We start from the raw sequence: 107,324 nt of genomic DNA, 5'->3' as shown, positions 1-107,324 counted from the left end.
CAACCGATGCCACAGTGCAGAGGCAATCACATTGTTAACTATAATAGTGCGCCCCCTATATGACATACGAGATAATAACCAACGCCATCTCCTCATCCTCCCTTCCACCATTTCAACCACCCCACTCCAATTTTTTTCCATAGTCCCCTCATCTCCTAGGTACACTCCAAGATACTTAAAACCTCCCTTACACCATTCTAACCCCCTGGCAAAGCCATGATCCCTCCAGACCATTCTCCAATCTGTAAAGCACAACTCTTTTCCCAATTTACCTTTGCAGAGGATATTCCCTAAAACGATCAACCATTAGACTCAAGCTATCCACCTCCGCTTGATTTTTCACTAGCACAACTACATCATCAGCATAGGCTGAGAGACGAATAGGAGGAATATCCTCTGAAAGGCACACCCCTGCAATGCGACTTCTAATGCTATTTAGTAGTGGCTCTATAGCAATGGCATATAACATCCCTGACATAGAACATCCCTGCCTAATACCTCTACACACTTTAAAAGGAGCACTCAAACCACCGTTAACTTTCAATACACTTTCAATGTCACCATATATCACCTTTATCATGGCAATAAAACCAGAGCTGAACCCAAACGCCTCAAATGTGTGCCATAAATATTGATGTTCAACTCGGTCAAATGCCTTTTCCTGATCAATTGAAATTAGACCAGCATCCAACCCAATAGCCCTAGAGACGTCCAAAAAAATCACGAATCAGAGAAATGTTATCCCCTATCTGCCTGCCAGGAACACAGTAGGACTGATCCGTATGTATGATTTGCCCCATCACCTCCCTCAGCCTGTTGGACAAAGCCTTTGACAATATCTTATAATCAGTGCACAATAAAGCCAACGGACTCCAGTTCTTCACCTCCCTCAGGTCACCCTTTTTGGGCAGTAGGGTGAGGACAGCCCTTCTGCAGCTTATTGGTAGTAACCCTCCGGTTAAACTATCATTAGCTACTTCTAACCAATCCTCTCCCAACATAGCCCAAAAAGACTTTAAAAAGTCAACGGGAAGCCCATCAATGCCTGGTGCCCTTCCATTTTCCATGCCTTTTAATGCAGTGTATAAATCCTGCAAAGACAATGGTTGCTCAAGCTCAACCTGAGCTTCTGCAGCCACCTTTGGGAGCCCATCAAAGAACTGCTGTGTCACTGTTTTGTCCTCTTTGTACTCACACTTGTAGAGCTCAGCATAGAACTCTACTGCCCTCTTTCTAATTTCACTAGGGCTAGTGAGCTCTTGTCCAACAGCTGATTTGAGACAATGAATAATTTTTCTTTGTCCATTCTTTTTCTCCAAACCAAAGAAAAATTTGGATGAGGCATCCATTTCAGATATTCCCTGAAACTTACTTCTCACCAGTGCCCCCTGTGCTCTGATACCCGGCAGGTCTGCCAATGCAGCTTTTCTCCTCTTGAGGGCCTGAGTATGGCCTCGATCTCCTGTGGTCTCAACCAACATCATGAGTTCCACTATTTCAATCTCTAGGGCTTTCATTGATCTGGTGATATCCTTGGTGACATTCCTCGTGTATTGATTACAAAATTGTTGAATCTGGATTTTCCCTATATCCCACCATTGTTGAAGGGATACAAAACTGGCCTTTTGAGACCTCCACCTCTCCCAAAAAAAACTGAAACAGTTCCTGAAGTGAGCATCACTCAATAAAGTTATATTAAAATGCCAGTATGTGCTTTTGGGTTTTACATCGTTAATGAACACCACCTCTGTTATTAAACAATGATCAGAAAATCCCACTGGAGTTATCACACTTGATTTACAGACCTGAGATTGATGCTCAAAAACATAAAACCTATCTAACCTGGCCATAGAGATGATGTTCTCTCTCACATGCGCCCAGGTGTACTGCCTTGTTCCTCCATGTTGACTCCGCCAAATATCACACAGTTCATTTGTTACAATAAGGCGTTTTAAAAACGTCCTTGAGGCTATATGAGGTTCTTGGTGATTTCTATCTAAATCGCTAACTGTGCAGTTAAAATCCCCAGCAATAAACAAATAATCTTCTTTGTTACATTTCTCAATGGTATTTGATAATGTCTCTAAAAAACATACCCCATTTACGTTTAAAGAAGAGATCTTAAAACTGCTCATGGATTTTTTTTAAATACAGAGGAAGATACAGCCACCACATCTCTTTACAGAGTTAAAACTGCAACTGAACTCTTTCATTTTCTTTAGAATTTACATCACTTATCACTCTCGTGACCACTTTCTTGATTCTAGCAATTTCAGGGCTTTTCAAACTTCCCCCTGTAATTTTTGACATCAGAAACTTTGCTGATTCAATAAACAATTCACGTTCAGGGAAAAAATCAGTTACATTGTAATCCTGCATATATTTCTTCCCTTTTGTCAACTTCAGAAATTGATGTATCCTCTCGATCCCATACCTCCCTTCCACCCCATTTATCTCACTAGATTGTTGTGACGCGTCAGATGACTCACTCTTGCTATCCTCCCCAGAAGAATACTCCACCATCTCTACAACTTGTTCATCTTCAACTGATTTATCACTCTCTACCTTTCTCTTAGAATTAGACCCTTCACCACCCCTTAAATTCTTCCTTTTACTCCTCGGTATTTTGAAAACATCCGCTTCCTTTTCCATTATTTCAATCTCCTCTTGACTTCCAATTTCATTTTCCAGCACCACCTCAGCGACGGCAGTCGCAATCTCACCTACTGTTTCCCCTCCCTCTTTGTTCTGATCTACCACAATTGCCCCCCGTATTCACACTGCCTTCCTCTCCTACTTTTACAACCACATCTGCCCACCTTCTCTCTTCCCCTGCACCCGTAGTATTTTCATCCCTTCGCGGTGTTGCGTTAATTGCACCCGCACTAAAGCTACTACATGGCTCAGCGCGCTCATTCTCGGGACAACTACACACCAAATGCCCCTCTCTTCCACATCCAAAACATTTAATTGATTCAGTAGATGCATAGAAGACATAATCAAATCCATCAATCTTAAAACTAAACGCTAAATTCATCTCCTTCCTTTTTTAAAATCATATGCACTTGTCTGCTATGAGACACGACATGTTTCAACAACGGAGATTTGCATCCAAAAAGAACATTCTTTATTGTAGATACGATTTGACCATGGCGAGATAACTCTCGCTCTAACACTTCATCTCTAACAAATGGTGGCACGTTAGAAAGCATAACTTTCTTCGCCGGATTCATAAGCGGAAATACCGGCGTCTGTGTCTCCCGCAACACAACACCTCTCTCAACTATCTTATTCCCCTTTTCAATTGAATATAAGAATATCACTACAGCGCTATTCATCCTTGAGGCTGATTTGATGCTATCATACCCAATGATAGCACCCACAGCCAAGCTACATTCTTCCACTGAACACCCGGCCGCAGCAGGAATCTTTACTCCATGCCTCCGACTAAGTTTTTCAAACTCTTCATTTCCGCGAGTGGCCATAGCAACCAGCCCCACCCGCTGGTTGTGCCCTTGCAAAAAACCAACCTCAAAGATCCCACCACCCCTATACGTGCTTAGTGATAGTTTAAACAAGATACCCTTAAAACAACTAAACTAATCAATATATATATATATACATACCAAAACCCGATAGAGTGAAAAGAAATTCCATTCGCTCTCACAATCACTCCTGCTTGATGACTCACTCCCAGCATGCACTCCGACGAGAGAGAGAGAGAGAGAGAGAGAGAGAGAGAGTGTGTGAGAGAGAGAGTGTGAGAGAGAGTGTGAGAGAGAGTGTGAGAGAGAAAGAGAGAGTGTGAGAGAGAGAGAGAGAGAGAGAGAGCGGTTGGGAGAGGAGAGGAAGGAGGGAGAGAGAACGAGACAGTGTGTGAGAGGGAGGGAGAAAGAGAGTGAGACAGAAAGAGAAATATAGCTGACGCCAATGCCAAGCCTTTTCCAGAGCTCTTGTTTGTTCTCCTGATAGCATGACTACAGTAGATGGGCACCGTTAGCTTTACCTGAGGTAGTGGAGACATCTGAGATTAGAGCCGTGGCTGGAGTCTAGGACGACGTGACCTCATACTCATGTCTTAGTTATAGAGGGACACACTCAGATTATGTAGTTAGAAATGGTTAAGTATGAGTTTATAGGTTTATAAAGAATAAGGTAAGGTATTGGTCTGCATTTCTGCACTGCACACCCCTGGGATCCAGCAAATCCTTCATCCGTCTCTTTCTTCCTTGCCCTAGTCTTTTCATCGTTTTATGTCTTGTTTCTGTGTCCTGAAGGGAGTGAAGAAGCCTTTCACTGAGGTCATCAAGGCCAACATCGGTGACGCCCATGCCATGGGCCAGCAGCCAATCACCTTCTTCCGACAGGTCTGCTTTTATTCCCTAAGTTCCAAACCATTTATTTAATACCTCAGTTCTCTTTTTGATTACAGGATGTCTTTCATTCTCCTTTATCATTTGAAACCGTTCTGTCTAAGGCAAAAACACATTGTGACCTTTTCATGCAGATTCATGTGGTGTTTCATGCAGATTTGTGTACATTATTCATCATCAACTCCTGCCTGTTCCTCACCTTACTCTCTGTCCTCCCTTTCTCCTCAAGGTCTTGGCACTCTGCTCCTACCCGGAACTATTGAATGAAAACATGTTTCCAGAGGATGCCAAAAACAGAGCACGACGCATTCTGCAGGCTTGTGGAGGCGGTAGTGTGGGTATGTTGTTCATGCACTGGATGGAATGTGTATTGTAAGGATGTAAGTTAAAATATAATTATGTTTTGGCCAATAGGCCTGTGTTAGCCTTTTGGTGACCGCATAAACAATGAAATGACCTCCAACTCCGGTCCTGGAGCACTGTAGTGTATTGAGTTCTCTCTCTCTCTCTCTCTCTCTCGCTCTCTCTCTCTCTCAGGTGCATACAGTGCCAGCCAGGGAATCGACTGTGTGCGGCAGGACGTGGCTCGCTACATCGAGCGTCGGGACGGGGGTGTACCCTGTGACCCAGACAATGTCTACCTCACCACCGGCGCCAGCGACGGCATCGTAGTAAGAACTCAATACAAAATCAAATAATTGTGTTTTAAAGTAACATTCTCACTGCAGATAAAGAGGAAGGCGTAAGGAGAGCTTTGAGGATTATAGGCTTGAGGTGCACCTATCAGTCGGTCTATCTCCCAGCAACTTTATCACCTATTATTCTTGATTGATTGATTGATTGCATGAATTACCTACCATTTGCTTGCCAACTCACTCCCTTCTCCTCTCCCCTGTCTTTCCTAGACCATGCTGAAACTATTGGTGTGTGGTGAGGGTGCATCGAGGACAGGGGTGATGATCTCCATCCCTCAGTACCCTCTGTACTCGGCTGCCCTGGCTGAGCTGGGCGCTGTACAGATCAACTACTACCTGAACGAGGAGAAGTGTTGGAGCATGGACCTTAGTGAGCTAGAGAGCTCCCTAGCGGAGGCCAGGAAGCACTGCAACCCCAAAGCCCTCTGCATCATCAACCCTGGTAACCCCACTGGTAAGTAGCCAAGCTTAACGGGGGGTTGAACTTCCTGATTTAGCCTTGGTTTCAATTCTCCTCATTAAGAAATGCGACTGAGAACGAGATTTGAGTCTTGAAGACGTGCTTTGATGTGGGTGTCTCTCTTGTGTGTTCAAACATTAGAAGTGTATGTATTTTTGCTCTGCCAAAACAGTTACACTCACCCTTCTAGATAACTTGCAACTTTCTAAACAGTTCTTGTGTCTGTTCTTGCATTATTCCTAATTATCTTGCAAAATATCAGTTTTCCTCCCAGTCATGACACTAGATGGAGCCATAGGACAAAGATCCCACTTGGACAGAAACCAAAATGCCCAGTTCTACTAATATGATTCTGAACCTTTCCCTCTCCAACTCTGTGATAGGTCAGGTCCAGAGCAGACAGTGTATTGAGGACGTGATCCGATTCGCTGCTAAAGAGCGACTCTTCCTGATGGCTGATGAGGTAAACCAATCAGACCTTTTTGTCATCCTCCTCATAAACATAATTTCACCTCTACATTCATCTCTTACCCCCTGACATCCCTCTCTCTCTGTCCCTCTCCTCCAGGTGTACCAGGATAATGTGTATGCGGAGGGTTGCCAGTTCCATTCCTTTAAGAAGGTGCTTTTTGAGTTGGGACCAGAGTACTCTGACAATGTAGAACTGGCGTCCTTCCACTCCACCTCCAAGTGCTACATGGGAGAGTAAGATCATTCTCATTACTTTAACATGACCTGAAATATCAACCATTATATGACCTTACTACTTCAACCAATATAGAAATAGGGAGACCTGTAGATATGGTGCAGTTGTCTTGCCTTCTGAGTCTCTGGTTTCTCTCTCTCTTCTCCTGCCTGCTAGGTGTGGTTTCCGTGGGGGTTACATGGAGGTGATTAATATGGACGCGGAGGTGCAGGCCCAGCTCTCTAAGCTGGTGTCGGTCAGACTGTGTCCCCCCGTCCCTGGTCAGGCTCTGATGGACCTGGTGGTCAACTCTCCCCAGCCTGGAGAACCTTCCCACATCACCTTCATGAAGGTAATGATATATGGTCATTAAGCAGACATTGACTTAAATGACATACCAGACTGTCAACATTGATAGGGACACACATTCAATATATACTGAGTATACAAAACATTAAGAACACTGGCTCTTTCCCTGACATAGACTGACCAGGTGAATCCAGGTGAAAGCTGGGATTATTGATGTCACTTGTTAAATCCACTTCAATCAGTGTAGATGAAGGGGAGGAGACATGTTAAAGAAGGATGTTTAAGCCTTGAGACAATTGATACATGGATTGTGTATGTGTGCCACACACGCCTTGATTTTACACACACACACCACAAACACACACCACAAACACACACACACACACACACACACACACACACACACACACACACACACACACACACACACACACACACACACACACACACACACACACACACACACACACACACACACACACACACACACACACACACACACACACTCTTCTTCTCCATGTCCAGGAGCGCACAGCCACCCTCAGTCTCCTGGCAGAGAAGGCTAAACTGACAGAGCAAATTCTGAACACAGTACCTGGGATCACCTGTAACCCTGTTCAGGGAGCCATGTACTCATTCCCTAACATCAGCCTACCAGAGAAATCCATCAAGGAAGCTAAGGTCAGTTAATACCACTATAATTTACCAGGGCCCCCCTTGTGGGGTTAGCCCTGTATACACATGAATAAACAACAATTACACTATATATATTATATACACATCAATTACCCAATTATTCATATGGTTGCAAAACACAATCATATGAAACAAACACATTCTTCAGTAGATGTACAACACAGCAGCTCTGGTGTTGAGGACTGAAATACTAATCCAGGAAATTAGAAAATGATCATTATGGAGTTTATGGTCCCATCACCTGTTGAAATAAATACACCAATTAAGTTGATATATTTGATTGAGAGATGTGTTTCCTGTATACAGTATGTACAGTACCAGTCAAAAGTTTGGATACCCCTACCTACTCATTCAAGGGTTTTTCTTTATTTGTACTCTTTTCTACATTGTAGAATAATAGTGAAGACATCAAAACTATGAAATAACACATATGGAATCATGTAGCAACCAAACAAGTGTTAAACAAATCAACATATATGTAATATTTTAGATTCTTCAAAGTAGTCATCCTTTGCCTTGAGGACAGCTTTGCACACTCTTGGCATTCTCTCAACCAGCTACACATGGAATGCTTTTCCAACCGTCTTGAAGGAGTTCCCACATATGCTGAGCACTTGTTGGCTGCTTTTCATTCACTCTGCAGTCCAACTCATCTCAAACCATCTTAATTGGGGTGAGGTCAGGTGATTGTGGAGGCCAGGTCATCTGATGCAGCACTCCATCACTCTCCTTGGTCAAATAGCCCTTAAACAGCCTGGAGGTGTGTTGGGTCATTGTCCTGTTGAAAAACAAATGATAGTCCCACTAAGCGCAAACCAGATGGGATGGTGTATCACTGCAGAATGCTGTGAATTCTAAATAAATCATAGACAGTGTCACCAGCAAAGCACCCCCACACCATCACTACTCCATGCTTCATGGTGGGAACCACACATGCGGAGATCATCCGTTCACCTACTTTGTGTCTCACAAAGAGACGACGGTTGGAACCAAAAATTTCCAATTTGGACTCGTCAGACCAAAGGACAGATTTCCACCGGTCTAATGTTCATTGCTGGTGTTTCTTGGCTCAAGCAAGTCTCTTCTTCTTATTGGTGTCCTTTAGTAGTGGTTTCTTTGCAGCAATTCAACTATGAAGTCCTGATTCCTGCAGTTTCCTCTGAACAGTTGATGTTGAGATGTGTCTGTTACTTGAACCCTGGGCAGCATTTATTTGAGCTGCAATTTCTGGGGCTGGTAACTCTAATGAACTTATCCTCTGCAGCAGAGGTAACTCTGGGTCTTTCTTTCCTGTGCCAGTCCTCATGAGAACCAGTTTCATCATAGCGCTTGAGGGTTTTTGCGATTGCACTTGAAGAAACTTTGAAAGTTCTTGAAATGTTCCGGATTGACTGACCTTCATGTCTTAAAGTAATGATAGATTGTTGTTTCTCTTTGCTTATTTGAGCTGTTCTTGCCATAATATGGACTTGGTATTTTACCAAATAGGGCTATCTTCTGTATACCACCCCTACCTTGTCACAACACAACTGATGGGTCATATCCATTAAGGAGGAAAGAAATTCCACAAATTAACTTTTAACAAGGCACACCTGTTAATTGAAATGCATTCCTGGTGACTAACTCATGAAGCTGGTTGAGAGAATGCCAAGAGTGTGCAAAGCTGTCTTCAAGGCAAATGGTGGCTACTTTGAAGAATCTCAAATCTAAAATATACTGTATTTTGAATTGTTTAACACTTTTTTGTTTACTACATGATTCCATGTGTTTTTTCATAGTTTTGATGTCTTCACTATTATTCTACAATGTAGAAAATAGTAAAAATAAAGAAAAACCCTTGAATGAGTAGGTGTGTCCAAACTTTTGACCAGTACAGTATGTGTCATCCCACTGTAATACCTATTTTCCTCTTTGTCTCTCTCTCTCTCTCCCCCCAGGCGCTTGGCCAGGCTCCAGACATGTTCTACTGTATGAAGCTGTTGGAGGAGACTGGCATCTGTCTGGTCCCAGGAAGTGGCTTCGGACAGAAGGACGGCACCTACCACTTCAGGTCTGGACAACCCAGTTTACTCAAACATTTTACCACAGCCTTTCACATCCTTAGATAGGCATATCAAAAAGGGAAATTATACCCAACAAGGTAGAAATGTATGCAACAGAAAAATAGTGTATATGGCCTTTAGTTTCCAATGCCCTGCATTTCGTTCAAAGTTCCCTTTCTCTCTCTCTCTTCCTCTTTCCCTCGTTCCAGGATGACCATTCTGCCGCCCACAGACAAGCTGAAGATCTTACTGGCTAAAGTAAAAGAGTTCCACCAGAAATTCACTCAGCAGTACTCTTAACTATCTTCCTTAACTTCCTAACTTTCACCCAATCAGAAGAGAATAGCACACTGAACACTATGCGCAGTCTACCAGCCAACCTAACAGAATTTCTGTCACTAAGTGCCTACTGTGTTAGTGACTCTGTCGCCAGTCACCTTGATCATACACTTTAGCCCCTTAGCCCCTTAGCCTACAAGATTCCAATAAATGGTGGACTCCGACTGTACATGTAAAACTGTAGTGATTATGAACACCCGGGATATTGGGAGATGTCGTTTTTAGAAATCAGGACAAGAGCTGTAGTTTTTTGGGACATATCAAATTCAGTTCAATCTGGCATACTTGATAAAATGTTTATTAATTGTCATCTCAGTTGTGTTTTTGTGTGTGTGCGTGCGTGTGGGAAAGAGGGTATGTGTCCTTATGTGTGTTTCATGATTACAAGTCAAGGCCAGTATGATGGTACAGTAGTGCTGTATGAAATGAAGAAACTGAAAGCACTAGTACATTATTTCCAAACTCTGTAGAAATTATTTTGTCAGTATTGTAGACAAAGGCACAGGGAAGTATTGTATATTAGAGAAGCTTTCACAATGATTTTAAATTGAAAGATGATTTTATTGTATTGAAAATCTCCATCATATAGTCTTTTATAATCGTAGTTTCAGTTTGGCCCATTTTTTGTGTGTACATTTTCACCATCGTACATTCTATATAGCAAACTAATGGAACAACCTGGACAAAGAAAAGACAGCAGGGAGAAGAATTTGGAATCGCAGGAGTATGAAATTCAAGGTTATTAAAGTGAGATATTTTTTTAAAATGCAGTCAGGGATTTTCTGAATTATGAAGACAACAGCCGTGCATGACAATTATCATGGGAGTGAGTGAGGAGGTTCCTGAACAAACACACACACACACACTCCCTTGGGAGAGGCTGTAAGTCCACTTGTCTGTCCCCTGCGGAGTCTGTCAGATCTAGAGGATAAAAGCACATCATGTTCCACAACTACCTACATTACATGGTACATAACAACCACTGTACAATACACCAGCCAGCACCACCTTACAACCATACATCCAACCCCTCCTCTCCATCCGTACAGACAGCCCTCCTGAGCCCCCATACCTACAGAGTGGGAAAGGGAGTTGGGTTGAGTCCATTAAAACTCAAGCTTTTAGTCTGTAAAGATTTTTCTCCCTCCTTCTCTCTACAGGGGCTGCCAGCCTTCATTATCCATGACAAAGCACAGCCCCTTTCTTAATTAACCACCCTTTAGTATTTCTATATCCCTTACAATCCCCCCTCACAGCCCTTACAATCTCCCCTCACAGCCCTTACATCTCCTCACAGCCCTTACAATCTTTCCTCACAGCCCTTATATCTCCTCTCACAGCCCTTACAATCTCCCCTCACAGCCCTTACAATCTTCCCTCAGCCCTCACATCTGCCCTTATAATCTCCCCTCACAGCCCTTACAATCTCACCTCACAGCCCTTACAATCTCCTCTCACAGCCCTTACAATCTCCCCTCACAGCCCTTACAATCTTCCCTCACAGCCCTTACATCTCCTCTCACAGCCCTTGCAATTTTCCCTCAGCCCTTACATCTGCCCTTACAATCTCCCCTCACAGCCCTTACAATCTCACCTCACAGCCCTTACATCTCCCCTCACAGCCCTTACAATCTCCCCTCACAACCCTTACAATCTCCCCTTACATCTCCTCTCACAGCCCTTACAATGTCCCCTCACAGCCCTTACAATCTCACCTCACAGCCCTTACATCTCCCCACACAGCCCATACAATCTCCCCTCACAGCCCTTACATCTCCCCTCACAATCTCCCCCACAGCCCTTACATCCCACCGCACAGCCCTTACATCTCCTCTCACAGCCCTTACATCTCCCTGCACAACCCTTACATCTCCTCTCACAGCCCTTACATCTCCCCTCACAGCCCTTACAATCTCCCCTCACAGCCCTTACATCTCCCCTCACAGCCCTTACAATCTCCCCTCACAGCCCTTACAATCTCCCCTCACAGCCCTTACAATCTACCCTCACAGCCCTTACATCTCCCCTCACAGCCCTTACATCTCCCCTCACAGCCCCTCACAGTTCTCACTAATTTAATTGGGTGCACTTGTTTTACACAGTCACCGTTCTACATCTTCGTTCCCTGAGAGACAGCAAAAATGTTCTCTTTGTCATGATCCTCTTTCGGATAATAATTCAGATATGAATGATATTCAAGTGGGTGAATAAGTGATTGAAACAATCAAGCCAACAAGATTGAAACAAATCATTTGAGAGAGAGAGACTGAGGGGGACCATCTGTCCAGAAAGCCTTTTCTCCGTGTCCAGCAGATGTCCTGATATTGGATGGTATTTAGCTACATGGTATTAACTCACAAGTGGAGAAATGGGGTGTCAACAACATACTAGTACTATTGTTCAAATATGAAAAATTCAGATAAGGATTGATTCCCAGTGGATTATCTGATCCTTATATCTGACCATAATCTACTTTGCCATACTATCTACATGTATAATTTTGAATATTAACATGTAATAACCATGTAATAATGTTAATTTACAGATGAACTTCAAAACATTTTCACAACCACTACCAAACTATTTTATATAGCAATACAAAATTACAGAAATCTCTATATTGCAGGCTCATGAACACAAGAAAACACAAGCTTAACTAGCAATTGTCTCATGATGACACTGTATCGGTTTCTCTGCCTCTACTACTACAGACCTGGCCCAATCTATGATTTCCTCTCCTTTCACTGCATGTTGTCATTTTAGTGCAATTAAAGCGGCGCTAAGATATGTGCTTCCTGTTGCATTGTGGGAACTCAGATCAACTGTTGGACCGAACACTCTCATCTTCAATCAGGGACTCCATTGTTTTCGTACATGCTTATTCAAGGTCATGTGCGACAGATGATAGTGTAGTTTGCTAAGCGTGACTACTGTCAGAGCTGGGACCAAACCAAATGCAGACACCACTCATGTTGCAATCAGAGAGGGTGTGGTGGAGCGATTACTGAACTGAACTGAAGTGTAATGACTTGAAGAGTGAATGAGAGGGGAAAGCAATTAACTTCTGATTGTGATTTGTGTTTTTCCCTGTAATTGTTGTATACTGTATGTATTATTTGCCTCTCTCTCTCTCTCTCTCTCTCTCTCTCTCTGTCTCTCTCTCTCTGTCTCTCTCTCTCTCTCTCTGTCTCTCTCTCTGTCTCTCTCTCTCTCTCTCTCTCTCTCTCTGTCTCTCTCTCTCTCTCTCTGTCTGTCTCTCTCTCTCTGTCTCTCTCTCTGTCTGTCTCTCTCTCTCTGTCTCTCTCTCTGTCTCTCTCTCTCTCTCTCTCTCTCAAAACATAGTAAACAAAAATCTGGGACACTCAAATTAGTATGATATGTTTGGTATGGCATGTATTAATTTGTGGACGTCCATGATGTTACGAATTACAATTTGAATGATATTTTACGAATTGCAATTCCTACGTTATGTTGCAAATTTGCTATACGAATGATTAGATAAGAATTCCAATTTGTTGTGGCTAACATTAGCCAGTTGGCTAATGCTAACGTTAGCTAGGTGGCTAATGTTAAGGTTAAGGGTTAAGGTTAGGGTTAGGAGTTAGCGGAAGGGTTAGATAATATGCAAAGTAGCTAAAAAGTAGTTGAAAGGTTTCCAATTAGTTGCTAGACGTTCGCGTTATACCTCTACACATCCACCATGACCAACCACACTTTTCTTAAGTAACCTTATTGTCTTATGTAACCACTTGCTGTTATCCTCCTCTCCTTTCACACTCATTCATAAACCTCTACCATCACACGTTAACATGATAGCCCAATGACTCTGCATTTTTTAATAACACATGTATTATTCTACCTAATCTACCTATCATTCTATAATTCCTATCATTCTACCTAATAAAAGGGGTATACAAATATAAAGTGTGAGAGAGCTAGTGGAGATTGGTGGGAGGTGATCTATCTTTTTCTGATCAGGTTTCTCTGTCACTCCAGCAGCACCTCAGAACCTCTCGCAGCCAGAGTAATTAATCAATCTCAGACTGGCCTGATCGATTGGTGTCTCTGTGTTCTCCTGGCGTGTTTACAATCCTCCATCTCATTTGCCACTAAGCTCCTCGCCACCGCTCAATCTCATTGGCAGAGAGTGTGACACCCCGCCCCACTGATGTCACCAGCAAGTGAAGCATGGATCGGTGCCCCTCTAAGAATCCATCCTCTCTTTTTCATTTGGGGGATTTGTTTTTGTCTAGTGTCTACCTGTCACATGCCTTTGCAGTTAGGGTGTGCCAGGTCCATTTTACTGTCTGTTTCAGAAGGCCTACTTTAAAGTCTGTGTAGCACCTCATATTCAATGCCAGAATGCATAATCAGCTAAGACCCCAAAATGCATTATCAAAATATATGACCAATAGTAGTAATTTTGCTTTTGAGATGCTTCTATTTCAGTCAGTGATAAGACTTGATAGGTTCTAGAGATGATGTAACCACCATTGATCAGCTAGCCTGGTAAGCTACAGGACACACTTTGGTATAGTACACGCTTTGAGGGGGTGGTGGTGTGGTCACGCTTGTGTCTCCTTCCTGCTGAGTTGAACTGTTATCTATCTGTGCCATTCACTGTTGTATGGAGAGAAAAAAGTTTACAAAGAGATTCTGCAGAAAGAGCAGAATGTGTGACAAGCATCATTTGAAACATGCAGCCATCCAAAAACAGGACAGATTATTAATTGATAAAATGACTAATTGAATCAATATCTTAACTTTGACACAGGCATTTGTGTCATTGGCATGAGATTCCTAACGGCCCCTTAAGTGAGGAATATATTGTATATTTTGCTATCCAAACATGTGGAATAGTAATGACAAGATTCTTTAGACTACAATGTTATCCACTTGATACTTCCTATAGGCGTATAGAGTTGTATTGACTCAGGCAGCAATGAATATTATTTTGCCCCTCTAGTCATGTTATCCACCTGTCATTCATATTTCATGGAACTCTCTCACTAACTGACAAGGAGAAGTTTAGGTGAACTGACAGCGCACCTCATATCTCATTAGAATACTGAAAAAGTCTTCATTTTGATCAATTGGCTTGATGTTTTATTCATTCATTCTTCGAAGGAGCCCTTCCCCACCACTGTCCCAGGCTGATTGTAAATGAACTGCATATTGCAAAATCTGAAGTCTCCAAGCAACCTGTCAAAGCTTAGCATTAAGCCTAGTTTTTATATCTTACCCACTGGATCTTTTATATTCTACAGCAAAGGGGTTCTTATGAACTGAACAACATTCTGGGTTGGATACCTTCAGACACACATAGCATATTCACATGACATACTGTATATGTATAGATGTGCATATACATACATAACACACACACGTGAGCACGTGTCCACACACCCACATATGGAGGCTGAGTCAGTGAACACTTGTTGCAGGCTGGCCTCTCCCCCCCATGCTGGCATGGGCCTTCTGTGATTCAGTGTGACTAAAAGATCATGAGTTTAAATTAGACCACAGTAGGCTACTATATCACTATAATGTCACTGTGATGTACTGTAATGCAGACCTGGGATAACTGTAGTTTCAAGTATTCTTTTTGGAAATAAACTATTTTTCCAGGGTAACAAATAGTTACTTTGGAGGTGACCACAACTATTCGAATACAGATCCCAAGAAAATGACTACTTTTCAAAACTATTTGAATACAGATCTCAGGAAGTGATTACTTTTCTGAAACTATTGGATTGGCAGCTTTTAACTAATGGCAGGGCTGAATCTGGAACTACATCAGATAACATACAATCTCCTATACTATTCCAATCTCTCTGACAGTTATTTTCATCTACACAATACATTTATATCTGAAGATCTCTAAATATCCATTCTCCTGAATGTCCATTGCCCCAGGTGTATTTAATCAAGTCAAACCAATTAACCAATTATATTTTGTACAGATAAGTATAAATATGTTGTGACACATAACTACCGTAAGAGTCTTTCAACATGCCACTGAAAAGGTTGAAAGCTGAAATAAATTGTATGATATCGGAAAATACTGCAGAGGGAGGTGGTATCTGAGGGTAAGCGTTCTTGTTTCAAACACACACCATCTTTAAAGGGATTGTTCACTCAGAATACAAACTAACATGATTTTGAACCTACCTTAGCTGTAGTTGACTCAAGAAGGCAGTTTTGGGATATTTTTTTTCCTTTCAACACTTAACAACCATATTTTGTTACCGTTAGCATTCTCCTTAACACTTAACATTAAATTGTTCTTGTGCCTGTGTAATCAAACTGTAATGACTTTTGTAGCAAGATTTTATTAGCATGTTGTTACATAATAGTTTGGTAATTGCATAGAAATGAGCTGTGAGTTTCTGTAACTACTGTACACAAGAGGAATAGTGACTGTTCCTTATTCCACTTTACGTAATAACTCCATTATTATGCAGTCATAAAACATTTTCCAAAGTCCTATGTAACCACAATGTTGCTATTGTAATATTCACTAAGTTACTACACATGTACAAGAACTGGATGTCAAGTGTTACTGGATATGTCACTCATTATGAACATATTAGTCATTTTGTTAGTCTACTCTAATGTCGAGGTGATTCCATGTCCCTCATGTATTTAATTCTAGGCTAAAGGCTATGTTAAGATGAATATCTAAGAGCCTTCCAACCCATGTGCTTATGCTAATATACAGTATTTAGAATAATTCAACTAACTGTTGACGTTTTTGGTTCTTCATTAAATATTTGGCAGCCATCAAGTAAATATTTTTTTATTATTTGGTTTTCTGAGAGGTATCCAAAATCGTTACAATTTTAAGAGACCTGTATTTGAATATCAAAGAAAAGTTGCCTTTTTGTTAAAATGCTATATAAATTCGACTACCTTGAGTATTCGAAAAGTTGGTATTTTCAAATAAACTACAAAGTACAACTATTTTCTGCCCAAGTCTGCAGTAATGTACACAACTACAGTGAAGAAACGAACAACTTCTATCAGTACAGTTTTACCTTATCAATATCACCCTACTGCATTGTTGTTGCAATGCCGTTCTTCCCAAAATATGTCTTTCCGTCTTTCCTCTGCCTCTCCGCAGCCACACCACCCATGGTAACCCATGGCAACATCCTAACGTCATCCCTCCCCGACTGCACCAATTAGCTCTTCATCAGTCAAACAACACTCCGACACACCTTCTGTGGTTCTAAAGTTATCTCACATCCATGCCATGGGATCTTTAATTACCACGGTGAGATAGGACATCGGTTTAACCTCTCGCTCTAAGACTGAATCTGACATCTGAACCTCAAAAAATTAAATGTCTCTCAGTTGATTGCGTCATCATTCCGAGGTATCCCGTCATTTCATCTTTCAATGTATATGGGGTCATACACCCACCCCCCACCCAATGCCCTCTGTCTCTATGACTTTATTGATTTCCTCCAGAATGATTAATTGGACACAGGGGGAGCTGAGGTGTGACCAGGTACCAATTGTACAGCCGATGTCCTCTGTGGCCATCCAGAAAGGCCATTCTACAAACAACATGACTCCGTCAGTGGACATTCAAATATGAGACTGCAAACCCCGCCACCCCCCCTCTGAGTACCTTTCCCTTAACATCCATCTGATATCAGAGCTAGCCTCCTCCCCTCTCCAAACATTCACGAAAAGGTAATCACTGTGACCATCTCGAAGACATCGTAGCATGGTGGCAGGTGAACTTGTATGTGTATGATTTATCCCAATTGGCGCAAAAGCGTAGGCAGAAAGTGGATGCTACATCTATAAACTATTGCGAGTGTTAGTTTAATACAAATGAACGGCTCCAATGTTATGTTATTGAGCCATACCAGTGCGGAAAGGAGAACAAATTATGGACTTTGTGGGGCGTAAAAGTTGAATTTATCAATACCATTTCAAGACAAGGACGCGGGATAACATTTCAATAGCCTGCCTTGTATAGATTACGCACACACATTTATTCGTTATTTTCTGATCGTTAAAGTGCACCGGCAACAAGAATCCCTCTCATCCGGCAAGATTTCGTCCAGAAGCAGACTGGAAGACCGTCCACTTCGGAGGTTGGCCGGTAGGACGCGGATGATCGCCACAGGTGTTTGTGGAGTAGTCATGGTGCTCGTGTTGGTTATCCTGATTCCGGTGCTGGTCAACTCCGCCGGCATATCCGCGCGCTACGAAATGCTCGGATCCTGTCAGATGGTGTGTGATCCCCACGGGACCAAGTCCACGGCCACGGCCACGGACAAAGCCAATACCATCAGAGACAGCCGCTTGGTCCAGTCTCTACCAACCTTAATCCAAGGTCCAAAAGGGGAGCCCGGACGCACAGGAAGAATTGGCCCTAGGGGTCCTCTTGGCGAGCCAGGACCACCCGGACCTGCCGGCCCGCCTGGGGAGAGAGGAGGGCCCGGTCCGCCAGGACTACCCGGAACGCCCGGAGCCACAGGTGCCATAAGCGCAGCCACATACAACACGTTTCCAAAGATAGCTTTCTACGCCGGGCTGAAAAAACAGCACGAGGGCTACGAAGTGCTGAAATTTGACGACGTAGTCACCAACCTTGGCAACCACTACGACCCTACGACGGGGAAATTCACCTGCTCGATACCGGGCATCTACTTCTTCGTTTACCATGTGCTGATGCGAGGCGGGGATGGCACCAGTATGTGGGCTGATCTTTGTAAGAACAACCAGGTGAGACATATACTGACTTGTTCAATCAAATGAAACTGAAACATAACACTTCTTTCTCATCTATAATATGTAACTGTTGATTAGGATTCAAAACATAAAACAGCTTAGACTACAATTTTACGCACACAAACTGCGTTTTACGCACGTAACCCGCTTTCATCAAAGCGTCGCTGTCAGTGGTGTTGAAGTTCCAGCTCTACGCCCCTTTCATTACTGAAACTCCAGTTCACTAACATGACCAAATGATACTGCATTGATTGTTGTGTTAACGGAACATAAATAAAAACATGGTATCAGAAAGATTGGTGACTAATAACAATGCTCTCCAGGTGCGAGCGAGCGCTATCGCCCAAGACGCAGATCAGAACTACGATTATGCCAGCAACAGTGTTGTCCTGCATCTCGAGCCCGGCGATGAGATCTACATCAAGCTGGACGGGGGCAAGGCGCACGGGGGCAACAACAACAAGTACAGCACCTTCTCCGGATTCATTGTCTACGCCGATTAACAGAACACCATATATTCTACATTAGGCTGTTCACTGCACCTTCATCTGCTATTATTCTCTCCTTTGGATTGGCTACACCGCTGTCGTTTAGAAGACATGTGGTTACAGAGAGACAGGGGGATCTTGACGCAGAAGTGAACATTAACACGCTTAAATAGACCTTTCCTTTCGTGCGTAAAACCCCAAATTATGCAATGCCCAGTGATGAACTTGCAAACGTGGAAACATGGAAGGAGATGAGTCAAAGTTGCATGTGTATAAGCTCATATTATGTACAACAGGTTAAACAGGAATGGTGTTAATGCTTCATTGCTTTTGCCATTGGGTCAATTAATTAATGTTTCAAATGGTCTTGTAACGCATCTCAGTTCATGTTAGAGTCTATGGAATAGGAAAACATAGGCAACGCATATAGGTGATTAAAAGTGTACTGCAGGAAGTAATGATTGGTGTGTTTCTGTCTGCATCTTCTTACTTTAGTTGGGTTACTTACTGCAGTGTTGTTCTGACCATTACTAGTGTTTTATCAGACTACTGCATGAGTGTAACATAGCTATCATGATCATAATGTATACATATGCCTTCTGTCCAATTCAACATTTTCCTGAAGAATGAATTAAGTGCTCAGTGCTTAACTATGATTGATTAGGCCTACAGCCAGTTTTTGATATGGAAACAGCTACATTATCTGGAAAAAAACATGCCATCAGAGAAAACAAATCTAACTATTTTAATGATTTCTGCACAGTATTCCTGTTCTACAAACAGCAACCAATCAAAAAGTAAATTATAATTTAAACAGAGCATTGAAAATAGAAAAATATTCTGTGGTCACATTTTTCCTCTGAATGTTCCATTTGGTGATGTATCAGAACACAGGAGACTTTCCTACTGTACCTGCACTTCCTAACTTTTTTATCCTATCACACACTGTCCTGAAGTGACATAATGGTTATGTATTGTCTGCTGTGATGTCATTGATCATGTGGTGAAGTCACTCTGTGATGCCACCTGTTCCCAGAAGGAGAGACCATGTCCTTCAGGATGACCTACCGTCCAACCAGCTCCCTCCCATAGCCACCCCACCATGTGACATCACAACAACTCATCTAACAAGCTTTGAATGCCCAGTATATTGATTAAGAAAACTTTGAAAGAGTTAGCTCTGTCAGTGCCCTTTTGGTACCCTAGTCTCTATTAGCAATATAAAAATATCAAATGGGGAATACATATTTATTAATGCTACTACTTATCAAAGACTGTTTGTGAAATGTCATTACTACTGACAAAGCTGTTACTGCTTTCAATAAAATTAATCAGCACAATATTTACAAGTAAAGCACCATGTGCAGACCATGTCCTTGAGTTTGATTGGACAGAAATTGTGGCTTTGTCTTGTTAAATTACATTGGGCTTCTGTGTTGCTGCCGCATTTACATTTAGTCTTCCATTTCTTTTCAAACTGAGAATTTTGGATGGAAATTAGGCCTTTTGTGCGACTAAGGCTATAGTATTGAGGATCACTCTACAAAGCAGATGGTTTTGTTTTTTTGCTTACAGTATTAATGATTAATTACAAACATTACTTGAAGCTTTGATTCAGTCACAGCTCTTATGTGAAATAAATTGAATAATTTCCTCACTCAGCTGTCAGAAGGTTCAACAATTCCATTTTTTCCCATGTTTACTTCTCCATAATACATTTCAATTCAGTACATCACAGCGAAGTAGCAAGAATAAAAAGTGTCAACTTCTGACGTCAATTTTGTTTGGTGATTTGCAAGTAATAACAAATGTATAAAAGCTTTTTTTACTGTGTTCAATAGCTGATACAAAAGACAAAGGCCTACGGAGCAGGCTTCCTCTGTCTGGGTGATCTGATTCTGATCCTTCATTTGAATGTGAGCCAGCGTTTAGAGTTTTCAATGAGGGCCTTGTCCACCTGGGTCTGGTTGATCACTCTGCTCAGCATCTTGGCCACAATATTCTTCAGAATGTGTGAGTAGTCCTGGCCTCCGTACTTGGTGAGACGGTTCTTGGTGTGGATGTCATGGGCGATGACAATGTTGTCCTCATAACCTTCCTGGACCAGGAACGCCACACTGGAGGGATGGAGGTCTACACTCGTACATGAACACACAACGAAACAGATACATGGGTGTTATTTCGCTGTTTACATTTTGTAAAGTATCGTGAAGTAGATAGAGACAACCACATAGACCTTGTTAGGCTGTTGGTTGTCTAGTGCAGGATGTATGGTCTTCATTTGATCACCCTTTAGTTGCAGGAAATGCAAACCTGTAGTGTATTTGAGATTTTAAAATGCTTCTAAAGTTAGTAATTTAGACTTGATTCGTCCTAACTAAACATGAATCAACCTCTATAAAAATTTCCATAAATTATAATCCACACAATAATTCACATTTCCTGTTCCTGCAGGAACATGTTCATGCTGTGGGAAACAGGGTTAAATTAAGATCCTAAATCTGTAGGTAGTTTGGTAGCAACATAAAGAGTTCTCACAGTTTGACTCTCTGGCTGTCACTGGGCATGTCCACCTCCAGGTTATAGGCATAGTTCAGCATCTCTGTTCCAAACAGGTTGTACTCCAGGTTATAGGCATAGTTCAGCATCTCTGTTCCAAACAGGTTGTACTCCAGGTTATAGGCATAGTTCAGCATCTCTGTTCCAAACAGGTTGTACTCCAGGTTATAGGCATAGTTCAGCATCTCTGTTCCAAACAGGTTGTACTCCAGGTTATAGGCATAGTTCAGCATCTCTGTTCCAAACAGGTTGTACTCAAGGTTATTCCTAATTTTAGCAAACTCCAACATCTCTCCATTGTCAAATGTGGTTCTGTGTTAGAAAACCCCCGCCTTTCTAATCGACCTGGCCGGGGTATCCTGGAAGGATATTGATCTCATCCCATCAGTATAGGATGCCTGGTTATTTTTTTTTTTTAAAAGCCTTCCTCACCATCTTTTTTTTGTAACAGTATTTTTTATTGGAATTTCACCATTTTCACCCATATTAAGAGATACAACAACAGAGACAAAGCACACAGAACAAAAACAAGAAAAACAGCACCCACTTACACATATCTACGCGCATATATATATATACACATACATACACACACATACATATACCCATGAATATACACACACATACGCATACATACACGCACGCACACACACACATACATACACGCACGCACACACACACATACACACCCATACATACTTACACCATTTTCCTCTTCCCGCTCGGTGCTTCTCTCACCCCATCACCATCATTGCATCTCTCAATACATACATTTTAAATAAACTTACAAACAGAAATTAAACAAAAAAGCTCAGTTTAAACCAAGAGGTTAGGTTCCACACATGGAACGTACAGTGTAGTTCTGAAATACATAGATCCCCGCCGTTCTAAGAGAATCCTTGCAGCATAATAGCTGATACCTCAGGTTCTAGGTAATTTAGATAAGGTTCCCATACTTTGTAGAACTGGTCTGTTTTAGAATGCAATGTACATGTCAGATATTCCAGAGGCACCCATTCAAATAGTATCTTATGCCAATCTTTAATAGAAGGAACCTTATCACTAATCCACTGTAAAAGGATGTTTTTCCTTGCTGCGAAAGTAAGGATGTTGTAAAGCCTCCTTTTACCCACAGAAGTAACATGCCTACTAGGGAGACCTAACAGTAAAGAAACTGGGTCCAATTCTAGGTCAACCCCTAGGATATTTTCAATTTCTTGCAGAACACCAGACCAGTATCTTTGTATTTTGGTACATGACCATAAACAATATGTTAGGGTGCCTGTATCAGTTTTGCATTTAAGACACTGAGGGGAAGAGGAAGTGGGGCTAAAAGCATGTCTGCGATTTGGGGATATATGCAATCTGTGTATTATTCTTAATTGGATTGCTCTAGTACGGTTACATATAGATATTGTTTCTGCATATCTCCAAATGTCCTCCCACATCTCTTCGTCAATAGTAACAGACAATTCTTTCTCCCACACTTGTTTCACCCTCTGTGTGTTGACAGCAGAAAAGGACCTTAAAGTATCATAAAACAGACTTACAGACATTTTCCTTTGTGGGAAAAAAAGCATTCTTTCAATGACAGACACATCAGGGTTACCAATTAAGGTGGTGCTCTTCAGAATATAATGTCTTACTTGTAGGAAGCGGAAAAAGTCCTGCTTTGGGAGTCAATATTTCTCGACCATCTGCTCAAATGACAACAAAATCTTATCAGCAAATAAGTCATTTAGCCTGCGTACGCCCTTATTAAGCCATAAGTTAAAGCCAGCATCCAGCAATCCTGGACTGAAATCTGGGTTGTTAAGAATTGGGGTAAGAGCAGAGGTTAGTTTGGACCTTCCCAGGAAGCGTTGAACTGACCTCCATACTTTGAGAGTGTTAAGTGTAACGGGATTATTGCAGTGATCTTCTACAGACTTGAAACTTCTGAAAAATAAAAGATCCTGTAAGGGGTATTTTGAAAGAGAAGTCTCAATGTCTAACCAAATAGAGGAGTCATCATTTGTGTTCCAGTCAGAAATATAACAAAGGTGGGCACACCATTGATAGAACCTGATATTGGGCAGGTCCAAGCCGCCCATAGAACTTAGCAGCTGCAATATTGCCATCTTAAGTCTTGGCTTGCGTTTACTCCATATAAAGGAACTTAGCCATCCATTTACATCCTTTATTACCTTATTGGAGAGAAATACCGGGATCATTTGGATTGGGTAAAGTAGTCTAGGTAAAATGTTCATTTTCAAGAGGGATATTCTACCCAACCAAGAAATCGGGAGAGAGTTCCAGCGCTCCAGATCCTGTCTTATTGTATCAAACAAGGGAACAAAATTGGCTTTGTACATTAGCTGGAATTTAGGAGTTACAAATATACCCAGATACATGAAACCTGAGGGAGACCATTTAAAAGGGAAGGGGGGAGAAGTATACGGTTACAGATTGTAGGCTACCAAGTGGCATAGCCTCTGACTTAGTAAGGTTAATCTTGTAGCCTGAGAATTCGCTGAATAATTCAATAATATTAATAAGAGATGTAATTGAAGTCTCGGGACTAGAGATGAATATCAGGACATCATCAGCATACAAGCTTATTTTATGGTGAACATCACCAATGAGCAGCCCCTGTATAGCAGGCGTTACCCTGATGGCCTCGGCCAGTGGTTCCATAACGAGTGCAAAGAGGGGGGATAAAGGACAGCCCTGTCTGGTACCTCTGTGTATAGAGAAGCTATTTGACCTTAGCCCATTAGTAAGGACAGCAGCCTGAGGATCATCATAGAAAACTTTCACCCATTTTATAAAGTTGTCCCCCAGACCAAATTTATTTTGAGCAAATAAGAGGTAAGACCACTCCACACGATCAAATACTTTCTCAGCATCTAGGGAGAGCACAAGACCATCCACAGCACTTTGTTGGTAGGCTTGAATTACATTAAGAAGCCGCCTGACATTGTTGCATGACTTACGGCCCCTAATGAAGCCAGTTTGGTTTCCTTTCACAATTAGTGGCAGTGAGTCCTCTAATCTTGTGGCTAGAATTTTAGAAAGCAATTTTCTATCCACATTCAGAAGGGAAATTGGTCTGTACGAGGTCTGTACAATCTTACAAAATAAGTTCTCCATTAATTTGGGTGCATCCTTTGGCAGTTCTGAGGCATAAAGGTTTGTATAACATTTCTTAAATGAGTCACTTAATTTATTTTCATATAAATGATTACCATCAGAATCAGTAATAGTAGCAATTGACTGAGAGTCAGCCCTCTTTTTAGCTAGGTATGCCAAGTACTTTCCTGGCTTATCGCCATGTTCATATAGCTTTTGCCTGACAAATCTCATTTTCTTTTCAGCGTCCTGTGTTAGGAGAGAGTCTAACGTTGATCTAATGACTGATATTTCCTTTAATAGGGCAGGAGTGGGCGTTTTAATGTAGTCCTTCTCTTTAGTTCCTAATTCACCCTCTAACATTCCCGCTTTTTCCGTCTCTTAGTAGCTGTGTATGACATAATCAGACCCCTGGCATACGCTTTACAGGTCTCCCAAAGGAGCGAGGGGTTATCTGTTGATTGAGAGTTAATAGAGAAAAATGCTTTAAACTCTGTAATAAAATATGATGTGAATGTATGGTCTTTAAGAATGGTTGTGTTCAACCTCTAATGTCTTGACCGATTGAATGCCCCGTTGAGTTTTATGTCCAGGATCACCTCAGCATGATCAGATATGACTATGCTTCCTATCCTAGCGGATAAAACAGACTGCAAAGACGTCCTGGGCATAAAAAAATAATATATTCTAGTCTGACATCCATGAGGTGCAGAGAAAAAAGTGAACTCTCTGTTGGAGGGATGAAAAGCTCTCCAGACATCCGCATACCCCAGATCATCACAAATAGCTTTAAGTGACTTAGCTTGAGGAGAGAGTGAAGCTATACCGCTGGGAAACTTATCAATAAGGGGTTTCAACAAGCAGTTAAAATCTCCTCCAACCAATGCAGTGTCCGAGTTTAATTCTGAAAAGTCTAGAAATGCCTTAGTGAGGAAATCAGGGGGGTGAGCACGGGGGAAGTAAATATTCATTATGGAAATATTCGGCCCTTGTAAAGTACCATTAATTATAACAAAGCGACCAAATGTATCTTTCACACAATTCAAGACCTTAAGTGGTAAGTTCTTTTTCACCAGAATTGCTACACCTCTCCTTCTGGATGTAAATGATGAGAAAAACACTTGACCAAACCCCCCTTGTTGTAATTTCAGGTGCTCCTTATCATCCAAATGAGTTTCTTGCAACAGGGCAATATCAATATTTTCTTTTTTCAAAAAAGACAGTACCTTCTTCCTTTTAATGGGGTTATGGCTCCCTCTAATGTTCCATGTACATACACGCAGTCTGTTACCTGCCATTGTATCTTGACCATTCAATATCCAGACTGGATCCTACTGTAAAAGTGGGGTGGTACCTTTTTCCATGTGTTGAACTCTCCTCTATCTCACTGAGCATAAACAAACGATATGAACCCTGAACTCGAACTATACTAAACCCCAAAATTAAACATGTAAAGATCCAAAAGGGGGTTTTCCCACTAGCTAACATGCAGGGGATTTCAACTCTCCAATGTAGACTCTTAAGTCCGCATTGCCACTCAATAGCCTCATCCTTTATATGTATGGAAAAGAAAATCAATAGAAGAAGATTGAGGCTCTTCCACCTAAAACCAAGTCTGGGCACCAATATGGATTCACACATATCTCAGCCTGAGCTATAGCGGCTATTACTTTAGCAAGAAAAATAATAAAGATACGAATATTACTGAGCCGGAGTACATGAGGACTCACACCACTGTTTCATGATCAGATTCAACCAAAAATAAACAAAGTTATTCAATGCTGTGGAGGTGCAGCTTAAAGTTATTTACCCGAGAGAGTCAATAAACGCAGCAGCCTCTTCAGGTGTGTAGAGCTTTTTAGGTGATCTGTTGACCATAATCTTCAATGTGGCCGGGTACAACAGTGCGTAGTCCATCTTCATTTTCCCGAGTCGAGCCTTCGCCTCATCAAATGCTTTGCGTCTTCGTACAACCGCTGTGGAATAATCATTGAAGAATGAGACCTTTGGACCTTTATGTTGACTACCATCAGAGCCGATGTTTCTAGCCACATCCATGATGCGTTGCTTGTCGGGGAAGTTGTGGAACTTTATAACCACCAGCCTTGGGCGCAAATTGGGACCGGGTATCGGTGCTTGAGAGCGATGGGCTCTGTCCAGCTTCACACGACCAGCCTTAGTGTCCATTTGTAGGTAGCCAGGGATCCATTCCTCAAAGAATTTTACTGAACGTGTCCCTTCAGAATTTTCCCGGGAGTCCCACTACACGAATATTGCATCTGCGTCCTCGATTATCCAAGTCGTCAATGTGCTCCGCCATTTCGCGCACCTGTTTCTCAAGTGCTTTTATCTTAGCGTCCATAGATGTAGTTGAAGTTTCCACTGCAGCAATTCTTCCTTCCGCCTCAACAACACGTTTCACAACCCTCTGTATTTCAACTGAATGGCCTGCTATTGCTTCCAAGACCGTTCTTATCTTAGCATCGATCACTTTAGTAATGTTATCAGTCATCTTTTGAATCATCAGGTCCATTGTGCCTGTATCCGCAATAGTGTTAGCTTCGCTAACGTTAGCTAGCTCCTCATGCACATCCACGATGGTTTTGGTCGACTTCTTAGTAGTTCTATTGGGCATGTTGTTGGAAATTTTTGCGAAATAGTTGTCAAGACTCATTATATGGTAACTTATTTAGCCAATTCTACCACTTTTTCAAGCTAGGAGATTAATGTAAGAATATAAATTTACGAATGCCACGAGAGATCGCTGAAACACCGTGTTCTCTCCACGGCGCCATTTTGCCCCCCCTTCCTCACCATCTTAAATAAGCATGTCCCATTCAAGAAATTTAGAACCAGGAACAGATATAGCCCTTGGTTCTCTCCAGACCTGACTGCCCTTAACCAACACAAAAACATCCTATGGCGTTCTGCATTAGCATCGAAAAGCCCCCGTGATATGTAACTTTTCAGGGAAGCTAGAAACCAATATACACAGAAAGTTGGAAAAGCCAAGGATAGATTTTTCAAGCAGCAATTTGCTTCCTGCAACACAAACTCAAAAAAGTTCTGGGACACTGTAAAGTCCATGGAGAATAAGAACACCTCCTCCCAGCTGCCCACTGCACTGAGGATAGGAAACACTGTCACCACCGATAAATCCACTTTAACTGAGAATTTCAATAAGCATTTTTCTACGGCTGGCCATGCTTTCCACCTGGCTACCCCTACCCCGGTCAACAGCACTGCACCCCCCATAGCAACTCGCCCAAGGCTTCTCCACTTCTCCTTCTCCCAAATCCAGTCAGCTGATGTTCTGAAAGAGCTGCAAAATCTGGACCCCTACAAATCAGCAGGGCTAGACAATCTGGACCCTTTCTTTCTAAAATTATCTGCCGAAATTGTTGCAACCCCTATTACTAGCCTGTTCAACAGCTTTCGTGTCATCTGAGATTCCCAAAGATTGGAAAGCAGCTGAGGTCATCCCCCTCTTCAAAGGGGGGACACTCTTGACCCAAACTGCGACAGACCTATATCTATCCGAACCCTGCCTTTCTAAGGTCTTCGAAAGCCAAGTCAACAAACAGATTACCGACCATTTCGAATCCCACCATAACTTCTCCGCTATGCAATCTGGTTCAGAGCTGGTCATGGGTGCACCTCAGCCACGCTCAAGGTCCTAAACGATATCTTAACCACCATCGATAAGAAACAATACTGTGCAGCCGTACTCATTGACCTGGGCAAGGCTTTTGACTCTGTCAATCACCACATCCTCATCGGGAGACTCGATAGCCTTGGTTTCTCAAATGATTGCCTCGCCTGGTTCACCAACTACTTCTCTGATAGAGTTCAGTGTGTCAAATCAGAGGGCCTGTTGTCCGGGCCTCTGGCAGTCTATGGGGGTGCCACAGGGTTCAATTCTTGGACCCACTCTCTTCTCTGTATACATCAATGATGTCGCTCTTGCTGCTGGTGAGTCTCTGATCCACCTCTACGCAGACGACACCATTCTGTATACTTCTGGCCCTTCTTTGGACACTGTGTTAACAACCCTCCAGCTTCAATGACATACAACTCCCCTTTACGTGGCCTCCAATTACTCTTAAATACAAGTAAAACTAAATGCATGCTCTTCAACCGATCGCTGCCTGCACCTGCCTGCCCGCCCGTCCATCATCACTACTCTGGACGGTTCTGACTTAGAATATGTGGACAACTACAAATACCTAGGTGTCTGGTTAGACTGTAAACTCTCCTTCCAGACTCATATCAAACATCTCCAATCCAAAGTAAAATCTAGACTTGGCTTCCTATTTCGCAACAAAGCATCCTTCACTCATGCTGCCAAACATACCCTTGTAAAACTGACTATCCTACCAATCCTCGACTTCAGCGATTTCCTTTACAAAATAGCCGTCAATACCCTACTCAATAATTTTGGATGCAGTCTATCACAGTGCCATCCGTTTTGTCACCAAAGCCCCATATACTACCCACCACTGCGACCTGTACTGTCTCGTTGGCTGGCCCTCGCTTCATACTCGTCGCCAAATCCACTGGCTCCAGGTCATCTACAAGACCCTGCTAGGTAAAGTCCCCCCTTATCTCAGCTCGCTGGTCACCATAGCAGCACCCACCTGTAGCACGCGCTCCAGCAGGTATATCTCTCTGGTCACCCCCAAAACCAATTCTTCCTTTGGCCGCCTCTCCTTCCAGTTCTCTGCTGTCAATGACTGGAACGAACTACAAAAATCTCTGAAACTGGAAACACTTGTCTCCCTTACTAGCTTTAAGCACCAGCTGTCAGAGCAGCTCACAGATTACTGCACCTGTACACAGTCCATCTATAATTTAGCCCAAACAACTACCTCTCCCCCTACTGTATTTATTTATTTTGCTCATTTGCACCCCATTTTCTCTCTCTACATTGCACATTCTTCCACTGCAAATTTACCATTCCAATGTTTTACTTGCTCTATTGTATTTACTTTGCCACCATGGCCTTTTTTTGCCTTTACCTCCCTTATCTCACCTCACTTGCTCACATTGTATATAGACTTATTTTTCCACTGTACTATTGACTGTATGTTTGTTTTACTCCATGTGTAACTGTGTTGTTGTATGTGTCGAACTGCTTTGCTTTATCTTGGCCAGGTCTGTCACGTTCTGACCTTAGTTCTGTCACGACTTCTGCCGAAGTTGGCTCCCCTGCCTGTTCGGGTGGTGCTCGGTGGTCGTCGTCACCGTCCTACTAGCCACTACCGATCCCTTTTTCGTTTGCCTGTTGGTTTTGTCTTATTAGTTTCACCTGTGTGTATTTTAGTTTAATTAGCGTCCTTATATATAGTAGGTTGTCCGACAACCTACTATATATAACGTTGCACGACACTGTGCACTACTAGCCTCATCAAGTTTTGCATCCCCTTCTATCTATTATCTCCTGGGGGGATTGTCATCCTCACAGCAGTCTATCTAACTATTAGACAATGGACACAAACTGGCCATAACTCCTTCAGGTGGGAGACAGCTGAACAAAACCAATTGGAAGTGTCTTACTGAGACACCGTCTCCTACAAATAGGCCAGTACACATCAGACACAAACTATATATACTACACCATAAACCTTCCCAACCGTCATCTTGGTTGCCATCCACATAGTACCCTGCCCCTTCTATGATGTGTACACCTGTACCTTGGACAGCTGTTTGAGGAAGAGCAGGTCCCTGGCAATACTCTGGGTAGTGTTTTCTCAGATGGTTCCTGTTCCTGCCTTTTGGTACTCACGAAACATTTCCCGCACAGCACTGGTCTCCTGCAACATAAGCAGGTTCTCATTGCTAAAGAAGAAGATGATGAAGAAGAATACTTTATTGTCCATTGTCACAGAGATTTAATAGGTTCTAGACTGCCTGCTGTGTGGATTATAGACTACTCGTGTAAGAGTTCTAGAAAACTGCCAACTGTATTGGTTCTAGACTACCTGCTGTAAGGGTTTTAGACTACCTGCTATAACAGGTTTTAGACTACCTGCTGTAAGGGTTTTAGACTACCTGCTGTAAGGGTTTTAGACTACCTACTGTAAGGGTTTTAGACTACCTGCTATAACAGGTTTTAGACTACCTGCTGTAAGGGTTTTAGACTACCTGCTGTAAGGGTTTTAGACTACCTACTGTAAGGGTTTTAGACTACCTGCTATAACAGGTTTTAGACTACCTGCTGTAAGGGTTTTAGACTACCTGCTGTAAGGGTTTTAGACCACCTGCTTTAAGGGTTTTAGACTACCTACTGTAAGGGTTTTAGACTACCTGCTGTAAAGGTTTCTAGACTACCTGCTATATGGGTTCTAGAAAAGTGCCTTTTGTATTGGTTCTAGACTACCTGCTCTATGTGTTCTAGACCAACTGCTGTATGGGTTCTAGAAAAGTGCCTGTTGTATTGATTCTAGACTACCTGCTATATGGGTTCTAGAAAAGTGCCTTTTGTATTGGTTCTAGACTACCTTACATAGGATCGTTGTCCTGTTGGAAGGTGAATCTTTGCCCCAGTCTGAGGTCCTGAGCGCTCTGGAGCAGGTTTTCATCAAGGATCTCTCTGTATTTTGCTCCGTTCATCTTTGCCTCGATCCTGACTAGTCTCCCAGACCCTGCTGCTGAAAAACCCAAATACTGTTTTTGCTTTGTCATTATGAGGTAGTGTGTAGATTGATGAGGGGAAAAAACCATACAATCAATTTTAGAATAAGGCTGTAACATAACAAAATGTGGAAAAAGTGAAGGGGCATGAATACTTTCCGAATGCACTGTACCATAGTGAGAATATGACTGATACAAAGTATAGTAGGTTACTACCAGAATATATTATGAGCATATCATTTGATGCAATTTATCATCATAATGACATTACTTATGAAGTCATTAACATAACACTGCACACGACAATAATAGCCTATTGTACCACGGGTTTAAAGAACAGAGTATTAATACCAACAAATGTTTTTCTTTTTTTTAAAGGTGAAATCTTGATATGAGCCTCAGAAAAGATCTGGTCTCAGTCATAAATTGAGTTGCTTAGCACGCTTCTCTTTCCAGAGTCCACCACGACCCCATCCTGAGAGTAGGCTACTTTGATTTGATCATATGTGACAAGAGTTCTTCTCCATTATGTTCATTAAACCCTCAGGAGTAGCAATAGATAAGTTATTAACTCACTGCAAATTGTGCCAGGAATCTAATTTACCTCCTTGCCTTTAACAGCTGTATGTATGGGATTAGAGAAAGAAACGCCCTTATCTATCTCTAAAGGATTGATTGCAAATTGAGCATGTTGTTTTCACATTCCTGGTTGGTCTCTATTTTTCTCAGACTGCCAACATATCCTCTCTATCCCCCCTTTTATTTTTTACATAGCCCATTTCTTGAACAGCTTGAAAGACAGATGGATTAGGTAACCACAGTTTATCATTCTCCAACTGTCACTCAGTGACCAGCCCAGTGGATGTGCACTCATACAGCATGTGAGATCATTGCAGAGAGTCTGACATAGGCAACAATTGGAGTTAGGGCCAACTTCTATGCTCTCTCTGAACACGCTTTTGCCATATCTGTTACAATTATGTTCTCCAGCGTTTGGTTTTGAGAAATGCCAATGGTTGACCAAATGACCGACTACGGCTGTTCTCCATCTGTAGGCTTTGCAAGATCATGACCTATCAACAGTGTCACGTGGCAGAAGGGACAGTGAGAGAGAGAGGATATGATGAGTAATTCTTCTGATGTACAATAAGAATAAAAGTTTTACCTTGATTATTGTCTATAACTGGGCCTCTGAGATTTTTCAGCTCAGATCGCATGATCAGAAAAAACTCAAGGCCCTAAAGATTACTGAAAACTAAAACTAGAGGTCCCCTGCCCTATGCACAGTGTTACAGCGGTTTTACACATGACCCAACGTGCTCCTCGCTCCAGGGTCCCTCGTTAGTGAAGCTCTGGCCTGTCACTGTCATCAGTCACCCTAACTCTGCTGCACACACACACACACACACACACACACACACACACACACACACACACACACACACACACACACACACACACACACACATACAGAGGCATGTGGAATTATGACAAAGAGAGATGACTGAAGCAAGGCCTGATATCCACAGAGACCTCTGTAGAGACAACCCATTTATTTAGGATGAATCTCAGTGGGACAGAGAGTCGAGGGTTGGAGGTGATTTGATTCATAGTTTTGTTGTGCTTTGATACTAGTCATTGTTCATTGCCATTTTTTAATTATTGCGAGTTGGGGTAGGCTGGTGTTGCAACCCATGAGTTCTTGGTTTTCAGACAAAAAGAGGTACAAAAATATGTATAAAAGACGTCAAAACCTTAGCATTTAGATGATATCCTGCATTTATAGATGAGTAAATTTACTACGTACTATTATTTATTACGTTTAAAAAGCTCTCGTCATGCTAGAAATGAGGATATTGGGCCATTTTCAGTACGAAAACATTTTGGAATGTAGCAGATAGAAATGACTAGAGCTGGCGTTATTCTTTATTCTACATGTCAGAGGCATGTTTGTTGTACATACAGTATGTAACAAAATGTCCTGCTGAATGCCCTCTGGGTTAACGATTAGATTCTAGGGCCCTCTGGGGGTGGAAAGGGAGAGCTGCATGTAAACGGACTATTCAATGATCCAAAAGTCAATGAATAGACTGCAAGGATGATCACAGACAGGAGAGAAAAATGTACAAAATGAGTTTTAAAAAACAGCTAAATGTGAATATCACTATGATTACTCCATCCATCGTTCCCCCCCTCTTCTCCATATCCTTTTCCCAGATTAGTACATCAGCTGTTAGTTTATTTTAAATGAACCTTTATTTAACTAGTTAACTACCATTCCCACGTGATAGGGGTCATTCCCACGTGATAGGGGACCATTCCCACGTGATAGGGGACTATTCCCACGTGATAGGGGACCATTCCCACGTGATAGGGGACTATCCCACGTGATAGGGGACCATCCCCATGTGATAGGGGACCATTCCCATGTGATAGGGGACCATTCCCGTGACCCATCTAAGAGGTTTAAGCATATTTTTCCCAGGACCATCATGCTAATCAATAGACATGCTCTGGTCAATGAATAGTGCTGCAGTCGCTGATCAGTGGATAAACATGATCACTGCAAACCACAAAATACATCTCTTAACATATTTATGTATTACAGGACCACTGGAACAGGTGGTCATCCTGTTAAGTATTTGTATTTATTAAAGATCCCCATTAGTTCCTGCCAAGGCATAAGCTGCTCTTCCTGGGGTCCTAACCACATTAAGACACTCATATAACACATACAACAAAAGATAAAACAGTATATCATATAACACTGTCACACCACCACATATCTACAATTCAAAATGTACAGTACCGGTCAAAAGTTTGGACACCTAGTCATTTGAGGGTTTTTCTTTATTTATACTATTTTCTACATTGTAGAATAATAACGAAGACATCAAAACTATGAAATACACATACGGAATCATGTAGTAATATTTTATATTTGAGATTCTTCAAAGTAGCCACCATTTGCCTTGATGACAGTTTTGCACACTCTTGGCATTCTCTCAACCAGCGTCATGAGGTAGTCACCTGGAATGCATTTCAATTAACAGATAGGCCTTGTTAAAAGTTAATTTGTGGAATTTCTTTCCTTCTTAATGTGTTTGAGCCAAGCAGTTGTGTTGTGACAAGGTAGGGGTAGTATTCAGAAGATAGCCCTATTTGGTAAAATACCAAGTCCATATTATGGCAAGAACAGCTCAAATAAGCAAAGAGAAACGACAGTCCGTCATTACTTTAAGATATGAAGGTCAGTCAATCTGGAAATTTAAACAACTTTGAAAGTTTCTTCAAGTGCAGTCGCAAAAACCATCAAGCGCTATGATGAAACTGGCTCTCATGGGGACCGCCAGAGGAAATGAAGACCCAGAGTTACCTCTGCTGCAGAGGATAAGTTCATTAGAGTTAACCGTACCTCAGAAATTCCAGCCCAAATGAATGCTTCACAGAGTTCAAGTAACAGACACATCTCAACATCAACAGTTCAGAGGAGATTGTGTGAATCAGGCTTTCATGGTCAAATTGCTGCAAAGAAACCACTACTAAAGTCACCAATAAGAAGAGACTTGCTTGGGCCAAGAAACATGAGCAATGAACCTTAGACTGGTGGAAAGCATGAAACATGGAGGAGGAGGTGTGATGGTGTGGGGATGTTTTGCTGGTGACACTGTCAGTGATTTATTTAGATTTAAAGGCACACTTGACCAGCATGGCTACCACAGCATTCTGCAGCGATATGCCAGATGACTTGGCCTCCATAATCACCCGACCTCATCCCAATTGAGATGGTTTCTGATGAGTTGGACGAAGCAAAAGTGAACTAAAAGCAGCTAGTGCTTAGCATATGTATGAACTCCTTCAAGACTGTTGGAAAAGCATTCCAGGTGAAGCTGCTTGAGAGAATGCCAAGAGTGTGCAAAGCTGTCATCAAGGCAGAGGGTGGCTACTTTGAAGAATCTCAAATATAAAATACATTTTTATTTGTTTATCACTTTTTGGTTACTACATGATTCCATATGTGTTATTTCATAGTTTTGATGTCTTCACTATTATTCTACAATGTAGAAAAGAGTAAAATGAAATGAAAACCCTTAAATGAGTAGGTTTGTCCAAACTTTTGGCTGGTACTATAAGCGTATGTAGAGTGCGTATGCTAGCGTTTGTGTGCGTACGCTTGTGTCTGTACCTGTGTGTGTCTCTTCACAGTCCCCACTGTTCTATAAGTTGTATTTTTATCTGTTTAAAAACAAATCTGATTCTACTGCTGCATCATTTACCTGATGTGGAATAGAGTTCCATGTAGTCATGGCTCTATGTAGTAATGTGCGCCTCCCATAGACTGTTCTGAACTTGGGGACTGTGAAGAGACCTCTGGTGGCGTGTCTTGTGGGGTATGCATGGGTGTCTGAGCTGTGTGCTAGTAGCACACAACACCTCTTACAAAAACATGTAATGATGAAGTCAATCTCTCCTCCACTTTGAGCCATGAGAGATTGACATGCATATAATTAATGTTAGATCTCCATGTACATTTAAGGGCCAGCCACGCAGCCCTACTCTGAACCAATTGCAATTTTCTCTTTGTGGCATCTGACCACACGACTGAACAGTAGTCCATGTGCAACAAAGAACTAAAGGCTATCATTTGTATATCATTTGAATTTCCCATCTGGTAGACTTTGTCTATTATATAGAGTTCTAGATATTACTGAGGAGTGATCTGGGACACTGTGTGCTGCTAATAGTGCTATTCTTAACATGTGCACTAACATCTGAGTTTTTGTGATCTGATTAACATGATCCAATCACTATCTGATCAAGGTTTGTCACATACACACATTGTTTTAAAATGTGTCTCTTATCCATCCAGTGTGACCACATTGTAATCAGATTAGCTGGTGCCTCCCTGTATGCAAATCATTTGACATATATTCTTTCAATATAATATGAATTCATTTGTTTTAACATAACTACTGACTACATAACATAACTACATAACTACTACTACATAAGTCCTTGATGCTACCTGTCAATGATTTTAGAGGCCAGTATAATGATGATTTAATGTATTGACCATCCAGATCTGTTTACACTCGATTGATATCTAGACACCCATCTGTGCTTGACTATCTCCATCTCCACAATCAGAATGTGGGAAAAAAAATCAGGACAAATTGTCAGCAGGTATAAACAGGGCTTTAGATTTGATATTAAACCAAAATCCAGACTCTATATAGACATTGGGGCCCTTTTCCCAGAGCCAGAATCTGGACTAAACCACTCTTTCAATAGAGATTATCTATGGCCGAATTACACTAATTGCAAGAACCTGTCTTTTTTGGCCCACTTGATTTTAGCATATATTAATTTACTTTTTGAAATGCAGATCCATGAAATCCATACATTTGTCTAATGTCAGATTATAAGTAAGTAGTAGCTTTAACAGTTGCATCACATACAGGTATGCCCTAACTACACTAAACCATGTTTTTAAAAATCCAGTAGTAGTGAGTTTTCATTCAAATAAATGAGTTGTTTTCTCTGAAAATCCACATTTTGGCACGCCACACGTGGTGTGTTTCTGACTTCGAGGAGGATTCATAACCCACTTACCCCTCACATTTCCCAAAGGTTTCATTGTATAGCCCAGTTATTTTGTTGCTTTGTCAAAGTCATTACAGAAGATGATAATTTAATTAATTTTAAAGGCAACCCGGTTTATGCGAACTGAACTCTCATTTTAACATGGTGAAACTATTCCTTTTTAAATGTAGTCATAGTGTGAGAGCAGATGAGGTGGCTCTACGCTTTTTAGCCATTTTCTGATGTTGTGGTAGAAAACTGAGTGTCAAGCATAACATGTCAACCCTGTTACATACATGTAGATAGATGGGATAGAAATGTTTTACCAAGTTGAAATGTTTTGTGAAGCTTGCATTCAATTTCCCCTCCCTGTTGCACACAACAAGCTTCCATTTCCCCATGTCACAGGGAGTTATGGCTGATTTAAGACATCGTCAACCCTGTTATGGTCAACCCTGATAGTTTAATTGGCACTTTACTTAATTTAACCTCTTGAGGAAAATTATTTTTATGAAGTGGACACATGCTCTGTATGACTGAATATAACATTTAGGTGAAATAAGTAGTTATTCATGACAGAATTACACTACTCAAGGGTTACTCTTTTCATGGTACGATCATAGATGACTCATCTTTGTATCTGAACCATTATGGCGTCTGAGAGCACGGGCAAAGCCGTCTCCATTTTAAAGTAGTCACATATCTTCTTTTTTTATTTGAAAAATGCATACATTTCTTATATTGGTGATTTACTGCCAGGAGTCCTGAACCAAATCCGGTGTGTCATTCATTTATTGTGGCCACTAGATGGCAATGATACAGCTTCAATCCCTTTAAATCAGGTAACTAAATTTGAAGAAGCCAATTCTGTGATCATTGGCTGATCCCTCCAGGCCCATAGGAACCCCACGCAGTTGACTAAGATTAAGATAACTTTATTGGTCAATTGCACACAAGGTCCAACCTATTATAGTCTACTAGATAACTTTTTTGGTCGATTATGGCAGCCCCAAGCACCTCTCTGATTCAAAGGGATTGGGTTAAATGCAGTAGACATTTCAGTTGAAGGCATTCAGTTGAACAACTAGTTGTACAACTGACTAGCTATACCTTACTATAGCGCTTCTGCTCCATCCAGTATAGGGGAGTTTACACAGCAGCAACATAGCCTCACAGATGGGGTCAGCATTTATCCAGTAGCAACATAGCCTCACAGATGGGGTCCGCATTTACACAGCAGCAACATAGCCTCACAGATGGAGTCAGTATTTACACAGCAGCAACATAGCCTCATGTATGGGGTCAGCATTTACACAGCAGCAACATAGCCTCACGGATGGGGTCAGCATTTATACAGCAGCAACATAGCCTCACGGATGGGGTCAGCATTTATACAGCAGCAACATAGCCTCACGGATGGGGTCAGTATTTACACAGCAGCAACATAGCCTCATGGATGGGGTCAGCATTTACACAGCAGCAACATAGCCTCACAGATGGGGTCAGAATTTATACAGCAGCAACATAGCCTCACGGATGGGGTCAGCATTTACATAGTAGCAACATAGCCTCATGGATGGGGTCAGCATTTACACAGCAGCAACATAGGCTCAAGGATGGAGTCAGCATTTACACAGCAACAACATAGGCTCAAGGATGGAGTCAGGCTGCAGTTCAAACAAAAGTATGTAACTTTATTATTGTCATAAGTCATTCTTACAACAAGCCATCATAAACCCATCAGCTCATGACATCAGGCATTGGTCTAATGACCAATCAGTCTCAACTTTATTCCATACAACTCTTATACTATTGCTTTAAGTTACCCCCTTTGATGTATCGAGTAGGTTGTGCACATAAAACATTTTTAGATACGTAAAAGTTAACAACAAAACAAATGCAAACGAATGAGAACAATGCATGATGGGTGAATACTGTCCCAAAATCAGGAAGTCACACCCTGGCTCCTGGTCTGACTAATTCATGCTGTGTTGCTCCCTTCATTAGACCGACCTCACATGACAGGCCTAGGCCATCTGGAGTAAAAGATCTTTAACAAAACTGTGAAAGATCAAGCAAAACCTTCCCAATACCAAGACATCATTCATGCCATTGTCTTACAAATCCGTGTTGCGAGTATCTATTTTATGTTATACATGACAAGCCTATGGTGTTGAAGTTTGGGAAACATCCTCTATAAAGCCTGGGTTTGCACTGCTTTGGCACACACAGACACACTTCCCAAAAAGCCAGAAAACAGCAACTACTGAAGAGGATGCCAAACCAACTCCATCATGCATGTGAAAACTTTACTCCTATCATCTGCTGTGATCTCAACTGCTGCACCCATCCATGCATTCTGCAATGTACACAAAACAGCCTCAATTCATCGGGGCATGGACTACAAGGCATTGAAAGCGTTCCACAGGGATGATGGCCCATGTTGACTCCAATGCTTCCCACAGTTGTGTCAAGTTGGCTGGATGTCCTTTGGGTGGTGGACCATTCTTGATACACATGGGAAACTGTTGAGTGAGAAAAATCCAGCACCATTGCAATTCTTGACATAAAATGGTGCGCCTGGCACCTACTACCATACCCTGTTCAAAGGCACTTCAATCTTTTGTCTTGCTTATTCACCCTCTGAATGGCACACATACACAATCCATGTCTCAATTGTCTCAAGGCTTCATCTACACTGATTTAAGTGGATTTAACAGGTGACATCAATAAGGGATCATAGCTTTCACCTGGATTCACCCGATCAGTGTATATCATGAAAATAGCAGTTTGTACACTCACAGGGAAAGCATGTTTTTGACTGCACAGGACCTTTAATATATCCTCCAGAATTATCGCTCACAATTCCACAACTTAAATTGAAACAATTTAAAACAGTATAGCATTACAAGTAATTGAATAAACACTAGTCTTTCTGACATCAGCCTCTCCAGTAAAGATAACAGTCAACCATGTCTCCAGATTACCTCCATGTCCTCTATCCAGATGACTATGGGCTGCCGGTTGTCGGTAAATCAGACATTTCCAATGTGTATCAAAAAATGGTGCAGGATTTTCATACGATAGTATCCCAGAGCCATGCTGTGAAAGACTAAATACATATATATATATATATATTGCAAACCATGTGAATACAATGTACTGTATACAGTGGGGCAAAAAAGTATTTAGTCAGCCACCAATTGTGCAAGTTCTCCCACTTAAAAAGATGAGAGAGGCCTGTACTTTTCATCATAGATACACTTCAACTATGACAGACAAAATGAGGAAAAAAAATCCAGAAAATTATATTGTAGGATTTTTTATGAATTTATTTGCAAATTATGGTGGAAAATAAGTATTTGGTCACCTACAAACAAGCAAGATTTCTGGCTCTCACAGACCTGTAACTTCTTCTTTAAGAGGCTCCTCTGTCCTCCACTCGTTACCTGTAATAATGGCACCTGTTTGAACTTTTTATCAGTATAAAAGACACCTGTCCACAACCTCAAACAGTCACACTCCAAACTCCACTATGGCCAAGACCAAAGAGCTGTCAAAGGACACCAGAAACAAAATTGTAGACCTGCACCAGGCTGGGAAGACTGAATCTGCAATAGGTTAGCAGCTTGGTTTGAAGAAATCAACTGTGGGAGCAATTATTAGGAAATGGAAGACATACAAGACCATTGATAATCTCCCTCGATCTGGGACTCCACGCAAGATCTCACCCCGTGGGTGAGCAAAAATCCCAGAACCACACGGGGGGACCTAGTGAATGACCTGCAGAGAGCTGGGACCAAAGTAACAAAGCCTACCATCAGTAACACACTACGCCGCCAGGGACTCAAATCCTGCAGTGCCAGACGTGTCCCCCTGCTTAAGCCAGTACATGTCCAGGCCCGTCTGAAGTTTGCTAGAGAGCATTTGGATGATACAGAAGAAGATTGGGAGAATGTCAGATGAAACCAAAATATAACTTTTTGGTAAAAACTCAACTCGTCGTGTTTGGAGGACAAAGAATGCTGAGTTGCATCCAAAGAACACCATACCTACTGTGAAGCATGGGGGTGGAAACATCATGCTTTGGGGCTGTTTTTCTGCAAAGGGACCAGGACGACTGATCCGTGTAAAGGAAAGAATGAATGGGGCCATGTATCGTGAGATTTTGAGTGAAAACCTCCTTCCATCAGCAAGGGCATTGAAGATGAAACGTGGCTGGGTCTTTCAGCATGACAATGATCCCAAACACACCGCCCGGGCAACGAAGGAGTGGCTTCGTAAGAAGCATTTCAAGGTCCCGGAGTGGCCTAGCCAGTCTTCAGATCTCAACCCCATAGAAAATCTTTGGAGGGAGTTGAAAGTCTGTGTTGCCCAGCAACAGCCCCAAAACATCACTGCTCTAGAGGAGATCTGCATGGAGGAATGGCCCAAAATACCAGCAACAGTGTGTGAAAACCTTGTGAAGACTTCTGTCATTGCCAACAAAGGGTATATAACAAAGTATTGAGATTAACTTTTGTTATTGACCAAATACTTATTTCCCACCATAATTTGCAAATAAATTCATTAAAAATCCTACAATGTGATTTTCTGGATTTTTTTTTCTAATTTTGTCTGTCATAGTTGAAGTGTACCTATGATGAAAATTACAGGCCTCTCTCATCTTTTTAAGTGGGAGAACTTGCACAATTGGTGGCTGACTAAATACTTTTTTGCCCCACTGTATTTCTACTTATCAATTATTTTAAAAATATATAATTATTTACTCAACTTGACCATTCCCACTATGAAATCTCAAAGGAGAGTCGCTCAGATTATATTGTGTCTTGTATTTCATGGTCCCCAAGTAGGCTACCTATGTAACTACTTTACCTTGGTCAGGGAAAACTGTAACTATTCCAATAGAAGGAGTGAAACAGACGTTGTTCCTTTCAGATTTAAGAGTAGTACAGGGAAAGAAACCTTTATGTACTCAACTGCCATTCTTTTTAAGAGTGGTACAGGGAAAGAAACCTTTATGTACTCAACTACCATTCTTTTTAAGAGTGGTACAGGGAAAGAAACCTTTATGTACTCAACTGCCATTCTTTTTAAGAGTGGTACAGGGAAGGAAACCTTTTTGTACTCAACTGCCATTCTTTTTAAGAGTGGTACAGGGAAAGAAACCTTTATGTACTCAACTGCCATTCTTTTTAAGAGTGGTACAGGGAAAGAAACCTTTATGTACTCAACTGCCATTCTTTTTAAGGGTGGTACAGGGAAAGAAACCTTTATGTACTCAACTGCCATTCTTTTTAAGAGTGGTACAGGGAAGGAAACCTTTTTGTACTCAACTGCCATTCTTTTTAAGAGTGGTACAGGGAAAGAAACCTTTATGTACTCAACTGCCATTCTTTTTAAGGGTGGTACAGGGAAAGAAACCTTTATGTACTCAACTGCCATTCTTTTTAAGAGTGGTACAGGGAAAGAAACCTTTATGTACTCAACTGCCATTCTTTTTAAGAGTGGTACAGGGAAAGAAACCTTTATGTACTCAACTGCCATTCTTTTTAAGAGTGGTACAGGGAAAGAAACCTTTATGTACTCAACTGCCATTCTTTTTAAGAGTGGTACAGGGAAAGAAACCTTTTTGTACTCAACTGCCATTCTTTTTAAGAGTGGTACAGGGAAAGAAACCTTTATGTACTCAACTGCCATTCTTTTTAAGAGTGGTACAGGGAAAGAAACCTTTATGTACTCAACTGCCATTCTTTTTAAGAGTGGTACAGGGAAAGAAACCTTTATGTACTCAACTGCCATTCTTTTTAAGAGTGGTACTGTCACGTTCTGACCTTTATTTCCTTTGTTTTGTCATTAGTTAGTATGGTCAGGGCGTGAGTTGGGTGGGCAGTCTATGTTTGTTTTTCTATGTTTTGGGGCATTTCTATGTTTCGGCCTAGTATGGTTCTCAATCAGAGGCAGGTGTCATTAGTTGTCTCTGATTGAGAATCATACTTAGGTAGCCTGGGTTGCACTGTGTGTTTGTGGGTGATTGTCTATGTTAGTGGCCTGTGTCAGCACAGGTCTATTTTGTAGCTTCACGGTCGTCATTTGTTTATTGTTTTTGTATGCAGTGTCAGTACTTTCTTTATTAAAGATTTACCATGGACACTTACCACGCTGCATTTTGGTCCGACTCTCCTTTTCGCCTCTCCTCTTCAGCTGAAGAGCAGGAAGACCGTGACAGAATCACCCACCTACCAAGGACCAAGCGGCGTGGTAAAAGACAGCGACGACAGCAGCAGCAGCAGCAACAACAGCGGCCAGCATCACAGGACTCCTGGACATGGGAGGAGATACTGAACGGAGAGGGACCCTGGGCACAGGCCGGGGAATATCGCCGCCCCAAAGCAGAGCTGGAGGCAGCGAAAGCTGAGCGGCGGCGATATGAGGAGGCAGCACGGCAGTGCGACAGGTACGAGAGGCAGCCCCCCCAAAAGATTTGGGGGGGGCAGACGAGGTGTGGTACTAAGCCAGGTAGCAGATCTGAGCTCACTCCTCGTGCTTATTATAAGCAGCGCATTACTGGTCAGGCATCATGTTATGCGGTTAAGCACACGGTGTCGCCAGTGCGTGCCCATAGCCCGGTGCGCTATAGGGCAGCCCCCCGAAAGTGCCATGCGAGTGTGGGCATTGTGCCAGGGCGTATGGTGCCTGCTCAGCGGGTCTGGTTGCCGGTACGCAGTTTTGGTCCAGGTTATCCTGAGCCGGCTCTGCGTGCTGTGTCTCCGGGGTGCTGGGAGGGTGCAGTGCGTCCTCTGCCTGCGCTCCGCTCGTGCCGGGCAAATGTGGGAGTGGAGCTTAAGGGAGAGGTGCGTGTAGTAAGCACTAGATCTCCCGTGCTTACCCACAGCCCGGTTCAACCTGTGCCTGCACTCTGGAGGGTCCGGGCTAAAATAGTTGTCCAGCCTGGGGAAGTGGTGCCAAGGTTGCGCACCAGAGCTCCAGTGCTCCCCCACAGCCCGGTCCTTCAGGTGCCTCCTCTTAACACCAAGCCTCCTGAAGGTCTCCCCAGCCTGGTGGTTCCTGTGGCAGCCCCACGCACCAGGCTGTCTCTCTGTCTCCTCCCTGCAGGTGGTCCTGTCTGTCCGGCGCCGCTGCCGGAGTCTCCCGCCTGTCCGGCGCCGCTGCCGGAGTCTCCCGCCTGTCCGGCGCCGCTGCCGGAGTCTCCCGCCTGTCCGGCGCCGCTGCCGGAGCCTCCCGCCTGTCCGGCGCCGCTGCCGGATCCCCTCTGCCCGGCGCCGCTGCCGGATCCCCTCTGCCCAGAGCAGCTGCCCCACCTCTGTCCCGAGCTGCCCCTCTGTCCCGAGGGGTCATTGAGAAGGGTGGCCATGGTGAGAAAGCCACGGAGGCGGACTAAGACAATGGTGAGGTGGGGTCCGCGTCCCGCGCCAGAGCCGCCACCGCGGACAGACGCCCACCCAGACCCTCCCCTATAGGTCAAGGTTTTGCGTCCGGAGTCCGCACCTTTGGGGGGGGGGTACTGTCACGTTCTGACCTTTTATTTTCTTTGTTTTATCATTATTTAGTATGGTCAGGGCATGAGTTGGGTGGGCAGTCTGTTTGTTTTTCTATGTTTTGGGGCATTTCTATGTTTCGGCCTAGTATGGTTCTCAATCAGAGGCAGGTGTCATTAGTTGTCTCTGCTTGAGAATCATACTTAGGTAGCCTGGGTTGCACTGTTTGTTTGTGGGTGATTGTCTATGTTAGTGGCCTGTGTCAGCACAGGTCTATTTTGTAGCTTCACGGTCGTCATTTGTTTATTGTTTTTGTATGCAGTGTCAGTACTTTCTTTATTAAAGATTTACCATGGACACTTACCACGCCGCATTTTGGTCCGACTCTCCTTTTCGCCTCTCCTCTTCAGATGAAGAGCAGGAAGACCGTGACAGGTACAGGGAAGGAAACCTTTTTGTACTCAACTACCATTCTTTTTAAGAGTGGTACAGGGAAAGAAACCTTTTTGTACTCAGCTGGCATTATTTTGAATAGTCTTCCAAAGAAGTTCATGGTCAGTTTCAAGTTCTCACTGAAAGAATTACTAAACAGTAGCATGTCTCAACACTGAGCTGTAAGACTACAGTATGTGGATGAGAAGAACATGCACAGTTTAGCATATGGGCTGACTTTTGGTGCCTATTGTGATTGTCTTTTATATATTAGGGATTGATTGTTGTATATATTAAGGGTACATGAGACAAGGGTGATGTACCTTTCCAGTGTAGTTTTCTATGTAACTGTACAATTAGCTAATTTAGTGAAAACTCTCAAAAGTCACGTTTCTTGTATCAAATGCTGTGTAATGGCCTCTACCCACTTCCATTAATGGCACTCCAAATGATCCCTAATGGCTTAACAGCATGTGTCAAAGCAGAAGAGAGAGAGGCACTCAAGAGGCTGGTGAAGATACCACTTATCAAGTTCCAGACCGACAGACAAAGCTGGCAACCATGCCAGGCAGTTTTAACCTTTAATGCTCCTGATTTTTACAACATTTTCATCTTTTGTCCTTCGTGAAGATCTCAGGTTATTTGACTATAAATGATAGTGTTTGGCTTGTTTTGGCATTGATGCTGATCCTTTGTTCACACTAATGGAATTCTCTGTGCAGGCTTCAATGACAAAGTCTTTTATTAAACATCATATTCATCCTTTTGGTTTTGCCCTTTTCAAATGTTCTCTTTTGAGCTCTCTGCTTTCAAACATTGTATTTTATTTCATTTCTGTTGATACTACTAATACTGTATGATAACTTAGAAATATAATTTTCCTCGATTTAATCACTTAAAATGAAAATAACATTTACAATAATGATGTGACTCTACTGTACAATGCCAAAAACTAACAAAAAAAGCACGAGGATGACCAAACACGGCACTGCTTTTTAAAATCCATTTTATTGACAGACTTTATCTTGCCCTCAGAACAATGCAACGAGATTAAGGTGCTGATGAGCACAGAGGAATAAATACACCAATAAATACAGTATTGACTGAACTAGCCTGGCTCTGCTTCAGAGTTGGGTTCTATTTCAATTTAATTCAGTCCATTCAGGAAGTACACTGACTTCCAAATTCTCGTTGATGAAAATTGGAATTTAAATTTCAGCATACTTCAGGAATTGACATGGACTTGACCCCAACCCTGCCATGCTTTCAGACCTGTCTTTCAGACCCTCACCACAAGCACACGTACCATTAAGACATGTAGGACAACATGGAAGGCAGGCAAGCTTTCTTCTTCCAGCTGAAATCATATGAGAATGCAATAACAACCGAAACGGCATGTTTGAAGAAAGTAAAGATATCTCTTTAGAACGTCTCTGCCAATGTGAACATAATATTTAAATGGCCTGCAAATGAGAGGACTGGGGAGCAGAACATTTAACATGGTTTAGAAAAAAATTGTCTCTGCCATGTAAATCAAATACAAAACTACAATTACCATCAGTACTTTAGTTCATGAATATCAATTCGTTATGACCCTTTTAAACAATCCATGGAGAACAATGAGAAATTAACTGAGGTTGTTATAAGATAGTTATAACATGTTATTACACATTAGTCTTATGGTTTGATAATGATTTTGAAGGGTTAAGATATATTATTGATATAGCTGTTGATATAGAGTTCAACATCCTGATTTCATAAGTGACCATATCCTTTTTAAGTAAAAAATTATTTTTTACCACAAATGTGGCAAACTCAATCTCTAAAAATGCTAATACATGTTTTCACATTCACCGGGAATCTCACATACTGAGTCATTTCACACACGTCGAGAGGAACGTGATATAACAGAGCTCTACAGTGCGACCATTTTACTCGCATATACGCCTAAATATTTGGCTGTGCGACCTGGAATTTGAATTGAGGAGCACCCGTGCACCTAGAAACAAATCACCCAGATGATGATTGTTGCAATGATTACTTCACTGTACCACAGGCCCTGAGTGCCATGGAGAACACACTGAGACCAGATTCATGACCATCATGCTTGCACCATTACTAAAAAGAAAACGGCTTGTTACCGCAAATATTTTTTATTGTGCTCCTAAATGTCTTTGTGTGCTCCTAAATGTCTTTGTGTGCTCCTAAATGTCTTTGTGTGCTCTTAAATGTATTTGTGCGCCCCTAAATTGTTTAACTGCTGCTGCTTCCCTTAGACCACAGACATTGTCAATTTGGTACTGGCACTTACCCTGTATATAGCTTCCTCTCTTATTTCTCACATTTTTTTATTTATTGTATTTTTTATTAGTTATACTATTTTGATATTAAACACTGCACTGTTGGGTAGGGCTTGCAATTGATGCATTTCACTGTACTTGTGCAAGTGACAAATAAAACGTGAAACTTGACAGAGAGCAGAGCATACCAGACCAGACCAGAGCACACCAGACCAGAGCAGAGCACACCAGACCAGAACACACCAGAGCAGAGCACACCAGACCAGAGCAGAGCACACCAGAGCAGACCAGAGCACACCAGACCAGAGCAGAGCACACCAGAGCAGAGCACACCAGAGCAGAGCACACCAGACCAGACCAGAGCACACCAGACCAGACCAGACAGATGGTCACAGGCATATATTGAAAAGACATAGTCAAAGAAAACGTGAGTGTGATGGAATGTCACAATGATGTTAGATCCATGGATTAGAATTAAACATCCCAACAAAGAATCCAGAGTCATAATCCTTTCTGGGAAATGAAGATAGGTCAAAGGTCATATTTGGTTTGGGTATCAGACAGTCCACCTCACAAGTACTAATCTTTTAAAGATAATTCAATCAAAAAGTACAGAGTCTGGGCAACTTGAACTTTACTAGGACACGAAAATAAAAAGTAGTAGCCTATTACTAAATGGTCCACTGTACTGTAGTTAGTAAGGGCTTGTTAGGGGCGTGCAGAGACAGAGATAGACATAGGTCCCACACAACTTTCCTCTTTCTCCAATAACTACTGAGTGTACACAAAGATAGTCTAGAGTTAAAGCAAATGCCTCTCAGTTGGAATTGGCAGCCACAGTCCCTCATAGTGTTGAATGAGAGGGCTAGCTTCACTCCACCTTGCATGTCACAAAGAGGGCAAAGCACTGTTTTGACCATGTTAGGAGGACTCCTCTACTGTACTGTATATACTGTCCATCCACAGAAGGGCTTAGTTCAACAACTACAGAACAATAGGAGTTTGATAACTCTTCCCTACAGTGCCTAGTGGGAGTTCCATACACTTCTACAGTTCCAGTCCCCTCTCTGGTTTAGATCAGACCCACTCCTGCATGGAGCGCTTGCAGTACAGTATGTGTCTCTGCGTGCTCTTCCTCCTGAACTGGAACACGGTGTAGAGCAGGACCATCATGCACAGCGCCAGGATACAGGGGATGGCGATAGCCACGGCCTTCTCCGTGCCCCCCGTGCTGTCCAGCTTGATGATGATGTCCACGTCACCACTGCTGCTGTCGTAGTGGCGCTCCTCCACCTCCGGAGGGCTCCAGTCCCAGTCGGGGTCAGCTGGTAGGCCGTCGCAGCCCATGAAGTCCCTCAGGATGGAGCGGGGGTAGCCCGGCTCCACACGCAACCGCTGGTTGTTGAACTTCCAGTACTCCTTCCCCTTGTAGAAGTAGGTGAATCCTGTTCAAAGGAGGAAAAAAACTCAACATTTAAACATTCATACAAGCTAATAGTTTCTCCTTAACTTTGGTTTGCTAGTTTTATAACCCAATCTTTACTTTCTGTACTGAGAAGCAAGGCATAAGTAGACTATATAAAGAGAAAAGAGGCCTATTTTAGTCATTATAAAGAGATGTGATGCAGAAATGGAGGATGATATAGAGCAGGGGTATTCAGCTCTTACCCTACGAGGTCCAGAGTCTGCTGGTTTTCTGTTCTACCTGATAATTAATTTCACCCACCTGGTCTCCCAGGTCTAAATTAGACCCTGATTAGAGAGGAACAATGAAAAAAACGCTATGGAACTGGCTTTGAAGTCTGGAGTTGAGTTTGAGGGGTAGAGAGGGAGGAACGGATGGCCTACCATTGGCCTTGTCCACAAACGCTCCCTGAGGAGAGTCAGGGATGCCCTTCCACACTGTGATGGGTTTGGGGTAACCAGGGTCCATGTTTCTCATGTCTTCATTGTACCTCCAATATCTAATGCCAGGTAGGAAAGAAACACTGCAGTCAATATCCAGAAAGACTACACACACACACACACACACACACAGTCACATGCACCAACATTATAATCTCATGATCCTATACATACACACAACTGTTTAGGATCAAGATAATGGAATTCTGTCAAACCCAGAGGGATGAAGTCATGTTTTACAAAACATCATATCAGTGATATGCAACAGTTTGCTACAGAATGATGACAAAGCATTTTATCTTCTCTCACAACAGGGTTAGGACCTCGTGATTTCATCTATCATGACAGATCCACCAAATGTTTGAGTCACGTTAGTATACAGTAAATCATGTACTAATTATAGCATCTCACAGTGAGCTTTATATCAGCTAGCCTTTTTTCACTGTCAGTGGTGTACCACAGTTTATAGAAAAATTTGAAGTTTCATTGTCACGGCCGTCGAAAGAAGTGGACCACAGTACAGCGTGGTGAGCGTACATTTTCCTTTTATTTCAAATGTCACCAAAAACACAACAAACAACTGTGAAGCTTACAGGGCTATAGTGCCACGAACAAAAGTCCACTACCCACACTGATTCCCAATCAGAGACAACGATAGACAGCTGTCCCTGATTGAGAACCATACCCGGCCAAAACATAGAAATAAAGAAACATAGAAAACAAAACATAGAATGCCCACCCCACATCACACCCTGACCTAACCAAATAGAGAAATAAAACGTCCCTCTAAGGTCAGGGCGTGACAGTACCCCCCCCAAAGGTGCTGACTCCGGCCGCAAAACCTGAACCTATAGGGGAGGGTCCTCTAGCCGCGGTGGCGGCTCTGGTGCGGGACGTAGACCCCGTTCCACCTCTGGCTCACCCCACTTTGGTGGCGCCTCTGGTGTGGGGACCCTTGCCGCTGACCCCGAACTGGGGACCCCCTCTGCGGGCCCCGGACTGGGGACCCTCGCCGCGGGCCCCGGACGAGGGGGCCCCGGACTGGAGGCTGTCGTTGGAGGCTTTGTGCCATGACTCCTCACTGGAGGCTTCGTGCCATGGATCATCACTGGAGGCTTCGTGCCATGGATCATCACTGGAGGCTTCGTGCCATGGATCATCACTGGAGGCTTCGTACCATGGATCATCACTAGAGGCTTCGTGCCATGGATCATCACTGGAGGCTTCGTGCCATGGATCATCACTGGACTGGAGAGACACACAGGAGGCCTGGCTCTGGGAGCAGGCACAGGACTAACCAGGCTGGGAAGACATACAGGAGGCCTTGTTCTGGGAGCGGGCACAGGATACACTGGGCCGTGAAGGCACACTGGAGGTCTCGAGCGTAGAGCCTGCACAACCCGTCCTGGCCGGATGCTTACTTTGGCCCGGCACGTGCGGGGCGCAGGCACAGGACGCACTGGGCTGTGCAGATGCACCGGAGACACAGTGCGCAGAGCCGGCGCAGGATATCCTTGGCCATAGAGACGTACTGGCGGCCAGATGCGCTGAGCCAGCACCCTCCGACCTGGCTGGATGCCCACTCTAGCCCGGCCGATTCGGGGAGCTGGAAGGTAGAGCACCGGGCTGTGAACGCGTACTGGAGACACCGTGCGCTCCACCGCATAACACGGTGCCTGATCAGTACGAGCCCGCCACGGTAAGCACGGGGAGTTGGCTCAGGTCTATAACCCGACTCCGCCAATCTCCCCGTGTGCCCCCTCCCAAACATTTTTTGGGGCTGCCTCTCGTGCACGCCTCGTTGAGCCAACTCCTCATAGCGTCGCTGTTCTGCCTTTGCTGCCTCCAGCTCCTGGACGGCGATATTGGGATGGCGATATTCCCCAGCCTGCCTCCAGGGTCCTTTGCCGTCCAGGATTTCCTCCCAAGTCCATGAGTCCCCCTTACCACGCTGCTTTTGTGGTGGGTAGTTCTGTCACGGCTGTCAAAAGAAGTGGACCAAAGTGCAGCGTGGTGAGCATACATTTTCCTTTTATTTCAAATGTCGCCAACAAAACAACAAACAAAGAAACAACCGTGAAGCTTACAGGGCTATAGTGCCACTAACAAAAGTCAACTTCCCACACTGAAAGGAGGGAAAAAGGGCTACCTAAGTATGTTTCCCAATCAGAGACAACGATAGACAGCTGTCCCTGATTGAGAACCATACCCGGCCAAAACATAGAAATAAAGAAACATAGAATACAAAACATAGAATGCCCACCCCACATCACACCCTGACCTAACCAAATAGAGAAATAAAACAGCTCTCTAAGGTCAGGGCGTGACATTCATAGCTAATCTCATAGATAACATTTTGTCATGAGGCTGAGATTATAATTTTTTTCAGTTTTAAAGCTAATTTCCTGTAATTCAATTTTTTTTGCTATGCTTATGACGTGTTCCTTTGCTTTCTGGGGAGGGGGCCCAACCTCCATGGGGACCCCAGAGCTCGTGGGCCCCCCACATTGCCGGGGCTGCGGGGGTGAGTGATACGCCAGTGATCATTGTCATTGACAAAACTAATACAGTATCATGTATAACCTATAATTCACAATCTAACCAATTTAATGCAACAGATAGATGGAAAATTCTAGAATCAGCTACACTTTACCTTCACTATGGATAAAATCAATGTATTGTAATGGATAAATGAAAAGGTCAAACAGACCTGTCTCCCTTGAAGAAATATGTCTTGGCTACGTCCTCCCACCATACAGCAGTCTCTATACTCTGGGTGGGCATCCCACTCCCAAACAGAGAGATGTCCTGAGGGTAGGTGGGCTGCAAAGTAGTGTCCTTGAACACCCAGAACCGGTTTCCTAAAACAAACACAGTCACAAATGGATCAGTGGTCATAATTGTCCAGTAATCACAAACAGAGCCTGGGTCCAAACATTATGTTTTACACTTTTGCTAGGAAATAGCCCTTGCTTTTTGCAGTAACATGATGAGCATTATTGCCGTATAGCTGCTTAATTCAGTCTAATAATAAGGCCTTATTAGCATCGTTCAGACAGATGTAAAGAGCTACTATAGTGTTGTAAGTATATTAAAGCTACTATAGTGTTGTGAGTATATTAGAGCGAAGATAGCATTGTGAGTATATTAAAGCTACTATAGTGTTGTGAGTATATTAGAGCTAAGATAGCATTGTGAGTATATTAAAGCTACTATAGTGTTGTGAGTATATTAGAGCTAAGATAGCATTGTGAGTATATTAGAGCTAAGATAGCATTGTGAGTATATTAGAGCTAAGATAGCATTGTGAGTATATTAGAGCTAAGATAGTGTTGTGAGTATATTAAAGCTAAGATAGTGTTCTGAGTATATTAAAGCTAAGATAGTGTTGTGAGTATATTAAAGCTAGGATAGTGTTGTGAGTATATTAAAGCTAAGATAGTGTTGTGAGTATATTAAAGCTAGGATAGTGTTGTGAGTATATTAGAGCTAAGATAGTGTTGTGAGTATATTAGAGCTAAGATAGTGTTGTGAGTATTTTAATTGAACCTTTATTTAACTAGGCAAGCCAGTTAAGAATGAATTCTTATTTAGAATGACGGCCTACCCCGGCCAAACCTGGAAGACATTGGGCCAATTGTGCACCACCCTATGGGACTCCCAATCACAGCCAGATGTGATGCAGCCTGGATTCAAACCAGGTACTGCAGTGACGCCTCTTACACTGAGATGGAGCGTCTTAGACCACAGCACCACTTACAACTAAGAGAGTGTTGGAGTATATTACAGCTAAGGTAGTGTTGGAGTATATTACAGCTAAGGTAGTGTTGGAGTATATTACAACTAAGAGAGTGTTGGAGTATATTACAGCTAAGATAGTGTTGGAGTATATTACAACTAAGAGAGTGTTGGAGTATATTACAGCTAAGGTAGTGTTGGAGTATATTACAACTAAGAGAGTGTTGGAGTATATTACAACTAAGAGAGTGTTGGAGTATATTACAGCTAAGAGAGTGTTGGAGTATATTACAGCTAAGGTAGTGTTGGAGTATATTACAACTAAGAGAGTGTTGGAGTATATTACAGCTAAGGTAGTGTTGGAGTATATTACAACTAAGAGAGTGTTGGAGTATATTACAGCTAAGATAGTGTTGGAGTATATTACAACTAAGAGAGTGTTGGAGTATATTACAGCTAAGGTAGTGTTGGAGTATATTACAACTAAGAGAGTGTTGGAGTATATTACAACTAAGAGAGTGTTGGAGTATATTACAGATAAGGTAGTGTTGGAGTATATTACAACTAAGAGAGTGTTGGAGTATATTACAGCTAAGGTAGTGTTGGAGTATATTACAGCTAAGGTAGTGTTGGAGTATATTACAGATAAGGTAGTGTTGGAGTATATTACAGCTAAGGTAGTGTTGGAGTATATTACAACTAAGAGAGTGTTGGAGTATATTACAGCTAAGAGAGTGTTGGAGTATATTACAGCTAAGATAGTGTTGGAGTATATTACAACTAAGATAGTGTTGGAGTATATTACAGCTAAGATAGTGTTGTGAGTATATTAAAGCTAGGATAGTGTTGTGAGTATATTAGAGCTAAGATAGTGTTGTGAGTATATTAGAGCTAAGATAGTGTTGTGAGTATTTTAATTGAACCTTTATTTAACTAGGCAAGCCAGTTAAGAATGAATTCTTATTTAGAATGACGGCCTACCCCGGCCAAACCTGTATATTACAGCTTAAGGTTGAAGACATTGGGCCAATTGTGCACCACCCTATGGGACTCCCAATCACAGCCAGATGTGATGCAGCCTGGATTCAAACCAGGTACTGCAGTGACGCCTCTTACACTGAGATGGAGCGTCTTAGACCACAGCACCACTTACAACTAAGAGAGTGTTGGAGTATATTACAGCTAAGGTAGTGTTGGAGTATATTACAGCTAAGGTAGTGTTGGAGTATATTACAGCTAAGGTAGTGTTGGAGTATATTACAACTAAGGTAGTGTTGGAGTATATTACAACTAAGAGAGTGTTGGAGTATATTACAGCTAAGGTAGTGTTGGAGTATATTACAGCTAAGGTAGTGTTGGAGTATATTACAACTAAGAGAGTGTTGGAGTATATTACAGCTAAGGTAGTGTTGGAGTATATTACAGCTAAGGTAGTGTTGGAGTATATTACAACTAAGATAGTGTTGGAGTATATTACAGCTAAGGGAGTGTTGGAGTATATTACAACTAAGAGAGGTTGTTGGAGTATATTACAGCTAAGATAGTGTTGGAGTATATTACAACTAAGAGAGTGTTGGAGTATATTACAGCTAAGATAGTGTTGGAGTATATTACAGCTAAGGTAGTATATTACAGCTAAGAGTGTTGGAGTATATTACAGCTAAGTAGTGTTGGAGTATATTACAGCTAAGGTAGTGTTGGAGTATATTACAACTAAGAGAGTGTTGGAGTATATTACAGCTAAGGTAGTGTTGGTATATTACAGTAGTATATTACAGATAAGGTAGTGTTGGAGTATATTACAGCTAAGTATATTACAGCTAGTGTTGGAGTATATTACAACTAAGAGAGTGTTGGAGTATATTACAGATAAGGTAGTGTTGGAGTATATTACAGATAAGGTAGTGTTGGAGTATATTACAGCTAAGGTAGTGTTGGAGTATATTACAACTAAGAGAGTGTTGGAGTATATTACAGCTAAGAGAGTGTTGGAGTATATTACAGCTAAGATAGTGTTGGAGTATATTACAGCTAAGAGAGTGTTGGAGTATATTACAGCTAAGGTAGTGTTGGAGTATATTACAGCTAAGATAGTGTTGGAGTATATTACAGCTAAGATAGTGTTGGAGTATATTACAGCTAAGATAGTGTTGGAGTATATTACAGCTAAGATAGTGTTGGAGTATATTACAGCTAAGATAGTGTTGGAGTATATTACAGCTAAGATAGTGTTGGAGTATATTACAGCTAAGAGAGTGTTGGAGTATATTACAGCTAAGAGAGTGTTGAGTATATTACAGCTAAGAGAGTGTTGGAGTATATTACAGCTAAGAGAGTGTTGGAGTATATTACAGCTAAGAGAGTGTTGGAGTATATTACAGCTAAGAGAGTGTTGGAGTATATTACAGTTAAGATAGTGTTGGAGTATATTACAGCTAAGAGAGTGTTGGAGTATATTACAGCTAAGATAGTGTTGGAGTATATTACAGATAAGATAGTGTTGGAGTATATTACAGCTAAGATAGTGTTGGAGTATATTACAGCTAAGGTAGTGTTGGAGTATATTACAACTAAGAGAGTGTTGGAGTATATTACAGCTAAGATAGTGTTGGAGTATATTACAGCTAAGATAGTGTTGGAGTATATTACAGCTAAGATAGTGTTGGAGTATATTACAGCTAAGATAGTGTTGGAGTATATTACAGCTAAGGTAGTGTTGGAGTATATTACAGCTAAGATAGTGTTGGAGTATATTACAGCTAAGATAGTGTTGGAGTATATTACAGCTAAGGTAGTGTTGGAGTATATTACAGCTAAGGTAGTGTTGGAGTATATTACAGCTAAGATAGTGTTGGAGTATATTACAGCTAAGATAGTGTTGGAGTATATTACAGCTAAGATAGTGTTGGAGTATATTACAGCTAAGGTAGTGTTGAGTATATTACAACTAAGGTAGTGTTGAGTATATTACAGCTAAGATAGTGTTGGAGTATATTACAACTAAGAGAGTGTTGGAGTATATTACAGCTAAGATAGTGTTGGAGTATATTACAGCTAAGAGAGTGTTGGAGTATATTACAGCTAAGAGAGTGTTGGAGTATATTACAGCTAAGGTAGTGTTGGAGTATATTACAGCTAAGAGAGTGTTGGAGTATATTACAGCTAAGGTAGTGTTGGAGTATATTACAGCTAAGATAGTGTTGAGTATATTACAGCTAAGATAGTGTTGGAGTATATTACAGCTAAGATAGTGTTGGAGTATATTACAGCTAAGAGAGTGTTGGAGTATATTACAACTAAGGTAGTGTTGGAGTATATTACAGCTAAGGTAGTGTTGGAGTATATTACAACTAAGATAGTGTTGGAGTATATTACAGCTAAGGTAGTGTTGGAGTATATTACAACTAAGAGAGTGTTGGAGTATATTACAGCTAAGGTAGTGTTGGAGTATATTACAACTAAGAGAGTGTTGGAGTATATTACAGCTAAGATAGTGTTGGAGTATATTACAGCTAAGGTAGTGTTGGAGTATATTACAACTAAGAGAGTGTTGGAGTATATTACAGCTAAGGTAGTGTTGGAGTATATTACAGCTAAGAGAGTGTTGGAGTATATTACAGCTAAGAGAGTGTTGGAGTATATTACAGCTAAGGAGTGTTGGAGTATATTACAGCTAAGATAGTGTTGGAGTATATTACAGCTAAGATAGTGTTGGAGTATATTACAGCTAAGAGAGTGTTGGAGTATATTACAGCTAAGATAGTGTTGGAGTATATTACAGCTAAGATAGTGTTGGAGTATATTACAGCTAAGAGAGTGTTGGAGTATATTACAGCTAAGATAGTGTTGAGTATATTACAGCTAAGATAGTGTTGGAGTATATTACAGCTAAGATAGTGTTGGAGTATATTACAGCTAAGATAGTGTTGGAGTATATTACAACTAAGAGAGTGTTGGAGTATATTACAGCTAAGAGAGTGTTGGAGTATATTACAGCTAAGAGAGTGTTGGAGTATATTACAGCTAAGAGAGTGTTGGAGTATATTACAGCTAAGAGAGTGTTGGAGTATATTACAGCTAAGGTAGTGTTGGAGTATATTACAACTAAGAGAGTGTTGGAGTATATTACAGCTAAGAGAGTGTTGGAGTATATTACAGCTAAGATAGTGTTGGAGTATATTACAACTAAGAGAGTGTTGGAGTATATTACAGCTAAGGTAGTGTTGGAGTATATTACAGCTAAGGTAGTGTTGGAGTATATTACAACTAAGATAGTGTTGGAGTATATTACAACTAAGAGAGTGTTGGAGTATATTACAACTAAGAGAGTGTTGGAGTATATTACAGCTAAGGTAGTGTTGGAGTATATTACAACTAAGGTAGTGTTGGAGTATATTACAGCTAAGATAGTGTTGGAGTATATTACAGCTAAGATAGTGTTGGAGTATATTACAGCTAAGATAGTGTTGGAGTATATTACAGCTAAGATAGAGAGTGTTGGAGTATATTACAGCTAAGAGAGTGTTGGAGTATATTACAGCTAAGGTAGTGTTGAGTATATTACAGCTAAGAGAGTGTTGGAGTATATTACAGCTAAGGTAGTGTTGAGTATATTACAGCTAAGATAGTGTTGGAGTATATTACAGCTAAGATAGTGTTGTATATTACAGAGTATATTACAGCTAAGATAGTGTTGGAGTATATTACAACTAAGAGAGTGTTGGAGTATATTACAACTAAGATAGTGTTGGAGTATATTACAGCTAAGGTAGTGTTGGAGTATATTACAACTAAGAGAGTGTTGGAGTATATTACAGCTAAGGTAGTGTTGGAGTATATTACAACTAAGAGAGTGTTGGAGTATATTACAACTAAGGTAGTGTTGGAGTATATTACAGCTAAGATAGTGTTGGAGTATATTACAGCTAAGATAGTGTTGGAGTATATTACAGCTAAGGTAGTGTTGGAGTATATTACAACTAAGGTAGTGTTGGAGTATATTACAGCTAAGGTAGTGTTGGAGTATATTACAACTAAGATAGTGTTGGAGTATATTACAGCTAAGATAGTGTTGGAGTATATTACAGCTAAGGTAGTGTTGGAGTATATTACAACTAAGGTAGTGTTGGAGTATATTACAGCTAAGATAGTGTTGGAGTATATTACAACTAAGAGAGTGTTGGAGTATATTACAGCTAAGATAGTGTTGGAGTATATTACAGCTAAGAGAGTGTTGGAGTATATTACAGCTAAGAGAGTGTTGAGTATATTACAGCTAAGGTAGTGTTGGAGTATATTACAGCTAAGAGAGTGTTGGAGTATATTACAGCTAAGGTAGTGTTGGAGTATATTACAGCTAAGATAGTGTTGAGTATATTACAGCTAAGATAGTGTTGGAGTATATTACAGCTAAGATAGTGTTGGAGTATATTACAGCTAAGAGAGTGTTGGAGTATATTACAACTAAGGTAGTGTTGAGTATATTACAGCTAAGATAGTGTTGGAGTATATTACAACTAAGAGAGTGTTGGAGTATATTACAGCTACGGTAGTGTTGGAGTATATTACAACTAAGAGAGTGTTGGAGTATATTACAGCTAAGGTAGTGTTGGAGTATATTACAACTAAGAGAGTGTTGGAGTATATTACAGCTAAGATAGTGTTGGAGTATATTACAGCTAAGAGAGTGTTGGAGTATATTACAGCTAAGAGAGTGTTGGAGTATATTACAGCTAAGGTAGTGTTGGAGTATATTACAGCTAAGAGAGTGTTGGAGTATATTACAGCTAAGAGAGTGTTGGAGTATATTACAGCTAAGGGAGTGTTGGAGTATATTACAGCTAAGATAGTGTTGGAGTATATTACAGCTAAGATAGTGTTGGAGTATATTACAGCTAAGAGAGTGTTGGAGTATATTACAGCTAAGATAGTGTTGGAGTATATTACAGCTAAGGTAGTGTTGGAGTATATTACAACTAAGAGAGTGTTGGAGTATATTACAGCTAAGGTAGTGTTGGAGTATATTACAGATAAGGTAGTGTTGGAGTATATTACAGATAAGGTAGTGTTGGAGTATATTACAGCTAAGGTAGTGTTGGAGTATATTACAACTAAGAGAGTGTTGGAGTATATTACAGCTAAGAGAGTGTTGGAGTATATTACAGCTAAGATAGTGTTGGAGTATATTACAACTAAGAGAGTGTTGGAGTATATTACAGCTAAGGTAGTGTTGGAGTATATTACAACTAAGAGAGTGTTGGAGTATATTACAGCTAAGGTAGTGTTGGAGTATATTACAGCTAAGATAGTGTTGGAGTATATTACAGCTAAGGTAGTGTTGGAGTATATTACAGCTAAGGTAGTGTTGGAGTATATTACAACTAAGGTAGTGTTGGAGTATATTACAGCTAAGGTAGTGTTGGAGTATATTACAACTAAGAGAGTGTTGGAGTATATTACAGCTAAGGTAGTGTTGGAGTATATTACAACTAAGAGAGTGTTGGAGTATATTACAACTAAGGTAGTGTTGGAGTATATTACAACTAAGAGAGTGTTGGAGTATATTACAGCTAAGATAGTGTTGGAGTATATTACAGCTAAGGTAGTGTTGGAGTATATTACAACTAAGATAGTGTTGGAGTATATTACAGCTAAGATAGTGTTGGAGTATATTACAGCTAAGAGAGTGTTGGAGTATATTACAACTAAGAGAGTGTTGGAGTATATTACAGCTAAGGTAGTGTTGGAGTATATTACAACTAAGGTAGTGTTGGAGTATATTACAGCTAAGATAGTGTTGGAGTATATTACAACTAAGAGAGTGTTGGAGTATATTACAGCTAAGATAGTGTTGGAGTATATTACAGCTAAGAGAGTGTTGGAGTATATTACAGCTAAGAGAGTGTTGGAGTATATTACAGCTAAGATAGTGTTGGAGTATATTACAGCTAAGAGAGTGTTGGAGTATATTACAGCTAAGGTAGTGTTGGAGTATATTACAGCTAAGATAGTGTTGGAGTATATTACAAGATAGTGTTGAGTATATTACAGCTAAGATAGTGTTGGAGTATATTACAGCTAAGATAGTGTTGGAGTATATTACAGCTAAGAGAGTGTTGGAGTATATTACAACTAAGGTAGTGTTGGAGTATATTACAGCTAAGATAGTGTTGGAGTATATTACAACTAAGAGAGTGTTGGAGTATATTACAGCTAAGGTAGTGTTGGAGTATATTACAACTAAGAGAGTGTTGGAGTATATTACAGCTAAGGTAGTGTTGGAGTATATTACAACTAAGAGAGTGTTGAGTATATTACAGCTAAGATAGTGTTGGAGTATATTACAGCTAAGAGAGTGTTGGAGTATATTACAGCTAAGATAGTGTTGGAGTATATTACAACTAAGAGAGTGTTGAGTATATTACAGCTAAGATAGTGTTGGAGTATATTACAACTAAGAGAGTGTTGGAGTATATTACAGCTAAGAGAGTGTTGGAGTATATTACAGCTAAGAGAGTGTTGGAGTATATTACAGCTAAGAGAGTGTTGGAGTATATTACAACTAAGAGAGTGTTGGAGTATATTACAGCTAAGGTAGTGTTGGAGTATATTACAACTAAGAGAGTGTTGGAGTATATTACAGCTAAGATAGTGTTGGAGTATATTACAGCTAAGAGAGTGTTGGAGTATATTACAGCTAAGGTAGTGTTGGAGTATATTACAACTAAGGTAGTGTTGGAGTATATTACAGCTAAGATAGTGTTGGAGTATATTACAACTAAGAGAGTGTTGGAGTATATTACAGCTAAGGTAGTGTTGGAGTATATTACAGCTAAGATAGTGTTGGAGTATATTACAACTAAGATAGTGTTGGAGTATATTACAACTAAGAGAGTGTTGGAGTATATTACAACTAAGAGAGTGTTGGAGTATATTACAGCTAAGGTAGTGTTGGAGTATATTACAACTAAGGTAGTGTTGGAGTATATTACAGCTAAGATAGTGTTGGAGTATATTACAGCTAAGGTAGTGTTGGAGTATATTACAGCTAAGGTAGTGTTGGAGTATATTACAGCTAAGATAGTGTTGGAGTATATTACAACTAAGGTAGTGTTGGAGTATATTACAACTAAGATAGTGTTGGAGTATATTACAGCTAAGGTAGTGTTGGAGTATATTACAGCTAAGGTAGTGTTGGAGTATATTACAGCTAAGGTAGTGTTGGAGTATATTACAGCTAAGATAGTGTTGGAGTATATTACAGCTAAGATAGTGTTGGAGTATATTACAGCTAAGATAGTGTTGGAGTATATTACAACTAAGGTAGTGTTGGAGTATATTACAGCTAAGATAGTGTTGGAGTATATTACAGCTAAGAGAGTGTTGGAGTATATTACAGCTAAGAGAGTGTTGGAGTATATTACAGCTAAGGTAGTGTTGGAGTATATTACAGCTAAGAGAGTGTTGGAGTATATTACAGCTAAGGTAGTGTTGGAGTATATTACAGCTAAGGTAGTGTTGGAGTATATTACAGCTAAGATAGTGTTGGAGTATATTACAGCTAAGATAGTGTTGGAGTATATTACAGCTAAGATAGTGTTGGAGTATATTACAACTAAGGTAGTGTTGGAGTATATTACAGCTAAGATAGTGTTGGAGTATATTACAGCTAAGATAGTGTTGGAGTATATTACAGCTAAGGTAGTGTTGGAGTATATTACAACTAAGATAGTGTTGGAGTATATTACAGCTAAGGTAGTGTTGGAGTATATTACAGCTAAGAGAGTGTTGGAGTATATTACAGCTAAGATAGTGTTGGAGTATATTACAGCTAAGAGAGTGTTGGAGTATATTACAACTAAGAGAGTGTTGGAGTATATTACAGCTAAGGTAGTGTTGGAGTATATTACAACTAAGAGAGTGTTGGAGTATATTACAGCTAAGATAGTGTTGGAGTATATTACAACTAAGAGAGTGTTGGAGTATATTACAGCTAAGATAGTGTTGGAGTATATTACAGCTAAGATAGTGTTGGAGTATATTACAACTAAGAGAGTGTTGGAGTATATTACAGCTAAGAGAGTGTTGGAGTATATTACAGCTAAGAGAATGTTGGAGTATATTACAGCTAAGGTAGTGTTGGAGTATATTACAGCTAAGAGAGTGTTGGAGTATATTACAGCTAAGAGAGTGTTGGAGTATATTACAGCTAAGGTAGTGTTGGAGTATATTACAGCTAAGATAGTGTTGAGTATATTACAGCTAAGATAGTGTTGGAGAATATTACAACTAAGAGAGTGTTGGAGTATATTACAGCTAAGATAGTGTTGGAGTATATTACAGCTAAGAGAGTGTTGGAGTATATTACAGCTAAGGTAGTGTTGGAGTATATTACAGCTAAGGTAGTGTTGGAATATATTACAGCTAAGGTAGTGTTGGAGTATATTACAGATAAGGTAGTGTTGGAGTATATTACAACTAAGATAGTGTTGGAGTATATTACAACTAAGATAGTGTTGGAGTATATTACAGCTAAGATAGTGTTGAGTATATTACAACTAAGATAGTGTTGAGTATATTACAACTAAGATAGTGTTGAGTATATTACAGATAAGATAGTGTTGGAGTATATTACAGCTAAGGTAGTGTTGGAGTATATTACAACTAAGATAGTGTTGGAGTATATTACAGCTAAGATAGTGTTGGAGTATATTACAGCTAAGGTAGTGTTGGAGTATATTACAGCTAAGATAGTGTTGGAGTATATTACAGCTAAGGTAGTGTTGGAGTATATTACAGCTAAGATAGTGTTGGAGTATATTACAGCTAAGATAGTGTTGGAGTATATTACAGCTAAGATAGTGTTGGAGTATATTACAGCTAAGATAGTGTTGGAGTATATTACAGCTAAGGTAGTGTTGGAGTATATTACAGCTAAGATAGTGTTGGAGTATATTACAACTAAGAGAGTGTTGGAGTATATTACAGCTAAGATAGTGTTGGAGTATTTTACAGCTAAGATAGTGTTGGAGTATATTACAGATAAGATAGTGTTGGAGTATTTTAAAGTATTTTAAAGAGCTAATAATAGTCTTATGCGTGTATTAAAGAGCTACTCTACAGTAGTTTTATTATAGTGGATACGGAAAGGGGCAACTATAGCATTGTGAGTAAGTCCAGTCCAGCAAGTAGCTCCTCCATCAGGGAATAAATAAAGCATGAGACTCTTTGTGATCCTGTTGGAGGACAGATGTCATGTTAATCTGCCTGATGGAGGGATGCAGGGATGGAGGAGGGGCTGAACTCTCACCCGTTATTATACAGTACAGTATCATAAAGAACAAAATGGATGCTATTTAGAACATACAAGCAATATTTCTACTATACTTACTAATACACTATAAATGAATAAATAAATAAATAAAAAACGCACACAAATCTAGTTGTTTCACTAACTGGTTATTTTTTTTGTTTACCCAACTTTTCGGTCTAAGTTTAACCTGAATGTTAGGTTGCCCAACATGAGAAAACATACACAAAAATTCGGTCCACTTTAAATTGTCTCATATGTTCATTCAACTAGAAAAATGTAAATGTTTACAAAAACAATATGTGGAACTAGTTACACAGTGCTTTTAACATAGAATGTTTTCAATTGACATATTTGACACACGTTGACATACATGATTACATTTTGGATGTTCATTTATAAAGTACTTGACATGACATGTTCAACAATGACATGTTGAATACGAATTACTGTATAAATTAACATGCACAATGTAATCATGTTTGTCAACGTGTGTTAAGTTAAAAGCACTGTGTGTGTAACTAGTTCCACATTCTGGCATTTCTGCCAAAATAATCATTTCTAGTTGGATGACACAAAAACTAAGTTGACCTACATTTTGTCACATTATCTCATGTTGGAACTAAAAATGTTACATTCTGGTAACACTTTGACCAAAAAGCTGAGTAAACAAAAAAAACATTTGTATTTCTTTTACAGTTATGACACTGTGATGACCACAAACAAAATACTTTGCTCTGTCTTTCTTTCTAAATTTCTCTCCTCTAACTAACCTTCAAACCTAATGCTACTTTCTGTTGATACAAGAGTAAAATAAGCTCCATTTCATCTCCTCCATCTCTCCCCCCTCTCTCTCATTCTCTTCTCTCACCTTTGAAGAAGACAAACTTCCCCTCGCTGTTTTCGTAGACGGCGTCGATCTTGGCGGGCAGGCCTCTCCAGAAGAAGTTGATCTCCATAGGGTAGCCAGGGACCACCGAGTTGTCCCTCACTCTCCAGAACCACTGGTCCTACACACATGTAGACAAAAACACATGATCTGTTTCATCATTTTCATCCCCTTCTATCTACTGCAGTATTACCTGAACTCTGAAACCTGCTTTGCTGTCTAACACCAGGAGTGATTGATTCCACTGAAACCCTTCAGCGCCCATCTCTACCTCCTCATGCAAACAAACCTTTTTAACACTGTGTCAATGAGATTATATAGGTTAGACAAGGATACATCATACAGTATCTGTACATGCCAACCTACCTTGAATACGAACAGCTCCTGTCTGAGGATGGCCAGGGTGTTGAAGCCTCCGTCACAGATGTTGGGATTGGCGTTGGGGTTGGAGGGTTTTGCGCCCTGAGGAGGGCGGTTGGGCCGGACCTGGCGGTCGTGCTTACGGGGTTCCGAGGGGGGGTGGAAGCGTGGGGGAGGGGCCGTGGGTAGGGCTCTGGTGGGCTGGGAGGACCTGTCTGGCGGACCTGGAGATGAATGGGACACATTAGCCTAGCCAGCTAACTAGCTAAGGGCATCACAAAATAACATTATCATTGTAATTATTTTGTCATTGAACATTTTCATTTAACATTATCATTTAACATTTGTTCCTTCAATGAAAACAATGAAACTCATTTAAAAAAACATGTAGACTAGACAAATATTAACATACTACTTGGTTTAGTGTAATGAACAGATATTGAGGGCATGCTTATAATAAAATAAAATGTAGGAAATTCAGTACCATAGATAGACACAGTACCATAGATTTTCTGGATGCCCTGAAGGTCATCGTGAGGTAGTTTAAAGTTCTCTGTGTCCATGTACTGATAGAAGGGAGCCATGATGGCTGTGGGGTCGTTGGAGTGCTCTAGGCCAAGGGCATGACCCAGCTCATGGACTGCCACCAGGAACAGGTCATTACCTGGGAAGGGCGATAGAGACTATGGATTTGAAACACACACGCATGCACACACCACAGGAGGCTGGTGGCACCTTACTTGGTGGAGGACAGGCACGTGGTAATGACTGGAGTGGAACAGGTGGAATGGTGTCAAATACATCAAACACAAGGTTAGGAAGAGGTTATTGAGGCTGGGAGATGTCTTCAGGAGCCACAGCTTACACCATGGGCATTGGAACACTCATCATGTCCTGCTATACAACACGCACGCACGCACACACATGCATGCACACACACATGCACACACATACACACACACACACACACACACACACACACACACACACACACACACACACACACACACACACACACACACACACACACACACACACACACACACACACACACACACACACACACACACACACACACACACACACACACACACACACACACACACACACACACACACACACACACACACACATGACTCCATGGTACTGTCAGCATTCAGTGTAATAATAGTGTCAGGTTGATTTTGTGTTAGCTTTGGAAAATTCTATAACATACAGTTTCTCTCTATAGCATGTGACTGAAGATATCCCCGGGAGGTGGCTGCCCTTAACAACATGATATCTAATCCAGCCAGGAGCACAGAAATCCAGGAGCACGGAGATCTAGGGGCACAGAGAGCCAGGAGCACGGAGAGCCAGGAGCACGGAGAGCCAGGAGCACGGAGAGCCAGGAGCACAGAGAGCCAGGAGCACAGAGAGCCAGGAGCACAGAGATTGATGTACAAACACAAGCTGAGTCAAAGGGTTGAACCATATACAGTGGGGCAAAAAAGTATTTAGTCAGCCACCAATTGTGCAAGTTCTCCCACTTAAAAAGATGAGAGAGGCCTGTAATTTTCATCATAGGTACACATGTATTACATATATACAGGCTGGCGGCCTAGGAGGGGAGTGTCTATCTAAGTGGCAGTGTTGTGCCGTGCACATATCCATTCTGGCTGCCCTGGAGTGCTTCCTGACGGTTAGTGCTTCCTGACGGGCCTCTGGCTTTGACCCTCTAGATGTGCTGTCCCGCAGGCTTCACTAACAGCAGTCAGAGCAGAGCAGGTCGGCAGCAGGGTAATTAAGGTAAAGTGCTGCCTGACGGTGGATGTATGGAGGCCGACAGGGCTGAGAGAGGGATCTGATTACCGTCTTCAAGCAGGCTGGATCCACCCTCCACCCTGCCCTGCCCTACAGCTATGGTACAATACACTCCCTCACCATAACACAGTAGAAATGTGAGTGTTTATTCTTGTGGCAGGGATAGGCTCTGCACTATGACCTGGGCCCAGATTCACAAAACAAAACTTACTCAAAAACATAAGAAGCTTCTTAAGAAAAAAACAAAGTTCAGAAGTACAATTCCTCAACAATATCTTAAGATTTCACGATATTCTTACAAACTTCTCAAATATCTTCTTACGAACCTATTAGCCATCTTCTTAAAAATTGTCACATAAATCAAATCAAATCAAATTTGATTTGTCACATACACATGGTTAGCAGATGTTAATGCGAGTGTAGCGAAATGCTTGTGCTTCTAGTTCAGACAATGCAGTAATAACCAACAAGTAATCTAACTAACAATTCCAAAACTACTGTCTTATACACAGTGTAAGGGGATAAAGAATATGTACATAAGGATATATGAATGAGTGATGGTACAGAGCAGCATAGGCAAGATACAGTAGATGGTATCGAGTACAGTATATACATATGAGATGAGTATGTAAACAAAGTGGCATAGTTAAAGTGGCTAGTGATACATGTATTACATAAGGATGCAGTAGATGATATAGAGTACAGTATATACGTATGCATATGAGATGAATAATGTAGGGTATGTAACATTATATTAGGTAGCATTGTTTAAAATGGCTAGTGATATATTTTGCATCATTTCCCATCAATTCCCATTATTAAAGTGGTTGGAGTTGAGTCAGTGTCAGTGTGTTGGCAGCAGCCACTCAATGTTAGTGGTGGCTGTTTAACAGTCTGATGGCCTTGAGATAGAAGCTGTTTTTCAGTCTCTCGGTCCCAGCTTTGATGCACCTGTACTGACCTCGCCTTCTGGATGATAGCGGGGTGAACAGGCAGTGGCTCGGGTGGTTGTTGTCCTTAATGATCTTTATGGCCTTCCTGTAACATCGGGTGGTGTAGGTGTCCTGGAGGGCAGGTAGTTTGCCCCCGGTGATGCGTTGTGCAGACCTCACTACCCTCTGGAGAGCCTTACGGTTGTGGGCGGAGCAGTTGCCGTACCAGGCGGTGATGCAGCCCGCCAGGATGCTCTCGATTGTGCATCTGTAGAAGTTTGTGAGTGCTTTTGGTGACAAGCCGAATTTCTTCAGCCTCCTGAGGTTGAAGAGGCGCTGCTGCGCCTTCTTCACGATGCTGTCTGTGTGAGTGGACCAATTCAGTTTGTCTGTGATGTGTATGCCGAGGAACTTAAAACTTGCTACCCTCTCCACTACTGTTCCATCGATGTGGATAGGGGGGTGTTCCCTCTGCTGTTTCCTGAAGTCCACAATCATCTCCTTAGTTTTGTTGACGTTGAGTGTGAGGTTATTTTTCTGACACCACACTCCGAGGGCCCTCACCTCCTCCCTGTAGGCCGTCTCGTCGTTGTTGGTAATCAAGCCTATCACTGTTGTGTCGTCCGCAAACTTGATGATTGAGTTGGAGGTGTGCGTGGCCACGCAGTCGTGGGTGAACAGGGAGTACAGGAGAGGGCTCAGAACGCACCCTTGTGGGGCCCCAGTGTTGAGGATCAGCGGGGTGGAGATGTTGTTGCCTACCCTCACCACCTCGGGGCGGCCCGTCAGGAAGTCCAGTACCCAGTTGCACAGGGCGGGGTCGAGACCCAGGGTCTCGAGCTTGATGACGAGCTTGGAGGGTACTATGGTGTTGAATGCCGAGCTGTAGTCGATGAACAGCATTCTCACATAGGTATTCCTCTTGTCCAGATGGGTTAGGGCAGTGTGCAGTGTGGTTGAGATTGCATCGTCTGTGGACCTATTAGTGCGGTAACCAAATTGGAGTGGGTCTAGGGTGGGAACAGCAGACTTGTATAGGGATTGATTGAATATGTCCGTAAACACACCGGCCAGCTGGTCTGCGCATGCTCTGAGGGCGCGGCTGGGGATGCCGTCTGGGCCTACAGCCTTGCGAGGGTTAACACGTTTAAATGTCTTACTCACCTCGGCTGCAGTGAAGGAGAGTCCGCATGTTTTCGTTGCAGGCCGTGTCAGTGGCACTGTATTGTCCTCAAAGCGGGTAAAAAAGTTATTTAGTCTGCCTGGGAGCAAGACATCCTGGTCCGTGACTGGGCTGATTTTCTTCTTGTAGTCCGTGATTGACTGTAGACCCTGCCACATACCTCTTGTGTCTGAGCCGTTGAATTGAGATTCTACTTTGTCTCTGTACTGACGCTTAGCTTGTTTGATAGCCTTGTGGAGGGAATAGCTGCACTGTTTGTATTCGGTCATGTTACCAGTCACCTTGCCCTGATTAAAAGCAGTGGTTCGCGCTTTCAGTTTCACGCGAATGCTGCCATCGATCCACGGTTTCTGGTTAGGGAATGTTTTAATCGTTGCTATGGGAACGACATCTTCAACGCACGTTCTAATGAACTCGCACACCGAATCAGCGTATTCGTCAATGTTGTTATCTGACGCAATACGAAACATATCCCAGTCCACGTGATGGAAGCAGTCTTGGAGTGTGGAGTCAGCTTGGTCGGACCAGCGTTGGACAGACCTCAGCATGGGAGCTTCTTTTTTTAGTTTCTGTCTGTAGGCAGGGATCAACAAAATGGAGTCGTGGTCAGCTTTTCCGAAAGGAGGGCGGGGCAGGGCCTTATATGCGTCGCGGAAGTTAGAGTAACAATGATCCAAGGTTTTTCCACCCCTGGTTGCGCAATCGATATGCTGATAAAATTTAGCGAGTCTTGTTTTCAGATTAGCCTTTTTAAAATCCCCAGCTACAATGAATGCAGCCTCCGGATAAATGGATTCCAGTTTGCAAAGAGTCAAATAAAGTTCGTTCAGAGCCATAGATGTATCTGCTTGGGGGGGGGGGATATATACGGCTGTGATTATAATCGAAGAGAATTCTCTTGGTAGATAATGTGGTCGACATTTGATTGTGAGGAATTCTAAATCAGGTGAACAGAAGGATTTGAGTTCCTGTATGTTTCTTTCATCACACCATGTCTCGTTAGCCATAAGGCATACGCCATCTCGACATATGTGTCGAGCCAGCACCCCGGCCCATCCAGCAGTCCATCCAGGTCAGTGAGGTCCGTTCGTCCCTCCCGGACAAATACGATGGGACTCCATCAAAATGCCCGTGGCTTCCTACTCCAGTGCTCCCTCTATTTCGCTCATCAGATGGGAGCCCCCACCACTGAGAGGTGCAAGGTTGCCATGGTTATTTCCCTGCTGACTGGACGGGCATTGGAGTGGGCTACGGCCATCTGGGAGAGAGGAGAAGAGGAGCTGGTTTCATATGAGGGGTTCTTGGCTCTGTTCAGGGGGATCTTCGACCATCCACTAGAGCGCAGAGATTGAGATGAGCACTTACTCCACCTACGCCAGGAAGGCCAGACAGCTGCAGAGTACGTCCTCACCTTCAGGACAGTGGCAGCATCCAACGGATGCACCCTATTCTGAAGAGGATTGCGCGAGGAGATCCAGACGGAGTTGGCGTGCCGAGATGACACCCTCTCCTTGGACGCACTTATCGTGATGGCCATCTGTCTGGATAACCTTCTGCGGGAGCGTCGGAACCACCATCACCTCTCTCCCTCCTTTGTTGACCAATCTGAGTCAGAACCTGAACTCATGGAGATAGGGGCCAGGCGCCTCCCTGCGGCTGAGCGACACCGTCATAGACAGCTGGGGCTCTGTCCCTATTGTGGACAGGAGGGGCACCAGCTTCAGCAGTGTCCGATATGTCCCAACCCAGGGTCCACAAGAGCAGAGGGACGGAAGGTCCCATGATCATCCGTCTCCTAGGTTTGGCGCAACTATTCCACCATCCTCACTTTCCACCAAACCCTTTCTAGTGTCTATCACTAGCTGGCTGTCCCTCATATGCTGTATCTACTGCTCTAGTGGACTCCTGTGCCGCAGGGAATTTCAATGACGGATCCCTTGCCGCCTCACTGAACATCAAATCGAATCAAAAATCAAATCAAACTTTATTTTCCACATGCGCCGAATACAACAAGTGTAGACTTTACCATGAAATGTTTACTTACAAGTCCTTAACCAACAGTGCAGTTCAAGAAGAAGAAAATATTTACCAAGTAGGCTAAAATAAAAAGTAAGGATAAAAAGTAACACAATAAGAATAACAATAACAAGGCTATATACAGGGGGCACCGGTACCGAGTCAGTGTGCAGGGGTACAGGCTAGTTGAGGTAATCTGTACATGTAGGTGGGTGTGAAGTGACTATGCATAGGTAACAAACAAACAGCGAGTAGCAGCAGTGTGCAAGAGGGGTGGGGTGGGCTGGGAGGGAGGGGTCAATGTAAATTGTCCGGTGGCGAATTTTAGGAATTGTTCAGCAGTCTAATGGCTTGGGGGTAGAAGCTGTTGAGGAGCCTTTTGGTCCTAGACTTGGCGTTCCGGTACCGCTTGCCGTCCGGTAGCAGAGAAAATAGTCTAAAACTTGGCTGACTGGAGTCTCTGGCAATTTTATGGGCCGTGACACCGCCTATTAAATAGGTCCTGGATGGCAGTAAGCTTGGCCCCAGTGATGTGCTGGGCAGTTCGCACTACCCTCTGCAGTTGCCATACCAGGCAGAGATGCAACAGGTCAGGATGCTCTCGATCGTGCATGTACAGTACCAGTCAAAAGTTTGGACACAACGACTCAAGGGTTTTTCTTTTTACTATTTTCTATCAAAACTATGAAATAACACATATGGAATCATCTAGTAACCAAAAACATTTTTAACTCCCGAGTGGTGCAGCAGTCTAAGGCACTGCATCTCATTGCTAGATGTGTCACTACAGACAACCTGGTTCGAATCCAGGCTGTATCACAACCGGCCGTGATTGGGAGTCCCATAGGGCGGTGCACAATTGGCCCAGCGTCGTCCAGGTTTGGCTGGTGTAGGCTGTCATTGTATATACGAATTTCTTCATAACTGACTTGCCTAAAGGTAAACATTTATTTTTATTTTTTAAACAAATCAAAATATGTTTTATATTTGAGATTCTTCAAAGCAGCCACCCTTTGCCTTGATGACAGCTTTGCACATTCTTGGCATTCTCTCAACCAGCTTCATGAGGTAGTCACCTGGAATGCATTTCAATTAACACGTGTGTCTTGTTAAAAGTTAATTTGTGGAATTCCTTGCCTTCTTAATGAGCTTGAGCCAATCAGTTGTGTTGTGACAAGGTAGCGGTGGTATACAGAAGATAGCCCTATTTGTGAAAAGTCCGTATTATGGCAAGAACATCTCAAATAAGCAAAGAGAAATGACAGTCCATCATTACTTTATGACATGAAGGTCAGTCAATTTGGAACATTTCAAGAAAATGAAAGTTTCTTCAAGTGCGTCAGCAAAAACCATCAAGCACTATGATGAAGCTGGCTCTCATGATGACTGCCACAGGAAAGGAAGACCCAGAGTTACCTCTGCTTGCAGAGGATAAATTCATCAGAGTTACTAGCCTCAGAAATTGCAACCCAAATAAATGCTTCACAGAGTTCAAGTAACAGACACATCTCAACATTAACTGATCAGAGGAGACTGCGAAAATCAGGCCTTCTGTCACGCCCTGATCTGTTTCACCTGTCCTTGTGCTTGTCTCCACCCCCTCCAGGTGTTGCTTATTATCCCCGGTGTATTTATCCCTGTGTTTCCTTTCTCTCTGTGCCAGTTGGTCTTGTTTGTCAAATCAACCAGCGGTTTTGTGTCTCAGCTCCTGCTTTTTCCAGTCTCTCTTTTCTCGCCCTCCTGGTTTTGACCCTTGCCTGTCCTGACTCTGAGCCCGCCTGCCTGACCACGAGCCTGCCTATCGTCTTGTACCTTTTGGACTTTGACCTGGTTACTGAACCCCTGCTGGCCCTGACCTCGAGCTTGCCTATCGTTTTGTACCGTTTGGACTCTAACTTGGTTTAGAAACTCTCGCTTGTACCCAACCTGCCTTTTGCCTACCACTTTTGCTATAATAAATAACGGAGCTCAACCATCTGCCTCCTGTGTCTGCATTTGGGTCTCGCCTTGTGCCCTTATTCCCTCGTGGTCAAATTGCTGCAAAGATACCACTACTAAAGGACACCAATAATAAGAAGAGACTTGCTTGGGTCAAGAAACATGAGCAATGGACATTAGACTGGTGCAAATCTGTCATGGTCTGATGAGTTCAAATTTGAGATTTTTAGATCCAACCACTATGTCTTTGTGAGACGCAGAGTAGGTTAACGGATGATCTCCGCTTGTGTGGTTCCCACCGTGAAGCATGGAGGAGGTGTGATGATGTGGGGGTGCTTTGCTGGTGACACTGTCTATGATTTATTTAGACTTCAAGGCACACTTAACCAGCTTGGCTACCACAACATTCTGCAGCGATACGCCATCCCATCTGGTTTGGGCTTACTGGGACTATCATTTGATTTTCCACAGGAAAATGACCCAACACACTTCCAGGCTGTGTAAGGGTTATTTGACCGAGATGGAGAGTGATGGAGTGCTGCAACAGATGACCTGGCCTCTACAATCACCTGACCTCAACCCAATTGAGATGGTTTGGGATGAGTTGGATTGCAGAGTGATAGAAAAGCAGCTAACAAGTGCTCAGCATATGTGAGAACTCCTTCAACTGTTGTAAAAGCATTCCAGGTGAAGCTGGTTTTGAGAATGCCAAGAGTGTGCAAAGCTGTCATCAGGGCAAAAGGTGGCTACTTTGAATTATCTAAAATATATTTTTATTTGTTGAACACTTTTTTGGTTACTACATGATTCCATATGTGTTATTTCATAGTCTTGATGGCTTCACTATTATTCTACAATATAGAAAATAGTAAAAATAAAGAAAAACCCTTGAATGAGTAGGTGTGTCCAAACCTTTGGCTGGTACTGAATATTATTGACATTTTCTGAAATTACAATGCAAAAATGTGTAGCACCTTTTAAGAAGACATTTCTTAACGTTTTGTGAATCTGGGCCCTTGTGCTGTGTAATACAGCATGATCAAATATGCAGACTGTATATATTTGTTTTCTTCTATGGCATTAGTCTTTGAGATGATTCTCTCACAACCATATTCCTTTTTCCCATCTGTTCCTGTTCCTCTCTCTCTCTCTCTCTCTCTCTCTCTCTAATCCCCACACCTCCATCTCTCACCCCCACACCTCCATCTCTCACCGTCATGGTTGGGGTTCCCTAAGGTCCAGGGTTCGTCTGAGTCGAAGTGGGTGTCCCCTCCAATCCCAGGGCCTGGGAAGTAGGCGTGGGCTAGGAACCCCCCCTCGCCGTCGAAGGGTGAGCTGTCACCGTGGAAACCTGAGGTGAGAGCAATTTATTTTATCTTCAAAGTTTACACTAGGAAAACAGAATTAGGGCAACAGACATACACTGAGTACCCAAAACATTAGGAACACCTGCTCTTTCCATGACATAGACTGATCAGGTGAATCCAGGTGAAAGCTATGTTCCCATATTAATGTCACTTGCTAAATCCACTTCAATCAGTCTTGATGAAGGAAAGGAGACAGGTTAAATAAGGATTTTTAAGCCTTGAGACATTTGAGACATTGTGTATGTGTGCCATTCAGAGGGTGAATGGGCAAGACAAAAGATTTAAGTGCATTTGAACGGGGTATGGTGGTAGGTTCCAGGCGCACCAGTTTGAGTGTGTCAAGAACCGCAACGCTGTTGGAATTTTAATGCTCAACAGTTTTCTGTGTGTATCAAGAATGGGAAGCATTGTAGGAAGAATTGGAATCAACATGGGCTAACATCCCTGTGGAACACTTTCGACACCTTGTAAAGTCCACATCCCGATGAATTGAGGCTGTTCGGAGGGCAAAAGGGGGTGCAACTCAATATTAGGGACGTGTTCCTAATGTTTTGTACACACAGTGTTGTTTCAGATACAGTTTCCTCTCCCCAGAACCAATCCATACAATTCTCACCTGAGGCGAAGATGATGGTGATGTCCACGTCCCGCCGGCCGCTCTCCAGGGCACTGTAAGGGACGGCCTCGAAGCGGAGCGGCGTCACCCCTTGCCACACATCAAACGCACGCCGGATGGCATCGTGGGTCTCCCTGGCGCCCACTTTGGGAGTGACGTTCTTTATGCTGAGGGAGGAAGAGGGGGTGAGTCAATTAAGAACATATTTGTATTTACATCGACAGCATGTTTTTACAATAAAGGCCTCGGCCCCGATTCACAAAACACTTCTTATGCAACAATTAAGAAACTTCTTAAGAAAAACTTAAGTCTAAACTTAAGGAAAAAATAGCAGTAAAGAAGAAGTGACTTCTTAGGTTTTGTGAATCTGGGTCCTGATGTTAAGAGACAAAATATAGAAGAGTGGAAAACAGATTGTGTAATCCATCCTTTGTGGGGTTTTGAGGGGTGGGGGGTGGTATTGTAGAGTTGGATGGTACCACCAGTTAGACGAGCCATTGTGCACTGGTAAGACAGTATAAGACATTGACAATACTTGGAAGAAAATATTTAACACCTTGCTACATTTCACATCATTAAGATGAAGCTTTAGCACAAAGCAGGCCCCAACAAAAACAGCATTTTAAATATAGAAAAATAGACAGAAGCACATATCTGCCCAAATTCAAACCACCTCTCCCACTATTGCCTGGGGAGAATATTCTCTAAAATGGATGATGAGGCACTCTAAAAGTTTCACTTTTAAACTATTCCAACAAGCCCAGCAGCTTTCACTGCACTTTTAACATAGCTGTCGTTATCAGTGGTTTGCAGACGGTGAGAGCGAGAGAAATCTTCTTCCCCTCGTTTTCTCTCCCCAACTCATTTTTACAGAGCGAGTGCAGCCAGACAGCACAGCCAAGCAGACTGACATTCCATTAGAAGAGGTGCCTCATCAATCCACATGCAAGAAGGAAGGAAGGATTTGAATACATTTACAGAGTTATCGTCTATGCCGGCTGTAACCTGTCAATTTCCCACTGCGCTGAGGAGGACCCGTTATCCTGCTCTCTCAGACCCCATTAGCAATGGTGATAAGATGGGGAATTTGAATATTTTGGTAAGATTATTGGATGATTTACATAGAGAATCTTAGAGAATTGGACAAGAGAAAAGTTGTTCTCGATCATCCTTGCTATTAAAATGAAGTAGTTTGTCTGCTGATATTCTTAAAATGCAAACAAAAGTGAACTGCAAAGGAATGCAAAGAAGAGGTTGAAAAACATTCCATAACTTTATTCTGTTCTCTGACTTGACTTCTATTTACACACAAAATGTTATTCTGTGTAAATCAATTTCTGTGTTTGCCCATATATGCTGTATCCAAGGAAATGCAGAGGGCATATGAGACCAAGGCGAAAGAGAGTGGAAGAGAGAGTGAGAACACAAATTAATAGCTACACTGACAAACATGGAACCCTATAATAATAGTTGACTAACGTCGCTCACCTTTAGGTGATGTGTGTACGTGCATGTGCCGGCCTACGTCTCTCACCTGTAAGTGATATGTGTTCGTTGCCACTTCTGCCCCGTCAGTGCATACCTCCGCTTCCGCGACCTCGAGTTGCCTTTTAGTTTGTCTGGATTCCCACACCTCGGCCTTTTCATCCAACTAAGGAGGGAGGAAGTGGAGGTTGAAGAGAAGGAAAAAGAAGGGATGGGGACGACGAGTTAGTTAGATAAGTACAAGAATCTGGTGACAGATATACCTACAGGATGTTTAACTGGTTATATTTGATGCCACAACAAGCACTACTCTGAACTAGAATACCCTACATATTGCCTTACATACTGCGGTTCAGTGGACAATGGGACAAGTGGTTCCCACTGTAAAATAGAGCTGCTTCATACTACCCCTAATAACTACATACTGTACAGTATGTACCTTTTTCAAATGTATATGTCAGAATCATCAACAAGATTTTTTTTCTTTTTTTTCTCTCATTTTTTGTCTGGAGACGATGGTCAGGGGGCCGGAACATACAGTAGACTGCAAAATGCAAACTGACCGCAAGAAGCCAAAACAGATATAATATTTGTCAAAGATCACATATAAACCAAATTTTATTAGTCACATGTGCCAAATACAACAGGTGTAGTAGACCTTACAGTGAAATGCTTACTTATGAGCCCCTAACCAAAAATGCAGTTTAAAAAAACACACACACACACACACACACACACACACACACACACACACACACACACACACATATAATAAATATATATATATATATATATATATATATATATATATATATATATATATATGAATAAAAGTAACAAGTAATTAAAGAGCAGCAGTACAGAGTCAATGGGGGGGGCACCGGGGCACCGGTTAGTCGAAGTAATCTCTCTATGCGTGGGAATACTTTGGAACAGATTTACAAAATGTAAATGCCTTGGAGCTGGTTTTCTGGGGGTTTTATTGTCCAACAATAAAACAAATAAAAAAATGTACCTATCAAAACTTTGGGGGCAAATAAAATCCCCTGTGGGTCGCTATTTGGGGAACTGGTATATATATATTTTAGTGCCAAACAAAAACATATGAAGAGTTTCATTCCAAAACGCGATATATGCATTTTCAGACATATTTTGAGAAAGAAATCATGTTTCATCTTACCATAACCTGGGCTAGTGAAAAGACACATGATTTTATTTGAAATATATGCAAGGTAATTTTATTTTAGAGAGACAAATAATCATGTTTTGTGGTAAACGCTATAAACCCACCCCAAACAACAGAACTCCAATATAAAAATGATCCTGATTGTGTTTTCGATACATAAATAAATATTAAAATACTACATTTGTTTCAACTATACTGTGCAAATATCACATAGCCAGTTTATTGTATCCAGAGGGTGAACAGTCTATACAATGTGTGTTTTCTTTTTGGACATTTAAGCAACTTACGCAACAATTTTATGGGGGTTTTACAGGTTTTTCGTTTAGGATAAATAAAGGGAAGCTTTTTCAGTTTGATTATATACACTTTAGGGAAGGATTTAAGGAATAATAAAGACATTGAAAGTGTCTTGCAATTCATTTGCCGGTGAAAGATGGATTGATTCTTATTGTCGGAGTGACACAGTGCGCTGTTTGCTGCCTCTGTATGTTTGCAGACAGTAGCCTATTGTTCCCCATTAGTGGATCTTGGCTCTCTCCTTTTGTTTAGAAAGTTTCTATGGGCCAAGAGTAATAGATATCACAGGCTTCAAACTGTCAAAGGGATCCATAACAAAAAGGTCCATGACACTCAAGAGCTCAAAGCTTACGTAACGCTAGGTAGCACGGGAACAGCTGAGAGTGACAGCGGTCTACGCATCTGGCTGACTAAGCCACGGGTTAGCCTAAATGAATAAGATATGTTTCTGATTATATTCCCTAAGTGTGGCAAAAATATTTAGGGAAACCTAAACCTATGGGATCGGTGTGTCCCCCATGGGACAGTTGAGCTAACGTAGGCTAATGTGATTAGCATGAGATTGTAAGTAACAAGAACATTTCCCAGGACATAAACATATCTGATATAGGCAGAAAGCTTAAATTCTTATTAATCTAACTGCACTGTCCAATTTACAGTAGCTATTACAGTGAAAGAATACCATGCTATTGTTTGAGGAGAGTGCACAGTTATGAACTTGGAAATGTATTAATAAACCAATTAGGCACATTTGGGCAGTCTTGAGACAACATTTAGAACAGAAATGCAATGGTTCATTGAACCAGTATAAAACGTTGCACGTACAATGCTGCCATCTAGTGGCCAAGATCTAAATTGCCCCTAACATGTAATAGTACATTATGGCCTTTCTCATTGCATTTCAAAGATGATGGGGGGGGGGACATGTTTTTTTCTTTGTATTATATTTTTTTACCAGATCTATTGTGTTATATTCATTTCACATTTCCACAAACTTCAAAGTATTTCCTTTCAATTGGTATCCAGAATATGCATATCATTGCTTCAGGTCCTGAGCTAGAGGCAGTTAGATTTGGGTATGTCATTTTAGCCCCAATTTTTTTTTAAGGGTCCAATTCTTAAGAGGGTAACTCAACAGACAAATACAGTATAATGGACATGATTTGCTAAATGACTGACTTTTGTGCCAGCGACAAAACCCAGGACAGTGGATAAAGATAGAAGCATTTTTAAAATATTGTTCTAATTGTAGATGATCAGTTACATAGCCTTTTTTTATATTCCCAATGTAATGTTAATGGTTTCTAACATGGCTGCCATATAATTTTGAAGTATCATGTAAATGCATCATAATGCTAATTCTGTTCAAGGGAGCTAACATGGCTGCCATATAATGTTGCAGTGTTATGTCAATGTATCCTACTGAAGAAACCTCACTGTCCCATCTCTCTAAACACATGGCTCTGGTATGAAACATTCAATTCAGATGAAAAAATGCAAATGTAAATTTTTTTCATTTATCACGTTTTGAAAATAAATACTTTTCATATTATAGTACGCCACAAAAGTGAATGTATTACCATAAAAATGTGACATCTAGCTGAATTAAATGGTTCTTTCCATTCTGAGAAAAAAGTGGTGAGACTGAGTGTTGGCCAGGCTAGAGCATCAATGACTGATCTATTTCCATTCAAACCCATGCAACACATGGAATACTGTGCTCACACATAATATGTCAAATGTAGAGCCTCACCTTAGTGTGATATCACTTCATCAATTAAGCAAGAAGGGGAAGAATGCAAAGAGTTCAAATCTCACTTGGCACGTGGCTGCTGGTTAGAGGTCAAATCAAAACAAATGTTATTTGTCACATACACATGGTTAGCAGATGTTAATGTAGGTGGAGTGAAATGCTTGTGCTTCTAGTTCCGACAGTGGTGTTGGAGCTAATTCGGGTTAATCAGTGCAGGCTACTTTATCATTGGTGATAATTACTTTTTTTGTTTCCTATTTTCAAGTGGTGTAAAAAGTATCCAATTGTTATACTTGAGTAAAAGTAAAGATACCTGAATATAAAATGACTCAAGTAAAAGTGGAAGTCACCCAATAAAATACTTCTTAAGAAAAATATTTGGGTTTTAAATATACTTAAGTAACAAAGGTAAATGTAATTAGTAAATATAGTAAAACAAGTTTACTTTTTTATTTAACCTTTATTTAACAAGAAAGTTTGATACTGTAAAAGTATAAATCATTTAAAATTCCTTATATTAAGCAAACCGGATGGCACAATTTCCATGTTTTTATTTTATTTACGGATAGCTAGGGGCACACTCCAACATTCAGACATAATTTACACACAAAGCATTTGTGTTTAGTGAGTCCGCCAGATCAGAGGCAGTAGATATGACCAGGGATGTTCTCTTGATGAAAGTGTGTGAATTGCATTCAAAATGTAATGAGTACTTTTGAGTGTCAGGGAAATGTGTGGAGTAAAAAGTACAATATTTTCTTTAGGATCAAATCAAATCAAAGTGTATTTGTCACGTGTGCCGAATACAACAGGTGAAGACCTTACAGTAAAATGCTTACTTACAGGCTCTAACCAATAGTGCGGGAAAAAAGGTGTGTGTGTGTGTGTGTGTGTGTGTGTGTGTGTGTGTGGGGTGGGGGGGTAAGTAAAGAAATAAAACAACAGTAAGAGGGGTTGGGGGGAGGCACACAATGCAAATAGTCTGGGTAACCATTTGGTTACCTATTCAGGAGTTTTGTGGCTTGGGGGTAAAAACTGTTGAGAAGCCGTTTTGTCCTAGACTTGGCACTCCAGTACCGCTTGCCATGCGGTAGTAGAGAGAACAGTCTATGACTGGGGTGGCTGGGGTCTTTGACAATTTTCAGGGTCTTCCTCTGACACCGCCTGGTGTGGAGGTCCTGGATGGCAGACACCTTTGCCCCAGTGACTTACTGGGCCGTACGCACTACCCTCTGAAGTGCCTTGTGGTCGGAGGCCGAGCAATTGCCGTACCAGGCAGTGATGCAACCGGTCAGGATGCTCTCGATGTTGCAGCTGTAGAACCTTTTGAGGATATCAGGACCCATGCCAAATCTTTTTAGTTTCCTGAGGGGGAATAGGCTTTGTCGTGCCCTCTTCACGACTGTCTTGGTGTGTTTGGACCATTCTAGTTTGTTGTTGATGTGGACACCAAGGAATTTGAAGCTCTCAACCTGCTCCACTACAGTCCCATCGATGAGAATGGGGACGTGCTCGGTGCTCCTTTTCCTGTAGTCCACAATCATCTCCTTAGTCTTGGTTACGTTGAGGGATAGGTTGTTGTCCTGGCACCACCCGGCCAGGTCTCTGACCTCCTCCCTATAGGCTGTCTCGTCGTTGTCGGTGATCAGGCATAGCACTGTTGTGTCGTCAGCAAACTTAATGATGGTGTTGGAGTCGTGCCTGGCCATGCAGTTGTGGGTGAACAGGGAGTACAGGAGGGGACTGAGCTGAAGTAAAAGTTGTCAAAAAGATAAATAGTAAAGTATAGTATTTTTACTGAAGTAATTTACACCACTGCTATTTTCACTGACTCCTCAGTCCCATTCTGTTTTTAAGTAATGAAAAATGGTTTATTGTGATTTCGATGACTCAATGGTCCTCAATGTGAGTGTACTGTAGATGTGTTAATATGTGAATGTGTCCGTGTAACTCAGTAACCCAATGGCGCCGACAGAGATGCCTCTCTTCGTGTTCTTAGGAAATTATGCGGTATTTTTTTATTTTATTAATTATTTCTTACATTGTACCCCAGGAAATCTTAAGTCTTATTACATACAGCCGGGAAGAACTATTGGATATAAGAGCAACGTCAACTTACCAACATTACGACCAGGAATACGACTTTCCCGAAATGGATCCTCTGTTCGGACCAACACCCAGGACAATGGATCTGATCCCAGTAGGCGGCCAAAAACAACGGCGCCGCAGAAGGGCCAGACGGAGCGCCCTTCTGGTCAGGCTCCGTAGATGGGCACATCGCTCACCGCTCCCGAGTATACTACTCACCAATGTCCAGTCTCTTGACAACAAGGTAGACGAAATTCGAACAAAGGGTTGCCTTCCACAGAGACATCAGAGATTGTAACATTCTCTGTTTCACAGAAACATGGCTCTCTCGGGATATGTTGTCGGAATCGGTTCAGCCACCGGGCTTCTCCATGCATCGCGCCGACAGAGATAAACACCTCTCTATGAAGAGGAAGGGCGGGTGTGTATGCTTTATGTTTAATGACTCATGGTGTAATCATAACAACATACAGGAACTCAAGTCCTTCTGCTCACCCGACAGAATTCCTTACAATCAAATGCTGGCCATTTTACCTACCAAGAGAATTCTCGTCAGTTACAGTCACAGCTGTGTACATTCCCCCTCAAATGAACACCAAGACGGCCCTCAAGGAACTTCATTGGACTCTTATGTAAACTGGAAACCATATATCCGGAGGCTGCATTTATTTTAGCTTGGGATTTTAACAAAGCAAATTTTAGAACAAGGCTACCTAAATGCTATCAGCATATTGATTGCACAACTTGCAGGGATAATACTCTTGATCACTGCTACTCTAACTTCCGCAATGCATACAAAGCCCTCCCCGCTCTCCCTTTGGCAAATCCGACCACGATGCCATCTTGCTCGATCCGTCTTATTGGCAGAACCTCAAAGGGGATGTACCAGTGACGAGAACCATTCAATGCTGGTCTGACCAATCGAAAGCCACACTTTAAGATTGTTTTGATCACGCAGACTGGAATATGTTCTGGTCAGCCTCAGAGAACAACATTGACCTATATGCTGACTCGATAAGTGTGTTTATTAAGAAGTCCATAGGAGATGTTGTACCCACTGTGACTATTAAAACCTTCCTTAACCAGAAACCGTGTATGTATGGCGGGATTTGCGCAAAACTGAAAGCGCGATCCACCGCATTTAACCATGGAAAGAGGTCTGGAAATATGGCTGAATTTAAACAGTGTAGTTATTCCCTCCACAAGTCAATCAAACAAGTGAAATGCCAGAACAGGGACAAGGTGGAGTCGCAATTCAATGGCTCAATATCGAGACGTATGTGGCATGACCATGGAAATCAGACTACAAAAACAAAAACAGCCACGTCACGGACGTCGACATCAGGCTTCCAGACAATCTAAAACACCTTCTTTTCCCGCTTTGAGGCTAATACAGTGCCACCGTCGCGACTCACTAACAAAGACTGTGTCCCCCCTCTCCTTCTCCATTGCTGACGTGAGTAAAACATTTAAACTTGTTAACCCTCCCAAGGCTGGTGGCCCGGATGGCATCCCTAGCCGCGTCCTCAGAGCATGCACAGACCAGCTGGCTGGTGTGTTTTACGGACATATTCAATCACTCCCTATCAAATCTATCCCAGTCTGTTGTCCCCATATGCTTCAAGATGGTTACCATTGTTCCTGTACCCAAGAAGGCAAAGATAACTGAACTAAATGACTACCTACCGGTAGCACTTACTTCTGCCATCATGAAGTGCTTTGAGAGGCTAGTCAAGGATCATATCACCACCACCTTAGACCCACTTCAGTTTGCATACCGCCCCAACAGGTCCAAAGATGATGCACTCACCATCAAACTGCAAACTGCCCTATCCCATCTGGACAAAAAGAATACCTATGTAAGAATGCTGCTCATTATCTACAGCTCAGCATTCAAACCCATAGTACCCTCCAAGCTCATCAAGCTGGAGCCCCTGGGTCTCAACCCCGCCATGTGCAACTGGGTCATGGACTTTCGGATGGGCCGCCCCCAGGTGGTGAAGGTAGGAAACAACATCTCCACTTCACTGAACCTCAACACTGGGGCCCCACAAGAGTGTGTGCTCAGTCCTCTCCTGTACTCCATGTTCACCCACGACTGTGTGGCCATGCACGCCTCCAACTCAATCATCAAGTTTTCAGACGACACAACAGTAGTGGGCCTGATCACCAACAACGACGAGACAGCCTATAGGGAGGAGGTGAGGGCACTTGGAGTGTGATGTCAGGAAACCAACCTCTCACTTAACGTCAACAAAACAAAGGAGATGATCGTGGACTTCAGGAAACAGCAGAGTGTGCACCCCCCGATCCACATCGAAGGGACAGCAGTGGAGAAGGTGGAAAGTTTTACGTTCCTGGGCGTACTAATCACAGACAAACTGAAAGGGTCCACTCACACAGACAGTGTGGTGAAGAAGGCGCAACAGCGCCTCTTCAACCTCAGGAGGCTGAAGAAATTTGGCTTGTAACCCAAAACCCTGACAAACATTTACAGATGCACAATCGAGAGCATTCTGTCGAGTATCACAGCCTGGTACGGCAACTGCAGCACCCTCAACCGCAAGGCTCTCCAAAGGGTGGTGCTGTCTGCACAACGCATCCCTGGGAGCAAACTACCTGCCCTCCATGATACCTACAGCACCGCTGTCACAGGAAGACCAAAAATATCATTAAGGACAATAACCACCCAAGCCATTGCCTGTGCCTGTTCACACCGCTATCATCCAGAAGGCGAGATCAGTACAGGTGCATCAAAGCTGGGACCGAGAGACTGAAAAACAGCTTCTATCTCAAGGCCATCAGACTGTTAAACAGCAATCACTAACTCAGAGAGGCTGCTACCTACATTGAGACCCAATCCCTGGGCACTTTAATAAATGGATCATTAGTCATTTTAAACAATGCCACTTTAAATAATGCCACTTTAATAATGTTTACATATCTTACATTACTCATATCACATGTATATACTGGGTTTTATACCATCTACTGCACCTTGCCTATCATCCATATATTTATATGTACATATTCTCATTCACCCCTTTAGATTTGTGTGTATTAGGTAGTTGTTGGGGAATTGTTAGATTACATGTTAGATATTACTACACTGTCGGAACTATAAGCACAAGTATTTCACTACACTCACATTAACATCTGCTAACCATGTGTATGTGACCAGTAAAATTTTATTTGGTGTGTGTGTGTCCGTGTGTATGTGTGTCTACTCACTCTGTGGTCCTCTCATCCAGTGTCCCTGTAACATTGAGGCCGTAGATGCGCTGCATGGCTGCGATGGCTTGTTGCATGGTCTGGGCTGAACGCAGGATAGCCATTCTGGGGTCTGTGTGGGGAAGGTAGCCATACTTCTGTAGCCATCCCTACAGGAGAAAGGGAGGGAGGAGAGAGGGAGAGATTAATGCATTACTGTCCTTATTCATATCTGAAAGAAAGCTGACAAATGATGAAATTACATCGCTATTACATGAGTTATAACAAAGCTACATTTTGGTAATCGTAACCGAGATAAATGATAGGGAGAAAGGTCTGTCCTTGTTCATAAAGTCTCTAGTATGAGTCAAACTGATCTCTGCATCAAATACATTCACTCAGTGTTTTTGCCTATAACCAACACAGCTCAAAGCAGCCGCCCACACAGAGTGACACTGACACTCCTTCATTCAGTAGAGATTGAGTGTAGACCAGGGGTCATTGTTAGATCCTATCCCCGTTGATGGGATTCGAGAGCCACGAGGCAGCGAGGCAGGCGGCCACACTCCACCACAGCTGTCCACACGCCAACCAGCTGCTGTTGCCTCGCTATCACCATCATTACCCATCCTATGAGATGCTCCCGCTAATCCTCCATATATCTCTCCCTCCCTCCCTCAATCCCTGTATCTCTAACTCTCCCTCTCCGCTCCTCATTGAGCCAAACGCCTTGTTGTTGTTTGTCCATCTTTCCACCATCCCTTAATCATATGTAGCCAATGGTTGGTTGGTTAGTTGTTTGTTGCTGAGTCTGTGTATAGCTAAGGCCCAGGTTCTGGTTCCCAGGACTGAATAAGGAATTTGATTGTGCCATTTGACTTGGGATGGGATGAGAGAGAATAGTCTATGGTAGGCTAGGCCTATGCAGAGAATATGACCGCAGCAATTAATATGGTACAAGATATTCAACCCTATCCCATTACGCAACTTGGATCACATCTTAATCTGCACAGCCATAAACCCACCAAATTTCCCTCGACAAAGAATAATAGTTTATAGCATAGTAGTCCCTTGCAAAAGTATTCAGACCCCTTGGATTTCTTCACATTTTATTGTGTTACATAGTGGGATTCAAATTGATTTAGTTGTCATTTTGTTCTCAACAATCTACACAAAATAACATTACAAAAATGTAATAACTAAAATATAGTCGTTGCAAAAGTTTTGAGTCAATATGTGTTAGAAACACCTTTTGGCATCAATTACAGCTTAGAGTCTTCTTGGGTATGTCCAGTGGTGTAGCAGAGGGTATAAGCAGGTATAAGCCATATACCCACTTTTATTAATCCCCACAATGCGTATCAAAGTAGTATAGTTGAGATATAAGACATATCAATTAATAAGGCTGATGGAACAGATCAGAATGTTTAGCTTAAAAATGTTGATAAACTATTATTTCTTCACATTTTAAGTGCAGCAATCTGCACACGGCAGTAGGCCTGTGCGCAAACATTCCAAAATACTATTTGCGGGGGGGAAAACTTTCTAAAATGCGCAACACACATGCTAGAGGTTTCATGGACAGAGATTGAAATATCCATTAGAAAGTTAGAGAGACAGGACATCTAAAGATGTTATAAGTATCCAGGGTTGCTAATATGACTAGGAAAATGAGAGGAGAGAGAAGCTGGGAGAGAAGAGAAGCTCCGGGAGAAGCTCCGGGAGAGAAGCTGCCCGGAGGCTAATCCAGCTTCGGCAAGGCTTCTACAGTGTAGTTTACTATACGGTGGATTTCAGCACGTTGGCAGCAGAGAGTGTTTGGAACCAGGAAGCATGTTTGATATGTTCCTGCACGCGTCTCGGAGGAGGTCAAGGACGAGCTTGCTGATCGGGAGTTACCTATGGATCTCAATTCCCTTATCGCTTTGACCATCGATGGAGTGAGAGATTAGATTTTGATCGCACGCCCAAGGACCCCACCTTGCCTCCGAGTCAACTTGGAAGCTCTCAATGGTCTTGTTGCCAAGAGGACCAAGGATTCCCGACCTGCCCCGAGGGCTGCCCGAAGACGGCCGACTCACTGCTTCCTGAGCCTATGTCACTAGGCAGAGCTGGGCTATCGCTAGCGGAATGGAAATACAGGATCAACACGAAGAGTTGTCTGTATTGCGGGACTCTTGGCCATTTTTTGTCCTCTTGTTCTCTAAAGAAGCCAGGCTTACCGGTAGGAGCAAGGACTCTGGTGGGCCATATGGAGAACATTCCTGCTTCCCCTGCTCACACCCCTTTTCATGCCATTCTACTGTGGGGAGACCAATCCAAATCTCTCTGGGCTCTCATTGACTCTGAGGCGACGAGAGTTTTTTGGACAGTACCCTGCCATTCCCATGGATGTTAGAGAGCTGGACGGGCACTCTATAGGCCGAGTCACCCACAACAGCACTCCCATCCACCTACGGGTGTCAGGGAACCACAGTGAGGTTATCCAGTTTCCTGCTCATCAAGTTCCCGTGATATTGGGAATTCTCCTGGCTCCAACCACACAATCCCCTCCTTAACTGGTCGACTGGTGCCTTCGTGGACTGGAGCCCGTTCTGCCACACTTATTGCCTGAAGTCAGCACAACCTGCCCCGGTACGTCTTCCTGGGGCTTTGAACGTGCCTCGGACCTCTCCGCCAGTCCCGCAGAGTACCAGGATCTCCAGGATGTGTTCAGCAAGGCCCGGGCGACGTCGCTTCCACCGCATCGACCCTATGACTGCGGGATTGACATTCTCCCTAGCACCACGCTTCCCCCGAGGACATCTGTACTCTGTCGGGACCGGAGACCAAGGCTATGGATACCTACAATGGGGACTCCCTAGCTGCTGGATTTATCCATCCCTCTTCCTCTCCCTCTAGCGCAGGCTTCTTCTTCATGGAGAAAAAGGACAAGACCTTGCGCCTGTGCATTGACTACCGGGGACTCAACGACATTACGGTTAAGAACCGTTACCTGCTACCACTCATCTCCTCGGCCTTCGAGCCGCTCCCGGGGGCCATTGTGTTTTCCAAGCTGGATCTACGGAACGCCTACCACCTGGTGCGGATATGAGAGGGGGATGAGTGGAAGACCGCCTTCAACACAGCCAGTGGCCACTACGAGTATCTGGTCATGCCCTTCGGCCTCACCATGCTCCTGCTGTGTACCAGGGTCTGGTGAATGATGTTCTCCGCGACATGTTGAACCAGTTCATCTTCGTCTACATTGATGACATCCTCGTCTTCTCCCTCTCTCCTCAAGAACACGTGCGCCACGTCCGGCAGGTCCTTCAACACCTTCTGGAGAATCAGCTGTTTGTGAAGGCAGAGAAGTGCGAGTTCCATCGCTCCACCACCCCCTTTCTGGGTTACATCATCTCTGCTAGGAGTGTCCAGATGGATCCCGGGAAGGTGAGAGCAGTGATGGATTGGCCTTAGTCTACGACCAGGGTGCAGCTGCAACGTTTTCTGGGATTAGCCAATTTCTATCGCCGCTTTATCCGGGGTTACAGCACCCTGGCTTCCCCCCTGTCAGTACTCACCTTGCCCAAGGTTCAGTTCATGTGGTCCCCAGCTGCTGACCGGGCATTCTGGGACCTCAAACATTGCTTCACCACAGCTCCCATCCTGGTTCATCCAGACCCATCTCGTCAGTTCGTGGTGGAGGCCATGCTTCGGGCGTCGGAGTAGGGGCTGTCCTGTCCCAGGGTTCTGCCCTTGACCTCAAGCTACATCCCTGCGCCTTCTTCTCCCATCGCCTCAATTCCCCAAGGAAAGGAACTACGATACCTCCAGGTATCGAAGACAAGCGGATTGCCATCGGACCCCGGCTCCCCGGTATCGTCCCGGGCAGAAGGTATGGCTCTCCACCTGGGATCTTCCCCTCCGGGTAGAGTCTCGCAAACTGTCCCCCCGGTTTATCGGCCCTTACCCAATCTCCAAGGTCATTAGCCCCTCTGATGTTCGTCTTCTGTTGTCCCGTACCTTTCATATACACCCCACCTTTCATGTGTCCCGTATCAAGCCTGTCACGCCCTGATCTGTTTCACCTGTCTCTGTGATTGTCTCCACCCCCCTCCAGGTGTTGCCCATCTTCCCTATTATCCCCTGTGTATTTATACCTGTGTTCTCTGTTTGTTGCCAATTCATCTTGTTTGTCAAGCTTACCAGTATTTGTCCTGTTGAACCCGCCCGCCTGACCACTCTGCCTGCCCCTGAGCCTGTCTGCCGTCCTGTACCTTTGCCCCTATCTGGATTTCTGACCTCTGCCTGACTTGACCCTGCCTGCCGTCCTGTACCTTTGCTTCTGTTGCTGTATTTAACATTGTTACTTTGACACGGTCTTCATCTGGTTCTTACCTTATCCTGATATTTGGCCTACTATTAGCCTACTTGTACAGTACAGTTTGGGTTGGCCTGACTGTGAAAGCCCAATATGGGATTCATCATTTTAGGAGCATAGCCTATGTCACTGTTTGTCATAGAATTTTTCAAACAGGGCGCCTTTCCCTCGCCACAGGGGCCGTTTGGGAAATGTTTGTCAAAATTAGAGTATGCCCACTTCCACAATTAGAGTATACCTACTTCTCCAGGCACCACTAAAACACTGGTAAATCTATAAGAGTTTTGCACACATGGATTGTACCATATTTGCCCATTATTCTTTTAAAAAAATATTCAAGCTCTGTCAAGAGGTTGGGGATCATGGCTAGACAGCAATTTTCAAGTCTTGTCATAGATTTTCAAGCAGATTTAAGTCCAAACTGTAACTTGGTCACTCGGGAACATTCACTGTCTTCTTGGTAAGCAACTTCAGTGTAGATTTGGCCTTGTGTTGTAGGCTATTGTCCTACGGAAAGGTGAATTCCTTTCCCAGTCTCTGGTGTAAAGCAGACTGATGCAGGTTTTCCTCTTGGATTTTGCCTGTTTAGCTCCATCCCATTACTTTTTATCCTTAAACTCACCAGTATTTGCAGATATTAACCATATACTCGTACCATGATGCAGCCACCACCTTGCTTGAAAATGTCAATCTGTGCTTGAAATGTAATACTTGAATGAATGACTTTACAGTTGTTGTATGTATGGGGGACAGAGGAAGGGTTAGTCCACTTAACTTATGTGATTTGTTAAACCACATTTTACTCTTGAAATAATGTAGGCTTACCTAAACAAAGGGGATGAATATATAATGACTGTATTTTGGTTCAGAATGTTTTATTTATGGTAAAATATATATATATATATATCCCACTTTGACACTACAGAGTATTTTGTGTAGAATGTTGACAAAATATGACAAATGAATGCATTTTAATCCCAGTATAAAATGTGAAGAAATCCAAGGGGTCTGCACACGCAAGGCACTGTATTATGATAACAAATATTGCAGTGAGATCGAATGAGAGGATGGGCGCTGGACCATCTCGTTCATGGTCGCCCATCCTCCCTCTCACCCGCTGTCCAAAGCAATAGCATAGGATGTTGTTCTTCTGACTTGTAAAAAATTATTGAACGGATAATCATTTCGACGTTCCATGCATCTTGAAACATGCATAAAATACAATGTTGCTATGTCATCTGGTCATGTTTATGTGATAATGTAGCCAGATAAATAACAGCAACCATCGTCCACACGCAATGTTCTGCCACTCGAGCACAGGAGAGTGCATTGTCATTTATTATGAGCCACCGCGAAGCAATAGCAGGCCATGTATCTTACTTACCTCAACGCTGAATTGACGAATCTCTTCTCCGGACGCGGCGCATAAAATCCACAGCAAGAAATGCAAGCAGAACGCTGTTGCGTAAAGGCAATCCAATGGTTTTCTTTTAGAGGGGGATACTAAGGTCATAATGACCCGTTTTTCCCAAATGGGTTATTAGGAAAAACCGCCCGTCTGATTTTTATTCGTGCGTCAAATGAAGAAAACCATCGGGCGAGCTGTCAAAGCCAAATTCCGAGACGTGCATAAAAGGACGGCCGCGGTGGTTTTGTCAACCGGATAAAGTAAACCCAGATGACATATATTATTTTCTCATGTTAGGCTGTGATAGAATTCGGCATGTTAGCTCCACCGCCCCAGTCACTATTATTTACATAGCTGATTTAGTTTATCCAGCGGCATCAATGGCCATGTACAGTAAGCATACCCCCCGAGTCTACGCCTGCGCTATGATGTCTCCAGCAGCGCAACACTCCACTTGACGGCGTAAAGACCAACGTCATGTAATGTACCCTGGTACAAGATTCTTTATGTACTGTGAGAATAGAAATAGCTCGAGACAGATGGAGCAATCATCCTTCAATATCCCCGATAGCATTCAAGTATAGACTATTAAACGGTTATAACAATGTCATGTAATAACGGGTATATTAACAGTATTAATCATATGTCCTATTCATGAAGATAAACATATGATATTATATGAGAAGAATGTCCCTTGCGGGTGTCGAACCCTTGTCTCCCAGCTAAAGACGTGGGTCATAACATGCCTACTTAGGCAAGGCTCTTTACAGTATCCACTCCGGTTGGGAGAGCGTGTCCCCACGTTGCACTATACCAAGTACTTCACGATTCACTATACCAAGTACCTCGCGTGTGCACTCCTCTCCGATGGCCCCCAAGGCACCATCCCACACCTGCCACCAACGTAGTGATCGTTGCGAACGGCGACAGTACAACGCCCATTGCAAGTCTCAAAAACGGGTCTCCTAGCCCGTAGACCTTAAGGGTTAACCCATTTGGGGGGGATCGTAAGTCGTAACAGGCCTAGCTAGTCAATGTTCGTTACAGGCCTACCCTAACCCTGCTGTTGACTAAAGAAGACTACACCACTCTAGGAAATACTCTATTTGCAGGCTCATGGTGGTTGGTGAATTAATGCATGGAGACAAGAAGCCTCAGCTGAGTACCAAGGTCAGGATTCTGCACGAGACAGAGACTGTACTTTAACCACAAGGTGGCAGTGTTTTATTGAGAAACAGGTTCCCAACTACTACTCAAATGGGGTCAAGACAAATACACTGAGACAAGCCAAACATATCTTAATTAAATCATGATATGGTGTACAATATCCCCACCCTACTCATTAGATATTAACGATTAAAGAGGCCTTTAATCCAATAGGAATCCCTTTCAAAAGTGGTACGTTAGTCATGTCCTGTTTCAACCCTTAAAAGGAAAATACTGCACAGTACAAGATGCCCATTATATAGTACATACAGTTAAAGTCGTAAGTTTACATATACTTAGGTTGGAGTCATTTAAACTCGTTTTTCAACCACTCCACAAATTTCTTGTTAACAAACTACAGTTTTGGCATGTCGGTTAGGACATCTACTTTGTGCATGACACAAGTAATTTTTCCAACAATTGTTTACAGACAGATTGTTTCACTTATAATTCACTATATCACAATTCCAGTGGGTCAGAAGTTTACATACACTAAGTTGACTGTGCCTTTAAACAGCTTGGAAAAGTCCAGGAAATGATGGCATGGCTTTAGAAGCTTCTCAAAGGCTAATTGACATAATTTGAGTAAATTGAAGGTGTACCTGTGGATGTATCTCAAGGCCTACCTTCAAACTCAGTGCCTCTTCGCTTAATATCATGGGAAAATCAAAAGAAACCAGCCAAGACCTCTGTCACGTTCTGACCTTAGTTTCTTTTTTATGTCTCTGTTTTAGTTTGGTCAGGGTGTGAGTTGGGGTGGGCATTCTATGTTTTGTATTCTAGGTTTTGTATTTCTGGTTTTGGCCTTGTATGGTTCACAATCAGAGGCAGCTGTCGTTCATTGTCTCTGATTGAGAACCATACTTAGGCAGCCTGTTTTCCCACTATGATTTGTGGGTAGTTGTTTTCTGTGTCTGTGTTTTCCATACAGAACTGTTTCGGTTTTCATTTATTTCTCTTGTTTTTTTGTATTCTGTGTTCAGTTTAATAAATACATTATGGAAACACGCTGCGCATTGGTCCGATATTTCATACTCCTTGTCAGAGGAAGAAGAAAATTGTTGAAACCTCAGAAAAAAAAATTGTAGACCTCCACAAGTCTAGTTCATCCTTGGGAACAATTTCCAAATGCCTGAAGGTACCACATTCACCTGTACAAACAATAGTACACAGGTATAAACACCATGGGACCATGCAGCTGTCAATACGCTCAGGAAGGAGACGCGTTCTGTCTCCTAGAGATGAACATACTTTGGTGCGAAAAGTGCAAATCAAAGAAAAACAGCAAAGGACATTGTGAAGATGCTGGAGGAAACAGGTACAGAAGTATCTATATCCATAGTAAAACGAGTCATATATCGTCATAACCTGAAAGGCCGCTCAGCAAGGAAGAAGTCACTGCTCCAAAACCGCCATAAAAAAGACACTACGGTTTGCAACTGCACATGGGGACAAAGATTGTACTTTTTGGAGAAATATCCTCTGGTCTGATGAAACAAAAATATAACTATTTGGCCATAATGACCCTCAATATGTTTGGAGGAAAAGGGAAGGCTTGCAAGCCAAAGAACACCATCGCAACCGTGAAGCACGGGGGTGGCAGCATCATGTTGTGGGGGTGCTGTCACGGATTTCCTCCTCTTCATCTGAAGAGGAGAGGCGAAACGGATCAGAGGACCAATATGCGGCGTGGTAAGTGTCCATGGTAAATCTTTAATAAAGAAAGTACTGACACTGCATACAAAACAATAAACATATGACGACCGTGAAGCTACAACATAGACAATCACCCACAAACAAACAGTGCAACCCAGGCTACCTAAGTATGATTCTCAATCAGAGACAACGAATGACACCTGCCTCTGATTGAGAACCATACTAGGCCGAAACATAGAAATAACCAAATTATAGAAAAACAAACATAGACTGCCCACCCAACTCACGCCCTGACCATACTAAATAAATACAAAACAAAGGAAATAAAGGTCAGAATGTGACAGTACCCGCCCCCCCAAAGGTGCGGACTCCGGCCGCAAAACCTTGACCTATAGGGGAGGGTCTGGGTGGGCGTCTGTCCGCGGTGGCGGCTCTGGCGCGGGACGCGGACCCCACCTCACCATTGTCTTAGTCCGCCTTATTGTCCGCCTCCGTGGCTCTCTCACCATGGCCACCCTTCTCAATGACCCCACTGGACAGAGGTGGGGCAGCTCCTCGGGACAGAGGTGGGGCAGCTGCTCGGGACAGAGGTGGGGCAGCTGCTCGGGACAGAGGGGCAGAAGCTCTGGACAGAGGGGCAGAAGCTCTGGACAGAGGGGCAGAAGCTCTGGCGCCTCTGGGCTGAGGGGCTCTGGCGCCTCTGGGCTGAGGGGCTCTGGCGCCTCTGGGCTGAGGGGCTCTGGCGCCTCTGGGCTGAGGGGCTCTGGCGCCTCTGGGCTGAGGGGCTCTGGCGCCTCAGACTCCGGCAGCAGCGCCGGACAGGCGGGAGACTCCGGCAGCAGCGCCGGACAGGCGGGAGACTCCGGCAGCGGCGCCGGACAGGCGGGAGGCTCCGGCAGCGGCGCCGGACAGGCGGGAGGCTCCGGCAGCGGCGCCGGACAGGCGGGAGGCTCCGGCAGCGGCGCCGGACAGGCGGGAGGCTCCGGCAGCGGCGCCGGACAGGCGGGAGGCTCCGGACAGGCGGGAGGCTCCGGCAGCGGCGCCGGACAGGCGGGAGGCTCCGGCAGCGGCGCCGGACAGGCGGGAGGTTCCGGCAGCGGCGCCGGACAGGCGGGAGGCTCCGGCAGCGGCGCCAGACAGGCGGGACCACCTGCAGGGAGGAGACGGAGAGACAGCCTGGTGCGTGGGGCTGCCACAGGAACCACCAGGCTGGGGAGACCTTCAGGAGGCTTGGTGTTAAAAGGAGGCAACTGAAGGACCGGGCTGTGGGGGAGCACTGGAGCTCTGGTGCGCAACCTTGGCACCACTTCCCCAGGCTGGACAACTACTCTAGCCCGGACCCTCCAGAGTGCAGGCACAGGTTGAACCGGGCTGTGGATAAGCAAGGGAGATCTAGTGCTCACTACACGCATCTCTCCCCTAGGCTCCACTCCCACATTTGCCCGGCACAAGCGGAGCGCAGGCAGAGGACGCACTGCACCCTCCCAGCGCCCCGGAGACACAGCACGCAGAGCCGGCGCAGGATAACCTGGACCAAAACTGCGTACCGGCGACCAGACCCGCTGAGCAGGCACCATACGCCCTGGCTCAATGCCCACACTCGCATGGCACTTTCGGGGGGCTGCCCTATAGCGCACCGGGCTATGGACACGCACTGGCGACACCGTGCGCTTAACCGCATAACACGGTGCCTGACCAGTAATGCGCTGCTTATCATAAGCACAAGGAGTGAGCTCAGGTCTGCTACCTGGCTTAGTACCACACCTCGTCTGCCCCCCCCCAAATTTTTTTTGGGGCTGCCTCTCGTACCTGTCGCACTGCCGTGCTGGCTTCGCCAACCTCATCCTCCTGTAACCCTCCTTGCACTGCTCCATTGAATCCCAGGCGGGCTCCGGCACTCTCCCTGGGTCGACCACCCACCTGTCTATCTCCTCCCAAGTTGTGTAGTCCTGTGATGCTGGCAGCTGTTGTTGCTGCTGCTGCTGCTGTCGTCGCTGCTGTTTACCACGCCGCTTGGTCCGAGTTGGGTGGGTGATTCTGTCACGGATTTCCTCCTCTTCATCTGAAGAGGAGAGGCGAAACGGATCAGAGGACCAATATGCGGCGTGGTAAGTGTCCATGGTAAATCTTTAATAAAGAAAGTACTGACACTGCATACAAAACAATAAACAAATGACGACCGTGAAGCTACAACATAGACAATCACCCACAAACAAACAGTGCAACCCAGGCTACCTAAGTATGATTCTCAATCAGAGACAACTAATGACACCTGCCTCTGATTGAGAACCATACTAGGCCGAAACATAGAAATAACCAAATTATAGAAAAACAAACATAGACTGCCCACCCAACTCACGCCCTGACCATACTAAATAAATACAAAACAAAGGAAATAAAGGTCAGAACGTGACAGGTGCCTTGCTGCAGGAGGGACTGGTGCACTTCACAAAATAGATGGGACAAAATTCACCCAACTTATTGTGGGAAGCTTGTGGAAGGCTACCCAAAACATTTGACCCAAGTTATACAATTTAAAGGCAATGCTACCAAATACTAATTGAGTGTATGTAAACTTCTGACCCACTGGGAATGTGATGAAATACAGTGCCTTGCGAAAGTATTCGGCCCCCTTGAACTTTGCGACCTTTTGCCACATTTCAGGCTTCAAACATAAAGATATAAAACTGTATTTTTTTGTGAAGAATCAACAACAAGTGGGACACAATCATGAAGTGGAACGACATTTATTGGATATTTCAAACTTTTTTAACAAATCAAAAACTGAAAAATTGGGCGTGCAAAATTATTCAGCCCCCTTAAGTTAATACTTTGTAGCGCCACCTTTTGCTGCGATTACAGCTGTAAGTCGCTTGGGGTATGTCTCTATCAGTTTTGCACATCGAGAGACTGAAATTTTTCCCATTCCTCCTTGCAAAACAGCTCGAGCTCAGTGAGGTTGGATGGAGAGCATTTGTGAACAGCAGTTTTCAGTTCTTTCCACAGATTCTCGATTGGATTCAGGTCTGGACTTTGACTTGGCCATTCTAACACCTGGATATGTTTATTTTTGAACCATTCCATTGTAGATTTTGCTTTATGTTTTGGATCATTGTCTTGTTGGAAGACAAATCTCCGTCCCAGTCTCAGGTCTTTTGCAGACTCCATCAGGTTTTCTTCCAGAATGGTCCTGTATTTGGCTCCATCCATCTTCCCATCAATTTTAACCATCTTCCCTGTCCCTGCTGAAGAAAAGCAGGCCCAAACCATGATGCTGCCACCACCATGTTTGACAGTGGGGATGGTGTGTTCAGGGTGATGAGCTGTGTTGCTTTTACGCCAAACATAACGTTTTGCAATGTTGCCAAAAAGTTCAATTTTGGTTTCATCTGACCAGAGCACCTTCTTCCACATGTTTGGTGTGTCTCCCAGGTGGCTTGTGGCAAACTTTAAACAACACTTTTTATGGATATCTTTAAGAAATGGCTTTCTTCTTGCCACTCTTCCATAAAGGCCAGATTTGTGCAATATACGACTGATTGTTGTCCTATGGACAGAGTCTCCCACCTCAACTGTAGATCTCTGCAGTTCATCCAGAGTGTTCATGGGCCTCTTGGCTGCATCTCTGATCAGTCTTCTCCTTGTATGAGCTGAAAGTTTAGAGGGATGGGCAGGTCTTGGTAGATTTGCAGTGGTCTGATACTCCTTCCATTTCAATATTATCGCTTGCACAGTGCACCTTGGGATGTTTAAAGCTTGGGAAATCTTTTTGTATCCAAATCCGGCTTTAAACTTCTTCACAACAGTATCTCGGACCTGCCTGGTGTGTTCCTTGTTCTTCATGATGCTCTCTGCGCTTTTAACGGACCTCTGAGACTATCACAGTGCAGGTGCATTTATACGGAGACTTGATTACACACAGGTGGATTGTATTTATCATCATTAGTCATTCAGGTCAACGTTGGATCATTCAGAGATCCTCACTGAACTTCTGGAGAGAGTTTGCTGCACTGAAAGTAAAGGGGCTGAATAATTTTGCACGCCAATTTTTCAGTTTTTGATTTGTTACATTTTTTTTAAATATCCAATAAATGTTGTTCCACTTCATGATTGTGTCCCACTTGTTGTTGATTCTTCACAAAAAAATACAGTTTTATATCTTTATGTTTGAAGCCTGAAATGTGGCAAAAGGTCGCAAAGTTCAAGGGGGCCGAATACTTTCGCCATGCACTGTAAATAAAAGCTGAAATAAATCATTCTCTCTACTATTATTCTGACATTTCACATTCTTAAAATAAAGTGGTGATCCTGACTGACCTAGACAGGACATTTTTACTAGGATTAAATGTCAGGAATTGTGAAAAACTCAGTTTAAATGTGTTTGGCTAAGATGTATGTAAAACTTCCGACTTCAACTGTATTTCTCTCTCGCTGTCTCTCTCTCTGGCCTACACACAAACACTTCGTAGGTTCCGTATATATTAAAAGGTAAATGAAGCCATAGAAAAAGACAAGTAAACAGACTGTTTAGATGCTTCCTAGTGTTTATTAAACCTTGCTGATGGTGGTCGGGTGAATGTTTCGATACTCCAATACGAGTCTATTTTAAACCAACACACTCCATGGAACATCTCCCCAAATCTTTTACACCTTTTCATGATGAAATGCGATTGATTACTCACAATACTATATGATTCTGTACTGTGCAGTATTTTCATTTTAAGGGTTGAAACAGGACATGACTAGCGTACCACTTTTGAAAGGGATTCCTATTGGATTATAGTTAGCAGGTTCATTCATTTACTCTGAACGTTTATTGTATAACCCAATGGGCTGCTATGTAGACCACATGCTCTAACAAGAGCTGCATTGGCCTGGGGAGATCGTTGGGAAAGGGTAAAACCACCACCATACAATGGAACATGTACAGTACTGTGCAAGTCTAGTTTCACCGTGTCAGCACAAAAGTGTGCACACACCAGAGTACCTGCATATTCTATCCCATTAACTATCCACCACAAACAGTGTTATTGCCATTAACAGTAGCAGAATCTACCAGTAAAATACTGCTCATCTTGTGAAATAAGTCCCCATTGCACATTCAAATATTAGCTAGTCTTAGCTGTGTGAACACAATGGGAACGCCTTGAGGAAAGCAGATGCTTTAGAGATATCAGGTGGTGCACTGTAATCTCTGCAGCTCTGCTAATTGCCTCTTCATTCATTGGCATTAGGCTGTTTGTTCACTGTGCCTGGAGCCATCTTATATCACTGTATTGTTGCCATAGCCTGGTTAAACCAGACTGAATGATGCGCTCAGTTTGTGAATGAACCATTTGAGTATTCAGTCTGGCTTCCCCAGGCTACCACTGGCAACAGGATTCAGTTAACACTTTCAGCACTTCAAGTCTGCTGTGTTTGCACACTACATTTTAGTGTGATCCTACAGTTCTGAAAAGAAAAGGGCCCAAGGCTGGAACAACAAAACCTAAAGGTCGGAACAATAAAACCTAGAGGTAGGAACAAGAACTGCCATCTTCTTGTAATGCTCATACCAACCCAAATCCATAACAATACCTCTCTTAAAGTAAATGTCCAGTGTCCAGATTTCTATGAAATACGACCTATAATTACAATATGAGTTAAATAGTTTTCCTTCAAAAATGGTAAGCAGCTTTTATGTGTTGGAATGCTATGGGCGTAACCCAAAGTACCTCTCCCCCTATATACTGGTCATAAAAAATATTCACGCAGGTAGACAGCTGATTGTCCAGCTCATCCTCCTCTAGACCGCTGATTGGCCAGCTCATCCTCCTATTGTCCAGCTCATCCTCCTCTAGACTACTGATTTGCCTGCTCATCCTCCTCTAGACCGCTGATTGGCCAGCTCAACCTCTAGACTGCTGATTGTCCAGGTCATCATCCTCTAGACCACTGATTGGCCAGCTCATCCTCCTATTGGCCAGCTCATCCTCTAGACTGCTGATTGTCCAGGTCATCATCCTCTAGACCACTGATTGTCCAGGTCATCATCCTCTAGACTGCTGATTGTCCAGGTCATCATCCTCTAGACCGCTGATTGACCAGGTCATCATCCTCTAGACCGCTGATTGACCAGCTCATCATCCTCTAGACTGCTGATTGTCCAGCTCATCATCCTCTAGACTGCTGATTGTCCAGCTCATCATCCTCTAGACTGCTGATTGGCCAGCTCATCCTCTAGACTGCTGATTGGCCAGCTCATCCTCCTCTAAACCGCTGATTGTCCAGCTCATCCTCCTCTAAACCGCTGATTGTCCAGCTCATCCTCTAGACTGCTGATTGGCCATCTCATCGTCAGGAGTATTTTATTTTGTATTGTTTTTGTTATGGATCCTCATCAGTTCCTGCCAAGGCAGCAGCTACTCCTCCAGGGATCCAGCAATATTAAGACAATTTACATACAGTTAAAACATTACACTTCACAACACATCATTACATACTACTACAACATATCTACAATACAAAATCCATACGTACTTGTGTGTAGAGTGCGTGTGTTAGCATATGTGTGTGTGTGTGTATGTGTGCCTCTTCACAATCCACACTGTTCCATAAGGTGTAGTTTTATCTGTTTTTTAAATCTGATTCGACTGCTTGCATGAGTTACTTGATGTGGAATAAAGTTATATGTAGTCATGGCTCTATGTAGTACTGTACATTTCCCATAGTCTGTTCTGGGCTTGGAGACTGTGAAGAGACCTTTGGTGGTATGTCTTGTGGGGTATGCATCGGTGTCTGAGCTGTGTGCTAGTCTTTTAAACAGACAGCTTAGTGCGTTCAACAATTACATTTTCTTATTTCACCTTTATTTAACCAGGTAGGCCAGTGCGACAAAAAGAAAAACACAGAGTTACACATGGAATAAACAAACGTACAGTCAATAATACAGTAGAAAAAAATCTATATACAGTGTGTGCAAATGTAGTAAGATTAGGGAGGTAAGGCAATAAATAGGCCATAGTGGCAAAATGATTACAATTTAGCATCAACACTGGAGTGATAGATGTGCAGATGATGATGTGCAAGGAGAGATACTGGGGTGCCAAAGAGCAAAAAGAATAACAATATGGGATGAGGTAGTTGGGTGGGCTATTGACAAATGGGCTGTGTACAGGTGCAATGATCGGTAAGCTGCACTGACAGCTGATGCTTAAAGTTAGTGAGGAAGATATAAGACTCCAGCTTCAGTGATTTTTGCAATTCGTTCTAGTCATTGGCAGGAGAGAACTGGAAGGAAAGGCAGCCAAAAGGAGGTGTTGGCTTTGTGGATGACCAGTGAAATATACCTGCTGGAATGCGTGCTACTGGTGGGTGTTGCTATGGTGACCAGTGAGCTGAGATAGGGCGGAGCTTTACCTGGCAAATACTTAGAGATGACCTGGAGCCAATGGGTTTGGCGACGAATATGAAGCGAGGGCCAGCCAACGAGAGCATACAGGTCGCAGTGGTGGATAATATATGGGGCTTTGGAGACAAAACGGATGGCACTGTGATGGACTACATCCAATTTGCTGAGTAGAGTGTTGGGCGCTATTTTGTAAATCACATCGCCGAAGTCAAGGATCGGTAGGATAGTCAGTTTTACAAGGGTATGTTTGGCAGTATGAGTGAAGGAGGCTTTGTTGCGAAATAGGAAGCTGATTCCAGATTTAATTTTGGATTGGAGATGCTTAATGTGAGTATGGAAGGAGAGTTTACAGTCTAACCAGACACCTAGGTATCTGTAGTTGTCCACATATTCTAAGTCAGAACAGTCCAGAGTAGTGACGCGGGTGGGTGCGGGCAGCGATCGTTTGAATGGCATGCATTTAGTTTTACTAGCATTTAAGAGCAGTTGGAGGCCACGGAAGAAGTGTGGTATGGCATTGAAGCTCGTTTGGAGGTCTGTCAACACAGTGTCCGAAGAAGGGCCAGAATGGTTTACAGAACGGTGTCGTCTGCGTAGAGGTGGATCAGAGAATCACCAGCAGCAAGAGCGACATCATTCATATATACAGAGAAAAGAGTCGGCCCAAGAATTGAACCCTGTGGCACCCCCATAGAGACTGCCAGAGGTCTAGACAACAGTCCCTCCGATTTGACACACTGAACTCTATCTGAGAAGTAGTTGGTGAACCAGGCGAGGCAGTAATTTGAAAAACCAAGGCTGTTGAGTCTGCCGATAAGAATATGGTGATTGACAGAGTCGAATGACTTGGCCAGGTCGATGAAGACAGCTGCACAGTACTCTCTCTTATCGATGATGGTTATGATATTGTTTAGGACCTTGAGCGTAGCTGAGGTGCACCCATCTCCAGCTCGAAAGCCAGATTGCATAGCCGAGAAGGTACGGTGGCATTCAAAATGGTCGATGATCTGTTTATTAACTTGGCTTTCGAAGTCTTTAGAAAGCCAGGGTAGGATAGATATAGGTCTGTAACATTTTGGGTCTAGAGTGTCTCCCCCTTTGAAGAGGGGGATGACCACGACAGCTTTCCAATCTTTAGGGATCTTAGATGATACGAAAGAGAGTTTGAACAGGTTAGTAATTGGGGTTGCAACAATTGCGGCGGATAATTTTAGAAAGAGGATGGTCCAGATTGTCTAGTCCTGCTGATTTGTAGGGGTCCAGATTTTGCAGCTCTTTCAGAACATCAGCTATCTGGATTGGGGGTGGAGGGCTTGGGCAAGTTGCTGTGGGGGGTGCAGAGCTGTTGGCCGGGGTTGGGGTAGCCAGGAGTAAAGCATGGACATCCGTAGAGAAATGCTTGTTGAAATTCTCGATTATCGTAGATTTATTGGTGGTGAGTGTTTCCTAGCCTCAGTGCAGTGGGCAGCTTATTCTCCATGGACTTTAGTGTCCCAAAACTTGTCAATACTTCTCACAAATACAAGTAGTGATGAAGTCAATCTCTCCTCTACTTTGAGTCACATGCATATTATTCATGTTAGCTCTCGGTGTACATTTAAGGGCCAGCCGTGCGGCTCTGTTATGGGCCAATTGTAAATAGCTCTCTTTGTGGCACTTGACCATATGACTGGACCAGTGGAGACTGCTGAGGGGAGGACGGCTCATAGTCACTCCATTCCAGCCATGACACTCCTTTCCAGCCATTACTATGAACCGTCCTCCCTTCAGCAGCCTCCATTGGACAGGACAGTAGTCCAGGTGTGACAAAACTAGGGTCTGTAGGACATATTTTGTTGATAGCGATGCCAAGAATGCAGAGCAGCACTTCATTACGGACAGACCTCTCCCCATCTTAGCTTCCGCTGCATCAATATATTTTGACCATGTCAGTTTACAGTCCAGGGTTACACCAAGCAGTTTAGTCTCCTCAACTTGCTCAATTTCCACATTATTCATTACAAGATTTAGTTGAGGTTTAGGGTTTAGTGAATGATTTGTCCCAAATATGTTGGAGAGGCTTCCATTAAAGAACACCTGCCGTGTTCTGTTAGACAGGCAACTCTCAATCCACAATATAACAGGGGATGGAAAGTCATAACACATATGTTTCTCCAGCAGCTGATTATGATCAATGATGTCAAAAGCTGCACTGAAATCTAATAAAACAGCTCCCACAATCTTCTTATTATCAATTTCTCTCAGCCAATCATCAGTCATTTGTGTAAGTGCCATACAAATGTAATGCCCTTCCCTATAAGCATGCTGAATGTCTGTTGTTCATTTGTTTACTGTGAAATAGCATTGTATCTGGTCAAAAAAAATCTCCAAAAGTCTACTAAGGCTTGGTATCAGGATGATTGGTTGGCTGTTTGAGCCAGTAAAGGGTGCTTTGCTATTCTTGGGTAGAGGAATGACTTTTGCTTCCCTCCAGGCCAGAGGGCACACACTTTCCTGTAGGCTGATATTGTAGAGATGGCAAGTACTGTAGGTGTGGCAATATAGTCCGCTATCATTCTCAGTAAATTTCCATCCAAGCTGTCAGACCCAGGTTGTCATTGTTGATAGACAAAAAATAAATGTTCACCTCTTCAAAATTACAATTGCTTGTCTTTCCTAATTTGGTCAGTTATGCATGGATGTGTAAGTTCAGAGTTTGTTGTTGGCATGTCATGCTAATCTTGCAAATGAAAAAAAAAAGTAATAAAGTTGTGGCAGTATGAGTGGGTTTTGTGATGAATGAGCCATCTGATTCAATGAATGATGGAGCCGAGTTCGCCTTTTTGCCCAAAATGTCATTTAAGGTGCTCCAAAGCTTTTTTACTATCATTCTTTATCTTTGTTTCATAGTGCAGTTTCTTCTTATTTTTGTTCAATATAGTCACATGATTAGACACATTTAATTTTCCAAAAGGCTGTGCAGCCAGACTTATTTACCATTCCTTTTGTCTCATCCCTCTCAGCCATACATTTTATTCTATTCCTTATCAATCCACAGGGATTTAACAGTATTTACAGTCATTTTCTTAATTAATGGGTGCGTGCTTATTAGTAACTGGAATTAGTAATGTCATAAATGAGTCAAGTGCAGCATCTGGTTGCTCTTCATAACACACCACCGACCAGCAAATATTCTTTACATTTTCAACATAGGAACCACTACAAAACTATTGACATCTTATACACTATATTAGGCTCAGCCTTTCAAACTTTGGTTTTCCTAGATATGGCTAATAAACTCAGCAAAAAAAGAAATGTCAGTGTCAACTGCGTTCATTTTCTGCAAACTTAACATGTGTAAATATTTGGATGAAAATAACAAGATTCAACAACTGAGACATAAACTGAACAAGTTCCACAGACATGTGACTAACTGTAATGTGCGTTGTTTGAAGGAGACCAAGGCGCAGCGTAATTGGTGGTCATCATATTTATTTAAATGAGAACCAGCAACAAAATAACGTGAAACCAAAACGACCGTACCATACTGTTCCGTAGGCTACAAGAGCTGTACAAAAACAAGATCCCACAACATAGGTGGGAAAAAGGCTACCTAAGTATGATTCCCAATCAGAGACAACGATAGACAGCTGCCTCTGATTGGGAACCACACTCGGCCAAATACAAAGAAATACAAAACATAAAATGCCCACCCCACATCACACCCTGACCTCACCAAATATTTATCCGTTATTTTACCAGGTAAGATTTTTTTAAATATTTTTTTAACCTTTATTTAACTAGGCAAGTCAGTTAAGAACAAATTCTTATTTTCAATGACGGCCTAGGAACAGTGGGTTAACTGCCTGTTCAGGGGCAGAATGACAGATTTGTACCTTGTCAGCTCAGGGGTTTGAACTTGCAACCTTCCAGTTACTAGTCCAACGCTCTAACCACTAGGCTACCTTGCCACCCTGGTGACTGAGATGACTGAGAACACATTCTCATTTGCAGCAATGACCTGGGGAATAGTTACAGGGGAGAGGAGGGGGATGGATGAGCCAATTGTAAACTGGGGATTATTAGGTGACCGTGATGGTTTGAGGGCCAGATTGGGAATTTAGCCAGGACACTGGGGTTAACACCCCTACTCTTACGATAAGTGCCATGGGATCTTCTCTCTAAGGTCAGGGTGTGACACTAACAGAAATGGAATAATGTGTCCCTGAACAAAGGAAGGGTCAAAATCAAAAGTAACAGTCAGTATCTGGTGTGGCCACCAGCTGCATTAAGTACTGCGGTGCATCTCCTCCTCATGGCCTGCACCAGATTTGCCAGTTCTTGTTGTGAGATGTTACCCCACTCTTCCATCAAGGCACCTGCATGTTCCCGGACATTTCTGGGGGGTTGGCCCTATCTAACAGGTCCCAGAAGTGCTCAATGGGATTGAGATCCGGGCTCTTTGCTGGCCATGGCAGAACACTGACATTCCTGTCTTGCAGGAAATCACGCACAGAACGAGCAGTATGGCTGGTGGCATTGTCATGCTGGAGGGTCATGTCAGGATGAGCCTGCAGGAAGGGTACCACATGAGGGAGGAGGATGTCTTCCCTGTAACGCACAGTGTTGAGATTGCCTCAATGACACCAAGCTCAGTCCGATGATGCTGTGACACACCATGACGGACTCTCCACCTCCAAATCTATCCTGCTCCAGAGTACAGGCCTTGGTGTAACGCTCATTCCTTCGACGATAAATGCAAATCCAACCATCACCTCTGGTGAGACAAAACCGCGACTCGTCAGTGAAGAGCACTTTTTGCTAGTCCTGCCTGGTCCAGCGAGGGTGGGTTTGTGCCCATAGACAACGTTGTTGCCAGTGATGTCTGGTGAGGACCTGCCTTACAACAGGCCTACAAGCCCTCAGACCAGCCTCTCTCAGCCTATTGCGGACAGTCTGAGCACTGATGGAGGGATTGTGCGTTCCTGGTGTAACCCAGACAGTTGTTGTTGCCATCTTGTACCTGTCCCGCAGGTGTGATGTTCAGATGTACCAATCTTGTGCAGGTGTTGTTACACGTGTTCTGCGGACAATCAGCTGTCTGTCCTGTCTCCCTGTCTTAAGCGTCTCACAGTACAAACAATGCAATTTATTGCCCTGGCCACATCTGCAGTCCTCATTGCCTCCTTGCAGCATGCCTAAGTCACGTTCACGCAGATGAGCAGGTACCGTGGGCATCTTTCTTTTGGTGTTTTTCAGAGTCAGTAGAAAGGCCTCTTTAGTGTCCTACGTTTTCATACCTGTGACCTTAATTGCCTACCGTCTGTATGCTGTCAGTATCTTAACGACCGTTCCGCAGGTTTTTGGTTCATTGAACACGTATTGGAAACAGTGTTTAAACCCTTTACAATGAAGATCTGTTAAGTTATTTGGATTTTTTACAAATTATCTTTGAAAGAAAGTGTCCTGAAAAAGGGACGTTTCTTTTTTTACTGAGTTTATAGTATGATCACTACATCCAATGGATGTGGATACTGTTTTAGAGCAGATATCTGGAGAATTAGTAAATACATGCAGATCATTTAATTCCTGTGCTGTTTGTAAATACCCTGGTAGGTTGAGAGATAACCTGAACCAGGTTGCAGGCACTGGTTACAGTTTGAAGCTTTTTCTTGAGTGGGCAGCTTGATGAAAACCAGTCAATATTTAGGTCACTCTGAAAATATACCTCTGTTGATATCAAATACATTATCAAGCATTTCACACATAGTACAGTGTCCAGATACTGACTGTTGGCCCTTGGTGGTCTATAGGAACATCCCACTAGAATGGGCTTTAGGTGAGGCAGGTGAACCTGTAGCCATATTATTTCAACAGCATTTGACATGAGATCCTCTCTTCTCTCTCTGCTTCAATGAACCACTTAATTGGTTTGACTTATTTGTCCAGTTATTGTTTAATAATTAGGTGTTACATTTTCCTTGATGGACAGGTAGCTATCAAAGTTGAGTTGCTTCTCTTTTAGTTACTGTAGATGTTGCTAATACCTTCTTCAGTCGACTTTGTGTGTCGGCTATAGACCTGCTCCTTAACAACTTCTCCCTTCTTTATATGAAAACATGTTTCTCCTCCAACAGGTCTTTCCCTGAGCAACAGCTCTTGAATACCTGAGGAGTGGCTGAATTGAAAGGTGATGAATGAAAGCAAGGAGGGATGACCAGAAACTACCTTCATTCAGCCATCATACTCTCTTTCAGAGAAATCACCAGAACACTAGCTGGTCATTATGTCGTGTTTGTCTGGACCTTTCACAGCAACATTTGATCAATATGGCCATACATTTCTATTTGGGGCAATATCGTCATGGACCAAAATAGCGTTGTTTCTTTTTCTTGTGTAAATGCAGATCTAAAATGCCAAGATGTGCATATTTTCTTGTTTTCAAAAGTGTTGCTAAGATTTACAAGTAGTCTACATGTGTGTCAGTAACATAAACAACAACATACCTTGATATTAACGTAGACAATGTGTCCCCTCTTTTCCATGTCACCTGACATTGTTACAAATTCGAGTCATCCTCTTGGAATACAGAGCATGTCTAGCCACCCCTCTCTGCTTGTACCTTGCACAATGCACACACTCGGTCTACATATTTTCCACTTACTTATCTTGGCAAATACAGAGACCTTAGACATGATGCGTTTAATCTTCCATAGTGGTTAGTGCAAGGGTGTCAAACACGCGATCCGCGAGCCAAATGTGGCCCGCGGCATCATTTCTATGTTTTATGAGATTGGAAAAGACCATTCCTCCATACAGAACTTCTCCAGATCCTTAATATCCTTAGTCTGCTCTTATGGGCAGCCCTTTTCAATTCAAACCACAGGTTTTCAATGGGGCTCAAGTCTGGAGACTGAGATGGCCATTGCAAAATGTTGATTTTGTACCCATTAAACAATTTCTTTGTACATTTTGATTAGTGCTTGGGGTTATTAACTTGCTGTAAGATCCACTTGCGGCCAAGTGTCAGCCTCCTGGCAGAGGCAACCAGGTTTTTGTCAAAAATGTTGGTTATGCCGTTGACCTTAACAAGGGCCTTACAGCCAGTGGAAGGAAAATATCCCCATAACATCAAAGATCCACCACCATATTTTACCTTAGTTGTGAGGTACTTTTCTGCTTCTGTTTTTCAATGCCAAACCCACCACTAGCGTGCATGGCAAAAGAGCTCTATTTTCATGGCATCTGACCATGAAATGTTAAAAAAAATATATATATAGTATATCCAAACA

General features: G+C 42.7%; 4 protein-coding genes across 8 annotated transcripts in view; 2 read left to right on the top strand and 2 right to left on the bottom strand.

Annotated features, from left to right (window-relative positions):
- LOC112260666 (alanine aminotransferase 2-like) overlaps positions 1-9,909 on the top strand; it is a 21,825-nt gene extending 11,916 nt beyond the window's left edge. For both annotated transcript variants that reach the window (XM_024435949.2, XM_024435950.1), the window contains exons 2-11: positions 4,278-4,367; positions 4,603-4,711; positions 4,911-5,044; positions 5,279-5,522; positions 5,912-5,991; positions 6,097-6,233; positions 6,391-6,565; positions 7,048-7,203; positions 9,156-9,268; positions 9,470-9,909. In XM_024435949.2, the coding sequence (XP_024291717.1) occupies positions 4,278-4,367; positions 4,603-4,711; positions 4,911-5,044; positions 5,279-5,522; positions 5,912-5,991; positions 6,097-6,233; positions 6,391-6,565; positions 7,048-7,203; positions 9,156-9,268; positions 9,470-9,560 (1,329 nt within the window). In that variant the 3' untranslated portion in view covers positions 9,561-9,909. The remainder of the gene's footprint in view (positions 1-4,277; positions 4,368-4,602; positions 4,712-4,910; positions 5,045-5,278; positions 5,523-5,911; positions 5,992-6,096; positions 6,234-6,390; positions 6,566-7,047; positions 7,204-9,155; positions 9,269-9,469) is intronic.
- A 7,185-nt stretch (positions 9,910-17,094) lies between these two features.
- Positions 17,095-20,570, top strand: LOC112261131 (complement C1q-like protein 3). Its single transcript, XM_024436468.2, has 2 exons — positions 17,095-18,344; positions 18,674-20,570. Exons 1-2 carry the CDS (start codon positions 17,730-17,732, stop codon positions 18,851-18,853), a joined length of 795 nt encoding a protein of 264 aa, XP_024292236.1. The 5' UTR covers positions 17,095-17,729; the 3' UTR covers positions 18,854-20,570.
- Positions 20,571-20,744: 174 nt separating this feature from the next.
- On the bottom strand, positions 20,745-30,387 carry LOC112259623 (phosphotriesterase-related protein-like). Its single transcript, XM_042329588.1, has 4 exons — positions 30,290-30,387; positions 21,670-21,709; positions 21,377-21,477; positions 20,745-20,955 (listed from the first exon to the last, which is right to left on the bottom strand). The coding sequence occupies exons 1-4, from the start codon at positions 30,385-30,387 to the stop codon at positions 20,745-20,747; spliced, it is 450 nt and encodes a 149-aa protein (XP_042185522.1).
- Positions 30,388-47,266: 16,879 nt separating this feature from the next.
- Positions 47,267-90,213, bottom strand: mmp16b (matrix metallopeptidase 16b (membrane-inserted)). Of its 4 annotated transcripts, none has more exons than XM_042328852.1 (12): positions 89,778-90,213; positions 84,052-84,200; positions 78,733-78,747; positions 75,546-75,662; positions 74,012-74,178; positions 73,242-73,379; positions 64,641-64,820; positions 64,163-64,380; positions 63,779-63,917; positions 51,571-51,721; positions 48,804-48,919; positions 47,267-48,400 (listed from the first exon to the last, which is right to left on the bottom strand). In XM_042328852.1, the coding sequence occupies exons 1-12, from the start codon at positions 89,904-89,906 to the stop codon at positions 48,033-48,035; spliced, it is 1,887 nt and encodes a 628-aa protein (XP_042184786.1). In that variant the 5' UTR covers positions 89,907-90,213; the 3' UTR covers positions 47,267-48,032. The 4 variants fall into 4 exon arrangements, with proteins under 4 accessions (XP_042184786.1, XP_024291714.2, XP_042184787.1 ...); XM_024435946.2 differs by having other exon boundaries at positions 64,659-64,820; XM_042328853.1 differs by lacking the exon at positions 78,733-78,747.
- Positions 90,214-107,324: the final 17,111 nt, after the last annotated feature.

The sequence above is a fragment of the Oncorhynchus tshawytscha genome, linkage group LG10 (assembly GCF_018296145.1).
Source record: "Oncorhynchus tshawytscha isolate Ot180627B linkage group LG10, Otsh_v2.0, whole genome shotgun sequence".
In the NCBI taxonomy this organism is placed as follows: domain Eukaryota; kingdom Metazoa; phylum Chordata; class Actinopteri; order Salmoniformes; family Salmonidae; genus Oncorhynchus; species Oncorhynchus tshawytscha.
The sequence above is the reverse complement of the archived record's forward strand: the minus strand, read 5'-3'. Positions and strand labels throughout refer to the sequence as shown.

Excerpts from the sequence above, each read along its gene's own strand:
- LOC112261131 (XM_024436468.2), top strand. The coding sequence starts at position 17,730 with ATGATCGCCACAGGTGTTTGTGGAGTAGTCATGGTGCTCGTGTTGGTT. Across the intron at positions 18,345-18,673 it reads ATCTTTGTAAGAACAACCAG|GTGCGAGCGAGCGCTATCGC; the intron begins GTGAGACATATA and ends AATGCTCTCCAG.
- LOC112259623 (XM_042329588.1), bottom strand. The coding sequence starts at position 30,387 with ATGGACAATAAAGTATTCTTCTTCATCATCTTCTTCTTTAGCAATGAG. Across the intron at positions 21,710-30,289 it reads GTGCGGGAAATGTTTCGTGA|AACCACATTTGACAATGGAG; the intron begins GTACCAAAAGGC and ends TTTCTAACACAG. Across the intron at positions 21,478-21,669 it reads AGATGTTGGAGTTTGCTAAA|TATGCCTATAACCTGGAGTA; the intron begins ATTAGGAATAAC and ends GAGATGCTGAAC.
- mmp16b (XM_042328852.1), bottom strand. The coding sequence starts at position 89,906 with ATGACCTTAGTATCCCCCTCTAAAAGAAAACCATTGGATTGCCTTTAC. Across the intron at positions 74,179-75,545 it reads CGAACACATATCACTTACAG|CATAAAGAACGTCACTCCCA; the intron begins GTGAGAGACGTA and ends TTCCTCCCTCAG. Across the intron at positions 63,918-64,162 it reads AGGAGCTGTTCGTATTCAAG|GACCAGTGGTTCTGGAGAGT; the intron begins GTAGGTTGGCAT and ends ACATGTGTGTAG.